The following is a 144,179-nucleotide window of genomic DNA, read 5'->3' as shown; positions in this document are numbered from 1 at the left end:
AATACACCAACCACTCCAATTAGGAACGAACTGCCGTTGAACTTGAATTGTCCAATTTGGAACACCTATTGATTTCGGATCGAGCCCAAAACTTAGGCAACATCATAATATGGTGGAAGGAGTCATTTGGTGAGTTTTGAGTGAAATCCAATTGCTAGAAGAATACACCAACCACTCCAATTAGGAACGAACTGCCGTTGAACTTGAATTGTCCAGTTTCTCACACCTATTGATTTCAGATCTAGCCCAAAACCTGGGCAACAACATAATATGGTGGGAGGAGTCATTTGGTGAGTTTTGAGTGAAATCCAATCGCTAGAAGTTTGGAATACACAAACCACTCCAATTAGGAACGAACTGCCGTTGAACTTGAATTGTCCAATTTCTTACACCTATTGATTTCGGATAGAGCCCAAAACGTGGGCATCATCATAATATGGTGGGAGGAGTCATTTGGTGAGTTTTGAGTTCAATCCAATCGCTAGAAGTATGGAATACACCAACCACTCCAGTTAAGAACGAACTGCCGTTGAACTTGAATTGTCCAATTTGGAACACCTATTGATTTTGGATCGAACCCAGAACTTGGGCAACATCATAATATGGTGGGAGGAGTCATTTGGTGAGTTTTGAGTGAAATCCAATCGCTAGAAGTACGGAATACACCAACCACTCCAATTAGGAACGAACTTCCGTTGAATTTGAATTGTCCAATTTCTCACACCTATTGATTTCGGATCGACCCCAAAACTTGGGCAAGGTCATAATATGGTGGGAGGAGTCATTTCGTGAGTTTTGAGTGAAATCCAATCGCTAGAAGTATGGAATAAACCAACCACTCCAATTAGGAACGAACTGCCGTTGAACTTGAATTGTCCAATTTGGAACACCTATTGATTTCTGATCGAGCCCAAAACTTGGGCAACAACAAAATATGGTGGGAGGAGTCATTTGGTGAGTTTTGAGTGAAATCCAATCGCTAGAAGTATGGAATACAACAACCACTCCAATTAGGAACGAACTGCCGTTGAACTTGAATTGTCCAATTTCTTACACCTATTGATTTCGGATCGAGCCCAAAACGTGGGCATCATCATAATATGGTGGGAGGAGTCATTTGGTGAGTTTTGAGTTCAATCCAATCGCTAGAAGTATGGAATACACCAACCACTCCAGTTAAGAACGAACTGCCGTTGAACTTGAATTGTCCAATTTGGAACACCTATCGATTTTGGATCGAGCCCAGAACTTGGGCAACATCATAATATGGTGGGAGGAGTCATTTGGTGAGTTTTGAGTGAAATCCAATCGCTAGAAGTACGGAATACACCAACCACTCCAATTAGGAACGAACTTCCGTTGAACTTGAATTGTCCAATTTCTCACACCTATTGATTTCGGATCAAGCCCAAAACTTGGGCAAGGTCATAATATGGTGGGAGGAGTCATTTCGTGAGTTTTGAGTGAAATCCAATCGCTAGAAGTATGGAATACACCAACCACTCCAATTAGGAACGAACTGCCGTTGAACTTAAATTGTCCAATTTCTCACCCCTATTGATTTCGGATCGAGCCCCAAACTTGGGCAACATCATAATATGGTGGGAAGAGTCATTTGGTGGGTTTTAAGTGAAATCCAATCACTAGAAGTATGGAATACACCAACCACTCCAATTAGGAACGAACTGCCGTTGAACTTGAATTGTCCAATTTCTCACACCTATTGATTTCGGATCGAGCCCCAAACTTGGGCAACATCATAAAATGGTGGGAAGTGTCATTTGGTGAGTTTTGAGTGAAATCCAATCGCTAGAAGTATGGAATACACCAACCACACCAATTAGGAACGAACTGCCGTTGAACTTGAATTGTCCAATTTGGAACACCAATTCATTTCGGATCGAGCCCAAAACTTGGGCAACATCGTCATATGGTGGGAGGAGTCATTTGGTTAGTTTTGAGTGAAATCCAATCGCTAGAAGTATGGAATACACCAACCACTCCAATTAGGAACGAACTGCAGTTGAACTTGAATTTTCCAATTTTGAACACCTATTGATTTCGGATCGAGCCCCAAACTTGGGCAACATCGTAACATGGTGGGAGGAGTCATTTGGGGAGTTTTGAGTGAAATCCAATCGCTAGAAGTATGGAATACACCAACCACTCCAATTAGGAGCGAACTGCCGTTGAACTTGAATTGTCCAATTTGGAACACCTATTGATTTCGGATCGAGCCCAAAACTTGGGCAACATCATAATATGGTGGGAGGAGTCATTTGGTGGGTTTTGAGTGAAATCCAATCGCTAGAAGTATGGAATTCCCCAACCACTCCAATTAGGAACGAACTGCCGTTGAACTTGAATTGTCCAATTTGGAACACCTATTGATTTCGGATCGAGCCCAAAACTTGGACAACATCATAATATGGTGGGAGGAGTCATTTGGTGAGTTTTGAGTGAAATCCAATCGCTAGAAGTATGGAATAAACCAACCACTCCAATTAGGAACGAACTGCCGTTGAACTTGAATTGTCCAATTTGGAACACCTATTGATTTCTGATCGAGCCCAAAACTTGGGCAACAACAAAATATGGTGGGAGGAGTCATTTGGTGAGTTTTGAGTGAAATCCAATCGCTAGAAGTATGGAATACACCAACCACTCCAATTAGGAACGAACTGCCGTTGAACTTGAATTTTCCAATTTCTCACACCTATTGATTTCGGATCGAGCCCCAAACTTGGGCAACATCATAATATGGTGGGAGGAGTCATTTGGTGAGTTTTGAGTGAAATTCAATCGCTAGAAGTATGGAATACACCAACCACTCCAGTTAGGAACGAACTACCGTTATACTTGAATTTTCCAATTTGGGACACCTATTGATTTCGGATCGAGCCCAAAACTTGGGCAACATCATAATATGGTGGGAGGAGTCATTTGGTGAGTTTTGAGTGAAATCCAATTGCTAGAAGAATACACCAACCACTCCAATTAGGAACGAACTGCCGTTGAACTTGAATTGTCCAGTTTCTCACACTTATTGATTTCAGATCGAGCCCAAAACCTGGGCAACATCATAATATGGTGGGAGGAGTCATTTGGTGAGTTTTGAGTGAAATCCAATCGCTAGAAGTTTGGAATACACCAACCACTCCAATTAGGAACGAACTGCCGTTGAACTTGAATTGTCAAATTTCTCACACCTATTGATTTCGGATCGAGCCCCAAACTTGGGCAACATCATAATATGGTGGGAGGAGTCATTTGGTGAGTTTTGAGTGAAATCCAATCGCTAGAAGTATGGAATACACCAACCACTCCAATTAGGAACGAACTGCCGTTGAACTTGAATTGTCCAATTTGGAACACCTATTGATTTCGGATCGAGCCCAAAACTTGGACAACATCATAGTATGGTGGGAGGAGTCATTTGGTGAGTTTTGAGTGAAATCCAATCATTAGACGTATGGAATACACCAACCACTCCAATTAGGAACGAACTGCCGTTGAACTTGAATTGTCCAATTTGGAACACCTATTGATTTCGGATCGAGCCCAAAACTTTGGCAACATCATAATATGGTGGAAGGAGTCATTTGGTGAGTTTTGAGTGAAATCCAATTGCTAGAAGAATACACCAACCACTCCAATTAGGAACGAACTGCCGTTGAACTTGAATTGTCCAGTTTCTCACACCTATTGATTTCGGATCGAGCCCAAAACGTGGGCAACATCATTATATGGTGGGAGGAGTCATTTGGTGAGTTTTGAGTGAAATCCAATCGCTAGAAGTATGGAATACACCAACCACTCCAGTTAAGAACGAACTGCCGTTGAACTTGAATTGTCCAATTTGGAACACCTATTGATTTTGGATCGAGCCCAGAACTTGGGCAACATCATAATATGGTGGGAGGAGTCATTTGGTGAGTTTTGAGTGAAATCCAATTGCTAGAAGTACGGAATACACCAACCACTCCAATTAGGAACGAACTGTCGTTGAACTTGAATTGTCCAATTTCTCACACCTATTGATTTCGGATCGAGCCCAAAACTTGGGCAACAACATAATATGGTGGGAGGAGTCATTTGGTGAGTTTTGAGTGAAATCCAATTGCTAGAAGTACGGAATACACCAACCACTCCAATTAGGAACGAACTGCCGTTGAACTTGAATTGTCCAATTTCTCACACCTATTGAATTCGGATAGAGCCCAAAAGTTGGGCAACAACATAATATGGTGGGAGGAGTCATTTGGTGAGTTTTGAGTGAAATCCAATCGCTACAAGTATGGAATACACCAACCACTCCAGTTAAGAACGAACTGCCGTTGAACTTGAATTGTCCAATTTGGAACACCTATTGATTTTGGATCGAGCCCAGAACTTGGGCAACATCATAATATGGTGGGAGGAGTCATTTGGTGAGTTTTGAGTGAAATCCAATTGCTAGAAGTACGGAATACACCAACCACTCCAATTAGGAACGAACTGTCGTTGAACTTGAATTGTCCAATTTCTCACACCTATTGATTTCGGATCGAGCCCAAAACTTGGGCAACATCATAATATGGTGGGAGGAGTCATTTGGTGGGTTTTGAGTGAAATCCAATCGCTAGAAGTATGGAATTCCCCAACCACTCCAATTAGGAACGAACTGCCGTTGAACTTGAATTGTCCAATTTGGAACACCTATTGATTTCGGATCGAGCCCAAAACTTGGACAACATCATAATATGGTGGGAGGAGTCATTTGGTGAGTTTTGAGTGAAATCCAATCGCTAGAAGTATGGAATAAACCAACCACTCCAATTAGGAACGAACTGCCGTTGAACTTGAATTGTCCAATTTGGAACACCTATTGATTTCTGATCGAGCCCAAAACTTGGGCAACAACAAAATATGGTGGGAGGAGTCATTTGGTGAGTTTTGAGTGAAATCCAATCGCTAGAAGTATGGAATACACCAACCACTCCAATTAGGAACGAACTGCCGTTGAACTTGAATTTTCCAATTTCTCACACCTATTGATTTCGGATCGAGCCCCAAACTTGGGCAACATCATAATATGGTGGGAGGAGTCATTTGGTGAGTTTTGAGTGAAATTCAATCGCTAGAAGTATGGAATACACCAACCACTCCAGTTAGGAACGAACTACCGTTATACTTGAATTTTCCAATTTGGGACACCTATTGATTTCGGATCGAGCCCAAAACTTGGGCAACATCATAATATGGTGGGAGGAGTCATTTGGTGAGTTTTGAGTGAAATCCAATTGCTAGAAGAATACACCAACCACTCCAATTAGGAACGAACTGCCGTTGAACTTGAATTGTCCAGTTTCTCACACTTATTGATTTCAGATCGAGCCCAAAACCTGGGCAACATCATAATATGGTGGGAGGAGTCATTTGGTGAGTTTTGAGTGAAATCCAATCGCTAGAAGTTTGGAATACACCAACCACTCCAATTAGGAACGAACTGCCGTTGAACTTGAATTGTCAAATTTCTCACACCTATTGATTTCGGATCGAGCCCCAAACTTGGGCAACATCATAATATGGTGGGAGGAGTCATTTGGTGAGTTTTGAGTGAAATCCAATCGCTAGAAGTACGGAATACACCAACCACTCCAATTAGGAACGAACTGTCGTTGAACTTGAATTGTCCAATTTCTCACACCTATTGATTTCGGATCGAGCCCAAAACTTGGGCAACAACATAATATGGTGGGAGGAGTCATTTGGTGAGTTTTGAGTGAAATCCAATCGCTACAAGTATGGAATACACCAACTACTCCAATTAGGAAAGAACTATCGTTGAAATTGAATTGACCAATTTCTCACACCTATTGAATTCGGATCGAGCCCAAAACTTGGACAACATCATAATATGGTGGGAGGAGTCATTTGGTGAGTTTTGAGTGAAATCCAATTGCTAGAAGTATGGAATACAGCAACCACTCCAATTAGGAACGAACTGCCGTTGAACTTGAATTGTCCAATTTCTCACACCTATTGAATTCGGATAGAGCCCAAAAGTTGGGCAACAACATAATATGGTGGGAGGAGTCATTTGGTGAGTTTTGAGTGAAATCCAATCGCTACAAGTATGGAATACACCAACCACTCCAGTTAAGAACGAACTGCCGTTGAACTTGAATTGTCCAATTTGGAACACCTATTGATTTTGGATCGAGCCCAGAACTTGGGCAACATCATAATATGGTGGGAGGAGTCATTTGGTGAGTTTTGAGTGAAATCCAATTGCTAGAAGTACGGAATACACCAACCACTCCAATTAGGAACGAACTGTCGTTGAACTTGAATTGTCCAATTTCTCACACCTATTGATTTCGGATCGAGCCCAAAACTTGGGCAACAACATAATATGGTGGGAGGAGTCATTTGGTGAGTTTTGAGTGAAATCCAATCGCTACAAGTATGGAATACACCAACTACTCCAATTAGGAAAGAACTATCGTTGAAATTGAATTGACCAATTTCTCACACCTATTGAATTCGGATAGAGCCCAAAAGTTGGGCAACATCATAATATGGTGGGAAGAGTCATTTGGTGAGTTTCGAGTGAAATCCAATCGCTAAAAGTATGGAATACAGCAACCACTCCAATTAGGAACGAACTGCCGTTGAACTTGAATTGTCCAATTTGGAACACCTATTGATTTCCGATCGAGCAAAAAACTTGGGCAACAACATATTATGGTGGGAGGAGTCATTTGGTGAGTTTTGAGTGAAATCCAATTGCTAGAAGTATGGAATACAGCAACCACTCCAATTAGGAAGGAACTGCCGTTGAACTTGAATTGTCCAATTTCTCACACCCATTGATTTCGGATCGAGCCCCAAACTTGGGCAACAACATATTATGGTGGGAGGAGTCATTTGGTGAGTTTTGAGTGAAATCCAATCACTAGAAGTATTGAATACACCAACCACTCCAATTAGGAACGAACAACTGTTGAACTTGAATTGTCCAATTTCTCACACCTATTGATTTCGGATCGAGCCCAAAACTTGGGCAACATCATAATATGGTGGGAGGAGTCATTTGGTGAGTTTTGAGTGAAATCCAATCGCTAGAAGTATGGAATACACCAACCAATCCAATTAGGAACGAACTGCCGTTGAACTTGAATTGTCCAATTTGGAACACGTATTGATTTCGGATCGAGCCCAAAACCTGGGCAACATCATAATATGGTGGGAGGAGTCATTTGGTGAGTTTTGAGTGAAATCCAATCGCTAGAAGTATGGAATACAACAACCACTCCAATTAGGAACGAACTGCCGTTGAACTTGAATTGTCCAATTTCTCACACCTATTGATTTCGGACCGAGCCCAAAACTTGGGCAACATCATAATATGTTGGGAGGAGTCATTTGGTGAGTTTTGAGAGAAATCCAATCGCTAGAAGTATGGAATACACCAACCACTCCAATTTGGAACGAACTGCCGTTGAACTTGAATTGTCCAATTTCGAAGACCTATTGATTTCGGATCGAGCCCAAAACTTGGGCAACATCATAATATGGTGGGAGGAGTCGTTTGGTGAGTTTTCAGTGAAATCCAATCGCTAGAAGTATGGAATACACCAACCACTCCAATTAGGAACGAAATGCCGTTGAACTTGAATAGTCCAATTTCTCACAGCTATTGATTTCGGATTAAGCCCCAAACTTGGGCAACAACATAATACGGTGGGAGGAGTCATTTGGTGAGTTTTGAGTGAAATCCAATAGCTAGAAGTATGGAATACACCAACCAATCCAGTTAGGAACGAACTGCCGTTATACTTGAATTTTCCAATTTGGAACACCTATTGATTTCGGATCGAGCCCAAACCTTGGGCAACATCATAATATGGTGGGAGGAGTCATTTGGTGAGTTTTGAGTGAAATCCAATTGCTAGAAGTATGGAATACGCCAACCACTCCAATTAGGAACGAACTGCCGTTGAACTTGAAATGTCCAATTTGGAAGACCTATTGATTTCGGATCGAGCCCAAAACTTGGGCAACATCATAATATGGTGGGGGGAGTCGTTTGGTGAGTTTTCAGTGAAATCCAATCGCTAGAAGTATGGAATACACCAACCACTCCAATTAGGAACGAAATACCGTTGAACTTGAATTGTCCAATTTCTCACAGCTATTGATTTCGGATTGAGCCCCAAACTTGGGCAACAACATAATATGGTGGGAGGAGTCATTTGGTGAGTTTTGAGTGAAATCCAATAGCTAGAAGTATGGAATACACCAACCAATCCAATTAGGAACGAACTGCCGTTGAACTTAAATTGTCCAATTTGGAACACCTATTGATTTCTGATCGAGCCCAAAACTTGGGCAACAACAAAATATGGTGGGAGGAGTCATTTGGTGAGTTTTGAGTGAAATCCAATCGCTAGAAGTATGGAATACACCAACCACTCCAATTAGGAACGAACTGCCGTTGAACTTGAATTTTCCAATTTCTCACACCTATTGATTTCGGATCGAGCCCCAAACTTGGGCAACATCATAATATGGTGGGAGGAGTCATTTGGTGAGTTTTGAGTGAAATTCAATCGCTAGAAGTATGGAATACACCAACCACTCCAGTTAGGAACGAACTGCCGTTATACTTGAATTTTCCAATTTGGGACACCTATTGATTTCGGATCGAGCCCAAAACTTGGGCAACATCATAATATGGTGGGAGGAGTCATTTGGTGAGTTTTGAGTGAAATCCAATTGCTAGAAGAATACACCAACCACTCCAATTAGGAACGAACTGCCGTTGAACTTGAATTGTCCAGTTTCTCACACTTATTGATTTCAGATCGAGCCCAAAACCTGGGCAACATCATAATATGGTGGGAGGAGTCATTTGGTGAGTTTTGAGTGAAATCCAATCGCTAGAAGTTTGGAATACACCAACCACTCCAATTAGGAACGAACTGCCGTTGAACTTGAATTGTCCAATTTCTCACACCTATTGATTTCGGATCGAGCCCCAAACTTGGGCAACATCATAATATGGTGGGAGGAGTCACTTGGTGAGTTTTGAGTGAAATCCAATCGCTAGAAGTATGGAATACACCAACCACTCCAATTAGGAACGAACTGTCGTTGAACTTGAATTGTCCAATTTGGAACACCTATTGATTTCGGATCGAGCCCAAAACTTGGACAACATCATAGTATGGTGGGAGGAGTCATTTGGTGAGTTTTGAGTGAAATCCAATCATTAGACGTATGGAATACACCAACCACTCCAATTAGGAACGAACTGCCGTTGAACTTGAATTGTCCAATTTGGAACACCTATTGATTTCGGATCGAGCCCAAAACTTTGGCAACATCATAATATGGTGGAAGGAGTCATTTGGTGAGTTTTGAGTGAAATCCAATTGCTAGAAGAATACACCAACCACTCCAATTAGGAACGAACTGCCGTTGAACTTGAATTGTCCAGTTTCTCACACCTATTGATTTCAGATCGAGCCCAAAACCTGGGCAACAGCATAATATGGTAGGAGGAGTCATTTGGTGAGTTTTGAGTGAAATCCATTCGCTAGAAGTATGGAATACACCAACCAATCCAGTTAGGAACGAACTGCCGTTATACTTGAATTTTCCAATTTGGAACACCTATTGATTTCGGATCGAGCCCAAAACTTGGGCAACATCATAATATGGTGGGAGGAGTCATTTGGTGAGTTTTGAGTGAAATCCAATTGCTAGAAGTATGGAATACGCCAACCACTCCAATTAGGAACGAACTGCCGTTGAACTTGAAATGTCCAATTTGGAAGACCTATTGATTTCGGATCGAGCCCAAAACTTGGGCAACATCATAATATGGTGGGAGGAATCGTTTGGTGAGTTTTCAGTGAAATCCAATCGCTAGAAGTATGGAATACACCAACCACTCCAATTACGAACGAAATGCCGTTGAACTTGAATAGTCCAATTTCTCACAGCTATTGATTTCGGATTAAGCCCCAAACTTGGGCAACAACATAATACGGTGGGAGGAGTCATTTGGTGAGTTTTGAGTGAAATCCAATAGCTAGAAGTATGGAATACACCAACCAATCCAGTTAGGAACGAACTGCCGTTATACTTGAATTTTCCAATTTGGAACACCTATTGATTTCGGATCGAGCCCAAAACTTGGGCAACATCATAATATGGTGGGAGGAGTCATTTGGTGAGTTTTGAGTGAAATCCAATTGCTAGAAGTATGGAATACGCCAACCACTCCAATTAGGAACGAACTGCCGTTGAACTTGAAATGTCCAATTTGGAAGACCTATTGATTTCGGATCGAGCCCAAAACTTGGGCAACATCATAATATGGTGGGGGGAGTCGTTTGGTGAGTTTTCAGTGAAATCCAATCGCTAGAAGTATGGAATACACCAACCACTCCAATTAGGAACGAAATACCGTTGAACTTGAATTGTCCAATTTCTCACAGCTATTGATTTCGGATTGAGCCCCAAACTTGGGCAACAACATAATATGGTGGGAGGAGTCATTTGGTGAGTTTTTAGTGAAATCCAATAGCTAGAAGTATGGAATACACCAACCAATCCAATTAGGAACGAACTGCCGTTGAACTTAAATTGTCCAATTTGGAACACCTATTGATTTCGAATCGAGCCCAAAACTTGGGCAACATCATAATATGGTGGGAGGAGTCGTTTGGTGAGTTTTGAGTGAAATCCAATCGCTAGAAGTATGGAATACAACAACCACTCCAATTAGGAACGAACTGCCGTTGAACTTGAATTGTCCAATTTCGCACACCTATTGATTTCGGATCGAGCCCAAAACTTGGGCAACATAATAATATGTTGGGAGGAGTCATTTGGTGAGTTTTGAGTGAAATCCAATGGCTAGAAGTATGGAATACACCAACCACTCCAATTAGGAAAGAACTGTCGTTGAAATTGAATTGACCAATTTCTCACACCTATTGAATTCGGATCGAGCCCAAAACTTGGACAACATCATAATATGGTGGGAGGAGTCATTTGGTGAGTTTTGAGTGAAATCCAATCGCTAGAAGTATGGAATACAGCAACCACTCCAATTAGGAACGAACTGCCGTTGAACTTGAATTATCCAATTTCTCACACCTATTGATTTCGGATAGAGCCCAAAACTTGGGCAACATCATAATATGGTGGGAGGAGTCATTTGGTGAGTTTCGAGTGAAATCCAATCGCTAAAAGTATGGAATACAGCAACCACTCCAATTAGGAACGAACTGCCGATGAACTTGAATTGTCCAATTTGGAACACCTATTGATTTCCGATCGAGCCCAAAACTTGGGCAACATCATATTATGGTGGGAGGAGTCATTTGGTGAGTTTTGAGTGAAATCCAATCGCTAGAAGTATGGAATACACCAACCACTCCAATTAGGAACGAACTGCCGTTGAACTTGAATTGTCCAATTTCTCACACCTATTGAATTTGGATCGAGCCCAAAACTTGGGCAACATAATAATATGGTGGGAGGAGTCATTTGGTGGGTTTTGAGTGAAATCCAATCGCTAGAAGTATGGAATACACCAAGCACTCCAATTAGGAACGAACTGCCGTTGAACTTGAATTGTCCAATTTGGAACACCTACTATTTTCAGATCGAGCCCAAAACTTGGGCAACAACAAAATATGGTGGGAGGAGTCAATTGGTGAGTTTTGAGTGAAATACAATCGCTAGAAGTATGGAATACACCAACCACTCCAATTAGGAACGAACTGCCGTTGAACTTGAATTGTCCAATTTCTCACACCTATTGAATTTGGATCGAGCCCAAAACTTGGGCAACATAATAATATGGTGGGAGGAGTCATTTGGTGGGTTTTGAGTGAAATCCAATCGCTAGAAGTATGGAATACACCAAGCACTCCAATTAGGAAAGAACTGCCGTTGAACTTGAATTGTCCAATTTGGAACACCTACTATTTTCAGATCGAGCCCAAAACTTGGGCAAAAACAAAACATGGTGGGAGGAGTCATTTGGTGAGTTTTGAGTGAAATACAATCGCTAGAAGTATGGAATACACCAACCACTCCAATTAGGAACGAATTGTCGTTGAAATTGAATTGACCAATTTATCACACCTATTGATTTCGGATCGAGCCCAAAACTTGGGCAACATTATAATATGGTGGGAGGAGTCATTTGGTAAGTTTTGAGTGAAATCAAATTGCTAGAAGTATGGAATACACCAACCACTCCAGTTAGGAAAGAACTGTCGTTGAAATTGAATTGACCAATTTCTCACACCTATTGAATTTGGATCGAGCCCAAAACTTGGGCAACATCATAATATGGTGGGAGGAGTCATTTGGTGAGTTTTGAGTGAAATCCAATCGCTAGAAGTATGGTATACACCAACCTCTCCAATTAGGAATGAACTGCCTTTGAACTTGAATTGTCCAATTTCTCACACCTATTGATTTCGAATCGAGCCCAAAACTTGGGCAACATCATAATATGGTGGGAGGAGTCATTTGGTGAGTTTTGAGTGAAATCCAATTGCTAGAAGTATGGAATATAGCAACCACTCCAATTAGGAACGAACTGCCGTTGAACTTGAATTGTCCAATTTCGCACACCTATTGATTTCGGATCGAGCCCAAAACTTGGGCAACATCATAATATGGTGGGAGGAGTCATTTGGTAAGTTTTGAGTGAAATCCAATTGCTAGAAGTATGGAATACACCAACCACTCCAATTAGGAATGAACTGTCGTTGAAATTGAATTGACCAATTTCTCACACCTATTGAATTCGGATCGTGCCCAAAACTTGGACAACATCATAATATGGTGGGAGGAGTCATTTGGTGAGTTTTGAGTGAAATCCAATCGCTAGAAGTATGGAATACAGCAACCACTCCAATTAGGAACGAACTGCCGTTGAACTTGATTTGTCCAATTTGGAACACCTATTGATTTCAGATCGAGCCCAAAACTTGGGCAACATCATAATATGGTGGGAGGAGTTGATCGGTTCATAATTGTATATCATTTTGTACCCTTCTAGCTTATGATTTGGTTATGTTTTTGAGTTAAACTTGTGCTTTAATCCTTTTTGTGTTTATCTTTCAGTTCATTGAGCTTTAGGTAATAATGATTGCTTTAGAGAGCATAATTCATGCAATTCAAGCATGTTAAGGCCTAATTTGGATGAATGGATGAAGAGCTTAAAGACAAACTCATTTTGGCTACAGCCCCCTGCCAGTCCCGTTCCGTAGGTCATATTGCAAGCTTTGTTTCAACAACCTACATAGCTCGAATGAGGCCACATTCTTCATGAAAGTTGTTCCAATTGGTGTGTACTATAATATATCCAAAATTCAGCCCCATTGGATAAATCTGGAGTCCGTTACCTAGCAAACACAGAACCATGCTCAGGATGGATCTTATCAGCGCGGAAAATGAGTTAGCAATTTGTTTTGGCCTTAACTTCCTCCTCCGACCTTGGATTGGCCCAAATAACATATGGCTGGAAAGAAGACATTCTGAACTTCAATTTCGAGTGCTTAAAGTCCTAATTTGATTAAGAGAAGCCCAAGTTGTAAGCCCTTGAAGTTGCTGGTCATGCTGACCTCAGCATGTGCTGGTTGGATGCTTGGTCATGGTGAGCTAGGTATGAGCTATCATTTCTGGTTGGAAGCTTGGTCATGGTGACATGAAGATGAGCTAGGGCTGCTGGTGGGATCTATTGGTGAAGTGCATCAACCAATTCAAGATTTTCTAATACAAGTGCATCAACCAATTCAAGATTTTATAATACAAGTGTTGTATGCATTAGCCATATTGAATTCAGATTTTCACTTCCCCTAGGCCTATAAATAGGGATGTTCTCTAAGCTTGTAAACACACCCCAAGGGGGGGAGCTCTCAAACACTTCTCTAGAGCTTCCTTCCCTTCTCTCCCTCAAATTCTCTTAGTTTTGCTTTCTAGTTCTCAATTCTAGCTTTCCTTTTTCTTCTTAGTTGTAATTTATTTTTCTTGTAATGTACATTCTTTCTTAAGTATTCAAGTTTAATTAGTTTCCAAGTTTCAATTATGGTTTTTGTTCTTATTCATTATGCTTATAAGTTAATATGCTAGTTTGAATGATTGATCACCATTTAGGCTTGCGTGTTAGCTATCTTGGTTTGAATTAAGAGTATACACCATGCTTTAATTCGAATTGAACTATGAATAGGAAGAGTATGTATGGACATTCGACAACAGGGATTAGATACATGCTTGGTTGTTTAAAATGTTCTTCTATGCTTAATGGGTTCCTAATGCTTAATTTTAGGTTAGACAACAAATGATCAAATTAGGGAATTAGGAACACAAGGTTATGACCACACACCATGGCTTAATCATACTTTAGCTAGAATCAATCCATTAATCTAAATTGAACTTGGGAACTTATTTGCTTGAGTTACTTATTTCTTTCTTCCTTGTTTTATGTTCTTTGTTTTTGTTTCTATTTTGTGTAGGGAAACTAAATTGGATCATTCAATCACCAATCCCTGTGGAATCGACGTCGCACTTACATATGCTATACTACCAACGGTTCGTGCACTTGCGAGTATCACAAGTTGAGGATGCAGCTTAATCCATTTTGGTGGAGCTAAATCTACACAACAGGAGTCATTTGGTGAGTTTTGAGTGAAATCCAATCGCCACCAACCACTCCAATTAGGAACGAACTGCCGTTGAACTTGAATTGTCCAATTTGGAACACCTATTGATTTCGGATTGAGCCCAAAACTTGGGTATCATCATATTATGGTGGGAGGAGTCATTTGGTGAGTTTTGAGTGAAATCCAATCGCTAGAAGTATGGAATACACCAACCACTCCAATTAGGAACGAACTGCCGTTGAACTTGAATTGTCCAATTTCTCACACCTATTTATTTCGGATCGAGCCCAAAACTTGGGCAATATCATAATATGGTGGGTGGAGTCATTTGGTGAGGTTTGAGTGAAATCCAATCGCTAGAAGTATGGAATACACCAACTACTATAGTTAGAAACGAACTGCCATTGAACTTGAATTGTCCAATTTGGAACACCTATTGATTTCGGATCCAGCCCAAAACTTGGGCAACATCATAATGTGGTGGGAGGAGTCATTTGGTGAGTTTTGAGTGAAATCCAATCGCTAGAGGTGTGGAATACACCAACCACTACAATTAGGAACGAACTGCCGTTGAACTTGAATTGTCCAATTTCTCACACCTATTGATTTCGGATCGAGCCCATAACTTGGGCAACATCATAATATGGTGGGAGGAGTCATTTGGTGAGTTTTGAGTGAAATCCAATCGCTAGAAGAATGGAAAACACCAACCACTCCCATTAGGAATGAACTGCCGTTCAACTTGAATTGTCCAATTTCTGACACCTATTGATTTCCGATCGAGCCCCAAACTTGGGCTGCATCATAATATTGTGGGAGGAGTCATTTGGTGGATTTTGAGTGAAATCCAATCGCTAGAAGTATGGAATACACCAACCACTGCAATTAGGAACGAACTGCCGTTCCACTTGAATTGTCCAATTTGGAACACCTGTTGATTTCGGATCGAGCCCAAAACATGGGCAACACTATAATATGGTGGGAGGAGTCATTTGGTGAGTTTTGAGTGAAATCCAATCGCTTGAAGTAAGGAATACACCAACCACTCCAATTAGGAACGAACTGCCGTTGAACTTGAATTGTCCAATTTGGAACACCTATGGATTTCGGATCGAGCCCAAAACTTGGGTAACAACATAATATGGTGGGAGTAGTCATTTGGTGAGTTTTGAGTGAAATCCAATCGCTAGAAGTATGGAATACACCAACCACTCCAATTAGGAACGAACTGCCGTTGAACTTGAATTGTCCAATTTCTCACACCTATTGATTTCGGATCAACCCCCAAACTTGGGCAACATCATAATATGGTGGGAGGAGTCATTTGGTGAGTTTTGAGGTAAATCCAATCGCTAGAAGTATGGAATACACCAACCACTCCAATTAGGAACGAACTGCCGTAGAACTTGAATTGTCCAATTTCTCACACCTATTGATTTCGGATCGAGCCCCAAACTTGGGCAACATCATAATATGGTGGGAGGAGTCATTTGGTGAGTTTTGAGTGAAATCCAATCACTAGAAGTATGGAATACACCAACCACTCCAATTAGGAACGAACTGCCGTTGAACTTGAATTCTCCAATTTCTCACACCTATTGATTTCGGACCGAGCCCCAAACTTGGGCAACATCATAATATGGTGGGAGGAGTCATTTGGTGAGTTTTGAGTGAAATCCAATCGCTAGAAGTAAGGAATACACCAACCACTCCAATTAGGAACGAACTGCCGTTGAACTTGAATTGTCCAATTCTCACACCTATTGATTTCGGATCGAGCCCCAAACTTTTGGCTACATCACAGTATGGTGGGAGGAGTCATTTGGTGAGTTTTGAGTGAAATCCAATCTCTAGAACTATGGAATACACCAACCACTCCAATTAGCAACGAACTTCCGTTGATCTTCAATTGTCCAATTTCTCACACCTATTGAATTCGGATCGAACCCAAAACTTGGGCAACATCATAATATGGTGGGAGGAGTCATTTGGTGAGTTTTGAGTGAAATCCAATCGCTAGAAGTATGGAATACACCAACCACTCCAATTAGGAACGAACTGCCGTTGAACTTGAATTGTCCAATTTGGAACACCTATTGATTTCGGATCGAGCCCAAAACTTGGGCAACATCATAAAATGGTGGGAGGAGTCATTTGGTGAGATTTGAGTGAAATCCAATCGCTAGAAGTATGGAATACACCAACCACTCCAATTAGGAATGAACTGCCGTTGAACTTGAATTGTACAATTCCTAATACCTATTGATTTTGGATCGAGCCCAAAACTTTTGCTACATCATAATATTGTGGGAGGAGTCGTTTGGTCTGTTTTGAGTGAAATCCAATCGCTAGAAGTATGGAATACACAAACCACTACAATTAGGAACGAAATGCCGTTGAAATTGAATTGACCAATTTCTCACACCTATTGATTTCGGATCGAGCCCAAAACTTGGGCAACATCATAATATGGTGGGAGGAGTCATTTGGTGAGTTTTGAGTGAAAAACAATCGCTAGAAGTATGGAATACACCAACCACTACAATTAGGAACGAAATGCCGTTGAAATTGAATTGACCAATTTCTCACACCTATTGATTTCGGATCGAGCCCAAAACTTGGGCAACATCATAATATGGTGGGAGGAGTCATTTGTTGAGTTTTGAGTGAAATCCAATCGCTAGAAGTATGGAATACACCAACCAAACCGATTAGGAACGAACTGCCGTTGAACTTGAATTGTCCAATTTGGAACACCTATTGATTTCGGATCGAGCCCAAAACTTGGGCATCATCATATTATGGTGGGAGGAGTCATTTGGTGAGTTTTGAGGGAAATCCAATCGCTAGAAGTGTGGAATACACCAACCACTCCAATTAGGAACGAACTGCCGTTGAACTTGAATTGTCCAATTTCTCACACCTACTGATTTCGGATCGAGCCCAAAACTTGGGCAACATCATAATATGTTGGGAGGAGTCATTTGGAGAGTTTTGAGTGAAATCAAATCGCAAGAAGTAAGGAATACACCAACCACTACAATTAGGAAAGAACTGTCATTGAAATTGAATTGACCAATTTCTCACACCTATTGAATTCGGATCGAGCCCAAAACTTGGGCAACATAATAATATAGTGGGAGGAGTCATTTGGTGAGTTTTGAGTGAAATCCAATCGCTAGAAGTATGGAATACACCAACCACTCCGATTAGGAACGAAATGTCGTTGAACTTAAATTGACCAATTTCTCACACCTATTGATTTCGGATCGAGCCCACAACTTGGGCAACATCATAATACGGTTGGAGGAGTCATTTAGTGAGTTTTGAGTGAAATCCAATCGCTAGAAGTATGGAATACACCAACCAAACCAATTAGGAACGAAGTGCCGTTGAACTTGAATTGTCCAATTTGGAACACCTATGGATTTCGGATCGAGCCCAAAACTTGGGCAACAACATAATATGGTGGGAGGAGTCATTTGGTGAGTTTTGAGTGAAATCCAATCTCTAGAAGTATGGAATACACCAACCACTCCAATTAGGAACGAACTGCCGTTTAACTTGAATTGTCCAATTTCTCACACCTATTGATTTCGGATCAAGCCCAAAACTTGGGCAACATCATAATGTGGTGGGAGGAGTCATTTGGTGAGTTTTGAGTGAAATCCAATCGCTAGAACTATGGAATACACCAACCACTCCAATTAGGAACGAACTGCCGTTGAACTTGAATTGTCCAATTTGGAACACCTATTGATTTCGGATCGAGCCCAAAACTTGTGCACCATCATAATATGGTGGGAGGAGTCATTTGGTGAGTTTTGAGTGAAATCCAATCGCTAAAAGTATGGAATACACCAACCACTCCAATTAGGAACGAACTGCCGTTGAAATTTAATTGACCAATTTCTCACACCTATTGATTTCGGATCGAGCCCAAAACTTGGGCAACATCATAATATGGTGGGAGGAGTCATTTGGTGAGTTTTGAGTGAAATCCAATCGCTAGAAGTATGGAATACACCAACCACTCCAATTAGGAACGAACTGCCGTTGAACTTGAATTGACCAATTTCTCACACCTATTGATTTCGGATCGAGCCCAAAACTTGGGCAACATCATAATTTGGTGGGAGGAGTCATTTGGTGAGTTTTGAGTGAAATCCAATCGCTAGAAGTATGGAATACACCAACTACTCCAATTAGAAACGAACTGCCGTTGAACTTGTGTTAAGCTCATAATTTCATACATATACATGCCCAATTTACTTACTTCTTTTGCTTAGTTTCCTATAATTCTGAGTTATTTGCCTCTATTTGTGTGTTTTGTAGGCCAATAGAGTAAGAGAGCATAATTCATGCAATTCAAGCATGTTTAGGCCTGATTTGGATGAATGGAAGAAGAGCTTAAAGACAAACTCATTTTGGCTACAGCCCCCTGCCAGTCCAGTTCCGTAGGTCACATTTCAAGATCTGTTTCAGCAACCTACACAGCTCGGATGAGGCCGCATTCTTCATGAAAGTTGTTCCAATGGTTGTGTACTATAACATATCCAAAATTCAGCCCCATTGGATAAATCTGGAGTCCGTCACCTAGCAAACAAAGATCCATGCTCAGGATGGATTTTTGTCAGCGAGCAAACTGAGTTAGAATTTCATTTCGGACTTATCTTCTTCATCCGAGCTTGGATTGGGCCAATACTTGTGTGGTTGGATCAGAAACATTCTGAACTTCACAATGGACATCTTAAAGTCGTCATTTGCTTAAGAGAAGCCCAAGTTGTAAGCCCTTGAAGTTGCTGGTCATGCTGACCTCAGGATGAGCTAGTTGGAAGCTTGGTCATGGTGAGCTAGGCATGAGCTATTGTAGCTGGTTGGAAGCTTGGTCATGGTGACATGAAGATGAGCTAGGGCTGCTGGTGGGATTTATTGGTGAAGTGCATCAACCAATTCAGATTTTATAATGCAAGTGTTGTATGCATTAGTGAAGTGCATCAACCAATTCATCTTTTATAATGCAAGTGTTGTATGCATTAGCCATATTGAATTCAGATTTATCACTCCCCTCTCCCTATAAATACCACATCCATTCCACATTCAAGACACAACAAATCCTGGGATTCACAACCCCACAATTCACTCCAACCATCCTCAAACACTCTCACAATCCCAAACACTCCAACAATCACCAAAACAACTCCAGCTTTCTTCTCTTCCATTTCCCTACGAATTTCATCTTCCTTAGCCATCACCACTCACTCAAACTCATCCCAAATCACCTCCATATCCTTCATACATCTTTCTAGAAGTGGGGAAGCTCTTGGAGAAGCATTAGAAGTGGAGAAGCACTTGGAGAAGCCTTGGACACCACAAGAACTTCAGAAAAAGGGTTTTTCTACTCTTATTGCATTCATTATGTTTTCTCATTTCTGTTCAAGTCTCTTTTCCATTATGAGTAGCTAAATCCATAACTAGGGCTTCGATGTAACCTAACATGAATATTCTGGGTTTATAAGTTTGGAGTTTCAAGTTTGATTCATGATTCATGTTCTTATTCATTATGCTTATAAGTTAACATGCTTGTTTGAATGATTGATCACCATTAGAACTTGTTTGTTAACTATCTTGGTTTGAATTAAGAGTATACACCATGCTTTAATTCGAATTGAACTATGAATAGGAAGAGTATGTATGGACATTCGACAACAGGGATTAGATACATACTTGGTTGTTTAAAATGTTCTTCTATGCTTAATGGGTTCCTAATGCTTAATTTTAGGTTAGACAACAAATGATCAAATTAGGGAATTAGGAACACAAGGTTAGGACCAAACACCATGGCCTAATCATACTTTAGCTAGAATCAATCTTTGAATCTGAATTAGACTTGTTACTTGAATCTTTATAACCCAGAATTGAATTGTTATGGTGATTCGAATGCCCTAGTCTCAAAATCTGTTTTCCAACTCTTAAAACCACTCTTTGTTACATTTGTTTACTTGTTTTTGTTTTCAATTTCATTTTGCTTCTCTTGTTCAACAATCACAACCACTCTTGTTTTAAATTCTGTTTTAGACATAACCTCCTACTTTCTTGAATTCGGTAATCTAAGTACATAACTAGTTTTAACTTCTCAGTCTTCGTGGGTAGGACCTCGTACTTGTCTAGCTATACTACTAATTGCCCCGTACAATTGCGAGTTAACATAATATTAACAACAACTTGAATTGTCCAATTTCTCACACCTACTGATTTCGGATCGAGCCCCAAACTTGGGCAACATCGTAATATGGTGGGAGGAGTCATTTGGTGAGTTTTGAGTGAAATCCAATCGCTAGAAGTATGGAATACACCAACCACTCCAATTAGGAACGAACTGCCGTTGAACTTGAACTGTCCAATTTCTCACACCTACTGATTTCGGATCGAGCCCCAAACTTGGGCAACATCGTAATATCGTGGGAGGAGTCATTTGGTGAGTTTTGAGTGAAATCCAATCGCTAGAAGTATGGAATACACCAACCACTCCAATTAGGAACGAACTGCCGTTGAACTTGAATTGTCCAATTTCTCACACCTATTGATTTCGGATCGAGCCCAAAACTTGGGCAACATCAAATATGGTGGGAGGAGTCATTTGGTGAGTTTTGAGTGAAATCCAATCGCTAGAAGTATGGAATACACCAACCACTCCAATTAGGAATGAACTGCCGTTGAAATTGAATTGACCAATTTCTCACACCTATTGATTTCGGATCGAGCCCAAAACTTGGGCAACAACATAATATGGTGGGAGGAGTCATTTGGTGAGTTTTGAGTGAAATCCAACCGCTAGAAGTATGGAATACACCAACCACTCCAATTAGGAACGAAATGTCGTTGAAATTTAATTGACCAATTTCTCACACCTATTGATTTCGGATCGAGCCCAAAACTTGGGCAACAACATAATATGGTGGGAGGAGTCATTTGGTGAGTTTTGAGTGAAATCCAACCGCTAGAAGTATGGAATACACCAACCACTCCAATTAGGAAAGAACTGTCATTGAAATTGAATTGACCAATTTCTCACACCTATTGAATTCGGATCGAGCCCAAAACTTGGGCAACATAATAATATAGTGGGAGGAGTCATTTGGTGAGTTTTGAGTGAAATCCAATCGCTAGAAGTATGGAATACACCAACCACTCCGATTAGGAACGAAATGTCGTTGAACTTAAATTGACCAATTTCTCACACCTATTGATTTCGGATCGAGCCCACAACTTGGGCAACATCATAATACGGTGGGAGGAGTCATTTAGTGAGTTTTGAGTGAAATCCAATCGCTAGAAGTATGGAATACACCAACCAAACCAATTAGGAACGAAGTGCCGTTGAACTTGAATTGTCCAATTTGGAACACCTATGGATTTCGGATCGAGCCCAAAACTTGGGCAACAACATAATATGGTGGGAGGAGTCATTTGGTGAGTTTTGAGTGAAATCCAATCTCTAGAAGTATGGAATACACCAACCACTCCAATTAGGAACGAACTGCCGTTGAACTTGAATTGTCCAATTTCTCACACCTATTGATTTCGGATCGAGCCCAAAACTTGGGCAAGAACATAATATGGTGTGGGGAGTCATTTGGTGAGTTTTGAGTGAAATCCAATCGCAAGAAGTAAGGAATACACCAACCACTCCAATTAGGAAAGAACTGTCGTTGAAATTGAATTGACCAATTTCTCACACCTATTGAAATCGGATCGAGCCCAAAACTTGGGCAACATAATAATATGGTGGGAGGAGTCATTTGGTGAGTTTTGAGTGAAATCCAATCGCTAGAAGTATGGAATACACCAACCACTCCGATTAGGAACGAACTGCCGTTGAACTTGAATTGACCAATTTCTCACACCTATTGATTTCAGATCGAGCCCAAAACTTGGGCAACATCATAATATGGTGGGAGGAGTCATTCGGTGAGTTTTGAGTGAATTCCAATCTCTAGAAGTATGGAATACACCAACCACTCCAATTAGGAACGAACTGCCGTTGAACTTGAATTGTCCAATTTCTCACACCTATTGATTTCGGATCGAGCCCAAAACTTGGGCAACAACATAATATGGTGGGAGGAGTCATTTGGTGAGTTCTGAGTGAATCCCAATCGCTAGAAGTATGGAATACACCAACCACTCCAATTAGGAACGAACTGCCGTTGAACTTGAATTGTCCAATTTCTCACACCTATTGATTTCGGATCGAGCCTAAAACTTGGGCAACATCATAATATGGTGGGAGGAGTCATTTGGTGAGTTTTGAGTGAAATCCAATCGCTAGAAATATGGAATACACCAACCACTCCAATTAGGAACGAACTGCCGTTGAACTTGAATTGTCCAATTTGGAACACCTATTGATTTCGGATCGAGCCCAAAACTTGGGCAACATCATAATATGGTGGGAGGAGTCATTTGGTGAGTTTTGAGTGAAATCCAATCGCAAGAAGTAAGGAATACACCAACCACTCCAATTAGGAAAGAACTGTCGTTGAAATTGAATTGACCAATTTCTCACACCTATTGAATTCGGATCGAGCCCAAAACTTGGGCAACATAATAATATGGTGGGAGGAGTCATTTGGTGAGTTTTGAGTGAAATCCAATCGCTAGAAGTATGGAATACACCAACCACTCCGGTTAGGAACGAACTGCCGTTGAACTTGAATTGACCAATTTCTCACACCTATTGATTTCGGATCGAGCCCAAAACTTGGGCAACATCATAATATGGTGGGAGGAGTCATTCGGTGAGTTTTGAGTGAATTCCAATCTCTAGAAGTATGGAATACACCAACCACTCCAATTAGGAACGAACTGCCGTTGAACTTGAATTGTCCAATTTCTCACACCTATTGATTTCGGATCGAGCCCAAAACTTGGGCAACAACATAATATGGTGGGAGGAGTCATTTGGTGAGTTTTGAGTGAATTCCAATCGCTAGAAGTATGGAATACACCAACCACTCCAATTAGGAACGAACTGCCGTTGAACTTGAATTGTCCAATTTCTCACACCTATTGATTTCGGATCGAGCCTAAAACTTGGGCAACATCATAATATGGTGGGAGGAGTCATTTGGTGAGTTTTGAGTGAAATCCAATCGCTAGAAATATGGAATACACCAACCACTCCAATTAGGAACGAACTGCCGTTGAACTTGAATTGTCCAATTTGGAACACCTATTGATTTCGGATCGAGCCCAAAACTTGGGCAACATCATAATATGGTGGGAGGAGTCATTTGGTGAGTTTTGAGTGAAATCCAATCACTAGAAATTTGGAATACACCAACCACTCCAATTAGGAACGAACTGCCGTTGAACTGGAATTGTCCATTTTGGAACACCTATTGATTTCGGATCGAGCCCAAAACTTGGGCAACATCATAATATGGTGGGAGGAGTCATTTGGTGAGTTTTGAGTGAAATCCAATCGCTAGAACTATGGAATACACCAACCAATCCAATTAGGAACGAACTGCCGTTGAACTTGAATTGTCCAATTTCTCACACCTACTGATTTCGGATCGAGCCCCAAACTTGGGCAACATCGTAATATGGTGGGAGGAGTCATTTGGTGAGTTTTGAGTGAAATCCAATCGCTAGAAGTATGGAATACACCAACCACTCGAATTAGGAAAGAACTGTCGTTGAAATTGAATTGACCAATTTCTCACACCTATTGAAATCGGATCGAGCCCAAAACTTGGGCAACATAATAATATGGTGGGAGGAGTCATTTGGTGAGTTTTGAGTGAAATCCAATCGCTAGAAGTATGGAATACACCAACCACTCCGATTAGGAACGAACTGCCGTTGAACTTGAATTGACCAATTTCTCACACCTATTGATTTCAGATCGAGCCCAAAACTTGGGCAACATCATAATATGGTGGGAGGAGTCATTCGGTGAGTTTTGAGTGAATTCCAATCTCTAGAAGTATGGAATACACCAACCACTCCAATTAGGAACGAACTGCCGTTGAACTTGAATTGTCCAATTTCTGACACCTATTGATTTCGGATCGAGCCCAAAACTTGGGCAACAACATAATATGGTGGGAGGAGTCATTTGGTGAGTTTTGAGTGAATCCCAATCGCTAGAAGTATGGAATACACCAACCACTCCAATTAGGAACGAACTGCCGTTGAACTTGAATTGTCCAATTTCTCACACCTACTGATTTCGGATCGAGCCCCAAACTTGGGCAACATCGTAATATCGTGGGAGGAGTCATTTGGTGAGTTTTGAGTGAAATCCAATCGCTAGAAATATGGAATACACCAACCACTCCAATTAGGAACGAACTGCCGTTGAACTTGAATTGTCCAATTTGGAACACCTATTGATTTCGGATCGAGCCCAAAACTTGGGCAACATCATAATATGGTGGGAGGAGTCATTTGGTGAGTTTTGAGTGAAATCCAATCGCTAGAAATTTGGAATACACCAACCACTCCAATTAGGAACGAACTGCCGTTGAACTTGAATTGTCCATTTTGGAACACCTATTGAGTTCGGATCGAGCCCAAAACTTGGGCAACATCATAATATGGTGGGAGGAGTCATTTGGTGACTTTTGAGTGAAATCCAATCGCTAGAAGTATGGAATACACCAACCACTCCAATTAGGAACGAACTGCCGTTGAACTTGAATTGTCCAATTTGGAACACCTATTGATTTCGGATCGAGCCCAAAACTTGGGCAACATCATAATATGGTGGGAGGAGTCATTTGGTGAGTTTTGAGTGAAATCCAATCGCTAGAAATTTGGAATACACCAACCACTCCAATTAGGAACGAACTGCCGTTGAACTTGAATTGTCCATTTTGGAACACCTATTGATTTCGGATCGAGCCCAAAACTTGGGCAACATCATAATATGGTGGGAGGAGTCATTTGGTGAGTTTTGAGTGAAATCCAATCGCTAGAACTATGGAATACACCAACCAATCCAATTAGGAACGAACTGCCGTTGAACTTGAATTGTCCAATTTCTCACACCTACTGATTTCGGATCGAGCCCCAAACTTGGGCAACAACGTAATATGGTGGGAGGAGTCATTTGGTGACTTTTGAGTGAAATCCAATCGCTAGAAGTATGGAATACACCAACCACTCCAATTAGGAACGAACTGCCGTTGAACTTGAATTGTCCAATTTGGAACACCTATTGATTTCGGATCGAGCCCAAAACTTGGGCAACATCATAATATGGTGGGAGAAGTCATTTGGTTAGTTTTGAGTGAAATCAAATCGCTAGAAGTATGGAATACACCAACCACTCCAGTTAGGAACGAAATGCCGTTGAAATTTAATTGACCAATTTCTCACACCTACTGATTTCGGATCGAGCCCAAAACTTGGGCAACATCATAATATGGTGGGAGAAGTCATTTGGTTAGTTTTGAGTGAAATCAAATCGCTAGAAGTATGGAATACACCAACCACTCCAATTAGGAACGAACTGCCGTTGAACTTGAATTGTCCAATTTGGAACACCTATTGATTTCGGATCGAGCCCAAAACTTGGGCAACATCATAATATGGTGGGAGAAGTCATTTGGTTAGTTTTGAGTGAAATCAAATCGCTAGAAGTATGGAATACACCAACCACTCCAGTTAGGAACGAAATGCCGTTGAAATTTAATTGACCAATTTCTCACACCTATTGATTTCGGATCGAGCCCAAAACTTGGGCAACATCATAATATGGTGGGAGGAGTCATTTGGTGAGTTTTGAGTGAATTCCAATCGCTAGAAGTATGGAATACACCAACCACTCCAATTAGGAACGAACTGCCGTCGAACCTGAATTGTCCAATTTGGAACACCTATTGATTTCGGATCGAGCCCAAAACTTTTGCAACATCATAATATGGTGGGAGGAGTCATTTGGTGAGTTTTGAGTGAAATCCAATCGCTAGAAGTATGGAATACACCAACCACTCCAATTAGGAACGAACTGCCGTTGAACTTGAATTGTCCAATTTGGAACAACTATTGATTTCGGATCGAGCCCAAAACTTGGGCAACACCATAATATGGTGGGAGGAGTCCTTTGGTGAGTTTTGAGTGAAATCCAATCGCTAGAAGTATGGAATACACCAACCACTCCAATTAGGAACGAACTGCCGTTGAACTTGAATTGTCCAACTTCTCACACCTATTGATTTCGGATCGAGCCCAAAACTTGGGCAACATCATAATATGGTGGGAGGAGTCATTTGGTGAGTTTTGAGTGAAATCCAATCGCTAGAAGTACGGAATACACCAACCACTCCAATTAGGAACGAAATGCCGTTGAAATTGAATTGACCAATGTCTCACACCTATTGATTTCGGATCGAGCCCAAAACTTGGGCAACATCATAATATGGGGGGAGTAGTCATTTGGTGAGTTTTGAGTGAAATCGAATCGCTAGAAGTATGGAATACACCAACCACTCCAATTAGGAACGAACTGCCGTTGAACTTGAATTGTCCAATTTGGAACACCTATTGATTTCGGATCGAGCCCAAAACTTGTGCACCATCATAATATGGTGGGAGAAGTCATTTGGTTAGTTTTGAGTGAAATCAAATCGCTAGAAGTATGGAATACACCGACCACTCCAATTTGGAACGAACTGCCGTTGAACTTGAATTGTCCAATTTGGAACACCTATTGATTTCGGATCGAGCCCAAAATTTGGGCAACATCATAATATGGTGGGAGAAGTCATTTGGTTAGTTTTGAGTGAAATCAAATCGCTAGAAGTATGGAATACACCAACCACTCCAATTTGGAACGAACTGCCGTTGAACTTGAATTGTCCAATTTGGAACACCTATTGATTTCGGATCGAGGCCAAAACTTGGGCAACATCATAATATGGTGGGAGAAGTCATTTGGTTAGTTTTGAGTGAAATCAAATCGCTAGAAGTATGGAATACACCAACCACTCCAATTTGGAACGAACTGCCGTTGAACTTGAATTGTCCAATTTGGAACACCTATTGATTTCGGATCGAGCCCAAAACTTGTGCACCATCATAATACGGTGGAAGGAGTCATTTGGTGAGTTTTGAGTGAAATCCAATCGCTAGAAGTATGGAATACACCAACCACTCCAATTAGGAACGAACTGCCGTTGAACTTGAATTGTCCAATTTCTCACACCTATTGATTTCGGAGAGAGCCCAAAACTTGGGCAACATCATAATATGGTGGGAGGAGTCATTTGGTGAGTTTTGAGTGAAATCCAATCGCTAGAAGTATGGAATACACCAACCACTCCAATTAGGAACGAACTGCCGTTGAACTTGAATTGTCCAACTTCTCACACCTATTGATTTCGGATCGAGCCCAAAACTTGGGCAACATCATAATATGGTGGGAGGAGTCAATTGGTAAGTTTTGAGTGAAATCAAATCGCTAGAAGTATGGAATACACCAACCACTCCAATTAGGAACGAAATGCCGTTGAAATTGAATTGACCAATTTCTCACACCTATTGATTTCGGATCGAGCCCAAAACGTGGGCAACATCATAATATGGTGGGAGGAGTCATTTGGTGAGTTTTGAGTGAAATCCAATCGCTAGAAGTATGGAATACACCAACCACTCCAATTAGGAACGAAATGCCGTTGAAATTGAATTGACCAATGTCTCACACCTATTGATTTCGGATCGAGCCCAAAACTTGGGCAACATCATAATATGGTGGGAGTAGTCATTTGGTGAGTTTTGAGTGAAATCCAATCGCTAGAAGTATGGAATACACCAACCACTCCAATTAGGAACGAACTGCCGTTGAACTTGAATTGTCCAATTTGGAACACCTATTGATTTCGGATCGAGCCCAAAACTTGTGCACCATCATAATATGGTGGGTGAAGTCATTTGGTTAGTTTTGAGTGAAATCAAATCGCTAGAAGTATGGAATACACTAACCACTCCAATTAGGAACGAACTGCCGTTGAACTTGAATTGTCCAATTTGGAACACCTATTGATTTCGGATCGAGCCCAAAACTTGGGCAACATCATAATATGGTGGGAGAAGTCATTTGGTTAGTTTTGAGTGAAATCAAATCGCTAGAAGTATGGAATACACCAACCACTCCAGTTAGGAACGAAATGCCGTTGAAATTTAATTGACCAATTTCTCACACCTATTGATTTCGGATCGAGCCCAAAACTTGGGTAACATCATAATATGGTGGGAGGAGTCATTTGGTGAGTTTTGAGTGAATTCCAATCGCTAGAAGTATGGAATACACCAACCACTCCAATTAGGAACGAACTGCCGTCGAACCTGAATTGTCCAATTTGGAACACCTATTGATTTCGGATCGAGCCCAAAACTTTTGCAACATCATAATATGGTGGGAGGAGTCATTTGGTGAGTTTTGAGTGAAATCCAATCGCTAGAAGTATGGAATACACCAACCACTCCAATTAGGAACGAACTGCCGTTGAACTTGAATTGTCCAATTTGGAACAACTATTGATTTCGGATCGAGCCCAAAACTTGGGCAACACCATAATATGGTGGGAGGAGTCCTTTGGTGAGTTTTGAGTGAAATCCAATCGCTAGAAGTATGGAATACACCAACCACTCCAATTAGGAACGAACTGCCGTTGAACTTGGATTGTCCAACTTCTCACACCTATTGATTTCGGATCGAGCCCAAAACTTGGGCAACATCATAATATGGTGGGAGGAGTCAATTGGTGAGTTTTGAGTGAAATCCAATCGCTAGAAGTATGGAATACACCAACCACTCCAATTAGGAACGAAATGCCGTTGAAATTGAATTGACCAATTTCTCACACCTATTGAATTCGGATCGAGCCCAAAACGTGGGCAACATCATAATATGGTGGGAGGAGTCATTTGGTGAGTTTTGAGTGAAATCCAATCGCTAGAAGTACGGAATACACCAACCACTCCAATTAGGAACGAAATGCCGTTGAAATTGAATTGACCAATGTCTCACACCTATTGATTTAGGATCGAGCCCAAAACTTGGGCAACATCATAATATGGGGGGAGTAGTCATTTGGTGAGTTTTGAGTGAAATCGAATCGCTAGAAGTATGGAATTCACCAACCACTCCAATTAGGAACGAACTGCCGTTGAACTTGAATTGTCCAATTTGGAACACCTATTGATTTCGGATCGAGCCCAAAACTTGTGCACCATCATAATATGGTGGGAGAAGTCATTTGGTTAGTTTTGAGTGAAATCAAATCGCTAGAAGTATGGAATACACCAACCACTCCAATTTGGAACGAACTGCCGTTGAACTTGAATTGTCCAATTTGGAACACCTATTGATTTCGGATCGAGCCCAAAATTTGGGCAACATCATAATATGGTGGGAGAAGTCATTTGGTTAGTTTTGAGTGAAATCAAATCGCTAGAAGTATGGAATACACCAACCACTCCAATTTGGAACGAACTGCCGTTGAACTTGAATTGTCCAATTTGGAACACCTATTGATTTCGGATCGAGCCCAAAACTTGGGCAACATCATAATATGGTGGGACAAGTCATTTGGTTAGTTTTGAGTGAAATCAAATCGCTAGAAGTATGGAATACACCAACCACTCCAATTTGGAACGAACTGCCGTTGAACTTGAATTGTCCAATTTGGAACACCTATTGATTTCGGATCGAGCCCAAAACTTGTGCACCATCATAATACGGTGGAAGGAGTCATTTGGTGAGTTTTGAGTGAAATCCAATCGCTAGAAGTATGGAATACACCAACCACTCCAATTAGGAACGAACTGCCGTTGAACTTGAATTGTCCAATTTCTCACACCTATTGATTTCGGAGAGAGCCCAAAACTTGGGCAACATCATAATATGGTGGGAGGAGTCATTTGGTGAGTTTTGAGTGAAATCCAATCGCTAGAAGTATGGAATACACCAACCACTCCAATTAGGAACGAACTGCCGTTGAACTTGAATTGTCCAACTTCTCACACCTATTGATTTCGGATCGAGCCCAAAACTTGGGCAACATCATAATATGGTGGGAGGAGTCAATTGGTAAGTTTTGAGTGAAATCAAATCGCTAGAAGTATGGAATACACCAACCACTCCAATTAGGAACGAAATGCCGTTGAAATTGAATTGACCAATTTCTCACACCTATTGATTTCGGATCGAGCCCAAAACGTGGGCAACATCATAATATGGTGGGAGGAGTCATTTGGTGAGTTTTGAGTGAAATCCAATCGCTAGAAGTATGGAATACACCAACCACTCCAATTAGGAACGAACTGCCGTTGAACTTGAATTGTCCAATTTGGAACACCTATTGATTTCGGATCGAGCCCAAAACTTGGGCAACATCATAATATGGTGGGAGGAGTCATTTGGTGAGTTTTGAGTGAAATCCAATCGCTAGAAGTGTGGAATACACCAACCACTCCAATTAGGAACGAACTGCCGTTGAAATTGAATTAACCAATTTCTCACACCTATTGATTTCGGATCGAGCCCAAAACTTGGGCAACATCATAATATGGTGGGAGGAGTCATTTGGTGAGTTTTGAGTGATATCCAACCGCTAGAAGTATGGAATACACCAACCACTCCAATTAGGAACGAAATGCCGTTGAAATTTAATTGACCAATTTCTCACACCTATTGATTTCGGATCGAGCCCAAAACTTGGGCAACAACATAATATGGTGGGAGGAGTCATTTGGTGAGTTTTGAGTGAAATCCAATCGCTAGAAGTATGGAATACACCAACCACTCCAATTAGGAACGAACTGCCGTTGAACTTGAATTGTCCAATTTGGAACCCCTATTGATTTCGGATCGAGCCCAAAACTTGTGCACCATCATAATATGGTGGGAGGAGTCATTTGGTGAGTTTTGAGTGAAATCCAATCGCTAGAAGTATGGAATACACCAAGCACTCCAATTAGGAATGAACTGCCGTTGAACTTGAATTGTCCAATTTGGAACACCTATTGATTTCGGATCGAGCCCAAAACTTGTGCACCATCATAATATGGTGGGGGGAGTCATTTGGTGAGTTTTGAGTGAAATCCAATCGCTAGATGTATGGAATAGACCAACCACTCCAATTAGGAACGAACTGCCGTTGAACTTTAATTGTCCAATTGGGAACACCTATTGATTTCGGATCGAGCCCAAAACTTGGGCAACATCATAATATGGTGGGAGGAGTCATTTGGTGAGTTTTGAGTGAAATCCAATCGCTAGAAGTATGGAATACACCAACCACTCCAATTAGGAACGAACTGCCGTTGAACTTGAATTGTCCAATTTCTCACACCTACTGATTTCGGATCGAGCCCCAAACTTGGGCAACATCGTAATATGGTGGGAGGAGTCATTTGGTGAGTTTTGAGTGAAATCCAATCGCTAAAAGTATGGAATACACCAACCACTCCAATTAGGAACGAACTGCCGTTGAACTTGAATTGTCCTATTTCTCACACCTATTGATTTCGGATCGAGCCCAAAACTTGGGCAACATCATAATTGTTGTGTAGATACAGCTGCACCAAAATGGATTCAGTTGCATCCTCAACTTGTGATACTCGCAAGTGCACGAGCCGTTCGGTAGTATAGCGTATGTAAGTGCGAGGTCGATCCCACGAGGATTGGTAATTGAATGATTCAATTCATTTTCCCTACACAAAACAGAAATGAAAAAGAAAGGAAATAAATACAACAAGAAAAAAAAGAAATAACTCAAGCAAATAAGTTCTCAAGTTCAATTAGATTAATGGATTGGTTCTAGCTAAAGTATGATTAAGCCATGGTGTGTGGTCATAACCTTGTGTTCCTAATTCCCTAATTTGATCATTTGTTGTCTAACCTAAAATTAAGCATTAGGAACCCATTAAGCATAGAAGAACAATTTAAATAACCAAGCATGTATCTAATCCCTGTTGTCGAATGTCCATACATACTCTTCCTATTCATAGTTCAATTCGAACTAAAGCATGGTGTATACTCTTAATTCAAACCAAGATAGCTAACATGCAAGCCTAAATTGTGATCAATCATTCAAACTAGCATATTAACTTATAAGCATAATGAATAAGAACAAAAACCATAATTGAAACTTGGAAACTAATTCAACTTGAAAACTTAAGGAAAGAATTTACATAATGAAAAGTAAAGTGGAACTAAGAAAAACTTAAGGAAAATTTCAACACAAAAGATTTCATTACAACAATTGAAAACTAGAAAATGAAACAAAGAGAATTTGAGGAAGAGAAGGGAAGGGAGCTCTAGAGAAGTGTTTGAGAGCTCCCCCCCTTGGGGTGTGTTTACAAGCTTAGAGAACTTCCCTATTTATAGGCCTAGGGGAAGTGAAAATCTGAATTCAATATGCCTAATGCATACAACACTTGTTTTATAAAATCTTGAATTGGTTGATGCACTTCACCAATAGATCCCACCAGCAGCCCTAGCTCATCTTCATGTCACCATGACCAAGCTTCCAACCAGAAATGATAGCTCATACCTAGCTCACCATGACCAAGCATCCAACCAGCACATGCTGAGGTCAGCATGACCAGCAACTTCAAGGGCTTACAACTTGGGCTTCTCTTATTCAAATTAGGTCTTTAAGCACTCTAAATTGAATTTCAGAATGTCTTCTTTCCAGCCATATGTTATTTGGGCCAATCCAAGGTCGGAGGAAGAAGTTAAGGCCGAAACAAATTGCTAACTCATTTTCCGCGCTGATAAGATCCATCCTGAGCATGGTTCTGTGTTTGCTAGGTAACGGACTCCAAATTTATCCAAAGGGGCTGAATTTTGGATATGTTATAGTACACACCAATTGGAACAACGTTCATGAAGAATGTGGCCACATTCGAGCTATGTAGGGTGTTGAAACAAAGCTTGCAATATGACCTACGGAACTGGACTGGCAGGGGGCTGTAGCCAAAATGAGTTTGTCTTTAAGCTCTTCATCCATTCATCCAAACTAGGCCTTAACATGCTTGAATTGCATGAATTATGCTCTCTAAAGCCATCATTATTACCTAAAGCTCAATGAACTGAAAGATAAATACAAAAAGGATTAAAAGCACAAGTTTAACTCAAAAACATAACCAAATCATAAGCTAGAAGGGTACAAAATGATATACAATTATGAACCGATCAATAATATGGTGGGAGGAGTCATTTGGTGAGTTTTGAGTGAAATCCAATCGCTAGAAGTATGGAATACACCAACCACTCCAATTAGGAACGAACTGCCGTTGAACTTGAATTGTCCAATTTGGAACACCTATTGATTTCGGATCGAGCCCAAAACTTGTGCACCATCATAATATGGTGGGAGGAGTCATTTGGTGAGTTTTGAGTGAAATCCAACTGCTAGAAGTATGGAATACACCAACCACTCCAATTAGGAACGAACTGCCGTTGAAATTTAATTGACCAATTTCTCACACCTATTGATTTCGGATTGAGCCCAAAACTTGGGCAACATCATGATATGGTGGGAGGAGTCATTTGGTGAGTTTTGAGTGAAATCCAATCGCTAGAAGTATGGAATACACTAACCACTCCAATTAGGAACGAACTGCCGTTGAACTTGAATTGGCCAATTTCTCACACCTATTGATTTCGGATCGAGCCCAAAACTTGGGCAACATCATAATTTGGCGGGAGGAATCATTTGGTGAGTTTTGAGTGAAATCCAATCGCTAGAAGTATGGAATACACCAACCACTCCAATTAGGAACGAACTGCCGTTGAACTTGAATTGTCCAATTTGGAACACCTATTGATTTCGGATCGAGCCCCAAACTTGGGCAACAACGTAATATGGTGGGAGGAGTCATTTGGCGAGTTTTGAGTGAAATCCAATCGCTAGAAGTATGGAATAAAGCAACCACTCCAATTAGGAACGAACTGCCGTTGAACTTGAATTGTCCAATTTGGCACACCTATTGATTTCGGATCGAGCCCAAAACATGGGCAACATCATAATATGGTGGGAGGAGTCATTTGGTGAGTTTTGAGTGAAATCCAATCGCTAGAAGTGTGGAATACACCAACCACTCCAATTAGGAACGAACAGCCGTTGAACTTGAATTGTCCAATTTCTCACACGTATTGATTTCGGATCGAGCCCAAAACTTGGGCAACATCATAATATGGTGGGAGGAGTCATTGGGTGAGTTTTGAGTGAAATCCAGTCGCTAGAAGTATGGAATACACCAACCACTCCAATTAGGAACGAACTGTCGTTGAACTTGAATTGTCCAATTTGGAACACCTATTGATTTCGGATCGAGCCCAAAACTTGGGCAACATCATAATATGGTGGGAGGAGTCATTTGGTGAGTTTTGAGTGAAATCCAATCGCTAGAAGTATGGAATACACCAACCAGTCCAATTAGGAACGAACTGCCGTTGAACTTGAATTGTCCAATTTCTCACACCTATTGATTTCGGATCGAGCCCAACACATGGGCAACATCATAATATGGTGGGAGGAGTCATTTGGTGAGTTTTGAGTGAAATCCAATCGCTAAAAGTATGGAATACACCAACCACTCCAACTAGGAACGAAATGCCGTTGAAATTGAATTGACCAATTTCTCACACCTATCGATTTCGGATCGAGCCCAAAACTTGGGCAACATGATAATATGGTGGGAGGAGTCATTTGGTGAGTTTTGAGTGAAATCCAATCTCTAGAAGTATGGAATACACCAACCACTCCAAGTAGGAACGAACTGCCGTTGAACTTGAATTGTCCAATTTGGAACACCTATTGATTTCGGATCGAGCCCAAAACTTGGGCAACATCATAATATGGTGGGAGGAGTCATTTGGTGAGTTTTGAGTGAAATCCAATCGCTAGAAGTATGGAATACACCAACCACTCCAATTAGGAACGAAATGCCGTTGAAATTGAATTGACCAATTTCTCACACTATTGATCTCGGATCGAGCCCAAAACTTGGGCAACATCATAATATGGTGGGAGGAGTCATTTGGTGAGTTTTGAGTGAAATCCAATCGCTAGAAGTACGGAATACACCAACCACTCCAATTAGGAACGAACTGCCGTTGAACTTGAATTGTCCAGTTTCTCACACATATTGATTTCGGATAGAGCCCAAAACTTGGACAACATCATAATATGGTGGGAGGAGTCATTTGGTGAGTTTTGAGTGAAATCCAATCGCTAGAAGTATGGAATACACCAACCACTCCAATTAGGAACGAAATGCCGTTGAAATTGAATTGACCAATTTCTCACACCTATTGATCTCGGATCGAGCCCAAAACATGGGCAACATCATAATATGGTGGGAGGAGTCATTTGGTGAGTTTTGAGTGAAATCCAATCGCTAGAAGTATGGAATACACCAACCACTCCAATTAGGAACGAACTGCCGTTGAACTTGAATTGTCCAGTTTCTCACACATATTGATTTCGGATAGAGCCCAAAACTTGGACAACATCATAATATGGTGGGAGGAGTCATTTGGTGAGTTTTGAGTGAAATCCAATCGGTAGAAGTATGGAATACACCAACCACTCCAATTAGGAACGAAATGCCGTTGAAATTGAATTGACCAATTTCTCACACCTATCTATTTAGGATCGAGCCCAAAACTTGGGCAACATGATAATATGGTGGGAGGAGTCATTTGGTGAGTTTTGAGTGAAATCCAATCGCTAGAAGTATGGAATACACCAACCACTCCAATTAGGAACGAACTGCCGTTGAACTTGAATTGTCCAATTTGGAACACCTATTGATTTCGGATCGAGCCCAAAACTTGTGCACCATCATAATATGGTGGGAGGAGTCATTTGGTGAGTTTTGAGTGAAATCCAACTGCTAGAAGTATGGAATACACCAACCACTCCAATTAGGAACGAACTGCCGTTGAAATTTAATTGACCAATTTCTCACACCTATTGATTTCGGATTGAGCCCAAAACTTGGGCAACATCATGATATGGTGGGAGGAGTCATTTGGTGAGTTTTGAGTGAAATCCAATCGCTAGAAGTATGGAATACACTAACCACTCCAATTAGGAACGAACTGCCGTTGAACTTGAATTGGCCAATTTCTCACACCTATTGATTTCGGATCGAGCCCAAAACTTGGGCAACATCATAATTTGGCGGGAGGAATCATTTGGTGAGTTTTGAGTGAAATCCAATCGCTAGAAGTATGGAATACACCAACCACTCCAATTAGGAACGAACTGCCGTTGAACTTGAATTGTCCAATTTGGAACACCTATTGATTTCGGATCGAGCCCCAAACTTGGGCAACAACGTAATATGGTGGGAGGAGTCATTTGGCGAGTTTTGAGTGAAATCCAATCGCTAGAAGTATGGAATAAAGCAACCACTCCAATTAGGAACGAACTGCCGTTGAACTTGAATTGTCCAATTTGGCACACCTATTGATTTCGGATCGAGCCCAAAACATGGGCAACATCATAATATGGTGGGAGGAGTCATTTGGTGAGTTTTGAGTGAAATCCAATCGCTAGAAGTGTGGAATACACCAACCACTCCAATTAGGAACGAACAGCCGTTGAACTTGAATTGTCCAATTTCTCACACGTATTGATTTCGGATCGAGCCCAAAACTTGGGCAACATCATAATATGGTGGGAGGAGTCATTGGGTGAGTTTTGAGTGAAATCCAGTCGCTAGAAGTATGGAATACACCAACCACTCCAATTAGGAACGAACTGTCGTTGAACTTGAATTGTCCAATTTGGAACACCTATTGATTTCGGATCGAGCCCAAAACTTGGGCAACATCATAATATGGTGGGAGGAGTCATTTGGTGAGTTTTGAGTGAAATCCAATCGCTAGAAGTATGGAATACACCAACCAGTCCAATTAGGAACGAACTGCCGTTGAACTTGAATTGTCCAATTTCTCACACCTATTGATTTCGGATCGAGCCCAACACATGGGCAACATCATAATATGGTGGGAGGAGTCATTTGGTGAGTTTTGAGTGAAATCCAATCGCTAAAAGTATGGAATACACCAACCACTCCAACTAGGAACGAAATGCCGTTGAAATTGAATTGACCAATTTCTCACACCTATCGATTTCGGATCGAGCCCAAAACTTGGGCAACATGATAATATGGTGGGAGGAGTCATTTGGTGAGTTTTGAGTGAAATCCAATCTCTAGAAGTATGGAATACACCAACCACTCCAAGTAGGAACGAACTGCCGTTGAACTTGAATTGTCCAATTTGGAACACCTATTGATTTCGGATCGAGCCCAAAACTTGGGCAACATCATAATATGGTGGGAGGAGTCATTTGGTGAGTTTTGAGTGAAATCCAATCGCTAGAAGTATGGAATACACCAACCACTCCAATTAGGAACGAAATGCCGTTGAAATTGAATTGACCAATTTCTCACACTATTGATCTCGGATCGAGCCCAAAACTTGGGCAACATCATAATATGGTGGGAGGAGTCATTTGGTGAGTTTTGAGTGAAATCCAATCGCTAGAAGTACGGAATACACCAACCACTCCAATTAGGAACGAACTGCCGTTGAACTTGAATTGTCCAGTTTCTCACACATATTGATTTCGGATAGAGCCCAAAACTTGGACAACATCATAATATGGTGGGAGGAGTCATTTGGTGAGTTTTGAGTGAAATCCAATCGCTAGAAGTATGGAATACACCAACCACTCCAATTAGGAACGAAATGCCGTTGAAATTGAATTGACCAATTTCTCACACCTATTGATCTCGGATCGAGCCCAAAACATGGGCAACATCATAATATGGTGGGAGGAGTCATTTGGTGAGTTTTGAGTGAAATCCAATCGCTAGAAGTATGGAATACACCAACCACTCCAATTAGGAACGAACTGCCGTTGAACTTGAATTGTCCAGTTTCTCACACATATTGATTTCGGATAGAGCCCAAAACTTGGACAACATCATAATATGGTGGGAGGAGTCATTTGGTGAGTTTTGAGTGAAATCCAATCGGTAGAAGTATGGAATACACCAACCACTCCAATTAGGAACGAAATGCCGTTGAAATTGAATTGACCAATTTCTCACACCTATCTATTTAGGATCGAGCCCAAAACTTGGGCAACATGATAATATGGTGGGAGGAGTCATTTGGTGAGTTTTGAGTGAAATCCAATCGCTAGAAGTATGGAATACACCAACCACTCCAATTAGGAACGAACTGCCGTTGAACTTGAATTGTCCAATTTCTCATACCTATTGATTTCGGATCGAGCCCAAAACTTGGGCAACATCATAATATGGTGGGAGGAGTCATTTGGTGAGTTTTGAGTGAAATCCAATCGCTAGAAGTGTGGAATACACCAAGCACTCCAATTAGGAACGAAATGCCGTTGAAATTGAATTGACCAATTTGTCACACCTATTGATTTCGGATCGAGCCCAAAACTTGGGCACCATCATAATATGGTTGGAGGAGTCATTTGGTGAGTTTTGAGTGAAATCCAATCCCTAGAAGTATGGAATACACCAACCACTCCAATTAGGAACGAACTGCCGTTGAACTTGAATTGTCCAATTTCTCAGACCTATTGATTTCGGATCGAGCCCCAAACTTGGGCAACCTCATAATATGGTGGGAGGAGTCATTTGGTGAGTTTTGAGTGAAATCCAATCGCTAGAAGTATGGAATACACCAACCACTCCAATTAGGAACGAACTGCGGTTGAACTTGAATTGTCCAATTTCTCACACCTATTGATTTCGAATCGAGCCCAAAACTTGGGCAACATCATAATATGGTGGGAGGAGTCATTTGGTGAGTTTTGAGTGAAATCCAATCGCTAGAAGTATGGAATACACCAACCACTCCAATTAGGAACGAACTGCCGTTGAACTTGACTTGTCCAATTTCTCACACCTATTGATTTCGGATCGAGTCCAAAACTTGGGCAACATCATAATATGGTGGGAGTAGTCGTTTGGTAAGTTTTGAGTGAAATCCAATCGCTAGAAGTATGGAATACACCAACCACTCCAATTAGGAACGAAATGCCGTTGAAATTGAATTGACCAATTTCTCACACCTATTGATTTCGGATCGAGCCCAAAACTTGGGCACCATCATAATATGGTGGGAGGAGTCATTTGGTGAGTTTTGAGTGAAATCCAATCGCTAGAAGTATGGAATACACCAACCACTCGAATTAGGAACGAACTGCCGTTGAACTTGAATTGTCCAAGTTGGAACACCTATTGATTTCGGATCGAGCCCAAAACTTGGGCAACATCATAATATGGTGGGAGAAGTCATTTGGTGAGTTTTGAGTAAAATCCAATCGCTAGAAGTATGGAATACACCAACCACTCCAATTAGGAACGAACTGCCGTTGAAATTGAATTGTCCAATTTCTCAGACCTATTGATTTCGGATCGAGCCCCAAACTTGGGAAACATCATAATATGGTGGGAGGAGTCATTTGGTGAGTTTTGAGTGAAATCCAATCGCTAGAAGTATGGAATACACCAACCACTCCAATTAGGAACGAACTGCCGTTGAACTTGAATTGTCCAATTTCTCACACCTATTGATTTCGGATCGAGCCCAAAACTTGGGCAACATCATAATATGGTGGGAGGAGTCATTTGGTGAGTTTTGAGTGAAATCCAATCGCTAAAAGTATGGAATACACCAACCACTCCAATTAGGAACGAAATGCCGTTGAAATTGAATTGACCAATTTCTCACACCTATTGATTTCGGATCGAGGCCAAAACTTGGGCAACATCATAATATGGTGGGAGGAGTCATTTGGTGAGTTTTGAGTGAAATCCAATCGCTAGAAGTATGGAATACACCAACCACTCCAATTAGGAACGAACTGCCGTTGAACTTGAATTGTCCAATTTGGAACACCTATTGATTTCGGATCGAGCCCAAAATTTGGGCAACATCATAATATGGTGGGTGGAGTCATTTGGTGAGTTTTGAGTGAAATCCAATCGCTAGAAGTATGGTATACACCAACCACTCCAATTAGGAACGAACTGCCGTTGAACTTGAATTGTCCAATTTCTCACACCTATTGATTTCGGATCGAGCCCAAAACTTGGGCAACATCATAATATGGTGGGAGGAGTCATTTGGTGAGTTTTGAGTGAAATCCAATCGCTAGAAGTATGGAATACACCAACCACTCCAATTAGGAACGAACTGCCGTTGAACTTGAATTGTCCAATTTCTCACACCTATTGAATTCGGATCGAGCCCAAAACTTGGGCAACATCATAATATGGTGGGAGGAGTCATTTGGTGAGTTTTGAGTGAAATCCAATCGCTAGAAGTATGGAATACACCAACCACTCCAATTAGGAACGAACTGTCGTTGAAATTGAATTGACCAATTTCTCACACCTATTGATTTCGAATCGAGCCCAAAACTTGGGCAACATGATAATATGGTGGGAGGAGTCATTTGGGGAGTTTTGAGTGAAATCCAATCGCTAGAAGTGTGGAATACACCAACCACTCCAATTAATAACGAACTGCCGTTGAACTTGAATTTCCAATTTCTCACACCTATTGATTTTGGATCGAGCCCAAAAGTTGGGCAACATCAAAATATGGGGGGAGTAGTCATTTGGTTAGTTTTGAGTGGAATCCAATCGCTAGAAGTATGGAATACACCAACCACTCCAATTAGGAACGAACTGCCGTTGAACTTGAATTGTCCAATTTGGAACACCTATTGATTTCGGATCGAGCCCAAAACTTGGGCAACATCATAATATGGTGGGAGGAGTCATTTGGAGAGTTTTGAGTGAAATCCAATCGCTAGAAGTGTGGAATACACCAACCACTCCAATTAGGAACGAACTGCCGTTGAAATTGAATTGACCAATTTCTCACACCTATTGATTTCGGATCGAGCCGAAAACTTGGGCAACATCATAATATGGTGGGAGGAGTCATTTGGTGAGTTTTGAGGGAAATCCAATCGCTAGAAGTATGGAATACACCAACCACTCCAATTAGGAACGAACTGCCGTTGAACTTGAATTGTCCAATTTCTCACACCTATTGAATTCGGATCGAGCCCAAAACTTGGGCAACATCATAATATGGTGGGAGGAGTCATTTGGTGAGTTTTGAGGGAAATCCAATCGCTAGAAGTATGGAATACACCAACCACTCCAATTAGGAACGAAATGCCGTTGAAATTGAATTGACCAATTTCTCACACCTATTGATTTCGGATCGAGGCCAAAACTTGGGCAACATCATAATATGGTGGGAGGAGTCATTTGGTGAGTTTTGAGTGAAATCCAATCGCTAGAAGTATGGAATACACCAACCACTCCAATTAGGAACGAACTGCCGTTGAACTTGAATTGTCCAATTTGGAACACCTATTGATTTTGGATCGAGCCCAAAATTTGGGCAACATCATAATATGGTGGGAGGAGTCATTTGGTGATTTTGAGTGAAATCCAATCGCTAGAAGTATGGAATACACCAACCACTCCAATTAGGAACGAAATGCCGTTGAAATTGAATTGACCAATTTCTCACACCTATTGATTTTGATCGAGCCCAAAACTTGGGCAACATCATAATATGGTGGGAGGAGTCATTTGGTGAGTTTTGAGTGAAATCCAATCGCTAGAAGTATGGAATACACCAACCACTCCAATTAGGAACGAACTGCCGTTGAAATTGAATTGTCCAATTTCTCAGACCTATTGATTTCGGATCGAGCCCCAAACTTGGGAAACATCATAATATGGTGGGAGGAGTCATTTGGTGAGTTTTGAGTGAAATCCAATCGCTAGAAGTATGGAATACACCAACCACTCCAATTAGGAACGAACTGCCGTTGAACTTGAATTGTCCAATTTCTCACACCTATTGATTTCGGATCGAGCCCAAAACTTGGGCAACATCATAATATGGTGGGAGGAGTCATTTGGTGAGTTTTGAGTGAAATCCAATCGCTAAAAGTATGGAATACACCAACCACTCCAATTAGGAACGAAATGCCGTTGAAATTGAATTGACCAATTTCTCACACCTATTGATTTCGGATCGAGGCCAAAACTTGGGCAACATCATAATATGGTGGGAGGAGTCATTTGGTGAGTTTTGAGTGAAATCCAATCGCTAGAAGTATGGAATACACCAACCACTCCAATTAGGAACGAACTGCCGTTGAACTTGAATTGTCCAATTTGGAACACCTATTGATTTCGGATCGAGCCCAAAATTTGGGCAACATCATAATATGGTGGGTGGAGTCATTTGGTGAGTTTTGAGTGAAATCCAATCGCTAGAAGTATGGTATACACCAACCACTCCAATTAGGAACGAACTGCCGTTGAACTTGAATTGTCCAATTTCTCACACCTATTGATTTCGGATCGAGCCCAAAACTTGGGCAACATCATAATATGGTGGGAGGAGTCATTTGGTGAGTTTTGAGTGAAATCCAATCGCTAGAAGTATGGAATACACCAACCACTCCAATTAGGAACGAACTGCCGTTGAACTTGAATTGTCCAATTTCTCACACCTATTGAATTCGGATCGAGCCGAAAACTTGGGCAACATCATAATATGGTGGGAGGAGTCATTTGGTGAGTTTTGAGTGAAATCCAATCGCTAGAAGTATGGAATACACCAACCACTCCAATTAGGAACGAACTGTCGTTGAAATTGAATTGACCAATTTCTCACACCTATTGATTTCGAATCGAGCCCAAAACTTGGGCAACATGATAATATGGTGGGAGGAGTCATTTGGGGAGTTTTGAGTGAAATCCAATCGCTAGAAGTGTGGAATACACCAACCACTCCAATTAATAACGAACTGCCGTTGAACTTGAATTTCCAATTTCTCACACCTATTGATTTTGGATCGAGCCCAAAAGTTGGGCAACATCAAAATATGGGGGGAGTAGTCATTTGGTTAGTTTTGAGTGGAATCCAATCGCTAGAAGTATGGAATACACCAACCACTCCAATTAGGAACGAACTGCCGTTGAACTTGAATTGTCCAATTTGGAACACCTATTGATTTCGGATCGAGCCCAAAACTTGGGCAACATCATAATATGGTGGGAGGAGTCATTTGGAGAGTTTTGAGTGAAATCCAATCGCTAGAAGTGTGGAATACACCAACCACTCCAATTAGGAACGAACTGCCGTTGAAATTGAATTGACCAATTTCTCACACCTATTGATTTCGGATCGAGCCGAAAACTTGGGCAACATCATAATATGGTGGGAGGAGTCATTTGGTGAGTTTTGAGGGAAATCCAATCGCTAGAAGTATGGAATACACCAACCACTCCAATTAGGAACGAACTGCCGTTGAACTTGAATTGTCCAATTTCTCACACCTATTGAATTCGGATCGAGCCCAAAACTTGGGCAACATCATAATATGGTGGGAGGAGTCATTTGGTGAGTTTTGAGGGAAATCCAATCGCTAGAAGTATGGAATACACCAACCACTCCAATTAGGAACGAAATGCCGTTGAAATTGAATTGACCAATTTCTCACACCTATTGATTTCGGATCGAGGCCAAAACTTGGGCAACATCATAATATGGTGGGAGGAGTCATTTGGTGAGTTTTGAGTGAAATCCAATCGCTAGAAGTATGGAATACACCAACCACTCCAATTAGGAACGAACTGCCGTTGAACTTGAATTGTCCAATTTGGAACACCTATTGATTTTGGATCGAGCCCAAAATTTGGGCAACATCATAATATGGTGGGAGGAGTCATTTGGTGATTTTGAGTGAAATCCAATCGCTAGAAGTATGGAATACACCAACCACTCCAATTAGGAACGAAATGCCGTTGAAATTGAATTGACCAATTTCTCACACCTATTGATTTCGGATCGAGCCGAAAACTTGGGCAACATCATAATATGGTGGGAGGAGTCATTTGGTGAGTTTTGAGGGAAATCCAATCGCTAGAAGTATGGAATACACCAACCACTCCAATTAGGAACGAACTGCCGTTGAACTTGAATTGTCCAATTTCTCACACCTATTGAATTCGGATCGAGCCCAAAACTTGGGCAACATCATAATATGGTGGGAGGAGTCATTTGGTGAGTTTTGAGGGAAATCCAATCGCTAGAAGTATGGAATACACCAACCACTCCAATTAGGAACGAAATGCCGTTGAAATTGAATTGACCAATTTCTCACACCTATTGATTTCGGATCGAGGCCAAAACTTGGGCAACATCATAATATGGTGGGAGGAGTCATTTGGTGAGTTTTGAGTGAAATCCAATCGCTAGAAGTATGGAATACACCAACCACTCCAATTAGGAACGAACTGCCGTTGAACTTGAATTGTCCAATTTGGAACACCTATTGATTTTGGATCGAGCCCAAAATTTGGGCAACATCATAATATGGTGGGAGGAGTCATTTGGTGATTTTGAGTGAAATCCAATCGCTAGAAGTATGGAATACACCAACCACTCCAATTAGGAACGAAATGCCGTTGAAATTGAATTGACCAATTTCTCACACCTATTGATTTTGATCGAGCCCAAAACTTGGGCAACATCATAATATGGTGGGAGGAGTCATTTGGTGAGTTTTGAGTGAAATCCAATCGCTAGAAGTATGGAATACACCAACCACTCCAATTAGGAACGAACTGCCGTTGAAATTGAATTGTCCAATTTCTCAGACCTATTGATTTCGGATCGAGCCCCAAACTTGGGAAACATCATAATATGGTGGGAGGAGTCATTTGGTGAGTTTTGAGTGAAATCCAATCGCTAGAAGTATGGAATACACCAACCACTCCAATTAGGAACGAACTGCCGTTGAACTTGAATTGTCCAATTTCTCACACCTATTGATTTCGGATCGAGCCCAAAACTTGGGCAACATCATAATATGGTGGGAGGAGTCATTTGGTGAGTTTTGAGTGAAATCCAATCGCTAAAAGTATGGAATACACCAACAACTCCAATTAGGAACGAAATGCCGTTGAAATTGAATTGACCAATTTCTCACACCTATTGATTTCGGATCGAGGCCAAAACTTGGGCAACATCATAATATGGTGGGAGGAGTCATTTGGTGAGTTTTGAGTGAAATCCAATCGCTAGAAGTATGGAATACACCAACCACTCCAATTAGGAACGAACTGCCGTTGAACTTGAATTGTCCAATTTGGAACACCTATTGATTTCGGATCGAGCCCAAAATTTGGGCAACATCATAATATGGTGGGTGGAGTCATTTGGTGAGTTTTGAGTGAAATCCAATCGCTAGAAGTATGGTATACACCAACCACTCCAATTAGGAACGAACTGCCGTTGAACTTGAATTGTCCAATTTCTCACACCTATTGATTTCGGATCGAGCCCAAAACTTGGGCAACATCATAATATGGTGGGAGGAGTCATTTGGTGAGTTTTGAGTGAAATCCAATCGCTAGAAGTATGGAATACACCAACCACTCCAATTAGGAACGAACTGCCGTTGAACTTGAATTGTCCAATTTCTCACACCTATTGAATTCGGATCGAGCCCAAAACTTGGGCAACATCATAATATGGTGGGAGGAGTCATTTGGTGAGTTTTGAGTGAAATCCAATCGCTAGAAGTATGGAATACACCAACCACTCCAATTAGGAACGAACTGTCGTTGAAATTGAATTGACCAATTTCTCACACCTATTGATTTCGAATCGAGCCCAAAACTTGGGCAACATGATAATATGGTGGGAGGAGTCATTTGGGGAGTTTTGAGTGAAATCCAATCGCTAGAAGTGTGGAATACACCAACCACTCCAATTAATAACGAACTGCCGTTGAACTTGAATTTCCAATTTCTCACACCTATTGATTTTGGATCGAGCCCAAAAGTTGGGCAACATCAAAATATGGGGGGAGTAGTCATTTGGTTAGTTTTGAGTGGAATCCAATCGCTAGAAGTATGGAATACACCAACCACTCCAATTAGGAACGAACTGCCGTTGAACTTGAATTGTCCAATTTGGAACACCTATTGATTTCGGATCGAGCCCAAAACTTGGGCAACATCATAATATGGTGGGAGGAGTCATTTGGAGAGTTTTGAGTGAAATCCAATCGCTAGAAGTATGGAATACACCAACCACTCCAATTAGGAACGAACTGCCGTTGAAATTGAATTGACCAATTTCTCACACCTATTGATTTCGGATCGAGCCGAAAACTTGGGCAACATCATAATATGGTGGGAGGAGTCATTTGGTGAGTTTTGAGGGAAATCCAATCGCTAGAAGTATGGAATACACCAACCACTCCAATTAGGAACGAACTGCCGTTGAACTTGAATTGTCCAATTTCTCACACCTATTGAATTCGGATCGAGCCCAAAACTTGGGCAACATCATAATATGGTGGGAGGAGTCATTTGGTGAGTTTTGAGGGAAATCCAATCGCTAGAAGTATGGAATACACCAACCACTCCAATTAGGAACGAAATGCCGTTGAAATTGAATTGACCAATTTCTCACACCTATTGATTTCGGATCGAGGCCAAAACTTGGGCAACATCATAATATGGTGGGAGGAGTCATTTGGTGAGTTTTGAGTGAAATCCAATCGCTAGAAGTATGGAATACACCAACCACTCCAATTAGGAACGAACTGCCGTTGAACTTGAATTGTCCAATTTGGAACACCTATTGATTTTGGATCGAGCCCAAAATTTGGGCAACATCATAATATGGTGGGAGGAGTCATTTGGTGATTTTGAGTGAAATCCAATCGCTAGAAGTATGGAATACACCAACCACTCCAATTAGGAACGAAATGCCGTTGAAATTGAATTGACCAATTTCTCACACCTATTGATTTTGATCGAGCCCAAAACTTGGGCAACATCATAATGTGGTGGGAGGAGTCATTTGGTGAGTTTTGAGTGAAATCCAATCGCTAGAAGTATGGAATACACCAACCACTCCAATTAGGAACGAAATGCCGTTGAAATTGAATTGACCAATTTGTCACACCTATTGATTTCGGATCGAGCCCAAAACTTGGGCACCATCATAATATGGTTGGAGGAGTCATTTGGTGAGTTTTGAGTGAAATCCAATCGCACGAAGTATGGAATACACCAACCACTCCAATTAGGAACGAACTGCCGTTGAACTTGACTTGTCCAATTTCTCACACCTATTGATTTCGGATCGAGTCCAAAACTTGGGCAACATCATAATATGGTGGGAGTAGTCATTTGGTAAGTTTTGAGTGAAATCCAATCGCTAGAAGTATGGAATACACCAACCACTCCAATTAGGAACGAAATGCCGTTGAAATTGAATTGACCAATTTCTCACACCTATTGATTTCGGATCGAGCCCAAAACTTGGGCACCATCATAATATGGTGGGAGGAGTCATTTGGTGAGTTTTGAGTGAAATCCAATCGCTAGAAGTATGGAATACACCAAGCACTCCAATTTGGAACGAACTGCCGTTGAGCTTGAATTGTCCAATTTCTCAGACCTATTGATTTCGGATCGAGCCCCAAACTTGGGCAACATCATAATATGGTGGGAGGAGTCATTTGGTGAGTTTTGAGTGAAATCCAATCGCTAGAAGTATGGAATACACCAACCACTCCAATTAGGAACGAACTGCCGTTGAACTTGAATTGTCCAATTTCTCACAACTATTGATTTCGGATCGAGCCCAAAACTTTTGCAACATCATAATATGGTGGGAGGAGTCATTTGGTGATTTTGAGTGAAATCCAATCGCTAGAAGTATGGAATACACCAACCACTCCAGTTAGGAACGAAATGCCGTGGAAATTTAATTGACCAATTTCTCACACCTATTGATTTCGGATCGAGCCCAAAACTTGGGCAACATCATAATATGGTGGGAGGAGTCATTTGGTGAATTTTGACTGAAATCCAACCGCTAGAAGTATGGAATACACCAACCACTCCAATTAGGAACGAACTGCCGTTGAACTTGAATTGTCCAATTTCTCACACCTATTGATTTCGGATCGAGCCCAAAACTTGGGCGACATCATAATATGGTGGGAGGAGTCATTTGGTGAGTTTTGAGTGAAATCCAATCGCTAAAAGTATGGAATACACCAACCACTCCAATTAGGAACGAAATGCCGTTGAAATTGAATTGATCAATTTCTCAAACCTATTGATTTCGGATCGAGCCCAAAGCTTGGGCAACATCATAATATGGTGGGAGGCGTCATTTGGTTAGTTTTGAGTGAAATCCAATCGCTAGAAGTATGGTATACACCAACCACTCCAATTAGGAACGAACTGGCGTTGAACTTGAATTGTCCAATTTCTCACACCTATTGATTTCGGATCGAGCCCAAAACTTGGGCAACATCATAATATGGTGGGAGGAGTCATTTGGTGAGTTTTGGGTGAAATCCAATCGCTAGAAGTATGGAATACACCAACCACTCCAATTAGGAACGAAATGCCGTTGAAATTAAATTGACCAATTTCTCACACCTATTGATTTCGGATCGAGCCCAAAACTTGGGCAACATCATAATATGGTGGGAGGAGTCATTTGGAGAGTTTTGAGTGAAATCCAATCGCTAGAAGTTTGGAATACACCAACCACTCCAATTAGGAACGAACTGCCGTTGAAATTGAATTGACCAATTTCTCACACCTATTGATTTCGGATCGAGCCGAAAACTTGGGCAACATCATAATATGGTGGGAGGAGTCATTTGGTGAGTTTTGAGTGAAATCCAATCGCTAGAAGTATGGAATACACCAACCACTCCAATTAGGAACGAACTGCAGTTGAACTTGAATTGTCCAATTTCTGACACCTATTGATTTCGGATCGAGCCCCAAACTTGGGCAACATCATAATATGGTGGGAGGAGTCATTTGGTGAGTTTTGAGTGAAATCCAATCGCTAGAAGTATGGAATACACCAACCACTCCAATTAGGAACGAACTGCAGTTGAACTTGAATTGTCCAATTTCTCACACCTATTGATTTCGGATCGAGCCCAAAACTTGGGCGACATCATAATATGGTGGGAGGAGTCATTTGGTGAGTTTTGAGTGAAATCCAATCGCTAAAAGTATGGAATACACCAACCACTCCAATTAGGAACGAAATGCCGTTGAAATTGAATTGATCAATTTCTCAAACCTATTGATTTCGGATCGAGCCCAAAGCTTGGGCAACATCATAATATGGTGGGAGGCGTCATTTGGTGAGTTTTGAGTGAAATCCAATCGCTAGAAGTATGGTATACACCAACCACTCCAATTAGGAACGAACTGGCGTTGAACTTGAATTGTCCAATTTCTCACACCTATTGATTTCGGATCGAGCCCAAAACTAGGGCAACATCATAATATGGTGGGAGGAGTCATTTGGTGAGTTTTGGGTGAAATCCAATCGCTAGAAGTATGGAATACACCAACCACTCGAATTAGGAACGAACTGCCGTTGAACTTGAATTGTCCAATTTGGAACACCTATTGATTTCGGATCGAGCCCCAAACTTGGGCAACAACGTAATATGGTGGGAGGAGTCATTTGGAGAGTTTTGAGTGAAATCCAATCGCTAGAAGTTTGGAATACACCAACCACTCCAATTAGGAACGAACTGCCGTTGAAATTGAATTGACCAATTTCTCACACCTATTGATTTCGGATCGAGCCGAAAACTTGGGCAACATCATAATATGGTGGGAGGAGTCATTTGGTGAGTTTTGAGTGAAATCCAATCGCTAGAAGTATGGAATACACCAACCACTCCAATTAGGAACGAACTGCAGTTGAACTTGAATTGTCCAATTTCTCACACCTATTGATTTCGGATCGAGCCCCAAACTTGGGCAACATCATAATATGGTGGGAGGAGTCATTTGGTGAATTTTGAGTGAAATCCAATCGCTAGAAGTATGGAATACACCAACCACTCCAATTAGGCACGAACTGCCGTTGAACTTGAATTGTCCAATTTGGAACACCTCTTGATTTCGGATCGAGCCCAAAACTTGGGCAACATCATAATATGGTGGGAGGAGTCATTTGGTGAGTTTTGAGTGAAATCCAATCGCTAGAAGTATGGAATACACCAACCACTCCAATTAGGAACGAACTGTCGTTGAAATTGAATTGACCAATTTCTCACACCTATTGATTTCGAATCGAGCCCAAAACTTGGGCAACATGATAATATGGTGGGAGGAGTCATTTGGGGAGTTTTGTGTGAAATCCAATCGCTAGAAGTGTGGAATACACCAACCACTCCAATTAATAACGAACTGCCGTTGAACTTGAATTTCCAATTTCTCACACCTATTGATTTTGGATCGAGCCCAAAACTTGGGCAACATCAAAATATGGGGGGAGTAGTCATTTGGTTAGTTTTGAGTGGAATCCAATCGCTAGAAGTATGGAATACACCAACCACTCCAATTAGGAACGAACTGCCGTTGAACTTGAATTGTCCAATTTCTCACACCTATTGATTTCGGATCGAGCCCAAAACTTGGACAACATCATAATATGGTGGGAGGAGTCATTTGGTGAGTTTTCAGTGAAATCGAATCGCTAGAAGTACGGAATACACCAACCACTCCAATTAGGAACGAACTGCCGTTGAACTTGAATTGTCCAATTTCTAACACCTATTGATTTCGGATCGAGCCCCAAACTTGGGCAACATCATAATATGGTGGGAGGAGTCATTTGGTGAGTTTTGAGTGAAATCGAATCGCTAGAAGTATGGAATACACCAACCACTCCAATTAGGAACGAACTGCCGTTGAACTTGAATTGTCCAATTTCTCACACCTATTGATTTCGGATCGAGCCCAAAACCTGGGCAACATCATAATATGATGGGAGGAGTCATTTGGTTTGTTTTGAGTGAAATCCAATCGCTAGAAGTATGGAATACACCAACCACTCCAATTAGGAACGAACTGCCGTTGACCTTGAATTGTCCAATTTGGAAAACCTATTGATTTCGGATCGAGCCCAAAACTTGGGCAACATCATAATATGGTGGGAGGAGTGATTTGGTGAGTTTCGAGTGAAATCCATTCGCTTGAAGTATGGAATACACCAACCACTCCAATTAGGAATGAACTGCCGTTGAACTTGAATTGTCCAATTTGGAACACCTATTGATTTCGGATCGAACCCAAAACTTGGGCAACATCATAATATGGTTTGAGGAATCATTTGGTGAGTTTTGAGTGAAATCCAATCGCTAGAAGAATGGAATACACCAACCACTGTAATTAGGAACGAACTGCCGTTGAACTTGAATTGTCCAATTTCTCACACGTATTGATTTCTGATCGAGCCCAAAACTTGGGCAACATCATAATATGGTGGGAGGAGTCATTTGGTGAGTTTCGAGAGAAATCCATTCGCTAGAAGTATGGAATACACCAACCACTCCAGTTAGGAACGAACTGCCGTTGAACTTGAATTGTCCAATTTGGAAAACCTATAGATTTCGGATCGAGCCCAAAACTTGGGCAACATCATAATATGGTGGGAGGAGTCATTTGGTGAGTTTCGAGTGAAATCCATTCGCTAGAAGTATGGAATACACCAACCACTCCAGTTAGGAATGAACTGCCGTTGAACTTGAATTGTCCAATTTGGAACACGTATTGAATTCGTATCGAGCCCAAAACTTGGGCAACAACATAATATGGGGGGAGGAGTCATTTGGTGTGTTTTGAGTGAAATCCAATCCCTAGAAGTATGGAATACACCAACCACTCCAATTTGGAACGAACTGCCGTTGAACTTGAATTTTCCAATTTGGAACACCTATTGATTTCGGATCGAGCCCAAAACGTGGGCAACGTCATAATATGGTGGGAGGAGTCATTTGGTGAGTTTTGAGTGAAATCCAATCGCTAGAAGTATGGAATACACCAACCACTCCAATTAGGAATGAACTGCCGTTGAACTTGAATTTTCCAATTTGGAACACCTATTGATTTCGGATCGAGCCCAAAACTTGGGCAACATCGTAATATGGTGGGAGGAGTCATTTGGTGTGTTTTGAGTGAAATCCAATCGCTAGAAGTATGGAATACACCAACCACTCCAGTTAGGAACGAACTGCAGTTGAACTTGAATTGTCCAATTTGGAACACCTATTGATTTCGGATCGAGCCCAAAATGTGGGCAACATCATAATATGGTGGGAGGAGTCATTTGGTGAGTTTTGAGTGAAATCCAATCGCTAGAGGTATGGAATACACCAACCACTCCAATTAGGAACGAACTGCCGTTGAACTTGAATTTTGCAATTTCTCACACCTATTGACTTCAGATCAAGCCCAAAACTTGGGCAACATCATAATATGGTGGGAGGAGTCATTTGTTGAGTTTTGAGTGAAATCCAATCGCTAGAAGTACGGAATACACCAACCACTCCAATTAGGAACGAACTGTCGTTGAAATTGAATTGACCAATTTCTCACACCTATTGATTTCGAATCGAGTCCAAAACTTGGGCAACATGATAATATGGTGGGAGGAGTCATTTGGTGAGTTTTGAGTGAAATCCAATCGCTAGAAGTATAGAATACACCAACCACTCCAATTAGGAAAGAATTGTCGTTGAAATTGAATTGACCAATTTCTCACACCTATTTAACTCGGATCGAGCCCAAAACTTGGGCAACATCATAATATGGTGGGAGGAGTCATTTGGTGAGTTTTGAGTGAAATCCAATCGCTAGAAGTATGGAATACAGCAACCACTCCAATTAGGAACGAACTGACTTTGAAATTGAATTGACTAATTTCTCACACCTATTGATTTCGGATCGAGCCCAAAACTTGGGAAACATCATAATATGGTGGGAGGAGTCATTTGGTGAGTTTTGAGTGAAATCCAATAGCTAGAAGTATGGAATACACCAACCACTCCAGTTAGGAACGAACTGCTGTTATACTTGAATTTTCCAATTTGGAACACCTATTGATTTCGGATCAATCCCAAAACTTGGGCAACATCATAATATGGTGGGAGGAGTCATTTGGTGAGTTTTGGGTGAAATCCAATAGCTAGAAGTACGGAATACACCAACCACTCCAATTAGGAACGAACTGCCGTTGAACTTGAATTGTCCAATTTCTCACACCAATTGATTTTGGATCGAGCCCAAAACTTGGGCAACATCATAATATGGTGGGAGGAGTCATTTGGTGAGTTTTGAGTGAAATCCAATCTCTAGAAGTATGGAATACACCAACCACTCCAATTAGGAAAGAACTGTCGTTGAAATTGAATTGACCAATTTCTCACACCTATTGAATTCGGATCGAGCCCAAAACTTGGGCAACGTCATAATATGGTGGGAGGAGTCATTTGGTGAGTTTGGAGTGAAATCCAATCGCTAGAAGTATGGAATACACCAACCACTCCAATTAGGAACGAACTGCCGTTGAAATTGAATTCACCAATTTCTCACACATGTTGAATTCGGATCGAGTCCAAAACTTGGGCAACATGATAATATGGTGGGAGGAGTCATTTGGTGAGTTTTGAGTGAAATCCAATCGCTAGAAATATGGAATACACCAACCACTCCAATTAGGAACGAACTGCCGTTGAACTTGAATTGTCCAATTTCTCACACCTATTGATTTTGGCTCGAGCCCAAAACTTGGGCAACATCAGAATATGGTGGGAGTAGTCATTTGGTTAGTTTTGAGTGGAATCCAATCGCTAGAAGTATGGAATACACCAACCACTCCAATTAGGAACGAACTGCCGTTGAACTTGAATTGTCCAATTTGGAACACCTATTGAATTCGGATCGAGCCCAAAACTTGGGCAACATCATAATATGGTGGGAGGAGTCATTTGGTGAGTTTTGAGTGAAATCCAATCGCTAGAAATATGGAATACACCAACCACTCCCATTAGGAACGAACTGCCGTTGAACTTGAATTGTCCAATTTCTCACACCTATTGATTTCGGATCGAGCTCAAAACTTGGGCAACATCATAATATGGTGGGAGGAGTCATTTGGTGAGTTTTGAGTGAAATCCAATCGCTAGAAGTGTGGAATACACCAACCACTCCAATTAGGAAAGAACTGTCGTTGAAATTGAATTCACCAATTTCTCACACATGTTGAATTCGGATCGATCCCAAAACTTGGGTAACATCATAATATGGTGGGAGGAGTCATTTGGTGAGTTTTGAGTGAAATCCAATCGCTAGAAGTATGGAATACACCAACCACTCCAATTAGGAAAGAACTGTCGTTGAAATTGAATTGACCAATTTCTCACACCTATTGATTTCGAATCGAGCCCAAAACTTGGAAAACATCATAATATGGTGGTAGGAGTCATTTGGTGTGTTTTGAGTGAAATCCAATCGCTAGAAGTATGGAATACACCAACCACTCCAGTTAGGAACGAATTGCCGTTATACTTGAATTTTCCAATTTGGAACACCTATTGATTTCGTATCGAGCCCAAAACTTGGGCAACATCATAATATGGTGGGAGTCATTTGGTGAGTTTTGAGTGAAATCCAATTGCTGGAAGTATGGAATACACCAACCACTCCAATTAGGAACGAACTGCCGTTGAACTTGAATTGTCCAATTTGGAACACCTATTGATTTCGGATTGAGCCCAAAACTTGGGCAACATCTTAATATGGTGGGAGGAGTCATTTGGTGAGTTTTGAGTGAAATCCAATCGCTAGAAGTATGGAATACACCAACCAATCCAATTAGGAAGGAACTGCCGTTGAACTTGAATTGTCCAATTTGGAACACCTATTGATTTCGGATCGAGCCCAAAACTTGGGCAACATCATAATATGGTGGGAGGAGTCATTTGGTGAGTTTTGAGTGAAATCCAATCGCATGGAATACACCAACCACTCCAATTAGGAACGAACTGCCGTTGAACTTGAATTTTCCAATTTGGAACACCTATTGATTTCGGATCGAGCCCAAAACTTGGGCAACATCTTAATATGGTGGGAGGAGTCATTTGGTGAGTTTTGAGTGAAATCCAATCGCTAGAAGTATGGAATACACCAACCACTCCAATTAGGAACGAACTGCCCTTGAACTGGAATTGTCCAATTTCTCACACCAATTGATTTAGGATCGAGCCCAAAACTTGGGCAACATCATAATATGGTGGGAGGAGTCATTTGGTGAGTTTTGAGTGAAATCCAATCGCTAGAAGTATGGAATACACCAACCACTCCAATTAGGAACGAACTGCCGTTGAACTTGAATTGTCCAATTTCTCACACCTATTGATTTCAGATCGAGCCCAAAACTTGGGCAACATCATAATACGGTGGGAGGAGTCATTTGGTGAGTTTTGAGTGAAATCCAATCGCTAGAAGTATGGAATACACCAACCACTCCAATTAGGAACGAATTGCCGTTGAACTTGAATTGTCCAATTTGGAACACCTATTGATTTCGGATCGAGCCCAAAACTTGGGCAACATCATAATATGGTGGGAGGAGTCATTTGGTGAGTTTTGAGTGAAATCCCATTGATAAGCTCATAATTTCATACAGATACATGCCCTATTTACTTACTTCTTTTGCTTAGTTTCTTAGATTTCTAAGTTATTTGCCTCTCTTTGTGTGTTTTGTAGGCAAATAGAGCAAGGGAGCATAATCCATGCAATTCAAGCATGTTAAGGCCTAATTTGGATGAATGGATGAAGAGCTTAAAGACAAACTCATTTTGGCTACAGCCCCCTCCCAGTCCAGTTCCGTAGGTCACATTGTAATATTTGTTTCAGCAACCTACACAGCTCGGATGAGGCCTCATTCTTCATGAAAGTTGTTCCAATGGGTGTGTACTATAACATATCCACAATTCAGCCCCATTGGATAAATATGGAGTCTGTTACCTAGCAAACACAGAGCCATGCTCTGGATGGATTTTATCAGCGCGCAAAATGAGTTAGAAATTTGTTTTGGCCTTAACTTCCTCCTCCGACCTTGGATTGGCCCAAATGATATATGGCTGGAAAGAAGACATTCTGAGCTTCAAGTGTGAGTGCTTAAAGTCTTAATTTGCGTAAGGGAAGCCCAATTCGTAAGCCCTTGAAGTTGCTGGTCATGCTGACCTCAGGATGAGCTATTGTTTCTGGTTGGAAGCTTGGTCATGGTGAGCTAGGCATGAGCTATTGAGCTGGTTGGAAGCTTGGTCATGGTGACATGATGGTGAGCTAGGGCTGCCGGTGGGATTTATTAGTGAAGTGCATCAACCAATTCAAATTTTCTAATACAAGTGCATCAACCATTTCAGATTTTATAAAACAAGTGTTGTATGCATTAGCCATATTGAATTCAGATTTTTCACTTCCTTAGGCCTATAAATAGGGAGGTTCTCTAAGCTTGTAAACACACCCCAAGGGGGGGAGCTCTCAAACACTTCTCTAGAGCTCCCTTCCCTTCTCTCCCTCAAATTCTCTTAGTTACATTTTCTAGTTTTCAATTGTTGTAATGAAATATTTGTGCTGAAATTCTCTTTAAGTCTTTCCAAGTTCTACTTTAATTTTCATTGTTTTGTAAATTCTTTTCTTTAGTTTCAAGTTTGATTAGTTTCCAAGTTTCAATTATGGTTCATGTTCTTATTCATTATGCTTATAAGTTAATATGCTAGTTTGAATGATTGATCACCATTTAGGCTTGCATGTTAGCTATCTTGGTTTGAATTAAGAGTATACACCATGCTTTAATTCGAATTGAACTATGAATAGGAAGAGTATGTATGGACATTCGACAACAGGGATTAGATACATACTTGGTTGTTTAAAATGTTCTTCTATGCTTAATGGGTTCCTAATGCTTAATTTTAGGTTAGACAACAAAAGATCAAATTAGGGAATTAGGAACACAAGGTTATGACCACACACCATGGCTTAATCATACTTTAGCTAGAATCAATCCATTAATCTAAATTGAACTTGGGAACTTATCTGCTTGAATTAGTTATTTTCTTTCTTTCTTGTTGTATTTATTTCCTTTCTTTTTCATTTCTATTTTGTGTAGGGAAATGAATTGGATCATTCAATCACCAATCCTCGTGGGATCAACCTCGCACTTACATATGCTAAACTACCAACGGCTCGTGCACTTGCGAGTATCACAAGTTGAGGATGCAACTTAATCCATTTTGGTGGAGCTAAATCAACACAACACCAATCGCCACCAACCACTCCAATTAGGAACGAACTGCCGTTGAACTTGAATTGTCCAATTTCTCACACCTATTGATTTCGGATCGAGCCCAAAACTTGGGAAACATCATAATATGGTGGGAGGAGTCATTTGGTGAGTTTTGAGTGAAATCCAATCGCCACCAACCACTCCAATTAGGAACGAACTGCCGTTGAAGTTGACTTGTCCAATTTCCCACACCTATTGATTTCGGATCGAGCCCAAAACTTGGGCAACATCATAATATGGTGGGAGGAGTCATTTGGTGAGTTTTGAGTGAAATCCAATCGCCACCAACCACCCCAATTAGGAACAAACTGCCGATGAACTTGAATTGTCCAATTTCTCACACCTATTGATTTCGGATCGAGCCCCAAACTTGGACAACATCATAATATGGTGGGAGGAGTCATTTGGTGAGTTTTGAGTGAAATCCAATCGCTAGAAGTATGGAATCCACCAACCACTCCAATTAGGAATGAACTGCCGTTGAACATGAATTGTCCAATTTCTCACACCTATTGATTTCGGATCGAGCCCAAAACTTGGGCAACATCATAATGTGGTGGTTGGAGTCATTTGGTGAGTTTTGAGTGAAATCCAATCACTAGAAGTATGGAATACACCAAACACTCCAATTAGGAATGAACTGCCGTTGAACTTGAATTGTCCAATTTGGAACACCTATTGATTTTGGATCGAGCCCAAAACTTGGGCAACATCATAATATGGTGGGAGGAGTCATTTGGTGAGTTTTGAGTGAAATCCAATCGCTAGAAGTATGGAATATACCGACCACTCCAATTAGGAACGAACTGCCGTTGAACTTGAATTGTCCAATTTGGAACACCTATTCATTTCGGATCGAGCCCAAAACTTGGGCAACATTATAATATGGTGGGAGGAGTCATTTTCTGACTTTTGAGTGAAATCCAATCGCTAGAAGTATGGAATACACCAACCACTCCAATTAGGAACGAACTGCCGTTGAACTTGAATTGTCCAATTTCTCACACCAATTAATTTCGGATCGAGCCCAAAACTTGGGCAACATTAGAATATGGTGGGAGGAGTCATTTGCTGAGTTTTGAGTGAAATCCAATCGCTAGAAGTATGGAATACACCAACCACTCCAATTAGGAACGAACTGCCGTTGAACTTGAATTGACCAATTTCTCACACCTATTGATTTCGGATCGAGCACAAAACTTGGGCAACATCATAATATGGTGGGAGGAGTCATTTGGTGAGTTTTGAGTGAAATCCAATCGCTAGAAGTATGGAATACACCAACCACTCCAATTAGGAACGAATTGCCGTTGAACTTCAATTGTCTAATTTGGAACACCTATTGATTTCGGATCGAGTCCAAAACTTGGGCAACATCATAATATGGTGGGAAGAGTCATTTGGTGAGTTTTGAGTGAAATCCAATCGCTAGAAGTATGGAATACACCAACCACTCCAATTGGGAACGAACTGCCGTTGAACTTGAATTGTCCAATTTGGCACACCGATTGATTTCGGATCGAGCCCAAAACTTGGGCAACGTCATAATATGGTGGGAGGAGTCATTTGGTGAGTTTTGAGTGAAATCCAATCGCTAGAAGTACAGAATACACCAACCACTCCAATTGGGAACGAACTGCCGTTGAAATTGAATTGTCCAATTTCTCACACGTATTGATTTTTGATCGAGCCCAAAACTTGGGCAACATCATAATACGGTGGGAGTAGTCATTTGGTGAGTTTTGAGAGAAATCCAATCGCTAGAAGTATGGAATACACCAACCGCTCCAATTAGGAACGAACTGTCGTTGAACTTGAATTGTCCAATTTCTCACACGTATTGATTTCTGATCGAGCCCAAAACTTCGGCAACATCATAATATGGTGGGAGGAATCATTTGGTGAGTTTTGAGTGAAATCCAATCGCTAGAGGTATGGAATACACCAACCACACCAATTAGGAACGAACTGCCATTGAACTTGAATTGTCCAATTTCTCACACCTATTGATTTCGGATCGAGCCCCAAACTTGGGCAACATCGTAATATGGAGGGAGGAGTCATTTGGTGAGTTTTGAGTGAAATCCAATCGCTAGAAGTATGGAATACACCAACCACTCCAATTAGGAACGAACTGCCGTTGAACTTGAATTGTCCAATTTCTCACACCAATTGATTTCGGATCGAGCCCAAAACTTGGGCAACATTATATTATGGTGGGAGGAGTCATTTGGTGAGTTTTGAGTGAAATCCAATCGCTAGAAGTATGGAATACACCAACCACTCCAATTAGGAACGAACTGCCGTCGAACTTGAATTGTCCAATTTCTCACACCTATTGATTTCTGATCGAGCCCAAAACTTGGGCAACATCATAATACGGTGGGAGGAGTCATTTGGTGAGTTTTGAGTGAAATCCAATCGCTAGAAGTATGGAATACACCAAACACTCCAATTAGGAACGAACTGCCGTTGAACTTGAATTGTCCAATTTGGAACACCTATTGATTTCGGATCGAGCCCAAAACTTGGGCAACATCATAATATGGTGGGAGGAGAAATTTGGTGAGTTTTGAGTGAAATCCAATCGCTAGAATTATGGAATACACCAACCACTCCCATTAGGAACGAATTGCCGTTCAACTTGAATTGTCCAATTTCTCACACCTATTGATTTCGGATCGAGGCCCAAACTTGGACAACATCATAATATGGTGGGAGGAGTCATTTGCTGAGTTTTGAGTGAAATCCAATCGCTAGAAGTATGGAATACACCAAACACTCCAATTAGGAACGAACTGCCGTTGAACTTGAATTGTCCAATTTGGAACACCAATTGATTTCGGATCGAGCCCAAAACTTGGGCAACATGATAATATGGTGGGAGGAGTCATTTGGTGAGTTTTGAGTGAAATCCAATCGCTAGAAGTATGGAATACACCAACCACTCCAATTAGGAACGAACTGCCGTTGAACTTGAATTGTCCTATTTGGAACACCTATTGATTTCGGATCGAACCCAAAACTTGGGCAACATCATAATATGGTGGGAGAGGTCATTTGGTGAGTTTTGAGTGAAATCCAATCGCTAGAAGTATGGAATACACCAACCACTGCAATTAGGAACGAACTGCCGTTGAACTTGAATTGTCCAATTTCTCACACCTATTGATTTCGAATCGAGCCCAAAACTTGGGCAACATCATAATATGGTGGGAGGAGTCCTTTGATGGGTTTTGAGAGAAATCCAATTGCAAGAAGTATGGAATACACCAACCACTCCAATTAGGAACGAACTCCCGTTGAAGTTGAATTGTCCAATTTCCCGCACCTATTGATTTCGGATCGAGCCCAAAACTTGGGCAACATCATAATATGGTGGGAGGAGTCATTTGGTGAGTTTTGACTGACATCCAATCGCTAGAAGTATGGAATACACCAACCACTCCCATTAGGAACGAACTGCCGTTCAACTTGAATTGTCCAATTTCTCACACCTATTGATTTCGGATCGAACCCCAAACTTGGCCAACATCATAATATGGTGGGAGGAGTCATTTGGTGAGTTTTGAGTGAAATCCAATCGCTAGAAGTATGGAATACACCAACCACTCCAATTAGGAACGAACTGCCGTTGAACTTGAATTGTCCAATTTGGAACACCTATTGATTGCGGATCGAGCCCAAAACCTGGGCAACATCATAATATGGTGGGTGGAGTCATTTGGTGACTTTTGAGTGAAATCCAATCTCCACAAACCACTCCAATTAGGAACGAACTGCCGTTAAACTTGAATTGTCCAATTTCTCACACCTATTGATTTCGGATCGAGGCCCAAACTTGGACAACATCATAATATGGTGGGAGGAGTCATTTGGTGAGTTTTGAGTGAAATCCAATCGCTAGAAGTATGGAATCCACCAACCACTCCAATTAGGAATGAACTGCCGTTGAACTTGAATTGTCCAATTTCTCACACCTATTGATTTCGGATCGAGCCCAAAACTTGGGCAACATCATAATATGGTGGGAGGAGTCATTTGGTGAGTTTTGAGTGAAATCCAAACGCTAGAAGTATGGAATACACCAACCACTCCAATTAGGAACGAACTGCCGTTGAACTTGAATTGTCCAATTTGGAACACCTATTGATTTCGGATAGAGCCCAAAACTTGGGCAACATCATAATGTGGTGGGTCGAGTCATTTGGTTCGTTTTGAGTGAAACCCAATCGCTAGAAGTACGGAATACACCAACCACTCCAATTAGGAACGAAATGCCGTTGAAATTGAATTGACCAATTTCTCACACCTATTGATTTCGGATCGATCCCAAAACTTGGGCAACACCATAATATGATGGGAGGAGTCATTTGGTGAGTTTTGAGTGAAATCCAGTCGCTAGAAGTTTGGAATACACCAAACACTCCAATTAGGAACGAACTGCCGTTGAACTTGAATTGTCCAATTTCTCACACCTATTGATTTCGGATCGAGCCCAAAACTTGGGCAACATCATAGTATGGTGGGTGGAGTCATTTGGTGCGTTTTGAGTGAAATCCAATCGCTAGAAGTATGGAATACACCTACCACTCCAATTTGGAACGAACTGCCGTTGAACTTGAATTGTCCAATTTGGAACACCTATTGATTTCGGATCGAGCCCAAAACTTGGGCATCTTAGATTAATGGATTGATTCTAGCTAAAGTATGATTAAGCCATGGTGTGTGGTCATAACCTTGTGTTCCTAATTCCCTAATTTGATCATTTGTTGTCTAACCTAAAATTAAGCATTAGGAACCCATTAAGCATAGAAGAACATTTTGAACAACCAAGTATGTATCTAATCCCTGTTGTCGAATGTCCATACATACTCTTCCTATTCATAGTTCAATTCGAATTAAGGCATGGTGTATACTCTTAACATGCAAGCCTAAATGGTGATCAATCATTCAAACTAGCATATTAACTTATAAGCATAATGAATAAGAACAAAATCCATAATTGAAACTTGGAAACTAATTCAACTTGAAAACTTAAGAAAAGAATTTACATAACAAAGAAAAATAAATTACAACTAAGAAGCAAAAGGAAAGCTAGAATTGGGAACTAGAAAGCAAAATTTAGAGAATTTGAGGGAGAGAAGGGAAGGGAGCTCTAGAGAAGTGTTTGAGAGCTCCCCCCCTTGGGGTGTGTTTACAAGCTTAGGAAACCTCACTATTTATAGGCCTAAGGAAGTTGAAAATCTGAATTATACAATTGAATTATCTAAACACACTAACTTCACCTAACACACTACACTTAATTCACCAACTTAACCTAACACACAATTGCATTTGAAAACAATTCCTCTTGTCTTTTGGCTTAGTGTTGCACCCCCACTTCAACTTCAATTAATTCATTTGGCTGCTACAAAATTCCACTCAAAAATAGGTATTGAATATGCTTCACCAAACTTTCCCACAATCAACAACACTTCATCATGCATATGTCATGCATGACAATGCATTGCAGCCAGCTTGTGGGCTCGTTTTGGGCTTGTGGCTCCAATCTGAAAAATCTGGAACAATATGGATCTTGAAGCTCTTTGTCTTATCTTTCCAAGCATATGCAGCCCAGCTCAAGGAAAAATCGGAAAGCCCTTCAAATGTGATTTTTGGACCAGTAATGCAGATACTGCCGAATTTGACCTTCAGTTGCCAAAATATGTATAACTTTCTCTAGAAGACTCGGAATCATGAACCGTAAAATTATACAGAAACTAGACTTCCGTATCTTTCCAATTATGTATGGCTCATCATCTGGTTCTTCTTGAGAAAGTACAGTCCAATCCATGAAGTTGACTGACCTGCAGACACCGTTTTGAGCTAACTTGTCTCCAAAATGCAATTAGTGAGTCTCAAGCTTATAACACTGAAACAAACTCAAAACTTATTAAAAGCACAAGTTTAACTCAAAAATATAACCAAATCATAAGTTAAAAGGGTACAAAGTAATATGTAAATATGCACCGATTAGTATGGAATCCACCAACCACTCCAATTAGGAACGAACTGCCGTTGAACTTGAATTGTCCAATTTCTCACACCTATGGATTTCGGATCGAGCCGAAAACATGGGCAACATCATAATATGGTGGGAGGAGTCATTTGGTGAGTTTTGAGTGAAATCTAATCGCTAGACGTATGGAATACACCAACCACTCCAATTAGGAACGAACTGTCGTTGAAACTGAATTGACCAATTTCTCACACCTATTGATTTCGGATCGAGCCCAAAACTTGGGCAACATCACAATATGGTGGGAGGAGTCATTTGGTGAGTTTTGAGTGAAATCCAATCGCTAGAAATATGGAATACACCAACCACTCCAGATAGGAACGAACTGCCGTTGAACTTGAATTGTCCAATTTGGAACACCTATGGATTTCGGATCGAGCCCAAAACTTGGGCAACATCAAAATATGGTGGGAGGAGTCATTTGGTGAGTTTTGAGTGAAATCAAATCGCAAGAAGTATGGAATACACCAACCACTCCAATTAGGAACGAACTGCCGTTGATCTTGAATTGTCCAATTTCTCACACCTATTGATTTCGGATCGAGCCGAAAACATGGGCAACATCATAATATGGTGGGAGGAGTCATTTGGTGAGTTTTGAGTGAAATCTAATCGCTAGACGTATGGAATACACCAACCACTCCAATTAGGAACGAACTGTCGTTGAAATTGAATTGACCAATTTCTCACACCTGTTGATTTCGGATCGAGCCCAAAACTTGGGCAACATCACAATATGGGGGGAGGAGTCATTTGGTGAGTTTTGAGTGAAATCCAATCGCTAGAAGTATGGAATACACCAACCACTCCAGTTAGGAACGAACTGCCGTTGAACTTGAATTGTCCAATTTGGAACACCTATGGATTTCGAATCGAGCCCAAAACTTGGGCAACATCAAAATATGGTGGGTGGAGTCATTTGGTGAGTTTTGAGTGAAATCAAATCGCAAGAAGTATGGAATACACCAACCACTCCAATTAGGAACGAACTGCCGTTCAACTTGAATTGTCCAATTTCTCAAACCTATTGATTTCGGATCGAGCCGAAAACATGGGCAACATCATAATATGGTGGGAGGAGTCATTTGGTGAGTTTTGAGTGAAATCTAATTGCTAGACGTATGGAATACACCAACCACACCAACTAGGAACGAACTGTCGTTGAAATTGAATTGACCAATTTCTCACACCTATTGATTTCGGATCGAGCACAAAACTTGGGCAACATCACAATATGGTGGGAGGAGTCATTTGGTGAGTTTTGAGTGAAATCCAATCGCTAGAAGTATGGAATACACCAACCACTCCAATTAGTAACGAACTGCCGTTGAACTTGAATTGTCTAATTTGGAACACCTATGGATTTCGGATCGACCCCAAAACTTGGGCAACATCATAATATGGTGGGAGGAGTCATTTGGTGAATTTTGAGTGAAATTCAATCGCTAGAACTACGGAATACACCAACCACTCCAGTTAGGAACGAACTGCCGTTGAACTTGAATTGTCCAATTTCTCACACCTATTGATTTCAGATCGAGCCCAAAACATGGGCAACATCATAATTTGGCGGGAGGAGTCATTTGGTGAGTTTTGAGTGAAATCCAATCGCTAGAAGTATGGAATACACCAACCACTCTAGTTAGGAACGAACTGCCGTTGAACTTGAATTTTCCAATTTGGAACACCTATGGATTTCGGATCGAGCCCAAAACTTGGGCGACATAAAAATATGGTGGGAGGAGTCATTTGGTGAGTTTTGAGTGAAATCAAATCGCAAGAAGTATGGAATACACCAACCACTCCAATTAGGAACGAACTGCCGTTCAACTTGAATTGTCCAATTTGGAACACCTATTGATTTCGGATCGAGACCAAAACTTTGGCAACATCATAATATGGTGGGAGGAGTCATTTCGTTTGTTTTGAGTGAAATCCATTCGCTAGAAGTATGGAATACACCAACCACCCCAGTTAGGAACGAACTGCCGTTGAACTTGAATTGTCCAATTTGGAACACCTATTGATTTCGGATCGAGCCCAAAACTTGGGCAACATCAAAATATGGTGGGAGGAGTCATTTGGTGAGTTTTGAGTGAAATCAAATCGCAAGAAGTATGGAATACACCAACCACTCCAATTAGGAACGAACTGCCGTTCAACTTGAATTGTCCAATTTCTCAAACCTATTGATTTCGGATCGAGCCGAAAACATGGGCAACATCATAATATGGTGGGAGGAGTCATTTGGTGAGTTTTGAGTGAAATCTAATCGCTAGACGTATGGAATACACCAACCACACCAATTAGGAACGAACTGTCGTTGAAATTGAATTGACCAATTTCTCACACCTATTGATTTCGGATCGAGCACAAAACTTGGGCAACATCACAATATGGTGGGAGGAGTCATTTGGTGAGTTTTGAGTGAAATCCAATCGCTAGAAGTATGGAATACACCAACCACTCCAATTAGTAACGAACTGCCGTTGAACTTGAATTGTCTAATTTGGAACAACTATGGATTTCGGATCGACCCCAAAACTTGGGCAACATCATAATATGGTGGGAGGAGTCATTTGGTGAATTTTGAGTGAAATTCAATCGCTAGAACTATGGAATACACCAACCACTCCAGTTAGGAACGAACTGCCGTTGAACTTGAATTTTCCAATTTGGAACACCTATTGATTTCGGATCGAGCCCAAAACATGGGCAACATCATAATTTGGCGGGAGGAGTCATTTGGTGAGTTTTGAGTGAAATCCAATCGCTAGAAGTATGGAATACACCAACCACCCCAGTTAGGAACGAACTGCCGTTGAACTTGAATTGTCCAATTTGGAACACCTATTGATTTCGGATCGAGCCCAAAACTTGGGCAACATCATAATTTGGTGGGAGGAGTCATTTGGTGAGTTTTGAGTGAAATCCAAACGCTAGAAGTATGGAATACACCAACCACTGCAATTAGGAACGAACTACCGTTGAACTTGAATTGTCCAATTTGGAACACCAATTGGTGTCGGGTCGAGGCCAAAACATGGGTAACATCATAATATGGTGGGAGGAGTCATTTGTTGAATTTTGAGTGAAATCAAATCGCTAGAAGTATGGAATACACCAACCACTCCAATTAGGAATGTACTGCCGTTGAAGTTGAATTGTCCAATTTGGAACACCTATTGATTTCGGATCGACCCCAAAACTTGGGAAACATCATAATATGGTGGGAGTCATTTGGTGAGTTTTGAGTGAAATCCAATCGCTAGAAGTGTGGAATACACCAACCACTCCAATTAGGAACGAACTGCCATTGAACTTGAATTGTCCAATTTCTCACACCTATTGATTTCGGATCGAGCCCAAAACTTGGGAAACATGATAATATCGTGGGAGGAGTCATTTGGTGAGTTTTGAGTAAAATTCAATCGCTAGAAGTATGGAATACACCAACCACTACAATTAGGAACGAACTGCCGTTGAACTTGAATTGTCCAATTTGGAACACCTATTGAATTCGGATCGAGACCAAAACTTTGGCAACATCATAATATGGTGGGAGGAGTCATTTCGTTTGTTTTGAGTGAAATCCAATCGCTAGAAGTATGGAATACACCAACCACTCCCATTAGGAACGAACTGCCATTGAACTTGAATTGTCCAATTTGGAACACCTATTGATTTCGGATCGAGCCCAAAACTTGGGCAACATCGTAATATGGTGGGAGGAGTCATTTGGTGAGTTTCGAGTGAAATCCATTCGCTAGAAGTGTGGAATACACCAACCTCTCCAGTTAGGAACGAACTGCCGTTGAACTTGAATTTGTCAATTTGGAACACGTATTGAATTCGTATCGAGCCCAAAACTTGGGCAACAACATAATATGGTGGGAGGAGTCATTTGGTGTGTTTTGAGTGAAATCCAATCGCTAGAAGTATTGAATACACCAACCACTCCAATTAGGAACGATCTGCCGTTGAACTTGAATTGTCCAATTTCTCACACCTATTGATTTCGGATCGAGCCCCAAACTTGGGCAACATCATAATATGGTGGGAGGAGTCATTTGGTGAGTTTTGAGTGAAATCCAATCGCTAGAAGTATGGAATACACCAACCACTCCAAGTAGGAACGATCTGCCGTTGAACTTGAATTGTCCAATTTCTTACACCTATTGATTTCGGATCGAGCCCAAAACTTGGGCAACATCAAAATATGGTGGGAGGAGTCATTTGGTGAGTTTTGAGTGAAATCCAATCGCTAGAAGTATGGAATACACCAACCACTCCAATTTGGAACGTACTGCCGTTGAACTTGAATTGTCCAATTTGGAACACCTATTAATTTCGGATCGAGCGCAAAACTTGGGCAACATCATAATATGGCGGGAGTCATTTGGTGAGTTTTGAGTGAAATCCAATCGCTAGAAGTATGGAATACACCAACCACTCCAATTAGGAACGAACTGTCGTTGAGCTTAAATTGTCCAATTTCTCACACCTATTGATTTCGGATCGTGCCCAAAACTTGGGCAACATCATAATATGGTGGGAGGAGTCATTTGGTGAGTTTTGAATGAAATCCAATCCCTAGAAGTATGGAATACACCAACCACTGCAATTAGGAACGAACTGCCGTTGAACTTGAATTGTCCAATTTGGAACACCTATTGATTTCGGATCGAGCCCAAAACTTGGGCAACATCATTATATGGTGGGAGGAGTCATTTGGTGAGTTTTGAGTGAAATCCAATCGCTAGAAGTATGGAATACACCAACCACTCCAATTAGGAACGAACTGCCGTTGAACTTGAATTGTCCAATTTCTCACACCTATTGATTTCGGATCGAGCCCCAAACTTGGGCAACATCATAATATGGTGGGAGGAGTCATTTGGTTAGTTTTGAGTGAAATCCAATCGCTAGAAGTATGGAATACACCAACCACTCCAATTAGGAATGAACTGCCGTTGAACTTGAATTGTCCAATTTGGAACCCCTATTGATTTCGGATCGAGCCCAAAACTTGGGCAACATCATAATATGGTGGGAGGAGTCATTTGGTGAGTTTTGAGGGAAATCCAATCGCTAGAAGTATGTTATACAGCAACCACTCCAGTTAGGAACGAATTGCCGTTGAACTTGAATTGTCCAATTTCTCACACCTATTGATTTCGGATCGAGCCCCAAACTTGGGCAACATCATAATATGGTGGGAGGAGTCATTTGGTGATTTTTGAGTGAAATCCAATCGCTAGAAGTATGGAATACACCAACGACTCCAATTAGGAACGAACTATCGTTGAACTTGAATTGTCCAATTTCTCACACCCATTGATTTCTGAGCGAGCCCAAAACTTGGGCAACATCATAATATGGTGGGAGGAGTCATTTGGTGAGGTTTGAGTGAAATCCAATCGCTAGAAGTGTGGAATACACCAGCCACTCCAATTAGGAACGAATTGTCGTTGAAATTGAATTGACCAATTTCTCACACCTATTGATTTCGGATCGAGCCCAAAACTTGGGCAACATCATAATATTGTGGGAGGAGTCATTTGGTGAGTATTGAGTGAAATCCAATCGCTAGAAGTATGGAATACACCAACCACTCCAATTAGGAACGAATTGCCGTTGAAATTGAATTGACCAATTTCACGCACCTATTGATTTCGGATCGAGCCCAAAACTTGGGCAACATCATAATATGGTGGTAGGAGTCATTTGGTGAGTTTTGAGTGAAATCCAATCCCTAGAAGTATGGAATACACCAACCACTCCTATTAGGAACGAACTGCCGTTGAACTTGAATTGTCTAATTTCTCCCACCTATTTATTTCGGATCGAGACCAAAACTTGGGCAACATCATAATATGGTGGGAGGAGTCATTTGGTGAGTTTTGAGTGAAATCCAATCGCTAGAAGTATGGAATACACCAACCACTGCAATTAGGAACGAACTGCCGTTGAACTTGAATTGTCCAATTTCTCACACCTATTGATTTCGAATCGAGCCCAAAACTTGGGCAACATCATAATATGGTGGGAGGAGTCATTTGGTGAGTTTTGAGTGAAATCCAATCGCTAGAAGTATGGAATACACCAACCACTCCAATTAGGAACGAATTGTCGTTGAAATTGAATTGACCAATTTCACGCACCTATTGATTTCGGATCGAGCCCAAAACTTGGGCAACATCATAATATGGTGGGAGGAGTCATTTGGTGAGTTTTGAGTGAAATCCAATCGCTAGAAGTATGGAATACACCAACCACTCCAATTAGGAACGAACTGCCGTTGTACTGGAATTGTCCACTTTGGAACCCCTATTGATTTCAGATCGAGCCCAAAACTTGGGGAACATCATAATATGGTGGGAGTAGTCATTTGGTGAGTTTTGAGGGAAATCCAATCGCTAGAAGTATGTTATACAGCAACCACTCTAGTTAGGAACGAATTGCCGTTGAACTTGAATTGTCCAATTTCTCACACCTATTGATTTCGGATCGAGTCCCAAACTTGGGCAACATCATAATATGGTGGGAGGAGTCATTTGGTGATTTTTGAGTGAAATCCAATCGCTAGAAGTATGGAATACACCAACCACTCCAATTAGGAACGAACTGTCGTTGAACTTGAATTGTCCAATTTCTCACACCCATTGATTTCTGAGCGAGCCCAAAACTTGGGCAACATCATAATATGGTGGGAGGAGTCATTTGGTGAGGTTTGAGTGAAATCCAATCGCTAGAAGTGTGGAATACAACAGCCACTCCAATTAGGAACGAATTGTCGTTGAAATTGAATTGACCAATTTCTCACACCTATTGATTTCGGATCGAGCCCAAAACTTGGGCAACATCATAATATGGTGGTAGGAGTCATTTGGTGAGTTTTGAGTGAAATCCAATCCCTAGAAGTATGGAATACACCAACCACACCTATTAGGAACGAACTGCCGTTGAACTTGAATTGTCTAATTTCTCCCACCTATTTATTTCGGATCGAGACCAAAACTTGGGCAACATCATAATATGGTGGGAGGAGTCATTTGGTGAGTTTTGAGTGAAATCCAATCGCTAGAAGTATGGAATACACCAACCACTGCAATTAGGAACGAACTGCCGTTGAACTTGAATTGTCCAATTTCTCACACCTATTGATTTCGAATCGAGCCCAAAACTTGGGCAACATCATAATATGGTGGGAGGAGTCATTTGGTGAGTTTTGAGTGAAATCCAATCGCTAGAAGTATGGAATACACCAACCACTCCAATTAGGAACGAATTGTCGTTGAAATTGAATTGACCAATTTCACGCACCTATTGATTTCGGATCGAGCCCAAAACTTGGGCAACATCATAATATGGTGGTAGGAGTCATTTGGTGAGTTTTGAGTGAAATCCAATCCCTAGAAGTATGGAATACACCAACCACTCCTATTAGGAACGAACTGCCGTTGAACTTGAATTGTCTAATTTCTCCCACCTATTTATTTCGGATCGAGACCAAAACTTGGGCAACATCATAATATGATGGGAGGAGTCATTTGGTGAGTTTTGAGTGAAATCCAATCGCTAGAAGTATGGAATACACCAACCACTGCAATTAGGAACGAACTGCCGTTGAACTTGAATTGTCCAATTTCTCACACCTATTGATTTCGAATCGAGCCCAAAACTTGGGCAACATCATAATATGGTGGGAGAAGTCATTTGGTGAGTTTTGAGTGAAATCCAATCGCTAGAAGTATGGAATACACTAACCACTCCAATTAGGAACGAATTGTCGTTCAAATTGAATTGACCAATTTCACGCACCTATTGATTTCGGATCGAGCCCAAAACTTGGGCAACATCATAATATGGTGGGAGGAGTCATTTGGTGGGTTTTGAGTGAAATCCAATCGCTAGAAGTATGGAATACACCAACCACTCCAATTAGGAACGAACTGCCGTTGTACTGGAATTGTCCACTTTGGAACCCCTATTGATTTCGGATCGAGCCCAAAACTTGGGCAACATCATAATATGGTGGGAGTAGTCATTTGGTGAGTTTTGAGTGAAATCCAATCGCTAGAATTATGGAATACACCAACCACTCCAGTTAGGAACGAACTGCCGTTGTACTTGAATTTTCCAATTTGGAACACCTATTGATTTCGGATCGAGCCCAAAACTTGGGCAACGTCATAATATGGTGGGAGGAGTCATTTGGTGAGTTTTGAGTGAAATCCAATTTTAATCCTGTTAAAATTACCTATCTAATCTCATTAAATGGTTCCCAATGCAACATATTAGTAGCACATAATACTCCCACCAAATATTTTAGAAACCATTTGCTTAAGATAGCGAGAATATATGGTGCTACTAATTGGTTAATTATTGTCATTACCGAACATTCAAATTGCATTGGGCTTATAGGATGATTATGGACTTTCTTGTTGATCCAACACGAGCCACCATGTTGGATCATGGTCTTGGAAGGTGATTCATTTTAATTACGCGCGCATAAAAAATAAATTAGGCATGAAAGCCATTTCATTATTACATAGCCAAATAAATGAGGCATGAAAGCCATTTCATTATTACATAGCCAATCAAAAACGAATACATATCCAATAAGCGGCCAATCACATAGCTCAATTGTTTGGTCTAAGTCCATAACCATCCTTTAATTATTTAAACGCTTTAAACAATTAAACTAGCAATGTAAATACATGCTCTTGGGTTGCATACATATGTGGGTTTAATTCAAGTGGTAACCATATTCAAAATAAATTTACCATGGAGTGAAAAACGTTTTACTACAATAGCAAAAGTAATTGTGGAAATCTATTGGACATAGTTACACTTATCATATATAGTAATTAGGTCCAAAACTATTCAACAATTAATAATGGATCCAAAGTTGATCCACTAGGGTGTGGGGTTAAAGCATGCATTTGTATAATACAAAGTGGTGATCATGATTATTCCAACAAGGTGAATAATCATGAATGTGACTAGGTAGGCCAACCACACTCACCAAAGTAATCAAAATTAATTTTAGTGTGGTGGGTAAAAAATTAGTGATGGGAATAATTTGAACAACTTTTGCATTTTATATCAAATCATCATAATTTAAATCTAGATAGCCCCACACACTCACCAAAGTAATCTTATTAATTTTAGTGTGGTGGGTAAATGTTTATTGAGTGGAAACATTTTGAAAAACTTTTAATTTTATAATAAAACACCATCATCATCTTTTGACCTATTTTGGTGGAAAATTCCACTAAACACAATCATCAAAATTAGTCACCTAACTTATGGATCAAAAAGATCCCATAACAAGAACATCAAGAACACCAAGAACATGCATATGAACTTATATGAATGTTCATGCTATTTCCGGAAAAATCCATATTCCATTTTAACCATCTCATGCTCTTAATATCATATATTTCATGAAGTTAAAAACATGGGGTTTTAATGCAACTATGCTCAAATGTTCATACATACATATATGCATACAAAGAGAGCATCAATCATCAAAACATAAATCCGGAAATTCAAAATCCCAAACAACCCCTTTCACTCCATTTGATTTACATTCAATCATATCAAAATAAATCAAGTATAACCATTATACTTTTAAATGAATTTATAACCCACATATGCATCTCTAAACCCAAGAAACATATCAAGTTCATGACCTATGGCTCTGATACCAATTGTTGGTTTTAAAACATTTTTAAGAAGTTGATTTGAACTTAAACATACAAATTAATCAAATTAATTGCAGCGGAAGAATATGGTGGTTGTTTAAATTCAAAACAAAACTTCTTCCAAGTATCTTAAGCCATGAACATTGATATGTTTTTCATAAATGAAAATTCAAGAGAAAAGATAAGTTCTAATTACCCTTGAAGCTATAATATGAACCAAGTTGTGTTTTGGTCTTCTCTTGATGATTTCCCTTTGTTGATCTCCTCTTGATCTTTCTCCTCCTTGTGAGCCACAAAAGTATATGGCCTCTAAGTCTCCACACCAATGGAACCTTGAGATGAGAAGAAGTATCTTGAGAATACAAGGATGCTAGTGCAAGATCCTCAAGATTGGTTTCAATCTAAACCCCTTTGAAAGATGATTGTGTTTCACTCTTGAAAACTCACAACTATCTCTCTTTGATCTCCCAAACCTATTTGGTTGATGTTGGATTGTGTTTGTGTGTAAAATGAGCTTATAGAAACAATTCCCATACACCTTTACTTAAGCATTTTCGGCCAAACCCCATTGGGCTTCCAAAATTGGGCCTTATGACACTTAAGCCATAATTTAGGTGTCTTAAGTCCATGGGCTTGATACCCAACCATTTGGGCTTCTCATTAACTATTACCGAGGCCCAAATATATTTTTACACGTAGTAAATCATCCACATCAAATCAATCAAATTGATTTCCTCATTCTCATTTGTATTACTCAAAGTTAACCATTTAAGGTGTGCGATCCATTAGGTTCTAATTTAGCAAGGCAGTGGGAAAACATTAGAACTCTTTCTAACCAACTGGAATTAAAACCCCTTTTTAATTCTTCCTTTATTTTGGATTGATCACAATCAGTCCTAGGACTTCCACAAGCCAAGAGTGACATCTAGCAATATATCATGGCTACCCAAGCTAATTAGAATAGATGAAGAACCTATTCAGTTGGAATTGCAATGCAATACGGTCCTTCTCTTATACAATGTTTCCAATCATATTATTAGGGTACGGATTGATAATGTCAAACCCCTAATATGATTAACCTCATATGATTCAATAGAACATAATTAAAACACTTTTTAAATCATGTTCAAGTACTTCGGCCGAAGATTCACTGAATCATATCTTGAAACATTCTCCTTTTCTTATCAAAGGTAGAGATTCCTTATTGTACATTCACATATCTCCATGATGAATTAAGAGATCTCAATAACACATAAGGAAAATCTTTTACGACTTGCCTTTGTGAGTTATCAAAGATCAATAACGCATCACAAGACAACCATGATGCCTCAGGTCTAAGGACTAATTTGCATTATTGCAACTATAAGTTCTCGTTTGACATATAGATAAATACTCCATACGAGAACTGCGGTTGATCGCGTTCAGTGTACTCATTCACTAATGAGCACCCACATACTTGTATTAGTGTCAACTACACAAATGGTTTGAGACCAACCATCCTCATCATTGAGCATACATAGTATGTGCCAATCTTGACGGTTTATCAATGCCCATTTGATAACCTTATGATTAGGAACATTTTGGGATACTACAGTTAGAGATTAAAGGTCTCCCGAATCTAAACTTCTTTAGATTACTTTATCTCTTATTTAGTACACCCTGGACTTTTGTTTCTTTACACGACATAAAAGATAACAAAATAATATTGCCCTTTATTTATCATATACGAAATGTATTCTAAGGAGATTACATCAAATGTATTGGCTCTTAGGGCACATTTCTAACAATCTCCCACTTGCACTAGAGCCATTTAGCCATGTATCTAATACCCATTTTCTCTGTATGTCTATCCAGTTGTGACTGTGACATAGGCTTAGTGAGTGGATCTGCTACGTTGTCTGCTGATGCAACCTTTAGGATGCACACATCACCATTTGAAATGAGTTCTCGAATCTTGTGGAATTTTCTTTCAATGTGTTTGGATCTCTGATGAGACCTTGGTTCCTTGGCTTGAGCTATCGCCCCATTATTGTCACAGTACAAAGGCACTGGTGACATTATGGTTGGAACCACATTTAGTTCGGTAATGAACTTTTTCATCCAAACAGCTTCCTTTGCCGCTTCTGAGGCAGCAATGTACTCAGCTTCAGTGGTGGAGTCAGCCGTAACACTTTGTTTACAGCTTCTCCAACTAACAGCGCCTCCATTCAGAATGAAGACATACCCAGATGTGGATTTACGATCATCAACATCAGATGCGAAATCAGAATCGGTAAACGCTTCCACTTGTAACTCTGATGTTCCTCCATAAATAAGGAACATATCCTTAGTTCTTCGTAAGTATTTAAGGATACACTTAACGGCTCCCCAATGATCTAATCCTGGGTTTGACTGATATCTACTTGTTATACTAACAGCATAACTGATATCCGGTCTTGTACAAACCATGGCATACATGAGACTCCCTATTGCTGATGCATAAGGGATTTTACTCATCTGCTGTATATCTTCAGGAGTTTTCGGACACATGTTCTTAGAAAGGTGAAGTCCATGTCTAACTGGAAGTAACCCTTTCTTAGATTGTTCCATATGAAATCTCTTTAGCACGTTATCTATATACAAGGATTGAGATAATCCAATTATTCTCTGAGATCTATCACGATAAATCTTTATACCAAGTATATAAGATGCCTCTCCTAAATCTTTCATTGCGAATGATTTAGTGAGCCACAGCTTCACTGAAGATAGCATTCCTATATCGTTTCCAATAATCAGTATGTCATCTACATACAACACTAGGAATACTACCGAACTCCCACTGACCTTTTTGTACACACATTGGTCATCCATGTTTTGCATGAAGTCAAACGATTTGACAACTTCATCAAAGCGGATGTTCCAACTCCTAGAAGCTTGCTTCAACCCATAAATGGATTTATGTAGCTTGCATACCTTATGCTTATCAGCTGTAGAAATGAAGCCTTCAGGTTGATCCATGTATAGTTCTTCCTGAAGGTGGCCATTAAGAAAAGCCGTCTTCACATCCATTTGCCAAATCTCATAATCATGGTATGCAGCTATTGCAAGCAAAATCCGAATAGACTTTGTCATAGCAACAGGAGAGAAGGTTTCTTCATAGTCAATCCCTTCTCTCTGCTTGTAGCCCTTTGCTACTAGCCTTGCCTTGTAGGTTTCTATTTTCCCATCTGAGCCTATCTTCCTCTTAAAGATCCATTTATTTCCTATTGGTACAATACCAGGAGGCGGATCAACTAGAGTCCAGACTTGGTTGGTATACATAGAATCCATTTCGGATTTCATGGCTCCAAGCCATTTCTGTGAGTCAATGTCTGACATTGCCTCATTGTAGTTCGAAGGGTCTTCAATATCCTTACAATCACTTAGGAGATTTAACTCTCCTTCGTTTTCATGAAGGAAACCGTAATACCTCTCAGGCATTCTTCTAACCCTACTTGAACTACGCGGAGTTTGTGTCATATCAGTTTGTGGATCTGGGATTGCATTCAGTTCAGTGTTGATTTCTAGCTCTTTGGACAATTCCTTGAGTTCTATCTCATGTCCCCCTTTCCCATCAAGAGCGTATTCTCTTTCCAGGAAGGTAGCTGACCTTGCGACGAACACCTTTTGCTCGTCGATGTGATAGAAGTAATATCCCATAGTTTCCTTGGGATACCCGATAAATCTACACTTCACTGACCTTGCATCTAGTTTATCCACATCTTGTCTTTTGACATATGCTGGACAACCCCAAATCTTGATATAACCAAGACTTGGTTTCTTCCCAAACCACATTTCGTATGGAGTTTGTGGAACAGACTTGGAAGGCACTCTATTTAACAAATGAATTGCTGTTTCAAGTGCATATCCCCAAAAGGATATAGGTAAATCAGTATAGCTCATCATGGAACGAACCATATCCATTAAGGTTCGATTTCTCCTTTCAGAAACCCCATTATGTTGTGGAGTCCCTGGTGGAGTCCATTGTGATAAGATGCCATGTTCCTTGAGGTAATCAAGAAACTCTGTGCTTAAGTATTCACCTCCTCGATCGGATCTAAGGATTTTAATACTCTTGCCTGTTTGGTTTTCAACTTCATTTCTGAATTCCTGAAACTTTTCAAAAGATTCAGACTTATGCTTCATTAAGTATAAGTACCCGAACCGTGAATGATCATCAGTAAAGGTAATGAAGTATGAATAACCTCCCCTTGCGTTTGTAGACAAAGGTCCACAAACATCTGTGTGGATTAACCCCAACAACTCTGTAACTCTTTCTCCTTTTCCTGTAAAAGGAGACTTGGTCATTTTACCTTGTAGACAAGATTCACAAGTAGGCATAGGAGCAGGGTCTAAAGATCCAAGGCATCCATCTTTTGCCATCCGGTGAATCCTATCTTGGCCAATGTGTCCAAGTTTGAGGTGCCACAATTTAGTTGAGTTATCCACTTCTCTAGGCCTTTTAGGTCTAGGTGCATCTTTATCTATACAGTTAATACTACCATTCATTTCTAAATGAAAAAGACCATCAATCAAATTTGCATAAGCAATAATTCGATTATTATGTGAAATAGAACAAAGTAGTTTGTCAAACAAAACAACAAATCCGTCTCTTAAAAGCATAGAGACAGATATTAAGTTCTTTACACAACCAGAAATGAAATAACAATTATTCAAATTCAGGGTCTCCCCGGAAGGTAGATTGAGACGATAGGTGCCTACAGCTTTGGCAGCTACCTTAGTGCCATTACCCACAGTTAGCACCATTTCTCCTTTTCCGAGTCTTCTACTTCCTACTAGTCCCTGCACACAATTGCAAATATGTTGACTAGCTCCTGAATCAACTATCCAGGTAGAAGTATTAACTGTAAAAACTGATTCAAGAACAAGAGTGTTACCTTCCGAAGGCTTGTTCTTTAAGCTTGCGAGGTAATCCTTGCAATTTCTCTTCCAATGTCCATCCTTTCCACAGTGAAAGCAAGTTCCTTTCGGTTCCTTGCCTTTCTTTGTTATTTTTCCTTGCTTGGGTTTTAGAAAACCTTTCTTCTTCTTTCCCTTATCCTTACCTTTCGGTTTGGATTTGGAAGAGGAGGAAGAACTCTTTTCAAACACCGCAACTGTCCCTTTCAGCCCTTTATCCTTTGAGATATTCTTTTCAGCTACTATAGCCATATTGAGTAGCTCAGATAAAGAACTTTCCATCTTTCCCATATTATAGTTCATAACAAATTGGGAAAAATCTGATGAGAGGGACGAAAGAAAAAAATCTTGTTGAACTTCAGCATTAAATGGACAATCCAATTTTTCTAATTTCTCAAGCAATGATATTATCTTGAGACCATGCTGATTAACCGGAGTCCCTCTTGTCATCTTTGTGTTGACAAGTTCACATATTGTATTGAATCGCAAGCTACGAGTAGCTTCACCATAAAGCTCATTAAGGTGAAGCAATATGGAAGCACAATCTTCCATATCTTCATGTTGTTTTAGTAGCTCATCATTCATGGATGCTAGTAAGTAACATTTACCTCTACTATCATCCTTAACATGCTTCTCATAAGCAGTTATCTCTTCCTGAGTAGCTTCTTCGTCAGGAGCAATATGTGGTGGGGCTTGTGTCAACACATAATCAATCTCATCCATTTTAAGGACAAGTTTCATTTTGCGAAGCCAACCCGGATAGTTCGTGCCATCAAGGATGTAATTGTTAAGTATCGATGAGATTGGGTTTTTAACGGCCATTTGAAAATTCTGCAACAACGTAAAAAAATTTTAGTTTAGATTAATCTTCTACCAAAAACTTAGGGTCTTTAAGTCATGATGGTAGCTCCCACTATTTTTGGCAAATTTCATATCCCTCTTGAAATCCGAGAGTTTCCGTTGAAACTCTTAGTGGGGATGGGAGTCTCATTTTCATATAGTTTTCCTCAACCTAACAGTTTGTTGGATTGCTATCTTACTAATGAGAGGATACTCTTATCCAATCACATCATTCATGTGAATACCCATCACTATGGCCTCTAGAGAACTAGACCTCAACCTAACAGTTTGTTGGTTTCGTTCGTCTTTAGTTAAGTTATTCCCACCATGCTTGTGGGTATAGGGTTTCAAGCATGACCTCAACCTAACGATTTGTTGGCCACACTCGTTATCTATCCGCACTACATCAGGTATGTGTAATAGGCTTCCCTTGGATGGTTACAAGTACTGGATGTTGCCTCACTGAGGTACAACAAAGTGTAAATGTGCCACCCAATAAGAGACTACCATGGTGCAAGGCCACAAAATAGCATTCAAAAATGCCATTTCGCTTATCAACTTAATATTGCTTTGAGGGTAGTTAAATTGGTCTCATTTTAATCCAATTTTAATCCTGTTAAAATTACCTATCTAATCTCATTAAATGGTTCCCAATGCAACATATTAGTAGCACATAATACTCCCACCAAATATTTTAGAAACCATTTGCTTAAGATAGCGAGAATATATGGTGCTACTAATTGGTTAATTATTGTCATTACCGAACATTCAAATTGCATTGGGCTTATAGGATGATTATGGACTTTCTTGTTGATCCAACACGAGCCACCATGTTGGATCATGGTCTTGGAAGGTGATTCATTTTAATTACGCGCGCATAAAAAATAAATTAGGCATGAAAGCCATTTCATTATTACATAGCCAAATAAATGAGGCATGAAAGCCATTTCATTATTACATAGCCAATCAAAAACGAATACATATCCAATAAGCGGCCAATCACATAGCTCAATTGTTTGGTCTAAGTCCATAACCATCCTTTAATTATTTAAACGCTTTAAACAATTAAACTAGCAATGTAAATACATGCTCTTGGGTTGCATACATATGTGGGTTTAATTCAAGTGGTAACCATATTCAAAATAAATTTACCATGGAGTGAAAAACGTTTTACTACAATAGCAAAAGTAATTGTGGAAATCTATTGGACATAGTTACACTTATCATATATAGTAATTAGGTCCAAAACTATTCAACAATTAATAATGGATCCAAAGTTGATCCACTAGGGTGTGGGGTTAAAGCATGCATTTGTATAATACAAAGTGGTGATCATGATTATTCCAACAAGGTGAATAATCATGAATGTGACTAGGTAGGCCAACCACACTCACCAAAGTAATCAAAATTAATTTTAGTGTGGTGGGTAAAAAATTAGTGATGGGAATAATTTGAACAACTTTTGCATTTTATATCAAATCATCATAATTTAAATCTAGATAGCCCCACACACTCACCAAAGTAATCTTATTAATTTTAGTGTGGTGGGTAAATGTTTATTGAGTGGAAACATTTTGAAAAACTTTTAATTTTATAATAAAACACCATCATCATCTTTTGACCTATTTTGGTGGAAAATTCCACTAAACACAATCATCAAAATTAGTCACCTAACTTATGGATCAAAAAGATCCCATAACAAGAACATCAAGAACACCAAGAACATGCATATGAACTTATATGAATGTTCATGCTATTTCCGGAAAAATCCATATTCCATTTTAACCATCTCATGCTCTTAATATCATATATTTCATGAAGTTAAAAACATGGGGTTTTAATGCAACTATGCTCAAATGTTCATACATACATATATGCATACAAAGAGAGCATCAATCATCAAAACATAAATCCGGAAATTCAAAATCCCAAACAACCCCTTTCACTCCATTTGATTTACATTCAATCATATCAAAATAAATCAAGTATAACCATTATACTTTTAAATGAATTTATAACCCACATATGCATCTCTAAACCCAAGAAACATATCAAGTTCATGACCTATGGCTCTGATACCAATTGTTGGTTTTAAAACATTTTTAAGAAGTTGATTTGAACTTAAACATACAAATTAATCAAATTAATTGCAGCGGAAGAATATGGTGGTTGTTTAAATTCAAAACAAAACTTCTTCCAAGTATCTTAAGCCATGAACATTGATATGTTTTTCATAAATGAAAATTCAAGAGAAAAGATAAGTTCTAATTACCCTTGAAGCTATAATATGAACCAAGTTGTGTTTTGGTCTTCTCTTGATGATTTCCCTTTGTTGATCTCCTCTTGATCTTTCTCCTCCTTGTGAGCCACAAAAGTATATGGCCTCTAAGTCTCCACACCAATGGAACCTTGAGATGAGAAGAAGTATCTTGAGAATACAAGGATGCTAGTGCAAGATCCTCAAGATTGGTTTCAATCTAAACCCCTTTGAAAGATGATTGTGTTTCACTCTTGAAAACTCACAACTATCTCTCTTTGATCTCCCAAACCTATTTGGTTGATGTTGGATTGTGTTTGTGTGTAAAATGAGCTTATAGAAACAATTCCCATACACCTTTACTTAAGCATTTTCGGCCAAACCCCATTGGGCTTCCAAAATTGGGCCTTATGACACTTAAGCCATAATTTAGGTGTCTTAAGTCCATGGGCTTGATACCCAACCATTTGGGCTTCTCATTAACTATTACCGAGGCCCAAATATATTTTTACACGTAGTAAATCATCCACATCAAATCAATCAAATTGATTTCCTCATTCTCATTTGTATTACTCAAAGTTAACCATTTAAGGTGTGCGATCCATTAGGTTCTAATTTAGCAAGGCAGTGGGAAAACATTAGAACTCTTTCTAACCAACTGGAATTAAAACCCCTTTTTAATTCTTCCTTTATTTTGGATTGATCACAATCAGTCCTAGGACTTCCACAAGCCAAGAGTGACATCTAGCAATATATCATGGCTACCCAAGCTAATTAGAATAGATGAAGAACCTATTCAGTTGGAATTGCAATGCAATACGGTCCTTCTCTTATACAATGTTTCCAATCATATTATTAGGGTACGGATTGATAATGTCAAACCCCTAATATGATTAACCTCATATGATTCAATAGAACATAATTAAAACACTTTTTAAATCATGTTCAAGTACTTCGGCCGAAGATTCACTGAATCATATCTTGAAACATTCTCCTTTTCTTATCAAAGGTAGAGATTCCTTATTGTACATTCACATATCTCCATGATGAATTAAGAGATCTCAATAACACATAAGGAAAATCTTTTACGACTTGCCTTTGTGAGTTATCAAAGATCAATAACGCATCACAAGACAACCATGATGCCTCAGGTCTAAGGACTAATTTGCATTATTGCAACTATAAGTTCTCGTTTGACATATAGATAAATACTCCATACGAGAACTGCGGTTGATCGCGTTCAGTGTACTCATTCACTAATGAGCACCCACATACTTGTATTAGTGTCAACTACACAAATGGTTTGAGACCAACCATCCTCATCATTGAGCATACATAGTATGTGCCAATCTTGACGGTTTATCAATGCCCATTTGATAACCTTATGATTAGGAACATTTTGGGATACTACAGTTAGAGATTAAAGGTCTCCCGAATCTAAACTTCTTTAGATTACTTTATCTCTTATTTAGTACACCCTGGACTTTTGTTTCTTTACACGACATAAAAGATAACAAAATAATATTGCCCTTTATTTATCATATACGAAATGTATTCTAAGGAGATTACATCAAATGTATTGGCTCTTAGGGCACATTTCTAACACTTGAATTGTCCAATTTGGAACACCTATTGATTTCGGATCGAGCCCAAAACTTGGGCAACATCATAATATGGTGGGAGGAGTCATTTGGTGAGTTTTGAGTGAAATCCAATCGCTAGAAGTATGGAATACACCAACCACTCCAATTAGGAACGAACTGCCGTTGAACTTGACTTGTCCAATTTGGAACACCTATTGATTTCGGATCGAGTCCAAAACTTGGGCAACATCATAATATGGTGGGAGGAGTCACTTGGTGAGTTTTGAGTGAAATCCAATCGCTAGAAGTATGGAATACACCAATCACTCCAATTGGGAACGAACTGCCGTTGAACTTGAATTGTCCAACTTGGAACACCGATTGATTTCAGATCGAGCCCAAAACTTGGGCAACATCATAATATGGTGGGAGGAGTCGTTTGGTGAGTTTCGAGTGAAATCCAATCGCTAGAAGTATGGAATACAGCAACCACTCCAATTAGGAACGAACTGCCGTTGTACTTGAATTGTCCACTTTGGAACACCTATTGATTTCGGATCGAGCCCAAAACTTGGGCAACATCATAATATGGTGGGAGGAGTCATTTAGTAAGTTTTGAGTGAAATCCAATCGCTAGAAGTACGGAATACACCAACCACTCCAATTAGGAACGAACCGCCGTTGAACTTGAATTGTCCAATTTCTCACACCTATTGATTTCGGATCGAGCCCAAAACTTGGGCAACATCATAATATGGTGGGAGGAGTCATTTGGTGAGTTTTGAGTGAAATCCAATCGCTAGAAGTATGGAATACACCAACCACTCCAATTAGGAACGAACTGCCGTTGTACTGGAATTGTCCACTTTGGAACCCCTATTGATTTCGGATCGAGCCCAAAACTTGGGCAACATCATAATATGGTGGGAGGAGTCATTTGGTGAGTTTTGAGTGAAATCCAATCGCTAGAAGTATGGAATACACCAACCACTCCAATTGGGAACGAACTGCCGTTGAACTTGAATTGTCCAATTTGGAACGTTGAACTTGAATTGTCCAATTTGGAACACCGATTGATTTCGTATCGAGCCCAAAACTTGGGCAACATCATAATGTGGTAGGAGGAGTCATTTGGTGAGTTTTGACTGAAATCCAATCGCTAGAAGTACGGAATACACCAACCACTCCAATTAGGAACGAACTGCCGTTGAAATTGAATTGTCCAATTTCTCACACGTATTGATTTCTGATCGAGCCCAAAACTTGGGCAACATTATAATACGGTGGCAGGAGTCATTTGGTGAGTTTTGAGTGAAATCCAATCGCTAGAAGTATGGAATACACCAACCACTCCAATTAGGAACGAACTGCCGTTGAACTTGAATTGTCCAATTTCTCACACCAATTGATTTCGGATCGAGCCCAAAACTTGGGCAACATCATAATATGGTGGGAGGAGTCATTTGGTGAGTTTTGAGTGAAATCCAATCGCTAGAAGTATGGAATACACCAACCACTCCAATTAGGAACGAACTGCCGTTGAACTTGAATTGTCCAATTTCTCACACCTATTGATTTCGGATCGAGCCCAAAACTTGGGCAACATCATAATACGGTGGGAGGAGTCATTTGGTGAGTTTTGAGTGAAATCCAATCGCTAGAAGTACGGAATACACCAACCACACCAATTAGGAACGAACTGCCGTTGAACTTGAATTGTCCAATTTGGAACACCTATTGATTTCGGAGCGAGCCCAAAACTTGGGCAACATCATAATATGGTGGGAGGAGTCATTTGGTGACTTTTGAGTGAAATCCAATCTCCACAAACCACTCCAATTAGGAACAAACTGCCGTTGAACTTAAATTGTCCAATTTCTCACACCTATTGATTTCGGATCGAGCCCAAAACTTGGGCAACATCATAATATGGAGGGAGGACTCATTTGGTGAGTTTTGAGTGAAATCCAATCGCTAGAAGTATGGAATACACCAACCACTCCAATTTGGAACGAATTGCCGTTGTACTTGAATTGTCCACTTTGGAACAACTATTGATTTCGGATCGAGCCCAAAACTTGGGCAACATCATAATATGGTGGGAGGAGTCATTTGGTGAGTTTTGAGTGAAATCCAATCGCTAGAAGTAAGGAATACACCAACCACTCCAAGTTAGAACGAACTGTCGTTGAACTTGAATTGTCCAATTTCTCACACCTATTGATTTCGGATCGAGCCCCAAACTTGGGCAACATCGTAATATGGTGGGAGGAGTCATTTGGTGAGTTTTGAGTGAAATCCAATCGCTAGAAGTATGGAATACACCAACCACTCCAATTAGGAACGAACTGCCATTGAACTTGAATTGTCCAATTTGGAACACGTATAGATTTCGGATCGAGCCCAAAACTTGGGCAACATCATAATATGGTGGGAGGAGTCATTTGGTGAGTTTTGAGTGAAATCCAATCGCTAGAAGTATGGAATACACCAGCCACTCCCATTAGGAACGAACTGCCGTTCAACTTGAATTGTCCAATTTCTCACACCTATTGATTTCGGATCGAGCCCAAAACTTGGGCAACATCATAATATGGTGGGAGGAGTCATTTGGTTAGTTTTGAGTGAAATCCAATCGCTAGAAGTAAGGAATACACCAACCACTCCAAGTTGGAACGAACTGCCGTTGAACTTGAATTGTCCAATTTCTCACTCCTTTTGATTTCGGATCGAGCCCCAAACTTGGACAACATCGTAATATGGTGGGAGGAGTCATTTGGTGAGTTTTGAGTGAAATCCAATCGCTAGAAGTATGGAATCCAACAACCACTCCAATTAGGAATGAACTGCCGTTGAACTTGAATTGTCCAATTTCTCACACCTATTGATTACGGATCGAACCCAAAACTCGGGCAACATCATAATATGGTGGGAGGAGTCATTTGGTGAGTTTTGAGTGAAATCCAATCGCTAGAAGTATGGAATACACCAACCACTCCAATTAGGAACGAACTGCCGTTAAACTTGAATTGTCCAATTTGGAAAACCTATTGATTTCGGATCGAGCCCAAAACTTGGGCAACATCATAATATGGTGGGAGGAGTCATTTGGTGAGTTTTGAGTGAAATCGAAACGCTAGAAGTATGGAATACACCAACCACTCCAATTAGGAACGAACTGCCGTTTAACTTGAATCGTCCAATTTCTCACACCTATTTATTTCGGATCGAGCCCAAAACTTGGGCAACATCATAATATCGAGGGAGGAGTCATTTGGTGGGTTTTGACTGAAATCCAATCGCTAGAAGTATGGAATACACCAACCACTCCAATTAGGAACGAACCGCCGTTGAACTTGAATTGTCCAATTTGGAACACCTATTGATTTCGGATCGAGCCCAAAACTTGGGCAACATCATAATATGGTGGGAGGAGTCATTTGGTGACTTTTGAGTGAAATCCAATCTCCACAAACCACTCCAATTAGGAACGAACTGCCGTTGAACTTGAATTGTCCAATTTCTCAAACCTATTGATTTCAGATTGAGCCCCAAACTTGGACAACATCATAATATGGTGGGAGGAGTCATTTGGTGAGTTTTGAGTGAAATCCAATCGCTAGAAGTATGGAATACACCAACCACTCCAATTAGGAACGAACTGCCGTTGAACTTGAATTGTCCAATTTCTCACACCTATTGATTTCGGATCGAGCCCCAAACTTGGGCAACATCATAATGTGGTGGCAGGAGTCATTTGGTGAGTTTTGAGTGAAATCCAATCGCTAGAAGTATAGAATACACCAACCACTCCAATTAGGAACGAACTGCCGTTGAACTTGAATTGTCCAATTTCTCATACCTATTGATTTCGGATCGAGCCCAAAACTTGGGCAACAGCATAATATGGTGGGAGGAGTCATTTGGTGAGTTTTGAGTGAAATCGAATCGCTAGAAGTATGGAATACACCAACCACTCCAATTAGGAACGAATTGCCGTTGAAATTGAATTGTCCAATTTCTCACACGTATTGATTTCTGATCGAGCCCAAAACTTGGGCAACAACATAATACGGTGGGAGGAGTCATTGGGTGTGTTTTGAGTGAAATCCAATCGCTCGAAGTATGGAATACACCAACCAGTCCAATTAGGAACAATCTGCCGCTGAACTTGAATTGTCCAATTTCTCACACCTATTGATTTCGGACCGAGCCCAAAACTTGGGCAACATCATAATATGGTGGGAGGAGTCATTTGGTGAGTTTTGAGTGAAATCCAATCGCTAGAAGTATGGAATACACCAACCACTCCAATTGGGAACGAACTGCCGTTGAACTTGAATTGTCCAATTTGGAACACCGATTGATTTCGGATCGAGCCCAAAACTTGGGCAACAACATAATATGGGGGGAGGATCATTTGGTGAGTTTTGAGAGAAATCCAATCGCTAGAAGTACGGAATACACCAACCACTCCAATTAGGAACAAACTGCCGTTGAAATTGAATTGTCCAATTTCTCACACGTACTGATTTCTGATCAAGCCCAAAACTTGGGCAACATCATAATACGGTGGTAGGAGTCATTTGGTGAGTTTTGAGTGAAATCCAATCGCTAGAAGTATGGAATACACCAACCACTCCAATTAGGAACGAACTGCCGTTGAACTTGAATTGTCCAATTTCTCACACCTATGGATTTCGGATCGAGCCCAAAACTCGGGCAACATCATAATATGGTGGGAGGAGTCATTTGGTGAGTTTTGAGTGAAATCCAATCGCTAGAAGTATGGAATACACCAACCACTCCAATTAGGAACGAACTGCCGTTGAACTTGAATTGTCCAATTTCTCACACCAACCACTGCCGTTGATCGGTTCATAATTGTATATCATTTTGTACCCTTCTAGCTTATGATTTGGTTATGTTTTTGAGTTAAACTTGTGCTTTTAATCCTTTTTGTGTTTATCTTTCAGTTCATTGAGCTTTAGGTAATAATGATGGCTTTAGAGAGCATAATTCATGCAATTCAAGCATGTTAAGGCCTAATTTGGATGAATGGATGAAGAGCTTAAAGACAAACTCATTTTGGCTACAGCCCCCTGCCAGTCCAGTTCCGTAGGTCATATTGCAAGCTTTGTTTCAACAACCTACATAGCTCGAATGAGGCCACATTCTTCATGAAAGTTGTTCCAATTGGTGTGTACTATAACATATCCAAAATTCAGCCCTATTGGATAAATCTGGAGTCCGTTACCTAGCAAACACAGAACCATGCTCAGGATGGATCTTATCAGCGCGGAAAATGAGTTAGCAATTTGTTTTGGCCTTAACTTCCTCATCCGACCTTGGATTGGCCCAAATAATATATGGCTGGAAAGAAGACATTCTGAACTTCAATTTCGAGTGCTTAAAGTCCTAATTTGATTAAGAGAAGCCCAAGTTGTAAGCCCTTGAAGTTGCTGGTCATGCTGATCTCAGCATGTGCTGGTTGGATGCTTGGTCATGTTGAGCTAGGTATGAGCTATCATTTCTGGTTGGAAGCTTGGTCATGGTGACATGAAGATGAGCTAGGGCTGCTGGTGGGATCTATTGGTGAAGTGCATCAACCAATTCAAGATTTTCTAATACAAGTGCATCACCCAATTTAGATTTTCTAATACAAGTGCATCAACCATTTCAGATTTTATAAAACAAGTGTTGTATGCATTAGCCATATTGAATTCAGATTTTCACTTCCCCTAGGCCTATAAATAGGGAAGTTCTCTAAGCTTGTAAACACACCCCAAGGGGGGGAGCTCTCAAACACTTCTCTAGAGCTCCCTTCCCTTCTCTCCCTCAAATTCTCTTAGTTTCTCTTTCTAGTTTTCAATTGTTATAATGAGATCTTTGTGCTGAAATTCTCCTTAAGTTTTTCCAAGTTCTACTTAATTTTCATTGTTATGTAAATTCTTTTCTTTAGTTTCAAGTTTGATTAGTTTCCAAGTTTCAATTATGGTTTTTGTTCTTATTCATTATGCTTATAAGTTAATATGCTAGTTTGAATGATTGATCACCATTTAGGCTTGCATGTTAGCTATCTTGGTTTGAATTAAGAGTATACACCATGCTTTAATTCGAATTGAACTATGAATAGGAAGAGTATGTATGGACATTCGACAACAGGGATTAGATACATACTTGGTTGTTTAAATTGTTCTTCTATGCTTAATGGGTTCCTAATGCTTAATTTTAGGTTAGACAACAAATGATCAAATTAGGGAATTAGGAACACAAGGTTATGACCACACACCATGGCTTAATCATACTTTAGCTAGAATCAATCCATTAATCTAATTGAACTTGGGAACTTATTTGCTTGAGGTATTTCCTTTTTCTTGTTTTATTTATTTCCTTTTTTTTCATTTCTATTTTGTGTAGGAGAAATGAATGGGATCATTCAATCACCAATCCTCGTGGGATCGACCTCGCACTTACATACGCTATACTACCGAACGGCTCGTGCACTTGCGAGTATCACAAGTTGAGGATGCAACTGAATCCATTTTGGTGCAGCTGTATCTACGCAACAAGTTTTTGGCGCCGTTGCCGGGGATCGGTAACATTGTTTGATTCTATTTGGCTTTCCTACTTTATTTTTTTTTCTTAACTAGACAATTTCAAGTTTTAAAGTTAATGACGTTAATGGACATGTTGTGTTTGTAGTCCAACAGAAAAGGACAATTGCCCAACAAGCAAGAGAACTGGGTTTAAGTCCCAGCTTACACAACCCATTGGTGCTTGTTGCTTTGAAGCATGGAATTGGACTTGTGTTGATTTTTCCTTTTCATTTTTAGTTTTTTTTTTTAATATTTTGTAATCCTTTAATTCCATTTCAAGTTTTTGTGTGTGTTTGTTTTAGCAATGTAAATAGCTCAATAAAAATGGAGAGAGATGGCAACTTCAAAGATAGGAAGTGTGGAGTAGTGGGAGAAGTCGCGACCTCCAAATGCATCACGCTCGACCTAATTGCTTCAAGGGGGAACATTTCAATCCTTTCTCTTTATTTGTTATTATTTTAAATTTCTATTTCTTTTTAAAAAAAAAAATTTTAAAAAATTTAAAATTTAAAAATTTAAAAAGATTTTTCATATAAGCTGACTTATGGTAACTCCAGTGAGCACTTCCGTCAATACAGTGTCTAGGAGTTCTTTAGGCGACACCTTCGGTGTCTAAGAAGTTTGGGTTTTAAGCGGGACCATTGTGACCCCTCCAACCTTCCCGGATCCCCTGGCTGTGTTTTCTGAGGCCCTTAACTGGTCATCCGTGAGTTGCTTATATATTCTTTTTTTTTTCTTTCTAAACCTTCTTCTTAACTTTTCCCCTTATCATTTACATGTTCTCAATCATCTTTACTTTGCTTTAACATTGAGGACAATGCTTCATTTAAGTTTGGGGGTGCTGGAAAGTTTTTTAGTTTGTGTGTTTGTGTTTGAAAACGTAGGCTTCTTCATTGCTACAAATTTTTTTCTGCTACTGTTTTGAAAGTTTGGTCCGCGATGTGTTCTTCATTTTTTCATGCTGAATCCAACGACATAAAGAACGTTAAATTTGACCAAGTGGTTTGAAAGTTACATGTCAAAACAGATTATATGTTGAAATTGAGCAAAACAGCAATTTGAAACCTCACGTTTTTCTTTTCTGTTTCTTTTCTTTGAGTCATTTTCAGTTTTCCTTCCCACACCAATGATAAATCATGAGTCTAACTTCTAATATGGCTCTTAGGAATTTGATAAGCATTGTGTTAGGTCTGAATCTTATTCTTTTGCTAGCTAAGTCTCACATAATTATGCTTGAGCTTTCTATGCACTTTAGCCATGATTATACAACTCTTGCATGTCTTACCCAATTGTATGCATTTTTGCTTGTGTGATTCACTGGAATGTTAAGTTATAACTAAGATATGATTTAGGCCATCTTTGTTAAGCCTATTTCTTTTTCCTCCATCAACCCATACAATACATATTCCATTGTAAACCCTTTTGTGCCCAAACACTTAGCCATTTCTTTCTATCACCTTATCATCCATTAAACATCCTACCATCTAGGGGACATGTAGAGTATGATTGTATTTCAGATTGTAATGTATTCAAGGCAATAAATGAGCTATTAAAAAAAAAATTCAAAGAAAAAGAGAAAAGAAGTGTGGCCAATGTAGTCACGACCCTAGGGTGATATAAGGAGAAATCAAGGTGATCTAGGGTAAAGAGCCGCAAAATTGGGCCAAATATTATACAAAGTATGTAAATGTCAAAATCAAATTGTGAAGTGATTCAATTGCAAAATCTGGTGTTGTGAGCTTTTCAATTTATGTGCCTTACATTTCAAATGTCCATGATCTTGTTTATATGACATGCTCTACTTTGTTCCTTAGACTTTGTGCTTAATTATCCATTACTTTTCTAACCATTACATTACATCCATGGGTAAAGTCCTATTGATTTTGGTTTAGCTTGGCAAACTTGTGTTCATTCTTGCAGGAATTCATATTGTTGTTTGAGAAGCATGAGTTGTATCTTCATGGCTACTTCACACACACACCTTGAGCATGATTTTTGTGAGATTGTGGTAGCACTTGAATAATGTTTAGAACTTCCTTAGTGCTTGTTTTGTTCCTTGTTGAGCCATGTCTATGAAGTTTAACATTTTTGTCCGGTTGGAAGGTTAACGTTTTTGTTTTTTTTTTTTTTTTTTTGTTTTTCTTAAGAACTAACAAATCTTTTAAGTTTTCTAATTACTTTGTTTTACAGAGTCAGTAAAACGTTTGTGGGTATCGTATCTGTTAAACCCTCAGGAGACACAACTCCTCCTACTAGGGATGCCTAGAGGTTTAAAGGCTTGTTGCATACGCTCAATGCAATCGAGTTACCTACGAAAGTGGTCTAGTTAACTTCTTATTTTGTTTTATTTTTCTTCGTTTTCCTTTTGTTTTGCTTGAGGACTAGCAAAATCTAGGTTTGGGGGTATTTGATCGGTTCATAATTGTATATCATTTTGTACCCTTCTAGCTTATGATTTGGTTATGTTTTTTAGTTAAACTTGTGCTTTTAATCCTTTTTGTGTTTATCTTTCAGTTCATTGAGCTTTAGGTAATAATGATGGCTTTAGAGAGCATAATTCATGCAATTCAAGCATGTTAAGGCCTAATTTGGATGAATGGATGAAGAGCTTAAAGACAAACTCATTTTGGCTACAGCCCCCTGCCAGTCCAGTTCCGTAGGTCATATTGCAAGCTTTGTTTCAACAACCTACATAGCTCGAATGAGGCCACATTCTTCATGAAAGTTGTTCCAATTGGTGTGTACTATAACATATCCAAAATTCAGCCCTATTGGATAAATCTGGAGTCCGTTACCTAGCAAACACAGAACCATGCTCAGGATGGATCTTATCAGCGCGGAAAATGAGTTAGCAATTTGTTTTGGCCTTAACTTCCTCATCCGACCTTGGATTGGCCCAAATAATATATGGCTGGAAAGAAGACATTCTGAACTTCAATTTCGAGTGCTTAAAGTCCTAATTTGATTAAGAGAAGCCCAAGTTGTAAGCCCTTGAAGTTGCTGGTCATGCTGATCTCAGCATGTGCTGGTTGGATGCTTGGTCATGTTGAGCTAGGTATGAGCTATCATTTCTGGTTGGAAGCTTGGTCATGGTGACATGAAGATGAGCTAGGGCTGCTGGTGGGATCTATTGGTGAAGTGCATCAACCAATTCAAGATTTTCTAATACAAGTGCATCACCCAATTTAGATTTTCTAATACAAGTGCATCAACCATTTCAGATTTTATAAAACAAGTGTTGTATGCATTAGCCATATTGAATTCAGATTTTCACTTCCCCTAGGCCTATAAATAGGGAAGTTCTCTAAGCTTGTAAACACACCCCAAGGGGGGGAGCTCTCAAACACTTCTCTAGAGCTCCCTTCCCTTCTCTCCCTCAAATTCTCTTAGTTTCTCTTTCTAGTTTTCAATTGTTATAATGAGATCTTTGTGCTGAAATTCTCCTTAAGTTTTTCCAAGTTCTACTTAATTTTCATTGTTATGTAAATTCTTTTCTTTAGTTTCAAGTTTGATTAGTTTCCAAGTTTCAATTATGGTTTTTGTTCTTATTCATTATGCTTATAAGTTAATATGCTAGTTTGAATGATTGATCACCATTTAGGCTTGCATGTTAGCTATCTTGGTTTGAATTAAGAGTATACACCATGCTTTAATTCGAATTGAACTATGAATAGGAAGAGTATGTATGGACATTCGACAACAGGGATTAGATACATACTTGGTTGTTTAAATTGTTCTTCTATGCTTAATGGGTTCCTAATGCTTAATTTTAGGTTAGACAACAAATGATCAAATTAGGGAATTAGGAACACAAGGTTATGACCACACACCATGGCTTAATCATACTTTAGCTAGAATCAATCCATTAATCTAATTGAACTTGGGAACTTATTTGCTTGAGGTATTTCCTTTTTCTTGTTTTATTTATTTCCTTTTTTTTCATTTCTGTTTTGTGTAGGAGAAATGAATGGGATCATTCAATCACCAATCCTCGTGGGATCGACCTCGCACGTACATACGCTATACTACCGAACGGCTCGTGCACCACTCCAAATGGGAACGAACTGCAGTTGAACTTGAATTGTCCAATTTGGAAGACCGATTGATTTCGGATTGAGCCCAAAACTTGGGCAACATCATAATATGGTGGGAGGAGTCATTTGGTGAGTTTTGAGTGAAATCCAATCGCTAGAACTACGGAATACACCAACCACTCCAATTAGGAACGAACTGCCGTTGAACTTGAATTGTCCAATTTCTCACACGTATTGATTTCGGATCGAGCCCAAAACTTGGGCAACATCATAATATGGTGGGAGGAGTCATTTGGTGAGTTTTGAGTGAAATCCAATTGCTAGAAGTATGGAATACACCAACCACTCCAATTAGGAACGAACTGCCGTTGAACTTGAATTGTCCAATTTCTCACACCTATTGATTTCTGATCGAGCCCAAAACTTGGGCAACATCATAATACGGTGGGAGGAGTCATTTGGTGAGTTTTGAGTGAAATCCAATCGCTAGAAGTATGGAATACACCAACCACTCCAATTAGGAACGAACTGCCGTTGAACTTGAATTGTCCAATTTCGAACACCTATTGATTTCGGATCGAGCCCAAAACTTGGGCAACATCATAATACGGTGGGAGGAGTCATTTGGTGAGGTTTGAGTGAAATCCAATCGCTAGAACTACAGAATACACCAACCACTCCAGTTAGGAACGAACTGCCGTTGAAATTGAATTGTCCAATTTCTCACTCGTATTGATTTCTGATCGAGCCCAAAACTTGGGCAACATCAAAATACGGTGGGAGGAGTCATTTGGTGAGTTCTGAGTGAAATCCAATCGCTAGAAGTATGGAATACACCAACCACTCCAATTAGGAACGAACTGCCGTTGAACTTGAATTGTCCAAATTGGAAAACCTATTGATTTCGGATTGAGCACAAAACTTGGGCAACATCATAATATGGTGGGAGGAGTCAATTGGTGAGTTTTGAAAGAAATCCAATCGCTAGAAGTATGGAATACACCAACCACCCAAATTAGGAACGAATTGCCGTTGAACTTGAATTGACCAATTTCTCACACCTATTGATTTCGGATCGAGCCCAAAACTTGGGCAACATCATAATATGGTGGGAGGAGTCAATTGGTGAGTTTTCAGTGAAATCCAATCGCTAGAAGTATGGAATACACCAACCACTCCAATTAGGAACGATCTGCCGTTGAACTTGAATTGTCCAATTTCTCACACCTATTGATTTCGGACCGAGCCCCAAACTTGGGCAACATCATAATATGGTGGGAGGAGTCATTTGGTGAGTTTTGAGTGAAATCCAATCTCTAGAAGTATGGAATACACCAACCACTCCAAATGGGAACGAACTGCAGTTGAACTTGAATTGTCCAATTTGGAACACCGATTGATTTCGGATTGAGCCCAAAACTTGGGCAACATCATAATATGGTGGGAGGAGTCATTTGGTTAGTTTTGAGTGAAATCCAATCGCTAGAACTACGGAATACACCAACCACTCCAATTAGGAACGAACTGTCGTTGAACTTGAATTGTCCAATTTCTCACACGTATTGATTTCGGATCGAGCTCAAAACTTGGGCAACATCATAATATGGTGGGAGGAGTCATTTGGTGAGTTTTGAGTGAAATCCAATTGCTAGAAGTATGGAATACACCAACCACTCCAATTAGGAACGAACTGCCGTTGAACTTGAATTGTCCAATTTCTCACACCTATTGATTTCTGATCGAGCCCAAAACTTGGGCAACATCATAATACGGTGGGAGGAGTCATTTGGTGAGTTTTGAGTGAAATCCAATCGCTAGAAGTATGGAATACACCAACCACTCCAATTAGGAACGAACTGCCGTTGAACTTGAATTGTCCAATTTGGAATACCTATTGATTTCGGATCGAGCCCAAAACTTGGGCAACATCATAATATTGTGGGAGGAGTCATTTGGTGACTTTTGAGTGAAATCCAATCTCCACCAACCACTCCAATTAGGAACGAATTGCCGTTGAACTTGAATTGTCCAATTTCTCACACCTGTTGATTTCGGATCGAGCCCCAAACTTGGACAACATCATAATATGGTGGGAAGAGTCATTTGGTGAGTTTTGAGTGAAATCCAATCGCTAGAAGTATGGAATACAGCAACCACTCCATTTAGGAACGAACTGCCGTTGAACTTGAATTGTCCAATTTGGAATACCTTTTGATTTCGGATCGAGCCCAAAACTTGGGCAACATCATAATATTGTGGGAGGAGTCATTTGGTGACTTTTGAGTGAAATCCAATCTCCACCAACCACTCCAATTAGGAACGAATTGCCGTTGAACTTGAATTGTCCAATTTCTCACACCTATTGATTTCGGATCGAGCCCCAAACTTGGACAACATCATAATATGGTGGGAAGAGTCATTTGGTGTGTTTTGAGTGAAATCCAATTGCTAGAAGTATGGAATCCACCAACCACTCCAATTAGGAATGAACTGCCGTTGAACTTGAATTGTCCAATTTGGAACACCTATTGATTTCGGATCGAGCCGAAAACTTGGGCAACATCATAATATGGTGGGAGGAGTCATTTGGTGAGTTTTGAGTGAAATCCAATCGCTAGAAGTAAGGAATACACCAACCACTCCAATTAGGAACGAACTGCCGTTGAACTTGAATTGTCCAATTTCTCACACCTATTGATTTCGGATCGAGCCCTAAACTTGGACAACATCATAATATGGTGGGAGGAGTCATTTGGTGAGTTTTGAGTGAAATCCAATCGCTAGAAGTATGGAATACACCAACCACCCCAATTAGGAACGAACTGCTGTTGTAATTGAATTGACCAATTTCTCACACCTATTGATTTTGGATCGAGCCCAAAACTTGGGCAACATCATAACATAATGGGAGGATTCATTTGGTGAGTTTTGAGTGAAATCCAATCGCTAGAAGTATGGAATACACCAACCACTCCAATTTGGAACGAACTGTCGTTGAAATTGAATTGACCAATTTCTCACACCTATTGATTTCGGATCGAGCCCAAAACTTGGGCAACAACATAATATAATGGGAGGATTCATTTGGTGAGTTTTGAGTGAAATCCAATCGCTAGAACTACGGAATACACCAACCACTCCAATTAGGAAAGAACTGTCGTTGAAATTGAATTGACCAATTTCTCACACCTATTGAATTCGGATCGAGCCCAACACTTGGGCAACATCATAATATGGTGGGAGGAGTCATTTGGTGAGTTTTGAGTGAAATCCAATCTCTAGAAGTATGGAATACACCAACCACTCCAATTAGGAACGAACTGCTGTTGAACTTCAATTGTCCAATTTGGAACACCTATTGATTTCGGATCGAGCCCAAAACTTGGGCAACATCATAATATGGTGGGAGGAGTCATTTGGTGAGTTTTGAGTAAAATCCAATCGCTAGAAGTATGGAATACACCAACCACTCCAATTAGGAACGAACTGCCGTTGAACTTGAATTGTCCAATTTCTCACACCTATTGATTTCGGATCGAGCCCAAAACTTGGGCAACATCATAGTATGGTGGGAGGAGTCATTTGGTGAGTTTTGAGTAAAATCCAATCGCTACAAGTATGGAATACACCAACCACTCCAATTAGGAACGAACTGCCGTTGAACTTGAATTGTCCAATTTGGAACACCTATTGATTTCGGATCGAGCCCAAAACTTGGGCAACATCATAATATGGTGGGAGGAGTCATTTGGTGAGTTTTGAGTAAAATCCAATCGCTAGAAGTATGGAATACACCAACCACTCCAATTAGGAACGAACTGCCGTTGAACTTGAATTGTCCAATTTCTCACACCTATTGATTTCGGATCGAGCCCAAAACTTGGGCAACATCATAATATGGTGGGAGGAGTCATTTGGTGAGTTTTGAGTAAAATCCAATCGCTAGAAGTATGGAATACACAAACCACTCCAATTAGGAACGAACTGCCGTTGAACTTGAATTTTCCAATTTGGAACACCTATTGATTTCGGATCGAGCCCAAAACTTGGGCAACATCATAATATGGTGGGAGGAGTCATTTGGTGAGTTTTGAGTAAAATCCAATCGCTAGAAGTATGGAATACACCAACCACTCCAATTAGGAACGAACTGCCTTTGAACTTGAATTGTCCAATTTCTCACACCTATTGATTTCGGATGGAGCCCCAAACTTGGGCAACATCATAATATGGTGGGAGGAGTCATTTGGGGAGTTTTGAGTGAAATCCAATCGCTAGAAGTAAGGAATACACCAACCACTCCAATTAGGAACGAACTGCCGTTGAACTTGAATTGTCCAATTTCTCACACCTATTGATTTCGGATCGAGCCCAAAACTTGGGCAACATCATAATATGGTGGGAGGAGTCATTTGGTGAGTTTTGAGTGAAATCCAATCGCTAGAAGTGTGGAATACACCAACCACTCCAATTAGGAACGAACTGCCGTTGAACTTGAATTGTCCAATTTCTCACACCAATTGATTTCGGATCGAGCCCCAAACTTGGGTAACATCGTATTATGGTGGGAGGAGTCATTTGGTGAGGTTTGAGTGAAATCCAATCGCTAGAAGTATGGAATACACCAACCACTCCAATTAGGAACGAACTGCCGTTGAACTTGAATTGTCCAATTTCTCAAACCTATTGATTTCAGATCGAGCCCCAAACTTGGGCAACATCATATTATGGTGGGAGGAGTCATTTGGTGAGGTTTGAGTGAAATCCAATCGCTAGAAGTATGGAATACACCAACCACTCCAATTAGGAACGAACTGCCGTTGAACTTGAATTGTCCAATTTCTCACACCTATTGATTTCGGATCGAGCCCAAAACTTGGGCAACATCATAATATGGTGGGAGGAGTCATTTGATGAGTTTTGAGTGAAATCCAATCGCTAGAAGTATGGAATACACCAACCACTCCAATTAGGAACGAACTGCCGTCGAACTTGAATTGTCCAATTTGGAACACCTATTGATTTCGGATCGAGCCCAAAACTTGGGCAATATCATAATATGGTGGGAGGAGTCATTTGGTGAGTTTTGAGTGAAATCCAATTGCTAGAAGTACGGAATACACCAACCACTCCAATTAGGAGCGAACTGTCGTTGAAATAGAATTGACCAATTTCTCACACCTATTGATTTCGGATCGAGCCCAAAACTTTGGCAACATCATAATATAATGGGAGGAGTCATTTGGTGAGTTTTGAGTGAAATCCAATCGCTAGAAGTACGGAATACACCAACCACTCCAATTAGGAAAGAACTGTCGTTGAAATTGAATTGACCAATTTCTCACACCTATTGAATTCGGATCGAGCCCAAAACTTGGGCAACATCATAATATGGTGGGAGGAGTCATTTGATGAGTTTTGAGTGAAATCCAATCTCTAGAAATATGGAATACACCAACCACTCCAATTAGGAACGAACTGCCGTTGAACTTGAATTGTCCAATTTGGAACACCTATTGATTTCGGATCGAGCCCAAAACTTGGGCAACAGCATAATATGGTGGGAGGAGTCATTTGGTGAGTTTTGGGTAAAATCCAATCGCTAGAAGTATGGAATACACCAACCACTCCAATTAGGAACGAACTGCCGTTGAACTTGAATTGTCCAATTTCTCACACCTATTGATTTCGGATCGAACCCAAAACTTGGGCAACATCATAATATGGTGGGAGGAGTCATTTGATGAGTTTTGAGTGAAATCCAATCGCTAGAAATATGGAATACACCAACCACTCCAATTAGGAAAGAACTGCCGTTGAACTTGAATTGTCCAATTTCTCACACCTATAGATTTCGGATCGAGCCCAAAACTTGGGCAACATCATAATATGGTGGGAGGAGTCATTTGGTGAGTTTTGAGTAAAATCCTATCGCTAGAAGTATGGAATACACCAACCACTCCAATTAGGAACGAACTGCCGTTGAACTTGAATTGTCCAATTTCTCACACCTATTGATTTCGGATCGAGCCTGTTGACGCTAAATCTTGAATAGATAGAGATGAGTGCAACTTACAAATGGGATGGACGATCAAGAGATCAATTGAATATTGGATGCCGATTCTTCCTGTCCTTGGATGCTGATCCTGAATAGAAAGAAGTCGAGACTCGTAAGGTCTTTGGAACCGGTGTGGAACCAGCCTAAGACCCTCCGATGCTGAAGTAAGTTTGTTGTTTTAAGAGCTCTTGCTGTTGACCATATAGAAGTATAAAAGTCAAGCTGAAAAGTCTTACCCCTTTATTGTAGTGGGAGGGGCATATTTATAGAGGGCATTTAGTATGCTCTTAGTGCTCATTTTCGATGTGGGACTCGTGGGAGGGCCCTATGAGGTTGACACGAGTCCTTAGATATTTCAGGCGGGTGCTTCGAGGTTGATTCTGCAGAATCGGTAGGGGATACCGATTGTAGGTTGTGTCCGGCTTGTAATGATCTTTTGCTGCTTTGAGACAATATCATCAGTAGCATATGCCGATTGTCCGAGGCCTTGGGTGCTTGGGCGAGTTTATGAGATCCACGTGTCGTTGTACGAGTGGAGGGTCAGATATGGTACAAACAGTAGTCCCCCAAGTTGCCGATTGAGAAGCTTCTCGGTTGGGGACTTGAATGTGTATTCGGCGTTCTGACCCGGACACAATGGTCCCATAATTGCCGATGGTGGTATGTAGTCCCCCAAGTGCCCAAGGGAGTGAGCTTGGATAGGAGACGGCATGATGTGCCGGTTGTTGCAAGGGGTGAGTGAAAACTCATGAATATGCGGCTGCCGTTCGGCACGAGAGGTGAGTGAGAACTCATCAATGTGCGCCTGCCGTTCGGCACGAGAGGTGAGTGGGAACTCATCAATGTGCGCCTGCCGTTCGGCACGAGAGGTGAGTGGGAACTCATCAATGTGCGCCTGCCGTTCGGCACGAGAGGTGAGTGGGAACTCATCAATGTGCGCCTGCCGTTGGGTAGTGGAGTTGTGCTCGAAGGTGGCTAGATCTGCCACGTTCGGGAAGTTGAAGCGTCTCCGAGGATTGGAAGCGTTGCAACTGACGTTTGGTCTCTCCCATGCATGCGTGACACGTGTCGGCATGGCTGTGAAGAGCCGCGTCGTTTCGTATCCCGATGCGTCGCTTCGCTTCCCGATGCTAAATCGGCCTTATAAATGTGAGGAGAAGACGAGAGTACAAATACTTGGAAATTTTGAGAGCAAAGAGAGCTTGTGAGAGGCGATTTCCGGCAACCGTGCTAAGGCTGAGCAGGCGATTTCCGGCAAGTTTGAACAAGGCGGAGGCGATTTCCGACAAACTTGAGCCACCGTGCAAACAAGGTATGTTGCCGTGTTTTCGTATTCCCATGGATCAAAGTGTTGAATTGCAAGAATTTATGTTTGAACAATGTATGAACAAGCATGAACACGCATGAACACGTATGAACGTAGTGTTTTTAGGAGGTAGAATAGGATTTGGATTCTAGTACAGTCCTTAGTGTACGTTCGTGTGTTGTTTGTAGATGTCAGATATCGAATCCGAGCGTAGGCGTAGTCCGAGGGCATACGAGGATGAGTCGTCCTCGGGGAGCTCTGCCGAAGAGAGTGGGAGTTCTGAATCTGCGAGCTCTTCGAGCTGTGAGATAGTGGAGGGGGCAGGAGGGCGTGCCGAGGCTGGGGGTACTTCAACGAGGGTGCCTGGGGGTGATGAGCCTTCAACCTCGGGTCGTGAGGCCGATGGGGGTGGTGTCTCTGTTGCCGTTCCAGGGGAAGGGGTGCTGAGGGTCGTCAGGGGTAGGCAACGGATCCCGATGGCGAAGCCCACGGAACCTGTGTTCGGAGTAGATGACTTAGAGCCGAACACACTGACCGAATCCGAGTTGGCGAAGATTCGGTCGGAGTACAACATTCCGGAATCGGTAGGGATGCGAATTCCGGAGCCCTTAGAGTCGCTTAGTGACAATGACAAGGGGGTGGTCTTCTTCACGGATGTGTTTAAGCATGGCCTTCGGCTACCGTTAAAGCATTCGGTGCAGAAGATCCTGGCGGCGATCGGTTATGCGCCAGGGCAGTATAACCCAAATTTTTGGATTACGCTGCTCGGGACGATCACGGCGTTCAGCTTGGCCGATGAGGGGGAGCCAAGCTACGAACAGTTCGCCCAGCTGTACAGTGTGACGAGGGCGAAGAGTGCCGATCATGGAGGGTGGGTTCAGTCCAACTGTCTCTCGGCAGGGCAGCGTGGGCACTTTGTGGTGGGGGTGCCGAGCTCTCAAAAGACGTGGCGCAAGCGTCGAGTGATTGTCTCCGGTGATTGGGAATCGGCACCCGGAGTTATCGTTGAGAGGAGGATTCCTACGTCCTTCCAGACAGTCGGTAGGGTAGAACCTGCCGTTCGGCAGGGTTAATAGTGGTTTTTTTTTTTTTTTTTTTTTTTTTTTTTTTTTTTTTTGTAGTACTGACCGTTGGTATTTTGGTTTCAGTGTCCTTGAAACGGCCGGCCGCACCGATCAGAGAGATTGAAGCAATCGAGAGGGTGAGAGCGAAGATTGCCGAAGAAGATCGGTTTTGTAAGGAGCTGCTCTACTTCCGGAATCTGTTCAAGGCAGGCCTGATCGGTAGGGCCGAACACGATCGGAGGGTGAAGGAGGAAGAGGAAGAAGAAAAAAGGCAAAGTAAGAGATGCCGTTCGGCAGGGTCGGTGTTTTCGATTTCCCGATGCTGCCGTTTCCTTTCTGACTTCGTGCTTTTTCTGTTTTGCAGTGGCAGGAGGGAGGCCTATGAGCGAGGCGACGAGGAGGCGTCTGGAGGGGCAAGGGGCGCCAAAGACGAAGAAGGTTCAGTCCCCCGGGACGAAGAAGAGAAAGACGGCAGGGCCAGCGGGAGGGACGTCGGCTGATGAGCAGACGGTGGCTGACCGCCGGAGGGAGAAGAGGGCGGCGGAGGCAGAGGTCGTTCGGGAGGCCCACCTCCAAATGACGGGCAAACGGCAGATCGAGGGTCCCATCGATGTGACGCCGTTGCCGAAACGGCCAAGGGGCCCGAACGAGGGGACATCGGTGTTGATCCCTGATGATGAGGTGGAGGGGGAGGAGGGACCGGTTAACATCGCGTGTCCTCGGAAGGCTGTGCCGTTCATCAGCTGTATGATTGACGGTGCCCAGATGGAGCTGGCTGAGCTGGAGCAACTGTCAACGAAGACGTTGCGTGAACAAACCGGTCGGGCCTTCCGTCTCCAAGCAGCGGTAAGTGTAGGATTTGTAGCTTAAGGATACTTTGATTCGGCATGTATTAATGTGTCCGTTGGTGTGGCAGGCTAATATGGACATGTGGCTCTGCGCGAAGCGAGCTGTGAATGCTGCCGAACGGTACCAAAAGAGATTTGAAGAGGGCCGTTCGAAGATCGCTGATGCCGGAAAGATGCTGCAGGAGGCGGACCAGCGTGCCGAGGAGAATGCGGCGAAAATTGCTGAGCTGACGTCGAAGCTGGCGGCGACCGAGCTGGACGTGGTGGCTGCCCATGAGGCGAAGGCAGCGGTAGAGGTGGCGATGGATGCGGCCGAGCGGTCGCATGCCAGGGAGCTGGTAGAGGAGAAGGCGAAGGCCGTTGCGGACTACCGATCGTCGGAGGAGTTTACGCGTTTGGTGGATAGAGAGGTCATGGAGCAATGTGACGACTTTCTCTATCGAGTCAAACGGTACAATGCTGACAAGAAGCTGAACCTGAACTTCCTCCGGGATCCACCACCGCTGCCGGAAGGGGTGACCGAAGAGATGGTGGAGGCCTACAAGGGCGAGGATGCCGAGGCCGAGGAAACCGACGACACCGATTCAAGCAGTGGGGAGGAAGAAGGTCATCCCGGGCCGAGGGCTGCCGTTGCGTCTACTGTCGAGCCGTCGACTGATCCTGTGCCTGCGTCAGCTGATGCCGATGTTGTAGCGACCGAAGCCGATCCACCCACCTCGTAGACTTTTTGTTCTTAACATTTTTGAGCGTGCCGAATGGCGTATTGTAAAGACAGATGGCCCTTCTGTGGCCTTTTATTTATCAATGTTCAGTTTGTTTCGGGTTAATGTGCTATGTCCCTTAATTTTGTATGTGTGCATGTCGTATGTAGAATATGTTTGATATAATATTGCTGAATGGTAGTGCCGTATGTATAGAATAGGGAGTTCCAAATTAAACCGATTACAAAAGTGGATGACCGTAGGTGACGACCGAAGGTATGATACAGAGGTGATGACCGAAGGGGCGTTCACTTGTAGTAATATTTGAGATGTTCTACATTCCAAGGGTGGCCGAGGGTTTGACCATCGGTACCACGCAAACGGTAAGTGCCTGGGCGGCAGATGGTGACAACTTCGTAAGGACCTTCCCAAGATGGACCAAGGGTGCCGTCGTTGGAGTCCTTGGTGGCGAGGGAGATTTTGCGTAGTACCCAGTCCCCTACTTTAAACGATCGGCGTCTGACGCGCGAGTCGTAGTAGCGGGAAGTCCGTTGTTTGTAGGCGGCATTCCGAAGCTGAGCCTGGGAACGGTGTTCCTCAATGAGGTCCAGGTTGAGAGTGAGCTGGGCTTCGTTTTGCTCTGGCTCGTAAGATGCCGTTCGGCACGAGGGTGCGTTGATCTCGACTGGAACAACGGCTTCGGAACCGAAGGCAAGGGAAAATGGCGTCTCGCCAGTCGACCGTCGGTAGGAGGTATTGATGGCCCATAGCGCTTCCGGAAGGAGATCGGGCCATGCTCCTTTAGCTGTCCCAAGCTTTTTCTTCAGCGTCTTCTTGATGATCTTGTTGATCGCTTCGACTTGGCCGTTCGACTGTGGATGTGCTGGGGAGGCGAAGAACAGGTTGATGCCAAATCGGTGGCATAGGTGCCGGAACTGAGAGGAGTCGAATTGTTTTCCGTTGTCGGTGATTATTGCGTTCGGGAGGCCGAATCGACAAATGATATTCTTCCATACGAAATGTTCAACCCTGGCTGCAGTGATTGTTGCCAAAGCTTCGGCTTCGGTCCACTTGGTAAAGTAGTCGACGGCGACGATGGCGAATTTGACATGTCCCTTGCCCTGGGGCATAGGGCCGATAAGATCTAAACCCCATTGGGCAAAGGGCCATGGGCTAACAATCGGAGAGAGTGGTTCGGCAGGCAGCTTTGGAACGGAGCCGAAACGCTGGCATTGATCGCACTTCTGGACCAGGGTGGTGGCATCGGCATGGAGAGTCGGCCAGTAGTACCCTTGCCGAATGGTCTTGAAAGCCAATGATCTAGCCCCAGAATGGTTCCCACAGGCCCCCTCGTGAATCTCTCGTAGGACGTAGTTTCCCTGCTGCGGGGTCATGCACCGAAGCAATGGTAAGGAGTGACCACACCGATAGAGAATCTGATTCAGAAGGAGGTATCGTGCCGATCGGCGGCGGATAGTCGTTGCTTCAGGTTTGTTGTCAGGCAACGTGCCGTTGGCGAGGTAGGCGTGGATAGGATCCATCCAACTTGGATCCTGCCGAACGGCATGTACTTCGAGGTCGGTGGTACTGCGCCGAGTGAGGACCTCGATCGGCACATGGCGCCCTATGTTGTCGTCGATCGCCGATGCAAGGCGTGATAGAGCATCGGCGTGGCTGTTCTCGGATCTGGGGATCTGTTGAACTTGGTACGCAGTGAAGTGGTGCAGCAATCAGCGAGCGTGTGTCAAGTAGGCAACCATCGAAGTGTCCTTGGCTTCAAATTCAGTCAGTATCTGGTTCACGACAAGTTGTGAGTCGCTACAGATCCTGAGTTGCTGAGCGCCCATTTCTTTAGCGAGCCGAAGGCCTGCCAACAGAGCTTCATATTCGGCTTCGTTGTTGGAAGTCCGGAATTGGAATCGGATGGCATATTCGATGGTTGTCTGGTCAGGGGCCTTGAGTACCAAGACGGCTCTGCTGCCCTGTCGGTTGGACGAACCGTCCACGTAGAGAGTCCAAAGTGGAATTGACGGATTAAAGATTCCTTCGGTCGGGTGGGCGACTGGTACCGTCGAGGATGAATCGGATGCGGCGTCCTTCGGAACTGGCCCCTCGGACGTGGTTAACTCAGAGATGAAATCGGCTACAGCCTGTCCCTTCTCGGCAGGACGAGGGTGGTAGCGGATGTCGAATTCGCCGAGCTCGATGGCCCATTTGACCAGCCGACCGGATGTCTCCGGTCTCTGGAGTATCTGGCGCAGAGGCTGATTGGTGAGGACGGTAACACTGTGAGCCTGAAAGTATGGCCGAAGCTTGCGTGCTGAAAGGACGAGAGCGTAGGCGAGTTTTTCGAGCTCGGGGTACCGAATCTCAGCGTCTTGCAAAGCATGGCTAATGTAGAAAATGGGGAGTTCGATGCCGTTCGGCTTGCGAATGAGCACAGAGCTAAGTGCCGTTGCCGAAACAGAGAGGTAGAGGATGAGTTCTTCGCCAGGGAGAGGAGTGGATAATAGGGGTGCTCTGCTCATGTAGGCCTTAAGATCTTGGAAGGCGCGATCGCATTCGGCAGTCCAGACAATCTGCCGTTTGCTTCCTTTGAGGGCTTTGAAGAATGGAGCGCACCGATCGGTAGCCTTGGAGATGAACCGGGCTAGAGCGGCGACACGCCCAGTCAGACTCTGAATGTCCTTTTGTGTCTTCGGGACCTGCATGTCGAGTAATGCCTTGATTTTTTCAGGGTTGGCCTCGATTCCTCATTGGCTGATCATGAAGCCGAGAAATTTGCCCGAGGAAACGCCGAAGGCACACTTGCTCGGGTTGAGGAGCATGTTGTACTTTTTTAAGACGCCGAACATGAGCGAAAGGTTGTGGAGATGAGAATCGGCCGTTCTGCTCTTGACCAGCATATCGTCCACATAGACTTCCATCGAGGTGCCAATGAGGTCGGAAAAAATTTTGCTGACCAATCGCTGGTATGTCGCCCCAGCGTTCTTCAGGCCGAACGGCATGACGTTGTAGCAGTAAAGTCCCTTGTCGGTGATGAATGCCGTGTGTTCGCGATCGGTAGGGCTCATGAATATTTGGTTGTAGCCTGAGTATGCATCCATGAAGCTGAGAAGTTCATGGCCTGCCGTGGCATCCACCATCTGATCGATCCGTGGCAGAGGAAAGCTGTCCTTTGGGCAAGCCTTGTTTAAATCGGTATAGTCTTGACACATTCTCCAGGCGCCGTTTGATTTTTTGACTAAAACCGAATTTGCCAGCCAAATTGGGTAGGTTACTTCCTGGATGAAGCCGATGGTCTTCAGTTTGTCTACTTCGAGCCTCATTGCCTCATACCGTTCGGCATCGTAGGCCCGCCGTTTCTGCCTGATGGGTTTGAAAGTGGAGCAGATGCTGAGCTTGTGGCTGATGACACTCGGGGCGATGCCGGGCATATCGTCGTATGACCAGGCGAAGACTTCTGCATTGGTTTGCAGGAAGGTGACAAAATCGGCCCTCAGTGCCGGACTCAAGGTTGTACCGATTCGAACTTGTCTGTCCGGTTGTGCTTCGGAGAGGGTGACTGATTCTAAATCTTCGGCGGGTTGCACTTGCGGGGTTACAGCCTCATCTCGGGGGTCATCTGGTTTGTCCGTCCCCCTGCCGTTCGGTACGCCCAAGCTGGTGGCGACCGAGTATGTTTCGCGAAGCGCAGCCCTTGCCGATTCCTTGGTTGCCGAAACGTAACACGTCCGTGCACTCAATTGGTCCCCTCGCACTTGGCCGACGCCAGCGTGTGTGGGGAACTTAAGGAGGAGCATGTGTGGTGACAGCATGGCCTTCATTTTTGTGAGCGCCGTCCTGCCGATGATAGCGTTGTATGCCGTTGGGCAGTCGACCACTAGAAAATGAGTGTAGAGGACCGTTCGTCTGGGGATGGTACCGACGGCGAACGGGAGCTGGACACTGCCGATTGGTTCAACCACGTCGCCAGAGAAGCTCAGGAGAGGGGTGATATCCTTGTTCAGATGCCGAGGGTCCACACCGAGGGCGTTGAAAGCGTCGGCGAATAGCACGTTGACCGAACTGCCGGTGTCGATGAGGATTCGGCCTACGTCGAAATCCGATATATCAGCCCGTATGATCATAGGATCAGAGTGGGGGAAGATGATGCCTCGCTCTTCTTCTTCAGAAAAGGTGATAGGTTCCCAACCGTTTCGTTGAATTTTGTCATTGCGTCCTCCCGCCACGCTGAGGATGTGTGGATGCCGTACGGCACGAACGTAGTTTTTAACGGATCGGTTGCTGGCTTCGGCAATAGGCGCCCCTCCACTGATCATATTGATCTGCCGATTCAATGAGTTATCCGTTGCTGGCTTGGGGTTTAAATACTGATCCAGCTTTCCGTCATTGATGAGGCATTCAACGATTTTGCGCAGCGCGATGCAGGATTCCGTATCATGGCCGTTGTATTGGTGGTACCGGCAGAAGACACCGGTGTCTTTTTCGCTCTGGCGAGGGAGTTTCCGATTGTTCGGCTTCGGTATCATATCCCCTTCGGTCAGGAGAACTTGCTCATAGGTGGTGTTGAGCAAAGTGAAGATTTCGTCTGGCCGATTCCCCTTGTGGTTGCCCTTCTTGTTGTTGTCCTGCCGTTCCCGGAAGTTGTCCTTCCGCTTGTTTCGCTGAGTGGAAAAAGCAGGGACAGGGGGTGCCGTTCGGTAGGGGGCCTGGTTTGCCGATCGGTCGATCGGAAATCGGTCGTAGTTCTGCGTTGGAGGCTGATCGGTCAACGCCGTTTTTTTTATTGGGGTCGAAGCCGATCCCTTAGAGTTGAAATGCTCAGCCTTGGCGTGGATAGCCGCCTGTTTCATTAATTCGGAGTAGGTGGTCCAGTTGCTGCTGTGGACCAAATAAAGAAACTGAGACGACCGAAGGCCGCTTTTGAAGGCACCGAAGGCCGCCCTGTCGTCAGTTTCCGGACATCTGGAGTACTCATGGCTGAACCTAGCCGCATATTCCCTCAATGGCTCATCGTCTTGCTGTCGAACGGTATATAGATCATCGGCGGAATATAGGCGATCGGTCTAAATCATAAAATGGTTGAGGAAGGTTTGCTTCAACTGATTGAAATTGTCGACCGTGTCTGGCTCCATCCGATAGAACCAATTCAGAGCGGCTCCGGTCAGGGTGGAGGGGAATAGCAAACATTGGCCTTCGTCCGTCAGTCCTTTGCAACCCAGAGCTGATTGGAAGGTATGAATGTGGGTAACGGGATCTTCGACCCCCGAATAGAACGATATGCGGAGTGCTTGGACCTCCTTCTCGTGTCTGAATGTCCGGATTCGATTGGTGAACGGCCCTGGCTGTACCGTTCCCCATGTTGGTGTCCGAGCCTGGTCTTGCTCCTTCTCGATGCGAGTCATCTTCTGTAGGAGGTGACGAATAGTCGGATCGGTAGATGGAAGATCGTCACCAAAGGGTTCGACCGCTCGGTTCCCTGTGCGTTGGTCAGTATTGTGACCTCGCCTTCCTTGGTCTGCCGTTCGGCTGGGGCTTCTCTCGTAATTTCCTTTTCGCCGATCGTTGTCTTGGTTTGATCGGTGGCTGTGGCGTCGTGCAGAGGGCCCTGCCGATGAGATTGTGGTTCCTGGGGATGTTGGAACATAATCTGATTCGTCCGTCTCTTCCAGGCCGATCGCACCGTAGCTCTGGCGTAAGGGGGATTTTGGTCCAAGTACCTCCAGGCGTGGATCGTCTAGCTTCGCCCGGACCTGGATGGGCGATGACTGCCGTTCCCTGCGCCGATCGTTGATCCTCTCGTGGCAATCAGAATAAACGTGATATTCGGGATGGCGTTCCTTCGGAGTGGGCACGAACAGTCTTCGGGAGACAGTTGGTCCGTTCGCGGCCTGCTGCTTCCCTCTATCCTGGAAAGTGGGCTTTCGTACGCTTTTAAACGATTTCTCCTGCCGAGGCTGTGTGGTTGGTTCCCGATCGTTCTGCAACTGGGCGGAGAGTGTTTGTTGTTGATGCAGTTGCCTCTGGGTGTCATCCAGTTTGGAGGCGAGAACATTGTTGTGCTCCTGCATTCTTGCCATATCCTGCTGTAGGGTCTCCATGCGAGCCTCCAGGGTGGTCGGTCGAGCAGGTGTCTGAAGCAAGGGAGTTGGATTTGGCTCGCCAACGAGGCCGAGGATGGGGCCATCGGTAGGCAGGGCCGAAGATGGATTCATTTTTTGGTCTCAGAGTTCTTTGTTTTGAGATATGGGTTGATCGATAAGCGATTCCCACAGACGGCGCCAATCTGTTGACGCTAAATCTTGAATAGATAGAGATGAGTGCAACTTACAAATGGGATGGACGATCAAGAGATCGATTGAATATTGGATGCCGATTCTTCCTGTCCTTGGATGCTGATCCTGAATAGAAAGAAGTCGAGACTCGTAAGGTCTATGGAACCGGTGTGGAACCAGCCTAAGACCCTCCGATGCTAAAGTAAGTTTGTTGTTTTAAGAGCTCTTGCTGTTGACCATATAGAAGTATAAAAGTCAAGCTGAAAAGTCTTACCCCTTTATTGTAGTGGGAGGGGCATGTTTTAAGAGCTCTTGCCGGTGTGGAACTGCCGTTGAACTTGAATTGTCCAATTTCTCACACCTATTGATTTCGGATCGAGCCCCAAACTTGGGCAACATCATATTATGGTGGGAGGAGTCATTTGGTGAGGTTTGAGTGAAATCCAATCGCTAGAAGTATGGAATACACCATCCACTCCAATTAGGAACGAACTGCCGTTGAACTTGAATTGTCCAATTTCTCACACCTATTGATTTCGGATCGAGCCCGAAACTTGGGCAACATCATATTATGGTGGGAGGAGTCATTTGGTGAGGTTTGAGTGAAATCCAATCGCTAGAAGTATGGAATACACCAACCACTCCAATTAGGAACGAACTGCCGTTGAACTTGAACTGTCCAATTTCTCACAACAATTGATTTCGGATCGAGCCCCAAACTTGGGCAACATCATATTATGGTGGGAGGAGTCATTTGGTTAGGTTTGAGTGAAATCCAATCGCTAGAAGTATGGAATACACCAACCACTCCAATTAGGAACGAACTGCCGTTGAACTTGAATTGTCCAATTTGGAACACCTATTGATTTCGGATCGAGCCCAAAACTTGGGCAACATCATAATACCGTGGGAGGATTCATTTGGTGAGTTTTGGGTTAAATGCAATCGCTAGAAGTGTGGAATACACCAACCACTCCAATTAGGAACGAACTGCCGTTGAACTTGAATTGTCCAATTTTTCACACCTATTGATTTCAGATGGAGCCAAAAACTTGGGCAACATCATAATATGGTGGGAGGAGTCATCTGGGGAGTTTTGAGTGAAATCCAATCGTTATAAGTGTGGAATACACCAACCACTCCAATTAGGAACAAACTGCCGTTGGACTTGAATTCTCCAATTTCTCACACCTATTGATTTCGGATCGAGCCCAAAACTTGGGCAACATCATAATATGGTGGGAGGAGTCATTTGGTGAGTTTTGAGTGAAATCCAATCGCTAGAAATATGGAATACAACAACTACTCCAATTAGGAACGAACTGTCGTTGAAATTGAATTGACGAATTTCTCACACCTATTGATTTCGGATCGAACCCCAAACTTGGGCAACATCATAATATGGTGGGAGGAGTCATTTGGTGAGTTTTGAGTGAAATCCAATCGCTAGAAGTATGGAATACACCAACCACACCAATTAGGAACGAACTTCCGTTGAACTTCAATTGTCCAATTTCTCACACCTATTGATTTCTGATTGAGCCCAAAACTTGGGCAACATCATAATATGGTGGGAGGAGTCATTTGGTGAGTTTTGAGAGAAATCCAATCGCTAGAAGTATGGAATACACCAACCACTCCAATTAGGAACGAACTGCCGTTGAACTTGAATTGTCCAATTGCTCACACCTATTGATTTCGGATCGAGCCCAAAACTTGGGCAACATCATAATATGGTGGGAGGAGTCATTTGGGGAGTTTTGAGTGAAATCCAATCGCTAGAAGTTTGGAATACACCAACCACTCCAATTACGAACGAACTGCCGTTGAACTTGAATTGTCCAATTTTCCACACCTATTGATTTCGGATCGAGCCCAAAACTTGGGCAACATCATAATATGGTGGGAGGAGTCATTTGTGGAGTTTTGAGTGAAATCCAATCGCTATAAGTGTGGAATACACCAACCACTCCAATTAGGAACAAACTGCCGTTGGACTTGAATTCTCCAATTTCTCACACCTATTGATTTCGGATCGAGCCCAAAACTTGGGCAACATCATAATATGGTGGGAGGAGTCATTTGGTGAGTTTTGAGTGAAATCCAATCGCTAGAAGTATGGAATACACCAACCACTCCAGTTAGGAACAAACTGCCGTTGAACTTGAATTGTCCAATTTCTCACACCTATTGATTTCGGATCGAGCCCAAAACTTGGGCAACATCATAATACCGTGGGAGGATTCATTTGGTGAGTTTTGGGTTAAATGCAATCGCTAGAAGTGTGGAATACACCAACCACTCCAATTAGGAACAAACAGCCGTTGAACTTGAATTCTCCAATTTCTCACACCTATTGATTTCGGATCGAGCCCAAAACTTGGGCAACATCATAATATGGTGGGAGGAGTCATTTGGGGAGTTTTGAGTGAAATCCAATCGCTAGAAGTGTGGAATACACCAACCACTCCAATTAGGAACGAACTGCCGTTGAACTTGAATTGTCCAATTTTTCACACCTATTGATTTCGGATGGAGCCAAAAACTTGGGCAACATCATAATATGGTGGGAGGAGTCATCTGGGGAGTTTTGAGTGAAATCCAATCGTTATAAGTGTGGAATACACCAACCACTCCAATTAGGAACAAACTGCCGTTGGACTTGAATTCTCCAATTTCTCACACCTATTGATTTCGGATCGAGCCCAAAACTTGGGCAACATCATAATATGGTGGGAGGAGTCATTTGGGGAGTTTTGAGTGAAATCCAATCGCTAGAAGTGTGGAATACACCAACCACTCCAATTAGGAACAAAGTGCCGTTGAACTTGAATTGTCCAATGTGGAACACCAATTGATTTCGGATCGAGCACAAAACTTGGGCAACATCATAATATGGTGGGAGGAGTCATTTGGTGAGTTTTGATGGAAATCCAATCGCTAGAAGTATGGAATACACCAACCACTCCCATTAGGAACGAACTGCCGTTGAACTTGAATTGTCCAATTTCTCACACCTATTGATTTCGTATCGAACCCCAAACTTGTGCAACATCATAATGTGGTGGGAGGAGTCATTTGGTGAGTTTTTAGTGAAATCCACTCGCTAGAAGTATGGAATACACCAACCACTCCAATTAGGAACGAACTGCCGTTGAACTTGAATTGTCCAATTTGGAACACCTATTTATTCCGGATCGAACCCAAAACTTGGGCAATATCATAATATGGTGGGAAGAGTCATTTGGTGAGTTTTGAGTGAAATCCAATCGCTAGAAGTACGGAATACACGAACCACTCTAATTAGGAACGAACTGCCGTTGAAGTTGAAATGTCCAATTTGGAACACCTATTGATTTCGGATCGAGCCCAAAACTTGGGCAACATCATAATATGGTGGGAGGAGTCATTTGGTGAGTTTTGAGAGAAATCCAATCGCTAGAAGCATGGAGTACACCAACCACTCCAATTAGGAACGAACTGCCGTTGAACATGAATTGTCCAATTTCTCACACCTATTGATTTCGGATCGAGCGCCAAACCTGGGCAACATCATAATATGGTGGGAGGAGTTATTTGGTGTGTTTTGAGTGAAATCCAATCGCTAGAAGTGTGGAATACACCAACCACACCAATTAGGAACAAACTGCCGTTGAACTTGAATTGTCCAATTTGGAACATCTATTGATTTCGGATCGAGCCCAAAACTTGGGCAACATCATAATATGGTGGGATTAGTCATTTGGGGAGTTTTGAGTGAAATCCAATAGCTAGAAGTGTGGAATACATCAACCACTCCAATTAGGAACGACCTTCCGTTGAACTTGAATTGTCCAATTTCTCACACCTATTGATTTCGGATCGAGTCCAAAACTTGGGCAACAACATAATATGGTGGGAAGAGTCATTTGGTGAGTTTTGAGTGAAATCCAATCGCTAGAAGTGTGGAATACACCAACCACACCAATTAGGAACGAACTGCCGTTGAACTTGAATTGTCCAATTTGGAACACCTATTGATTTCGGATCGAGCCCAAAACTTGGGCAACATCATAATATGGTGGGAGGAGTCATTTGGTGAGTTTTGAGTGAAATCCAATCGCTAGAAGTATGGAATACACCAACCACTCCAATTAGGAACGAACTGCCGTTGAACTTGAATTGTCCAATTTCTCACACCTATTGATTTCGGATCGAGCCCAAAACTTGGGCAACATCATAATATGGTGGGAGGAGTCATTTGGTGAGTTTTGAGTGAAATCCAATCGCTAGAAGTATGGAATACACCAACCACTTCAATTAGGAACGAACTGCCGTTGAACTTGAATTGCCCAATTTCTCACACCTATGGATTTCGGATCGAGCCCAAAACTTGGGCAACATCATAATATGGTGGGAGGAGTCATTTGGTTAGTTTGGAGTGAAATCCAATCGCTAGTAGTATGGAATACACCAACCACTCCAATTAGGAACGAACTGCCGTTGAACCCTAATTGCCAAATTTGGAAGACCTATTGATTTCGGATCGAGTCCAAAACTTGGGCAACATCATAATATGGTGGGAGGAGTCATTTGGTGTGTTTTGAGTGAAGTCCAATCGCTAGAAGTATGGAATACACCAACCACTGCAATTAGGAACGAACTGCCGTTGAACTTGAATTGTCCAATTTGGAACACCTATTGATTTCGGATCGAGCCCAAAACTTGGGGAACATCATAATATGGTGGGAGGAGTCATTTGGTGAGTTTTGAGTGAAATCCAATCGCTAGAAGTATGGAAGACACCAGCCACTCCAATTAGGAACGAACTGCCGTTGAACTTGAATTGTCTAATTTCTCACACCTATTGATTTCGGATCGAACCCCAAACTTGGGCAACATCATAATATGGTGGGAGGAGTCATTTGGTTAGTTTTGAGTGAAATCCAATCGCTAGAAGTGTGGAATACACCAACCACACCAATTAGGAACGAACTGCCGTTGAACTTGAATTGTCCAATTTGGAACACCTATTGATTTCGGATCGAGCCCAAAACTTGGGCAACATCATAATATGGTGGGAGGAGTCATTTGGTGAGTTTTGAGTGAAATCCAATCGCTAGAAGTATGGAATACACCAACCACTCCAATTAGGAACGAACTGCCGTTGAACTTGAATTGTCCAATTTCTCACACCTATTGATTTCGGATCGAGCCCAAAACTTGGGCAACATCATAATATGGTGGGAGGAGTCATTTGGTGAGTTTTGAGTGAAATCCAGTCGCTAGAAGTACGGAATACACCAACCACTCCAATTAGGTACGAACTGCCGTTGAACTTGAATTGTCCAATTTCGAACACCTATTGATTTCGGATCGAGCCCAAAACTTGGGCAACATCATAATATGGTGGGAGGAGTCATTTCGGGAGTTTTGAGTGAAATCCAATCGCTAGAAGTATGGAATACACCAACTACTCCAATTAGCAACGAACTGACGTTGAACTTGAATTGTCCAAATTCGAACCCCAATTGATTTCGGATCGAGCCCAAAACTTGGGCAACATCGTAATATGGTGGGAGGAGTCATTTGGTGAGTTTTGAGTGAAATCCAATCGCTAGAAGTATGGAATACACCAACCACTCCAATTAGGAACGATCTGCCGTTGAACTTGAATTGTCCAATATCTCACACCTATTGGTTTCGGATCGAGCCCAAAACTTGGGCAACATCATAATATGGTGGGAGGAGTCATTTGGTGAGTTTTGAGTGAAATCCAATCGCTAGAAGTGTGGAATACACCAACCACTCCAATTAGGAACGAACTGCCGTTGAACTTGAATTGTCCAATTTCTCACACCTATTGATTTCGGATCGAGCCCAAAACTTGGGCAACATCATAATATGGTGGGAGGAGTCAATTGGTGAGTTTTGAGTGAAATCCAATCGCTAGAAGTATGGAATACACCAACCACTCCAATTAGGAACGAACTTCCTTTGAACTTGAGTTGTCCAATTTCTCACACCTATTGATTTCGGATCGAGCCCAAAACTTGGGCAACATCATAATATGGTGGGAGGAGTCATTTGGTGAGTTTTGAGTGAAATCCAATCGCTAGAAGTATGGAATACACCAACCACTCCAGTTAGGAACAAACTGCCATTGAACTTGAATTGTCCAATTTCTCACACCTATTGATTTCGGATTGAGCCCAAAACTTGGGCAACATCATAATATGGTGGGAGGAGTCATTTGGTGAGATTTGAGTGAAATCCAATCGCTGGAAGTATTGAATACACCAACCACTCCAATTAGGAACGATCTGCCGTTGAACTTGAATTGTCCAATTTGGAAAACCTATTGATTTCGGATCGAGCCCAAAACTTGGGGAAGATCATAATTTGGTGGGAGGAGTCATTTGGTGAGTTTTGAGTGAAATCCAATCGCTAGAAGTATGGAATACACCAACCACTCCAATTAGGAACGAACTGCCGTTGAACTTGAATTGTCCAATTTGGAACATCTATTGATTTCGGATCGAGCCCAAAACTTGCGAAATATCATAATATGGTTGGAGGAGTCATTTGGTGAATTTTGAGTGAAATCCAATAGCTAGAAGTATGGAATACACCAACCACTCCAATTAGGAACGAACTGCCGTTCAACTTGAATTGTCCAATTTTGAACACCTATTGATTTCGGATCGAGCCCAAAACTTGGGCAACAACATAATATGGTGGGTGGAGTCATTTGGTGAGTATTGAGTGAAATCCAATCACTAGAAGTATGGAATACACCAACCACTCCAATTAGGAACGAACTGTCGTTGAACTTGAATTGTCCAATTTGGAACATCTATTGATTTCGGATCGAGCCCAAAACTTGGGAAACATCATAATATGGTTGGAGGAGTCATTTGGTGAGTTTTGAGCGAAATCCAATCGCTAGAAGTATGGAAAACACCAACCACTCCAATTAGTAACGAACTGCCGTTGAACTTGAATTGTCCAATTTCTCACACCTATTGATTTCGGATTGAGCCCAAAACTTGGGCAACATCATAATATGGTGGGAGGAGTCATTTGGGGAGTTTTGAGTGAAATCCAATCACTAGAAGTATGGAATATACCAACCACTCAAATTAGGAAAACGAAATGCCGGTGAAATTGAATTGACCAATTTCTCACACCTATTGATTTCGGATCGAGCCCAAAACTTGGGCAACATCATAATATGGTGGGAGGAGTCATTTGGTGAGTGTTGAGTGAAATCCAATCACTAGAAGTATAGAATACACCAACCACTCCAATTAGGAACGAACTGCTGTTCAATTTGAATTGTCCAATTTCTCACACCTATTGATTTCGGATCGAGCCCAAAACTTGGGCAACCTCATAATAAGGTGGGAGGAGTCATTTGGGGTGTTTTGAGTGAAATCCAATCGCTAGAAGTATGGAATACACCAACCACTCCAATTAGGAACGAACTGCCGTTGAACTTGAATTGTCCAATTTGGAACACCTATTGATTTCGGATCGAGCCCAAAACTTGGGCGACATCATAATATGGTGGGAGGAGTCATTTGGTTAGTTTTGAGTGAAATCCAACTGCTAGAAGTATGGAATACACCAACCACTCCAATTAGGAACGAACTGCCGTTGAACTTGAATTATCCAATTTCTCACACCTATTGATTTCGGATCGAGCCCAAAACTTGGGCAACATCATAATACGATGGGAGGAGTCATTTGGTGAGTTTTGAGTGAAATCCAATCGCTAGAAGTATGGAATACACCAACCACTCCAATTAGGAACGAACTGCCGTTGAACTTGAATTGTCCAATTTGGAACATCTATTGATTTCGGATCGAGCCCAAAACTTGGGAAATATCATAATATGGTTGGAGGAGTCATTTGGTGAATTTTGAGTGAAATCCAATAGCTAGAAGTATGGAATACACCAACCACTCCAATTAGGAACCAACTGCCGTTCAACTTGAATTGTCCAATTTTGAACACCTATTGATTTCGGATCGAGCCCAAAACTTGGGCAACCTCATAATGAGGTGGGAGGAGTCATTTGGGGAGTTTTGAGTGAAATCCAATCGCTAGAAGTATGGAATACACCAACCACTCCATTTAGGAACGAACTGCCGTTGAACTTGAATTGTCCAATTTGGAACACCTATTGATTTCGGATCGAGCCCAAAACTTGGGCGACATCATAATATGGTGGGAGGAGTCATTTGGTTAGTTTTGAGTGAAATCCAATTGCTAGAAGTATGGAATACACCAACCACTCCAACTAGGAACGAACTGCCGTTGAACTTGAATTGTCCAATTTCTCACACCTATTGATTTCGGATCGAGCCCAAAACTTGGGCAACATCATAATACGATGGGAGGAGTCATTTGGTGAGTTTTGAGTGAAATCCAATCGCTAGAAGTATGGAATACACCAACCACTCCAATTAGGAACGAACTGCCGTTGAACTTGAATTGTCCAATTTCTCACACCTATTGATTTCGGATCGAGCCCCAAACCTGGGCAACATCATAATATGGTGGGAGGAGTCATTTGGTGTGTTTTGAGTGAAATCCAATCGCTAGAAGTGTGGAATACACCAACCACCCCAATTACGAACGAACTGCCGTTGAACTTGAATTTTCCAATTTGGAACACCTATGGATTTCGGATCGAGCCCAAAACTTGGGCAACATCATAATATGGTGGGATTAGTCATTTGGGGAGTTTTGAGTGAAATCCAATAGCTAGAAGTGTGGAATACAGCAACCACTCCAATTAGGAACGACCTTCCGTTGAACTTGAATTGTCCAATTTCTCACACCTATTGATTTCGGATCGAGCCCCAAACTTGGGCAACATCATAATATGGTGGGAGGAGACATTTGGTGAGTTTCGAGTCAAATCCAATCGTTAGAAGTATGGAATACACCAACCACACCAATTAGGAATGAACTTCCTTTGAACTTGAGTTGTCCAATTTCTCACACCTATTCATTTCGGATCGAGCCCAAAACTTGGGCAACATCATAATATGGTGGGAGGAGTCATTTGGTGAGTTTTGAGTGAAATCCAATCGCTAGAAGTATGGAATACACCAACCACTCCAATTAGGAACAAACTGCCGTTGAACTTGAATTGTCCAATTTCTCACACCTATTCATTTCGGATCGAGCCCAAAACTTGGGCAACATCATAATATGGTGGGAGGAGTCATTTGGTTAGTTTGGAGTGAAATCCAATCGCTAGAAGTATGGAATACACCAACCACTCCAATTAGGAACGAACTGACGTTGAACTTGAATTGTCTAATTTCTCACACCTATTGATTTCGGATCGAGCCCAAAACTTGGGCAACATCATAATATGGTGGGAGCTAGTCATTTGGTGAGTTTTGAGTGAAATCCAATCGCTAGAAGTATGGAAGACACCAACCACTCCAATTAGGAACGAACTGTCGTTCAACTTGAATTGTCCAATTTCTCACACCTATTGATTTCGGATCGAACCCCAAACTTGGGCAACATCATAATATCGTGGGAGGAGTCATTTGGTGAGTTTTGAGTGAAATCCAATCGCTAGAAGTGTGGAATACACCAACCACTCCAATTAGGAACAAACTGCCGTTGAACTTGAATTGTCCAATTTCGAACACCAATTGATTTCGGATCGAGCCCAAAACTTGGGCAACAACATAATATGGTGGGAGGAGTCGTTTGGTGAGTTTTGAGTGAAATCCAATCTCTAGAAGTATGGAATACACCAACCACTCCAATTAGGAACGAACTGCCGTTGAACTTGAATTGTCCTATTTCTCACACCTATTGATTTCGGATCGAGCCCAAAACTTGGGCAACATCATAATATGGTGGGAGCTAGTCATTTGGTGAGTTTTGAGTGAAATCCAATCGCTACAAGTATGGAATACACCAACCACTACAATTAGGAACGAACTGCCGTTGAACTTGAATTGCCCAATTTCTCACACCTATTGATTCCGGATCGAGCCCAAAACTTGGGCAACATCATAATATGGTGGGAGGAGTCATTTGGTGAGTTTTGATGGAAATCCAATCGCTAGAAGTATGGAATACACCAACCACTCCAATTTGGAACGAACTGCCGTTGAACTTGAATTGTCCAATTTGGAACACCTATTGATTTCGGATCGAGCCCAAAACTTGGGCAACATCATAATATGGTGGGAGGAGTCATTTGGAGAGTTTTGTGTGAAATCCAATCGCTAGAAGTATGGAATACACCAACCACTCCAATTAGGAACGAACTGCCGTTGAACTTGAATTGTCCAATTTGGAGCACCTATTGATTTCAGATCGAGCCCAAAACTTGGGCAACATCATAATATGGTGGGAGGAGTCATTTGGTGAGTTTTGAGTGAAATCCAATCGCTAGAAGTATGGAAGACACCAACCACTCCAATTAGGAACAAACTGCCGTTGAACTTGAATTGTCCAATTTCTCAGACCTATTGATTTCGGATCGAGCCCAAAACTTGGGCAACATCATAATATGGTGGGAGGAGTCATTTGGTTAGTTTTGAGTGAAATCCAATCGCTAGAAGTATGGAATACACCAACCATTACAGTTAGGAACGAACTGCCGTTGAACTTGAATTGTCCAATTTCTCACACCTATTGATTTCGGATCGAACCCCAAACTTGTGCAACATCATAATATGGTGGGAGGAGTCATTTGGTGAGTTTTGAGTGAAATCCAATCGCTAGAAGTATGGAATACACCAACCACTCCAATTAGGAACGAACTGCTGTTGAACTTGAATTGTCCAATTTCTCACACCTATTGATTTCGGATCGAGCCCCAAACTTGGGCAACAACATAATATGGTGGGAGGAGTCATATGGTTAGTTTTGAGTGAAATCCAACAGCTAGAAGTATGGAATACACCAACCACTCCAATTAGGAACGAACTGCCGTTGAACTTGAATAGTCCAATTTCTCACACCTATTGATTTCGGATCGAGCCCAAAACTTGGGCAACAACATAATATGGTGGGAGGAGTCATTTGGTGAGTTTTGAGTGAAATCCAATCGCTAGAAGTATGGAATACAACAACTACTCCAATTAGGAACGAACTGTCGTTGAAAGTGAATTCACCAATTTATCACACCTATTGATTTCGGATTGAGCCCCAAACTTGGGCAACATCATAATATGGTGGGAGGAGACATTTGGTTAGTTTTGAGTGAAATCCAATCGCTAGAAGTGTGGAATACACCAACCACACCAATTAGGAACGAACTGCCGTTGAACTTGAATTGTCCAATTTGGAACACCTATTGATTTCGGATCGAGCCCAAAACTTGGGCAACATCATAATATGGTGGGAGGAGTCATTTGGTGAGTTTTGAGTGAAATCCAATCGCTAGAAGTATGGAATACACCAACCACTCCAATTAGGAACGAACTTCACTCGCTAGAAGTATGGAATACACCAACCACTCCAATTAGGAACGAACTGCCGTTGAACTTGAATTGTCCAATTTTTCATACCTATTGATTTCGGATCGAGCCCAAAACTTGGGCAACATCATAATATGGTGGGAGGAGTCATTTGGTGAGTTTTGAGTGAAATCCAATCGCTAGAAGTATGGAATACACCAACCACTCCAATTAGGAACGAACTGCCGTTGAACTTGAATTGTCCAATTTCTCACACCTATTGATTTCGGATCGAGCCCAAAACTTGGGCAACATCATAATATGGTGGGAGGAGTCGTTTGGTTAGTTTTGAGTGAAATCCAATCGCTAGAAGTATGGAATACACCAACCACTCCAATTAGGAACGAACTGCCGTTGAACTCTAATTGTCAAATTTGGAAGACCTATTGATTTCGGTTCGAGTCCAAAACTTGGGCAACATCATAATATGGTGGGAGGAGTCATTTGGTGAGTTTTGAGTGAAATCCAATCGCTAGAAGTATGGAATACACCAACCACTTCCATTATGAACGAACTGCCGTTGAACTTGAATTGTCCAATTTCTCACACCTATTGATTTCGGATTGAACCCCAAACTTGTGCAACATCATAATATGGTGGGAGGAGTCATTTGGTGAGTTTTGAGTGAAATCCAATCGCTAGAAGTATGGAATACACCAACCACTACAATTAGGAACGAACTGCCGTTAAACTTGAATTGCCCAATTTCTCACACCTATTGATTTCGGATCGAGCCCAAAACTTGGGCAACATCATAATATGGTGGGAGGAGTCATTTGGTTTGTTTGGAGTGAAATCCAATCGCTAGAAGTATGGAATACACCAACCAATCCAATTAGGAACGAACTGCCGTTGAACTCAAATTGTCAAATTTGGAAGACCTATTGATTTCGGATCGAGTCCAAAACTTGGGCAACATCATAATATGGTGGGAGGAGTCATTTGGTGAGTTTTGAGTGAAGTCCAATCGCTAGAAGTATGGAATACACCAACCACTGCAATTAGGAACGAACTGCCGTTGAACTTGAATTGTCCAATTTAGAACACCTATTGATTTCGGATCGAGTCCAAAACTTGGGCAACATCATAATATGGTGGGAGGAGTCATTTGGTGAGTTTTGAGTGAAGTCCAATCGCTAGAAGTATGGAATACACCAACCACTGCAATTAGGAACGAACTGCCGTTGAACTTGAATTGTCCAATTTGGAACACCTATTGATTTCGGATCGAGCCCAAAACTTGGGCAACATCATAATATGGTGGGAGTAGTCATTTGGTGAGTTTTGATGGAAATCCAATCGCTAGAAGTATGGAATACACCAACCACTCCCATTAGGAACGAACTGCCGTTGAACTTGAATTGTCCAATTTCTCACACCTATTGATTTCGGATCGAACCCCAAACTTGTGCAACATCATAATATGGTGGGAGGAGTCATTTGGTGAGTTTTGAGTGAAATCCAATCGCTAGAAGTATGGAATACACCAACCACTCCAATTAGGAACGAACTGCCGTTGAACTTGAATTGTCCAATTTCTCACACCTATTGATTTCGGATCGAGCCCCAAACTTGGGCAACATCATAATATGGTGGGAGGAGTCATATGGTTAGTTTTGAGTGAAATCCAATCGCTAGAAGTATGGAATACACCAACCACTCCAATTAGGAACGAACTGCCGTTGAACTTGAATAGTCCAATTTCTCACACCTATTGATTTCGGATCGAGCCCAAAACTTGGGCAACAACATAATATGGTGGGAGGAGTCATTTGGTGAGTTTTGAGTGAAATCCAATCGCTAGAAGTATGGAATACAACAACTACTCCAATTAGGAGCGAACTGTCGTTGAAAGTGAATTGACCAATTTATCACACCTATTGATTTCGGATTGAGCCCCAAACTTGGGCAACATCATAATATGGTGGGAGGAGACATTTGGTGAGTTTCGAGTCAAATCCAATCGTTAGAAGTATGGAATACACCAACCACACCAATTAGGAACGAACTTCCGTTGAACTTGAGTTGTCCAATTTCTCACACCTATTGATTTCGGATCGAGCCCAAAACTTGGGCAACATCATAATATGGTGGGAGGAGTCATTTGGTGAGTTTTGAGTGAAATCCAATCGCTAGAAGTATGGAATACACCAACCACTCCAATTAGGAACGAACTTCACTCGCTAGAAGTATGGAATACACCAACCACTCCAATTAGGAACGAACTGCCGTTGAACTTGAATTGTCCAATTTCTCATACCTATTGATTTCGGATAGAGCCCAAAACTTGGGCAACATCATAATATGGTGGGAGGAGTCATTTGGTGAGTTTTGAGTGAAATCCAATCGCTAGAAGTATGGAATACACCAACCACTCCAATTAGGAACGAACTGCCGTTGAACTTGAATTGTCCAATTTCTCACACCTATTGATTTCGGATCGAGCCCAAAACTTGGGCAACATCATAATATGGTGGGAGGAGTCATTTGGTTAGTTTTGAGTGAAATCCAATCGCTAGAAGTATGGAATACACCAACCACTCCAATTAGGAACGAACTGCCGTTGAACTTGAATTGTCAAATTTGGAACACCTATTGATTTCGGATCGAGCCCTAAATTTGGGCAACATCAAAATATGGTGGGAGGAGTCATTTGGTGAGTTTTGAGTGAAATCCAATCGCTAGAAGTGTGGAATACACCTACCACTCCAATTTGGAACGAACTACCGTTGAACTTGAATTGTCCAATTTCTCACACCTATTGATTTTGGATCGAGCCCAAAACTTGGGCAACAACATAATATGGTGGGAGTAGTCATTTGGTTAGTTTTGATTGAAATCCAATCGCTAGAAGTATGGAATAAACCAACCACTCCAATTAGGAACGAACTGCCGTTGAACTTGAATTGTCAAATTTTGAACACCTATTGATTTCGGATCGAGCCCAAAACTTGGGCAACATCATAATAAGGTGGGAGGAGTCATTTGGTGAGTTTTGAGTGAAATCCAATCGCTAGAAGTATGGAATACACCAACCACTCAAATTAGGAAATCGAAATGCCGTTGAAATTGAATTGACCAATTTCTCACACCTATTGATTTCGGATCGAGCCCAAAACTTGGGCAACATGATAATATGGTGGGAGGAGTTATTTAGTGAGTTTTGAGTAAAATCCAATCGCTAGAAGTATGGAATACACCAACCACTCCAATTAGGAACGAACTGCCGTTCAACTTGAATTGTCCAATTTCTGACACCTATTGATTTCGGATTGAGCACAAAACTTGGGCAACATCATAATATGGTGGGAGGAGTCATTTGGTGAGTTTTGAGTGAAATCTAATAGCTAGAAGTATGGAATACACCAAGCACTCCAATTAGGAACGAACTGCCGTTGAACTTGCATTGTCCAATTCGGAACACCTATTGATTTCGAATCGAGCCCAAAACTTGGGCGACATCATAATATGGTGGGAGGAGTCATTTGGTGAGTTTTGAGTGAAATCCAATCGCTAGAAGTATGGAAGACCCCAACCACTCGAATTAGGAACGTACTGCCGTTGAACTTGAATTGTCCAATTTCTCATACCTATTGATTTCGGATCGAGCCCCAAACTTGGGCAACATCATAATATGGTGGGAGGAGTCATTTGGTGAGTTTTGAGTGAAATCCATTCGCTAGAAGTATGGAATACACCAACCACTCCAATTAGGAACGAACTGCCGTTGAACTTGAATTGTCCAATTTCTCACACCTATTGATTTCGGATTGAGCCCAAAACTTGGGCAACATCATAATATGGTGGGAGGAGTCATTTGGTGAGATTTAAGTGAAATCCAATCGCTAGAAGTATTGGATACCCAAACCACTCCAATTAGGAACGATCAGCCGTTGAACTTGAATTGACCAATTTCTCACACCTATTGATTTCGGATCGAGCCCTAAACTTGGGCAACATCAAAATATGGTGGGAGGAGTCATTTGGTGAGTTTTGAGTGAAATCCAATCGCTAGAAGTGTGGAATACACCAACCACTCCAATTTGGAACGAACTACCGTTGAACTTGAATTGACCAATTTCTGACACCTATTGATTTCGGATTGAGCACAAAACTTGGTCAACATCATAATATGGTGGGAGGAGTCATTTGGTGAGTTTTGAGTGAAATCCAATCGCTAGAAGTATGGAATACACCAACCATTCCAATTAGGAAAACGAAATGCCGTTGAAATTGAATTGACCAATTTCTCACACCTATTGATTTCGGATCGAGCCCAAAACTTGGGCAACATCATAATATGGTGGGAGGAGTCATTTGGTGAGTTGTGAGTGAAATCCAATCGCTAGAAGTAAGGAATACACCAACCACTCCAATTAGGAACGAACTGCCGTTGAACTTGAATTGTCCAATTTCTGACACCTATTGATTTCGGATTGAGCACAAAACTTGGTCAACATCATAATATGGTGGGAGGAGTCATTTGGTGAGTTTTGAGTGAAATCCAATCGCTAGAAGTATGGAATACACCAACCACTCCAATTAGGAACGAACTGCCGTTCAACTTGAATTGTCCAATTTCTCACACCTATTGATTTCGGATTGAGCCCAAAACTTGGGCAACATCATAATATGGTGGGAGGAGTCATTTGGTGAGTTTTGAGTGAAATCCAATCGCTAGAAGTATGGAATTCACCAACCACTCCAATTAGGAACGAACTGCCGTTGGACTTGAATTGGCCAATTTGGAACCCCTATTGATTTCGGATCGAGCCCAAAACTTGGGCAACATCATAATATGGTGGGAGGAGTCATTTGGTGAGTTTGGAGTGAAATACAATCGCTAGAAGTATGGAATACACCAAGCACTCCAATTAGGAACGAACTGCCGTTGAACTTGCATTGTCCAATTCGGAACACCTATTGATTTCGGATCGAGCCCAAAACTTGGGCAACATCATAATATGTTGGGAGGAGTCATTTGGTGAGTTTGGAGTGAAATCCAATCGCTAGAAGTATGGAATACACCAAGCACTCCAATTAGGAACGAACTGCCGTTGAACTTGCATTGTCCAATTCGGAACACCTATTGATTTCGGATCGAGCCCAAAACTTGGGCGACATCATAATATGGTGGGAGGAGTCATTTGGTGAGATTTGAGTGAAATCCAATCGCTAGAAGTATTGAATACACCAACCACTCCAATTAGGAACGATCAGCCGGTGAACTTGAATTGTCCAATTTGGAACACCTATTGATTTCGGATCGAGCCCAAAACTTGGGCAACATCATAATATGGTGGCAAGAGTCATTTGGTGAGTTTTGAGTGAAATCCAATAGCTAGAAGTATGGAATACACGAACCACTCCAATTTGGAACGAACTGCCGTTGAAGTGGAATTGTCCATTTTCTCACACCTATTGATTTCGGATCGAGCCCAAAACTTGGGCAACATCATAATATGGTGGGAGGAGTCATTTGGTGAGATTTGAGAGAAATCCAATCGCTAGAAGCATGGAATACACCAACCACTCCAATTAGGAACGAACTGCCGTTGAACATGAATTGTCCAATTTCTCACACCTATTGATTTTGGATCGAGCCCCAAACCTGGGCAACATCATAATATGGTGGGAGGAGTCATTTGGTGTGTTTTGAGTGAAATCCAATCGCTAGAAGTGTGGAATACACCAACCACTGCAATTAGGAACGAACTGACGTTGAACTTGAATTGTCCAATTTCGAACACCAATTGATTTTGGATCGAGCCCAAAACTTGGGCAACATCATAATATGGTGGGAGGAGTCATGTGGTTAATTTTGAGTGAAATCCAATCGCTTGAAGTATGGAATACACCAACCACTCCAATTAGGAACGAACTGCCGTTGAACTTGAATTGTCCAATTTGGAACAACTATTGATTTCGGATCGAACCGAAATCTTGGGCAACATCATAATATGGTGGGAGGAGTCATTTGGTGTGTTTTGAGTGAAATCCAATCGCTAGAAGTACGGAATACACCAACCACTCCAATTAGGAACGAACTGCCGTTGAACTTGAATTGTCCAATTTGGAACACCTATTGATTTCGGATCGAGCCCAAAACTTGGGCAACATCATAATATGGTGGGAGAAGTCATTTGGCGAGTTTTGAGTAAAATCCAATCGCTAGAAGTATGGAATACACCAACCACTCCAATTAGGAACGAACTGCCGTTGAACTTGAATTGTCCAATTTGGAACATCTATTGATTTCAGATCGAGCCCAAAACTTGGGGAACATCATAATATGGTGGGAGAAGTCATTTGGCGAGTTTTGAGTAAAATCCAATCGCTAGAAGTATGGAATACACCAACCACTCCAATTAGGAACGAACTGCCGTTGAACTTGAATTGTCCAATTTGGAACACCTATTGATTTCAGATCGAGCCGAAAACTTGTGCAACATCATAATATGGTGGGAGGAGTCATTTGGTTAGTTTTGAGTGAAATCCAATCACTAGAAGTATGGAATACATCAACCACTCCAATTAGGAACGAACTTCCGTTCAACTTGAATTGTCCAATTTTGAACCCCTATTGATTTCGGATCGAGCCCAAAACTTGGGCAACATCATAATATGGTGGGAGGAGTCATTTGGTGAGTTTTGAGTGAAATCCAATCGCTAGAAGTATGGAATACAACAACCACTTGTTGCTTCGGATTCACTGCCGCAAAATGGATTCAGCTGCATCCTCAACTTGTGATACTCGCAAGTGCACGAGCCGTTTGGTAGTATAGCATATGTAAGTGCGAGGTCGATCCCACGTGGATTGGTGATTGAATGATCCAATTTGTTTCCCCTGCACAAAATAGAAATGAAAAATGAAAATAAATAAAACAAGAAAAAAAGGAAATAACTCAAGCAAATAAGTTCCCAAGTTCAATTTAGATTAACGGATTGATTCTAGCTAAAGTATGATTAAGCCATGGTGTTTGGTCATAACCTTGTGTTCCTATTTCCCTAATTTGATCATTTGTTGTCTAACCTAAAACTAAACATTAGGAACCCATTAAGCATAGAACAACAATTTAAACAACCAACCTCGAGAAGTGTGGAATACACCAACCACTCCAATTAGGAACGAACTGTCGTTGAACTTGAATTGTCCAATTTGGAACACCTATTGATTTCGGATCGAGTCCAAAACTTGGGCAACATCATAATATGGTGGGAGGAAACATTTGGTGAGTTTTGAGTGAAATCCAAACGCTAGAAGTATGGAATACACCAACCACTGCAATTAGGAAGGAACTGCCGTTGAACTTGAATTGTCCACTTTGGAACACCTATTGATTTCGGATCGAGCCCAAAACTTGGGCAACATCATAATATGGTGGGAGGAGTCAATTGGTGAGTTTTCAGTGAAATCCAATCGATAGAAGTATGGAATACACCAACCACTCCAATTAGGAACGAACTGCGGTTGAACTTGAATTCTCCAATTTCTCACACCTATTGATTTCGGATCGAGCCCCAAACTTGGGCAACATCATAATATGGTGGGAGGAGTCATTTGGTGAGTTTTGAGTGAAATCCAATCGCTAGAAGTATGGAATACACCAACCACTCCAATTAGGAACGAAATGCCGTCGAAATTGAATTGACCAATTTCTCACACCAATTGATTTCGGATCGATCCCAAAACTTGGGCAACATCATAACATGGTGGGAGGAGTCATTTGGTGAGTTTTGAGTGAAATCCAAACGCTAGAAGTATGGAATACACCAACCACTCCAATTAGGAACGAACTGTCGTTGAACTTGAATTGTCCAATTTCGAACACCTATTGATTTCGGATCGAGCCCAAAACTTGGGCAACATCATAATATGGTGGGAGGAGTCATTTGGTGAGTTTTGAGGGAAATCCAATCGCTAGAAGTATGGAATACACCAACCACTCCAATTAGGAACGAACTGCCGTTGAACTTGAATTGTCCATTTTCTCACACCTATTGATTTCGGATCGAGCCCAAAACTTGGGCAACATCATAATATGGTGGGAGGAGTCATTTGGTGCGTTTTGAGTGAAATCCAATCGCTAGAAGTTTGGAATACACCAACCACTCCAATTAGGAACAAACTGTCGTTGAACTTGAATTGTCCAATTTGGAACACCTATTGATTTCGGATCGAGCCCAAAACTTGGGCAACATCTTAATATGGAGGGAGGAGTCATTTCGTGAGTTTTGATTGAAATCCAATCGCTAGAAGTATGGAATACACCAACCACTCCAATTAGGAACGAACTGCCGTTGAACTTGAATTGTCCAATTTCTCACACCTATTGATTTCGGATCGATCCCAAAACTTGGGCAACATCATAACATGGTGGGAGGAGTCATTTGGTGAGTTTTGAGTGAAATCCAAACGCTAGAAGTATGGAATACACCAACCACTAAAATTAGGAACGAACTTTCGTTGAACTTGAATTGTCCAATTTCGAACACCTATTGATTTCGGATCGAGCCCAAAACTCGGGCAACATCATAATATGGTGGGAGGAGTCATTTGGTGAGTTTTGAGGGAAATCCAATCGCTAGAAGTATGGAATACACCAACCACTCCAATTAGGAACGAACTGCCGTTGAACTTGAATTGTCCATTTTCTCACACCTATTGATTTCGTATCGAGCCCAAAACTTGGGCAACATCATAATATGGTGGGTGGAGTCATTTGGTTAGTTTTGACTGAAATCCAATCGCTAGAAGTATGGAATACACCAACCACTCCAATTAGGAACGAGATGCCGTTGAAATTGAATTGTCCAATTTCTCACACCAATTGATTTCGAATCGATCCCAAAACTTGGGCAACATCATAACATGGTGGGAGGAGTCATTTGGTGAGTTTTGAGTGAAATCCAAACGCTAGAAGTATGGAATACACCAACCACTCCAATTAAGAACGAACTGCCGTTGAACTTGAATTGTCCAATTTGGAACACCTATTGATTTCGGATCGAGCCCAAAACTTGGGCAACATCATAATATGGTGGGAGGAGTCATTTTGTGAGTTTTGTTTTAAATCCAATCGCTAGTAGTATGGAATACACCAACCACTCCAATTAGGAACGAACTGCCGTTGAACTTGAATTGTCCAATTTCTCACACCTATTGATTTCGGATCGAGCCCCAAACTTGGGCAACATCATAATATGGTGGGAGGAGTCATTTGGTGTGTTTTGAGTGAAATCCAATCGCTAGAAGTATGGAATACACCAACCACTCCAAGTAGGAACGAAATGCCGTTGAAATTGAATTGACCAATTTCTCACACCTATTGATTTCGGATCGAGCGCAAAACTTGGGCAACATCATAATATGGTGGGAGGAGTCATTTGGTGAGTTTGGAGTGAAATCCAATCGCTAGAAGTATGGAATACACCAACCACTCCAATTAGGAACGAAATGCCGTTGAAATTGAATTGACCAATTTCTCACACCTATTGATTTCGGATCGAGCCCAAAACTTGGGCAACATCATAATATGGTGGGAGGAGTCATTTGGTGAGTTTTGAGTGAAATCCAATGGCTAGAAGTATGGAATACACCAACCACTCCAATTAGGAACGAACTGTCATTGAACTTGAATTGTCCAATTTCGAACACCTATTGATTTCGGATCGAGCCCAAAACTTGGGCAACATCATAATATGGTGGGAGGAGTCATTTGGTGAGTTTTGAGGGAAATCCAATCGCTAGAAGTATGGAATACACCAACCACTCCAATTAGGAACGAACTGCCGTTGAACTTGAATTGTCCATTTTCTCACACCTATTGATTTCGGATCGAGCCCAAAACTTGGGCAACATCATAATATGGTGGGAGGAGTCATTTGGTGCGTTTTGAGTGAAATCCAATCGCTAGAAGTTTGGAATACACCAACCACTCCAATTAGGAACAAACTGTCGTTGAACTTGAATTGTCCAATTTGGAACACCTATTGATTTCGGATCGAGCCCAAAACTTGGGCAACATCTTAATATGGAGGGAGGAGTCATTTCGTGAGTTTTGATTGAAATCCAATCGCTAGAAGTATGGAATACACCAACCACTCCAATTAGGAACGAACTGCCGTTGAACTTGAATTGTCCAATTTCTCACACCTATTGATTTCGGATCGATCCCAAAACTTGGGCAACATCATAACATGGTGGGAGGAGTCATTTGGTGAGTTTTGAGTGAAATCCAAACGCTAGAAGTATGGAATACACCAACCACTAAAATTAGGAACGAACTTTCGTTGAACTTGAATTGTCCAATTTCGAACACCTATTGATTTCGGATCGAGCCCAAAACTTGGGCAACATCATAATATGGTGGGAGGAGTCATTTGGTGAGTTTTGAGGGAAATCCAATCGCTAGAAGTATGGAATACACCAACCACTCCAATTAGGAACGAACTGCCGTTGAACTTGAATTGTCAATTTTCTCACACCTATTGATTTCGTATCGAGCCCAAAACTTGGGCAACATCATAATATGGTGGGTGGAGTCATTTGGTTAGTTTTGACTGAAATCCAATCGCTAGAAGTATGGAATACACCAACCACTCCAATTAGGAACGAGATGCCGTTGAAATTGAATTGTCAAATTTCTCACACCAATTGATTTCGAATCGATCCCAAAACTTGGGCAACATCATAACATGGTGGGAGGAGTCATTTGGTGAGTTTTGAGTGATATCCAAACGCTAGAAGTATGGAATACACCAACCACTCCAATTAAGAACGAACTGCCGTTGAACTTGAATTGTCCAATTTGGAACACCTATTGATTTCGGATCGAGCCCAAAACTTGGGCAACATCATAATATGGTGGGAGGAGTCATTTTGTGAGTTTTGTTTTAAATCCAATCGCTAGTAGTATGGAATACACCAACCACTCCAATTAGGAACGAACTGCCGTTGAACTTGAATTGTCCAATTTCTCACACCTATTGATTTCGGATCGAGCCCCAAACTTGGGCAACATCATAATATGGTGGGAGGAGTCAGTTGGTGTGTTTTGAGTGAAATCCAATCGCTAGAAGTATGGAATACACCAACCACTCCAAGTAGGAACGAAATGCCGTTGAAATTGAATTGACCAATTTCTCACACCTATTGATTTCGGATCGAGCGCAAAACTTGGGCAACATCATAATATGGTGGGAGGAGTCATTTGGTGAGTTTGGAGTGAAATCCAATCGCTAGAAGTATGGAATACACCAACCACTCCAATTAGGAACGAAATGCCGTTGAAATTGAATTGACCAATTTCTCACACCTATTGATTTCGGATCGAGCCCAAAACTTGGGCAACATCATAATATGGTGGGAGGAGTCATTTGGTGAGTTTTGAGTGAAATCCAATGGCTAGAAGTATGGAATACACCAACCACTCCAATTAGGAACGAACTGCCGTTGAACTTGAATTGTCCAATTTCTCATACCTACTGATTTCGGATCGAGCCCAAAACTTGGGCAACATCATAATATGGTGGGAGGAGTCATTTGGTGCGTTTTGAGTGAAATCCAATCGCTAGAAGTTTGGAATACACCAACCACTCCAATTAGGAACGAACTGTCGTTGAACTTGAATTGTCCAATTTGGAACACCTATTGATTTCTGATCGAGCCCAAAACTTGGGCAACATCATAAAATGGTGGGACGAGTCATTTGGTGCGTTTTGAGTGAAATCCAATAGCTAGAAGTTTGGAATACACCAACCACTCCAATTAGGAACGAACTGTCGTTGAACTGGAATTGTCCAATTTGGAACACCTATTGATTTCGGATCGAGCCCAAAACTTGGGCAACATCATAATTTGGTGGGAGGAGTCACTTGGTGAGTTTTGAGTGAAATCGAACCGCTAGAAGTTTAGAACACACCAACCACTCCAATTGGGAACGAACTGCCGTTGAACTTGAATTGTCCAATTTCTCACACCTATCGATTTCGGATCGAGCCCAAAACTTGGGCAACATCATAATATGGTGGGAGGAGTCACTTGGTGCGTTTTGAGTGAAATCCAATCGCTAGAAGTATGGAAAACACCAACCACTCCAATTAGGAACGAACTGCCGTTGAACTTGAATTGTCCAATTTGGAACACCTATTGATTTCGGATCGAGCGCAAAACTTGGGCAACATCATAATATGGTGGGAGGAGTCATTTGGTGAGTTTTGATTGAAATCCAATCGCTAGAAGTATGGAATACCCCAACCACTCCAATTAGGAACGAAATGCCGTTGAAATTGAATTGACCAATTTCTCACACCTATTGATTTCGGATCGAGCCCAAAACTTGGGCAACATCCTAATATGGTGGGAGGAGTCATTTGGTGAGTTTGGAGTGAAATCCAATCGCTAGAAGTATGGAATACACCAACCACTCCAATTAGGAACGAACTGCCGTCGAACTTGAATTGTCCAATTTCTCACACCTATTGATATCGGATCGAGCCCAAAACTTGGGCAACATCATAATATGGTGGGAGGATTCATTTGGTGAGTTTTGAGTGAAATACAATCGCTAGAACTAAATACACCAACCACTCCAATTAGGAACGAACTGCCGTTGAACTTGAATTGTCCAATTTGGAACACCTATTGATTTCGGATCGAGCCCAAAACTTGGGCAACATCATAATATGGTGGGAGGAGTGATTTGGTGAGTTTTGAGTGAAATCCAATCACTAGAAGTATGGAATACACCAACCACTCCAATTAGGAACGAACTGCCGTTGAACTTGAATTGTCCAATTTGGAACACCTATTGATTTTGGATCGAGCCCAAAACTTGGGCAACATCATAATATGGTGGGAGGAGTCATTTGGTGAGTTTTGATTGAAATCCAAGCGCTAGAAGTATGGAATACACCTACCACTCCAATTAGGAACGAACTGCCGTTGAACTTGAATTGTCCAATTTCGAACACCTATTGATTTCGGATCGAGCCCAAAACTTGGGCAACATCATAATATGGTGGGAGGAGTCATTTGGTGAGTTTTGAGTGAAATCCAATCGCTAGAACTAAATACACCAACCACTCCAATTAGGAACGAACTGCCGTTGAACTTGAATTGTCCAATTTGGAACACCTATTGATTTCGGATCGAGCCCAAAACTTGGGCAACATCATAATATGGTGGGAGGAGTCATTTGGTGAGTTTTGAGTGAAATCCAATCACTAGAAGTATGGAATACACCAACCACTCCAATTAGGAACGAACTGCCGTTGAACTTGAATTGTCCAATTTGGAACACCTATTGATTTCGGATCGAGCCCAAAACTTGGGCAACATCATAATATGGTGGGAGGAGTCATTTGGTGAGTTTTGAGTGAAATCCAAACGCTAGAAGTATGGAATACACCTACCACTCCAATTAGGAACGAACTGCCGTTGAACTTGAATTGTCCAATTTGGAACACCTATTGATTTCGGATCGAGCCCAAAACTTGGGCAACATCATAATATGGTGGGAGGAGTCATTTGGTGAGTTTTGAGTGAAATCCAATCGCTTGAAGTATGGAATACACCAACCACTCCAATTAGGAACGAACTGCCGTTGAACTTGAATTGTCCAATTTCTCACACCTATTGATTTCGGATCGAGCCCAAAACTTGGGCAACATCATAATATGGTGGGAGGATTCATTTGGTGAGTTTTGAGTGAAATACAATCGCTAGAAGTATGGAATACACCAACCACTCCAATTAGGAACGACATGCCGTTGAAATTGAATTGACCAATTTCTCACACCTATTGATTTCGGATCGAGCCCAAAACTTGGGCAACATCATAATATGGTGGGAGGAGTCATTTGGTGAGTTTGGAGTGAAATCCAATCGCTAGAAGTATGGAATACACCAACCACTCCAATTAGGAACGAACTGCCGTTGAACTTGAATTGTCCAATTTCTCACACCTATTGATTTCGGATCGAGCCCAAAACTTGGGCAACATCATAATATGGTGGGAGGATTCATTTGGTGAGTTTTGAGTGAAATACAATCGCTAGAAGTATGGAATACACCAACCACTCCAATTAGGAACGACATGCCGTTGAAATTGAATTGACCAATTTCTCACACCTATTGATTTCGGATCGAGCCCAAAACTTGGGCAACATCATAATATGGTGGGAGGAGTCATTTGGTGAGTTTGGAGTGAAATCCAATCGCTAGAAGTATGGAATACACCAACCACTCCAATTAGGAACGAACTGCCGTTGAACTTGAATTGTCCAATTTCTCACACCTATTGATTTCGGATCGAGCCCAAAACTTGGGCAACATCATAATATGGTGGGAGGAGTCATTTGGTACGTTTTGAGTGAAATCCAATTGCTAGAAGTATGGAATACAACAACCACTCCAATTAGGAACGAACTGCCGTTGAACTTGAATTGTCCAATTTCTCACACCTATTGATTTCGGATCGAGCCCAAAACTTGGGCAACATCATAATATGGTGGGAGGAGTCATTTGGTGAGTTTTGAGTGAAATCCAATCGCTAGAACTAAATACACCAACCACTCCAATTAGGAACGAACTGCCGTTGAACTTGAATTGTCCAACTTGGAACACCTATTGATTTCGGATCGAGCCCAAAACTTGGGCAACATCATAATATGGTGGGAGGAGTCATTTGGTGAGTTTTGAGTGAAATCCAATCACTAGAAGTATGGAATACACCAACCACTCCAATTAGGAACGAACTGCCGTTGAACTTGAATTGTCCAATTTGGAACACCTATTGATTTCGGATCGAGCCCAAAACTTGGGCAACATCATAATATGGTGGGAGGAGTCATTTGGTGAGTTTTGATTGAAATCCAAGCGCTAGAAGTATGGAATACACCTACCACTCCAATTAGGAACGAACTGCCGTTGAACTTGAATTGTCCAATTTGGAACACCTATTGATTTCGGATCGAGCCCAAAACTTGGGCAACATCATAATATGGTGGGAGGATTCATTTGGTGAGTTTTGAGTGAAATACAATCGCTAGAAGTGTGGAATACACCAACCACTCCAATTAGGAACGACATGCCGTTGAAATTGAATTGACCAATTTCTCACACCTATTGATTTCGGATCGATCCCAAAACTTGGGCAACATCATAATATGGTGGGAGGAATCATTTGGTGAGTGTTGAGTGAAATCCAAACGCTAGAAGTATGGAATACACCAACCACTCCAATTAGGAACGAACGGCCGTTGAACTTGAATTGTCCAATTTGGAACACCTATTGATTTCGGATAGAACCCAAAACTTGGGCAACATCATAATATGGTGGGAGGAGTCATTTTTTGAGTTTTGAGTGAAATCCAATCGCTAGAAGTATGGAATACACCAACCACTCCAATTAGGAACGAACTGCCGCTGAACTTGAATTGTCCAATTTCTCACACCTATTGATTTCGGATCGAGCCCGAAACTTGGGCAACATCATAATATGGTGGGAGGAGTCATTTGGTTCGTTTTGAGTGAAATCCAATCGCTAGAAGTATGGAATACAACAACTACTCCAATTAGGAACGAACTGCCGTTGAACTTGAATTGTCCAATTTCGAACACCTATTGATTTCGGATCGAGCCCAAAACTTGGGCAACATCATAAAATGGTGGGAGGGGTCATTTGCTGAGTTTTGAGTGAAATCCAAATGCTAGAAGTATGGAATACACCAACCACTCCAATTAGGAACGAACTGCCGTTGAACTTGAATTGTCCAATTTCTCACACCTATTGATTTCGGATCAAGCCCAAAACTTTAGCAACATCATAATATGGTGGGAGGAGTCATTTGGTACGTTTTGAGTGAAATCCAATCCCTAGAAGTATGGAATACACCAACCACTCCAATTAGGAACGAACTGCCGTTGAACTTGAATTGTCCAATTTGGAACACCTATTGATTTCGGATCGAGCCCAAAACTTGGGCAACATCATAATATGGTGGGAGGAGTCATTTGGTGAGTTTTGAGTGAAATCCAAACGCTAGAAGTATGGAATACACCAACCACTCCAATTAGGAACGAACTGCCATTGAACTTGAATTATCCAATTTCGTACGCCTATTGATTTCGGATCGAGCCCAAAACTTGGGCAACTTCATAATATGGAGGGAGGAGTCATTTGGTGAGTTTTGAGTGAAATCCAAACACTAGAAGTACGGAATACACCTACCACTCCAATTAGGAACGAACTGCCGTTGAACTTGAATTGTCCAATTTGGAACACCTATTGATTTCGGATCGAGCCCAAAACTTGGGCAACATCATAATATGGTGGGAGGAGTCATTTGGTGAGTTTTGAGTGAAATCCAATCGCTAGAAGTATGGAATACACCAACCACTCCAATTAGGCACGAACTGCCGTTGAACTTGAATTGTCTAATTTCTCACACCTATTGATTTCGGATCGAGCCCAAAACTTGGACAACATCATAATATGGTTGGAGGAGTCATTTGGTGCGTTTTGAGTGAAATCCAAACGCTAGAAGTTTGGAATACACCAACCACTCCAATTAGGAACGAACTGTCGTTGAACTTGAATTGTCCAATTTGGAACACCTATTGATTTCGGATCGAGCCCAAAACTTGGGCAACATCATAATATGGTGGGAGGAGTCATTTGGTGAGTTTTGAGGGAAATCCAATCGCTAGAAGTATGGAATACACCAACAACTCCAATTAGGAACGAACTGCCGTTGAACTTGAATTGTCCAATTTCTTTCACCTATTGATTTCGGATCGAGCCCAAGACTTGGGCAACGTCATAATATGGTGGGAGGTGTCATTTGGTTGGTTTTGAGTGAAATCCAATCGCTAGAAGTATGGAATACACCAACCACTCCAATTAGGAACGAACTTCCGTTGAACTTGAATTGTCCAATTTCTCACACCTATTGATTTCGGATCGAGCCCAAAACTTGGGCAACATCATAATATGGTGGGAGGAGTCATTTGGTGAGTTTTAAGTGAAATCCAATCGCTAGAAGTCTGGAATACACCAACCACTCCAATTAGGAACGAACTGCCGTTCAACTTGAATTGTCCAATTTCTCACACCTATTGATTTCGAATCGAGCCCAAAACTTGGGGAACATCATAATATGGTGGGAGGAGTCATTTGGTGAGTTTTGAGTGAAATCCAATCGCTACAACTATGGAATACACCAACCACTCCAATTAGGAACGAACTGCCGTTGAACTTGAATTGTCCAATTTCTCACACCTATTGATTTCGGATCGAGCCCAAAACTTGGGCAACATCATAATATGGTGGGAGGAGTCATTTGGTTCGTTTTGAGTGAAATCCAATCGCTAGAAGTATGGAATACACCAACCACTCCAATTAGGAACGAACTGCCGTTGAACTTGAATTGTCCAATTTGGAACACCTATTGATTTCGGATCGAGCCCAAAACTTGGGCAACTTCATAATATGGAGGGAGGAGTCATTTGGTGAGTTTTGTGTGAAATCCAAATGCTAGAAGTATAGAATACACCTACCACTCCAATTAGGAACGAACAGCCGTTGAACTTGAATTGTCCAATTTGGAACACCTATTGATTTCGGATCGAGCACAAAACTTGGGCAACATCATAACATGGTGGGAGGAGTCATTTGGTGAGTTTTGAGGGAAATCCAATCGCTAGAAGTATGGAATACACCAACAACTCCAATTAGGAACGAACTGCCGTTGAACTTGAATTGTCCAATTTCTTTCACCTATTGATTTCGGATCGAGCCCAAAACTTGGGCAACGTCATAATATGGTGGGAGGAGTCATTTGGTGAGTTATGAGTGAAATCCAATCGCTAGAAGTATGGAATACACCAACCACTCCAATTAGGAACGAACTGCCGTTCAACTTGAATTGTCCAATTTCTCACACCTATTGATTTCGGATCGAGCCCAAAACTTGGGCAACATCATAATATGGTGGGAGGAGTCATTTGGTGAGTTTTGAGTGAAATCCAATCGCTAGAACTATGGAATACACCAACCACTCCAATTAGGAACGAACTGCCGTTGAACTTGAATTGTCCAATTTGGAACACCTATTGATTTCGCATCGAGCCCAAAACTTGGGCAACGTCATAATATGGTGGGAGGAGTCATTTGGTGCGTTTTGAGTGAAATCCAATCGCTAGAAGTATGGAATACACCGACCACTCCAATTTGGAACGAACTGCCGTTGAACTTGAATTGTCCAATTTCTCACACCAATAGATTTCGGATCTAGCCCAAAACTTGGGCAACATCATAATATGGTGGGAGGCGTCATTTGGTGAGTTTTGAGTGAAATCCAATCGCTAGAAGTGTGGAATACACCAACCACTCCAATTAGGAACGAACTGCAATTGAACTTGAATTGTCCAATTTCTCACACCTATTGATTTCGGATTGGGCCCAAAACTTGGGCAACTTCATAATATGGTGGGAGGAGTCATTTGGGGAGTTTTGAGTGAAATCCATTAGGTAGAAGTGTGGAATACACCAACCACTTCAATTTGGAACGAATTGCCGTTGAACTTGAATTGTCCAATTTCTCACACCTATTGATTTCGGATCGAGCCCCAAACTTGGGCAAGATCATAATATGGTGGGAGAAGTCTTTTGGTGAGTTTTGAGTGAAATCCAATCGCTAGAAGTATGGAATACACCAACCACTCCAATTAGGAACAAACTGCCGTTGAACTTGAATTGGCCAATTTCTCACACCTATTGATTTCGCATCGAGCCCAAAACTTGGGCAATATCATAATAAGGTGGGAGGAGTCATTTGTTGAGTTTTGAGTGAAATCCAATCGCTAGAAGTATGGAATACACCAACCACTCCAATTAGGAACGAACTGCCGTTGAACTTGAATTGTCCAATTTGGAACACCTATTGATTTCGGATCGAGCCCAAAACTTGGGCAACATCATAATATGGTGGGAGGAGTCATTTGGTGAGTTTTGAGTGAAATCCAAACGGTAGAAGTATGGAATACACCTACCACTCCAATTAGGAACGAACTGCGGTTGAACTTGAATTGTCCAATTTGGAACACCTATTGATTTCGGATCGATCCCAAAACTTGGGCAACATCATAATATGGTGGGAGGGGTGATTTAGTGAGTTTTGGGTGAAATCCAATCGCTAGAAGTATGGAATACACCAACTACTCCAATTAGGAACGAATTGCCGTTGAACTTGATTTGTCGAATTTCTCACACTTATTGATTTCGGATCGAGCCCAAAACTTGGGCAACTTCATAATATGGTGGGAGGAGTCATTTGGTGAGTTTTGACTGAAATCCAATCGGTAGAAGTATGTAATACACCAACCACTCCAATTAGGAACGAACTGCCGTTGAACTTGAATTGTCCAATTTCTCACACCTATTGATTTCGGATCGAGCCCCAAACTTAGGCAACATCGTAATATGGTGGGAGGAGTCATTCGGTGAGTTTTGAGTGAAATCCAATCGCTAGAAGTATGGAATACACCATTCACTCCAATAAGGAACGAACTGCCGTTGAACTTGAACTGTCCAATTTCTCACACCTATTGATTTCGGATCGAGCCTAAAACCTGGGCAACATGATAATATGGTGGGAGGGGTCATTTCGTGACTTTTGAGTGAAGTCCAATCGATAGAAGTATGGAATACACCAACCACGCCAATTAGGAACGAACTGTCGTTGAACTTGAATTGTCCAATTTCTCACAGCTATTGATTTCGAATCGAGATCCAAACTTGGGCAACATCATAATATGGTGGGAGGAGTCATTTGCTGAGTTTTGAGTGAAATCCAATCGCTAGAAGTATGGAATACGCCAACCACTCCAATTAGGAACGAACTGCCGTTGAACTTGAATTGTCAAATTTCTCACACCTATTGATTTCGGATCGAGCCCAAAACTTGGGCAACATCATAATATGGTGGGAGGAGTCATTTTGTGAGTTTTGAGTGAAATCCAATCACTACAAGTATGGAATACACCAATCACTCCAATTAGGAACGAAATGCCGTTGAACTTGAATTGTCCAATTTCTCACACCTATTTATTTCGGATCGAGCACAACACTTTGGCAACCTCATAATATGGTGGGAGGAATCATTTGGTGAGTTTTGAGTGAAATCCAATCGCTAGAAGTATGGAATACACCAACCCCTCCAATTAGGAACGAACTGCCGTTGAACTTGAATTGTCCAATTTCTTTCACCTATTGATTTCGGATCTAGCCCAAAACTTGGGGAACATAATAATACGGTGGGAGGAGTCATTTGGTGAGTTTTGAGAGAAATCCAATCGCTAGAAGTGTGGAATACACCAACCACTCCAATTAGGAACGAACTGCCGTTGAACTTGAATTGTCCAATTTCTCACAGCTATTGATTTCGGATCGCGCCCCAAACTTGGGCAACATCATAATATGGTGGGAGGAGTCATTTGGTGAGTTTTGAGTGAAATCCAATCGCTAGAAGTGTGGAATACACCAACCACTCCAATTAGAAACGAACTGCCGTTGAACTTGAATTGTCCAATTTGGAACACCTATTGATTTCGGATCGGGCCCAAAACTTGGGCAACATCATAATATGGTGGGAGGGGTGATTTAGTGAGTTTTGCGTGAAATCCAATCGCTAGAAGTATGGAATACAACAACCACTCCAATTAGGAACGAATTGCCGTTGAACTTGAATTGTCGAATTTCTTACACCTATTTATTTCGGATCGAGCAGAAAACTTTGGCAACCTCATAATATGGTGGGAGGAGTCATTTGGTGAGTTTTGAGGGAAATCCAATCGCTAGAAGTATGGAATACACCAACCACTCCAATTAGGAACGAACTGCCGTTGAACTTGAATTGTCCAATTTCTCACACCTATTTATTTCGGATCGAGCCCCAAACTTGGGAAACATCATAATACGGTGGGAGGAGTCATTTGGTGAGTTTTGAGTGAAATCCAATCGCTAGAAGTATGGAATACACCAACCCCTCCAATTAGGAACGAACTGCCGTTGAACTTGAATTGTCCAATTTCTTTCACCTATTGATTTCGGATCGAGCCCAAAACTTGGGCAACATGATAATATGGTGGGAGGGGTCATTTGGTGAGTTTTGGGTGAAATCCAATCGCTAGAAGTATGGAATACACCAACCACTCCAATTAGGAACGAACTGCCGTTGAACTTGAATTGTCCAATTTCTTACAGCTATTGATTTCGGATCGAGCCCCAAACTTGGGCAACATCATAATATGGTGGGAGGAGTCATTTGGTGAGTTTTGAGTGAAATCCAATCGCTAGAAGTATGGAATACACCAACCTCTCCAATTGGGAACGAACTGCCGTTGAACTGGAATTGTCCAATTTCTCATACCTATTGATTCCGGATAGAGCCCCAAACTTGGGCAACATCATAATATGGTGGGAGGAGTCATTTGGTGAGTTTTGAGTGAAATCCAATCGCTAGATGTATGGAATACACCAACCACTCTAATTAGGAACGAACTGCCGTTGAACTTGAATGATCCAATTTCTCAAACCTATTGATATCGGATCGAGCCCAAAACTTTGGCAACATCATAATATGGTGGGAGGAGTCATTTTGTGAGTTTTGAGTGAAATCTAATCGCTAGAAGTATGGAATACACCAACCACTCCAATTAGGAACGAACTGCCGTTGAACTCATCCACAGCCATCTTGTCAGACCTACGTGCCACATGCAGATGATCAGCCGGTGTGAGTATACTGCCAATCATGCCACCCAACAGCACTGCTCTGTTCGGCATTGCCTCAGCAAAGTTCGGTATTGCCTCAGCAAAGTTTGAGGCCGTGCCGTGATGATATGTGGAGTTTGGGAAGACAGGAGTTGGAGGAGCCCTTATTTGGGCATTCGGAGGTGCAAGGGACAATTCAAGGTTGAGATCATCAAGGTGAGCGCATGAGGATGCCATTTTTTTTGTTTCTGAATTTTTTGATGTTTTTCCTTGAGTTTGCAGGAAGAAATGCTAGGTATCATCCGCTTGCAGAGGTGTGGTTTAAAAAGACATATGCTGATGAGAGAGAGCCAACACCATTTCGGATTTCCCGGGCATGCTCGACCTAATCGCTTCAAGGGGGAGCACCTTTACTTTCACTTTACTTTTCTTTTCTCCGTGTTTTCTGGTGTTTAATATTTTTGCCTGTTACTTTCATTTTCTAGAGCTTTGTGTTTCTGCTTTTTCCTTTCAGCTATCATCTTTATTTTATTTTAGTTAGGGAAGTGTGCTTTCTTTTCCGTTTTCTTTTTCCTTCTGCAACTTTACTTTTATTTCCGAAACAAAATAA

This window comes from Prunus avium, chromosome 6, assembly GCF_965620075.1.
Source record: "Prunus avium chromosome 6, drPruAviu1.hap1.1, whole genome shotgun sequence".
In the NCBI taxonomy this organism is placed as follows: domain Eukaryota; kingdom Viridiplantae; phylum Streptophyta; class Magnoliopsida; order Rosales; family Rosaceae; genus Prunus; species Prunus avium.
This window is presented reverse-complemented; position numbering follows the sequence as displayed.